The sequence below is a fragment of the Musca vetustissima genome, unplaced genomic scaffold, assembly GCF_032173495.1.
Source record: "Musca vetustissima isolate MV318-11 ecotype Yass unplaced genomic scaffold, APGP_CSIRO_Mvet_v1 utg41969, whole genome shotgun sequence".
Classification (NCBI taxonomy): domain Eukaryota; kingdom Metazoa; phylum Arthropoda; class Insecta; order Diptera; family Muscidae; genus Musca; species Musca vetustissima.
Window position 1 is genome coordinate 106182 of NW_026879107.1, and position 144179 is coordinate 250360.

Consider the following 144179-nt stretch of genomic DNA (forward strand, 5'->3'; position numbering starts at 1 on the left):
TATATTTTCGTCCGATTTTATGTAATTGAACACCAAAGCCCCTACAAATCTTTCGACTTGTACTAAATTTGGCATAGCGTACTGAATTGGGTATGGAATGATGTTGTGTTAAGTTTCGTGAAAATAGCTCCCATATATATTTTTCTCCGATTTTATGTAAATTGGGCACCAAACTCCTAATGTTTGTCCGATTGAAACGGAATTTTGCACATCGTATCAAATTTAGAATAGAATGACGTTACTGTGTTTTGTTTAAATTGGTGCAGATGCAGACATAGCTTCCATATATATTTCGAACGAGTGTCTGATTTTCCCATAGCACGCAAACTACTCTAAATCTACCCGAATGAAATGAAATGATGCATAGGTTGCAGAAAGGCATGTGTATGAATTGATGTTAGTCGGGTTCACTTATAGATAAAGAACACATATTTAAGTTCGTTCAATTTCATGTCAGTGTATGGTTTAGATAATAATAGGCTGGTTTAAATCGGACATTACTTTCGCCTAATAGTAAATTTATATACATTGAAAATGTAGACCATTTTTAGGGGAGATACAAGATGGATCTAGGTAAAAATAATAGATAATAAATATAAGTTGAGCAAAGTTTGATTCAAATCGAATAATTTTTGTATTAACGGTTCAAGAAAGTAACAACAATAAAGTCGTTTAAGGCTTTTAATCGCCCAAAAAATCCGCTCCCTAAAATCTTGTTGTACAGTGTACTCAGCGAAAAGTATTTCCGTAACTTTTTAGAACATTTCTAAAATTATTACTTTTCTAAAATTCCTCATGATTCACTTGACAAATGAATTACAAATTGTATTGTAAAATCACCTGTGTATTTATTTCCTTTCATTCCACATTCAATTGGGTATTCAGGACCACAGACAACAAACACCCACATAGCCTGCCTCATTGTCAGCCAAGTTGCCAAGCCTCCTAAATGTCAACAAATATATACACAGAGAGCATGCCTATTTGCAGTGATTGATTTTTAAATTGTCGGAACTTCCTAAAAAAATACACGCACATCTCAAAATTCAATGACAAATTGTTTAGTGCTAATTGACACAATTTTTCACATGTAAATGTAGGAATTGAAATTGAATTGAAAAATAGTAACAAACAAACAGCAATAACAACAACAAAAAACGCAACTACAAAACCATTGTCTAGTGGTTGGCTGGTTGATTGTTCGGTTGGTCTATTGTATTTCTGTTTACAGTTTTATTACACTTATCGCGTTTAAGACGCGCTTCAGTTGTTGGCACACGCACGCAATTCATTCAACACTTGATCACTCGTTCGTTCGTTTTAGTTCGATTGCTTACACAGAAGCAGAAGCTGAAGAAGAAAAAAAAACGATGTAACCCCACCGCCACATACAACTTAGTTAGCCAGCAAGTGAATTATTGTCTAATGTGGAACTGTGACGACTGACCAAATCATTTCGTTGCATTTACAGCCAGTCTCAGTATAGATTTGTTGTTGTTTTTGTGATTGTTTCAATACGGAAGCATAGAAGTTAAAACATTTGTCTAACATACGAAATGAGGCAGAGTCAGGCCAAAAAATTACGGGCCACCGCCAGACCGACTATCATTGTCTGGAAGGCTGGCTGACTGACTGACTTGGTTGCTTGTTTGTTGCCACCTCCCCACTATAACCAGCGAACCATCATAAATGCGCTCACATAAAAAATACCACTGCTCTGTGGCAAATGAAAATTGTTGTTAGGAAAACCACGAAACGAAAGAAGAAAACAACAAAAACATTATATTTCTTTAAACATAAACAGAAGAAGAAAAATGCAAAACAATTATACTGATTGTTTATTCACATTCATTGGCCCGCCAGAGTCTGGACAAAAAAAAAACGAAGTGTAAATACTTTAAAGAGATTAACAATAATAAAAAAACAAAAGAAATATTTCATTAGGGCAACACGATTACATAATGCAGTAATATTTGTTTTTTAGAAATTACTAGATTTTATTTATGGCCTGCTGGACCGAGTTTTATTTATAAATATATTTAAACAAGAAAATATTATATATAATATATTTAGACAAATTAAACCAAATTACAATGCTTAGGAGGGCGTAATTTTGATACTCTCAAATACCATAGCGAATAAATGAGATTAAAGAGTTATGGTGGTTGTCGAATATACTTTATGGTCCAACGTATATGGACGTAAAGGGACAGAAAAACTTGAGAAAGAAGCGGAATACGTTTACAAACATAATACTCATTCGATTTGACTAAAGACATGTCATCACAAAAATAACCTGCAATGACCCCAAACAACGACATAAAGTCTTTTCTTCATAAGTTACAGGGCCATCATCAAAAATTAATCTCGCCAAAATTAAAAAAAAAAAATTCCGCCTTTTCGAAAGAATTGAACGAACATGAATATGTTATATTTATGCATTTCTGGAACCTATGCTGAATTCCATTTCATTTGGGCAATTTTAGAGTCGTTTGCTTACAATGGAACTAATGTATGTAAAAAGATTTAGAGCGGTAGGTCGTACTCTTCAAAATGTAATCTCAATCAGACACCCGACTGAAGTATATATGAATGCTGTGTTTGCATCTGCAAATCAAATCTGAACCTATTTTCACAAAACTATGATAAGTTTATCATCATTAGAGACTTGATTTAGTACGATGTGCTAAATTTCGTGCAAAACAAAATATATATAGGAACTTTGGTGCATCATTCACATAAAATCGGACGAAAATATAAATGGGAGCTATATCAAAATCTGAATCGATTTTCATGAAACTTAGCACACATCATTATAGACGTGATTCCGTACGCTGTGCCAAATTTCGTGCAAAAGAAAAATATATAGGGAATTTGGTGCACCATTTACATATATGGGAGCTATATCTAAATCTGTGGAAATTTCATCCAACCCGGATCATAAATGCGACCTGTACTTTGTTTACAATCGACTCAGAAGGTGCATATTCAAAAGGAACCATGTGCCTACCTCTTTTTCTTTTGCCTGTTACAAACTCGCCAAGGGGTTTCATCCATAAAATAATTCAATATTTTAACTACATTTTTGAATTTAGAACAAAAACAACGTCTTATGGACATCGCTAATGACATTTAAACCATAGTCCAAAATATCAATGGAAAAGTCTGATGAGCCAACACGACAAAGTCATACGGACAATAAGGAATACTACCTATATGTTAAAGCTGATGCAATTACGGATGCAAGGAGGAGAATGTATAGTTAAGATAACAAAGTACAACAGTGACAACAGTGCTGCCAAATTTAGAGAAAATCGTCGGTATTTCAGATTCTTCGTAACATTATAATTTTAAATAATACAGAAGTAATTCGAATGGATACTAATAGCTTAGTACCTGTTCTATCTGACAGTATCAAAGATTGCAGTTTTCTGGATTCTTCATAATTTATAAAGTTTTACTAGAGTTGCCACTGTAACAGAAAAATTATAACCCATTTTTTACAACCTTATTATCATATTGTACACCACTTTCATTTTAATATCTGCAATACGAAAAAAGTAATGGCGAAAAGAAATGATATTTTAAAATCGCGTCGTCAACGCCATCTATAATTCAAATCAAATACATCAGTTTTTAAGCCCAGCTTACAAACGGATAATCGCATCTCTACAAAACTGATGTCATATGAAAGCGTAAATACTTTACTTTACTATGACCAGAGCAAATAATTTGTGTAACAAAAACATTAACGAGGAAACTTCAATACTACATTTCCTATGTCTGCAGTAGGTCAACAATTATAGCGAAAATATATTAGGTTTAAATAATGGATGATCGGTTTTTGGATACACACATTTAATAGATAGCCTGTGTTGCTATGTTAACTGAAAATCACAAGTATCTTAGATTCTTCAAAACTGTTTACTGTGTAATGATACAGAAATAATGGAAATTGTTTGACAGAGTTGCCATGTTTCCGGAAATTACAGTTTTCTGGGTGTGATTTAGACATAGCTCCTATATAAGGAGTATTTTAAAGTTTTTTGCCGAACATTGAAATGGAAGTACAGTATAAACTCGAAAATCCGGACTGCATTTCACAACCCATTGCGTATCATATAATCCGGATTGATTGACTCAAAAATAGGAATTGTGAAGATACATTATTTTCCAAATTGTTTTTTATGGTACCTATTACATTCAAAGTTCATATTTTTGCAATAAATAATTTTATTTTTAAATAAAAACATAAAATTAAGTTAACTATCACTTAATTAATATACATTTCATTAATATACATACATATGAAAATATTTTGATATAGGCTCATACACAGGTTCCGCAACATATTCAATATTTTGAAGGCTGGCCTACATTTTCTCATCGAAATGTCTCTATATTGCTGATGAATTAAAAATGTATTCCTCAGACAATTTACAACGATACAACCTATGGTTGCTTTTCAATTCCAATTTTTATACACTGCAGAAGCTGCACATTGTTCAGTCGAAATCGCTTATACGGCTAAATTGCCCGACATAAACGAAACTAAAGTTAAACTACAATGCGGAAGTTATAAACTAAAGTTTCGGTTGTATATATATCCCCATTATTCCTCATATGCATGAGGACATAACTGGAAAATACATATTTACATACATCGATTTCACTCATTTCTTCCAATGTAATATTTTGAAATTCTATCGATAATACGCCCACAATTTAAATTAGTTGATAAAATGTATATATTCCAAATTTAAAAACAATATTCAACATAAACAATTTAAATAGAAACATGCTAAGTATCTACACTTTGACGAAATTCGTGATTTCGTTCGTAACACCACGGTATATGAGATGAGAAATTACATATTCTCGATTAATCTTCTGTTTCGATTGAATTATAAACTGTTATTAAAATATAATTTTAAAATTGACTACAAAGTTGCATAAAACACTAATTAAAATATAAATGATAGACTTAACTTTAATATCACTAATACTAAGACCACATACCCCCATATGTTTTGATATGATCTAACAAATACATCGAGTTAATTATTTTATTGTTCCTGGATTTGGAATCTAGTTAACTTTCGAAATGTCAAATTGTAATCTATTCTTATTAATAGATTTAAAAATTCAAATTCATGGATATTTTAGAATGTTATCTTATATTATATAATTGCATAATGTGGTCTACTATGAATATATGCCAGTTTTGAAATTTAAAACTTTCCATTACTAAAAATTAATCAATTCCTATTTAATTTTTGATTATTTATTATTGAATTCGATAATAAATGTTTTAAAACCATATTATAATGTATTGAATACAAATATCCCGTTTTAGGCAAGTTGCTCAATTTCAATATACCGGTACATAAAAAAATATTATATTTAATTTTAAAAATAAACATTGTTTACTTATTTATGAAAAGAAGAGAAAGATGCTCTTTTATTTGTGATTTTTTGGAACACCTACCTACCTATCTATACTCAGCGTACGTCTACTTCTTCTTCTAGTTAGTGTACAAAGTCCATGACATACATATATAGTTTTTGCAAAATTGTATTTTATATATTCCAATTTTTTGTTTATACACTTTTTGAGTGGCTATTGATGTCATGTAGTCGCGGCGGATCGGTTTGGTTATTTTATGTTTTTGTTTTTGTTATTTACCTTCAGAAATTTCTAATTGTGTTGTTGCTACCACAGATGAGAGGAGATGAAATTCTTCTAACAAGAGATGATAGCGTGCTTGTAGTCGGATAAAATTTGGTATTGCTTGAAATTCTGTTCAAAGTTCAATAATTAATATTTCATTAATTTTGTATGATGTCTGGACAAACCCTATGAATCGAAATAAATATTCCATCTTCCAGATGATGATCTCAATTGACTAGTATAGAGAAGTCAAAGGGGTTTTCAATAATTTTTGTTGTCGAGAATAATTAAGAGTTATTGTTAAATTCAATTCAAACTGAATTTTACTAAATTTGTTGGGCTAATGTAACGCTATCGAGGTATTGGGCGATTAGAATATGTAAAATGTCAAGAAAAGGCAAAAGACCACCGTAGGTTCAATCGATCAAGTTTATTGGTCAAGAGATCTTTATGATAGCTGTCGACCACCATCCATTTTTCATCAGGATGAGCTCGATTCATGATTGCTACTCGCAGATCTTCCGATACGTCTGGTAGAGCAACAGAGTCGCTAGTATTTCGTGCATCCAACGACTACGCAGGTTGTTGCTCGTCCGAGATCATCATTCTCTTTACATCCTTTTCCGTTATCAAATCTCCGTCCGATAAACCGATTGCAGTACTGTTTAGTATTTGCCGGTTCTGATGATTCATCAGTCTCTTTGGAAGGTAGTGACCCAATACCTATAAGATGGATATTTGGAGGCGTCATTCTCGCCTCGTTAGTCCAGGCATCATGGTTCATGTCCGCGACTGTTTATTTGGCTGATATGCACCCAAAGAATAATATTGGGCTTGCCTCTATCCGAAGATGGCACTTCCTGATGAACTAATTCTTACAAACCAATTTTTGTCTACCAATAATGAAGGCCAAACACATCACTCCTCCTCCGCTTTGGAAAAACAAACCGAAATCACAAATTGTAGTTTTCGGGTTGCAAATTAATTTAATTACTAAATAAATTATTTCTCAGTGTCAAAGGTTTTGCAATTACACATTAATAAACATACAAATATAGTTTCTTTTAGTGAAAAAAAAAACTTAATAAAGTGTGCCAAAAATTAAATGTATGGCAAGTTCAAAAATATTAAAAAAAAGTTGTTCGTGACATTGTTTACATTTTCGACAAATTGTTTAAATTTTAATGTTACAAAGCGTTAGTTGGTCTTTTTTTATTTTTAATACAACTATTTATTACATTACTAAAGGGAATTAATGTATGTACGTACTTGAATATATGATGGGTTGTCAATGTTAATGGATGCACACAATTTTATTTTTCAAATTTTATGATTTTGTTTTTTTTGCATTTCAAACTTCGTCCGTTAGTAAAATTATACAGACACTTATAAATAATAATATCAAGTTATAAATAAACAAATTTTGAAAAATTCAGAATGACATGTTATATGTAAAATAGCTCCATAGAGTCTACGGGGATTGGTTTGCATAAATTAAAATACATATTGAGAAATTTAAAAATGCAGAATATTCAGTTGGAAATGCAAATATTCCAGACACAATCATTGTAATGTGAAAAGATGAGAAAAACCATCAACTTACAACGATATTTTGTGATGACAAACAAAAATCGAACCAATTAAATACAAAAGAAATATCCAACTAACAATAGAAAGAGACATCTATTTTATTGCCTGACAACATGTGAGAAATTTTAAATTTTAAATTTCACTTTAAAACTTTATTAGTAGTTCAGTGAACTGCAATAAATTCTGTATTAAAAACATGTGTTTCTTTTTTTTTAAGAAATATATGGTCGGGGTGGCACTTAAAAAATATTCTCTGAAGGAAATATATAAATAACATCTTAAAAAAACGTTCAATAAAAAATACTGATTTTGGTTTATCAATCAATATTATGCAATGAATATATCTAATTCACTTTGAAATTAATGAAAAAGAAAATCATAAAATTGTTCGAAAATGGGGTTTCACTTCTGGTAAAAACCGAGCAGCAACAAGACTCATAAGAGATGTTGAAGTTTCACAATTCAAGGAGTGTATTGCAATCCCTCGCATGTAAGAGTGAATCGAGTGAGATAGTCGCGCTTATTTCCCATTGAAACTGTCTCTATTCGCAAAATTAGGTATCACTTCTGAAAAACATTATTTCTGTTACCCAAACTGTTTGCAATAAAAAGCATTCTATTTTTTATTAAATCTTTGTGTTTTTGTTGGGCTTTTTTGGTCAGATAATTGTTATGAAAATAAAAAGACTTTTATTTCTTTTTTTTCGACGTTTCATTGGCTTTTTTGCAACATTTTCAAGAGCTGATTTATTGATCTATTGACAAAATAAAAATGAAGATATAATTTCTTTCATTACATTTTAAATATTGCACTTATTTTTAACTTACTTTAATTATTTGTAATTTTTCTATTATTTACTTAGATTAAAAACGGGACTAATCTCTGCTGATCTGTACAACGAACATCCAAGTGGAGATTCGCAGATCTGGTCTGGTTTTCTTGTTCGTTGCTTTTTCATGGTAGGTGGTGTTTTGCGAGTGTAGGCAACTAACCCGACGTCTCAACCCATTTTTTATAGTTCTTATGGGATAAATCGCGACATATACTAGCTCACTGGCATATACTAGCTCACTCGAGGAGGTCAGTGTCCACACTAAAGATGAAAGAGGGACCAAGGTAAGCATGGGCTTTGACATGTTAAATCCAATCAAAGCTGTTCCTTGGTATCTATCATCCCCTTCGTCTCATTCTAGTAGTATCAAAATATTTGTTTATTATTTTTAAATCACTGTCTCAAATCTTTCCTATATTTAGTAGAGTCAAGTTTTAAACCGGGGAAATAACCACATTAAAAATATGAATTTATAGATTCATTTCCAGGAATGAAAGCTCTAAGTACATAAACTATTATAAATTGTATGAAATGTAATAAACCAAGTATTTAAATTAACCCTAGAACAGGTTACAAGCTTTTGTTTACGATTACTAAGAAAATGGAAAATTTTCCTTTTAAAAAAAATCTTCTACATCAATGTTAGAACACGTTTTTAGAGACTGATATTGCTGTGTACTAATTATGAAATCATATATAGTAATTGCATTAATATTCATGAATATAAAAACTGAGAGTGAATCAATATTACAGAGAATTATCAACTGTAAATTACATATTGACAATATTTGTTTAAAACAAACATTTTCATCATAAGGTAAATTGTAAACAGATTCTGAAAAATTTTCATCTAACTATAAAATTCTAAACTGTAAAATATTTAATGGGAAGCAAACAGAATATCTAAATATAGCTTACAAAATCATAACCAAAATGTATTGATTGTTAAATATTCTCTTTAAACGTAAACATATTTATTATTTAATAGTATATCTACGTGGCATAATTTTAATTATACAAATCCATACCAATACGAATTTGTTCAAACAATAAATCTTTGCATATACTATTTACAAAGCGCTATCTTTTAGCCACTGATAGCGCATTAGTTTGTTCGAGAACTATTCAAATATACCATTTTATTTTATCTTTTTCTCCTATTTTCGACATTTGATAGTTTATTTCAAACAAAAAGAAACACCTTTACGATAATACTCTCCTCACACACATGCACAAACACACACCAGATATTGATGAAATAACCCACAATATAACGCAATTTTACACATAATATCATCGACCATAGTTTTAGATAATTTTGATTAATCGCTTTCCACACTATGTTTTGAGCAATTATTATGTCAAACAAAAATAAAACTCTGAAACTGAAATGAAACGTTTGACCTGCTTAAACGCTGATACTAAATCGCTCAGACACAAAATCGTGTTGCAATTCCGTGTATGGGTTATCACAAAGAAATATAATACAGCAGCAGAAGCTATATAATGCACAAAAAATACGAATATATCAATGCAAATATTTTAAACAGTTTGTTTGGTTAATATGGTGGATGGAAGGAAATGGAGAAAGAAAGAAAATCCGATAGTAACATTTGGAAGTAGCGCAAATATAATGGTACACCTGTATGGTAGGTAGCTATATGTGTCGAATATGTCCCCAATATTGTCTCTATCCGTCTTGAATAGTCTTTGGCAATTTTAAATGTAGGAAGTGATCTCCAAAAGCATTAGAAAGATTATTACTAGATTCCTTACATCTTGATTGTATTTAGATGCAGTTTAAGAATGCAGGGAATCATTACTGCGCAAATCTAGAGCATTGGTCAGATGTTGTTGCATCAATTCGAGTAGAAAACAAATGTAAGTGTCTATGTTTAATTCTTAGCATGGCTAAAATCATCCGTTAACATTATTATCTTGCGATGTATGGGGATATGCCCAGAGCGGGATATTCGAAATGTTCATGACTATTGATGAAAGTCTACAAAGTTTTTGTCAAGATTCCAGGCGTTGTGGAAGAGAAATTTGGGAATATTGTTCCTGTATCGCATGATAAATAGCAGTGACATTCTACCAGTATTTTTGTTTACGTTATTTTAAAATAGATGGTACAGCTCATGGTTCATTTGACGGCAATAATCACCGTCGACGAAGATCGGCCCATTGATCTTCCGGAGAAAAATTTCTCTCAAACACTCCAAAAGCTACCTCATCTGCTTGCGCAAGTACTCATGCTTCAGATCCATACAACAGCACTGGTAATATCAGCGTATTGTAGAGTGTGAGTTTGGTCTGGTGAGAGGTGGATTTGTTTTTGAATTGCTTACTCAGACATAGTAGCATCTGTTGGCCAACACTATTCTTCTCCGGCTTTCAAAGCTGAAGTTATTAGTTTTCGGTCACTACATCGAAGTGGAAGGTTTTAGGTTTCACAGTTGGTCCGTGTCAACTGGACGTCTTACCATTTACTGGCAGTCCCAATTTGGCACACTTTCGCAATGTTCGACCCATTATTTGGATGTCGTCAGCGTAGGCGTGTAATATATGCTGTTTGGTGTACAGAGTGTCATTTCTGTTCACGTTTGCATCTCGTATGACCCTTTCCAGCAGGATCTCAAAGAGGTCGCACTACAAACTGTCACCTTGTCAGAATCATTGTTCGTATTGAAGGGCTTAGAGAGGTCCTGTCCGACATTACTTAACTGCTGACCTAGTGCCAGTTAAAGTAATAATAATTGGAAGTTATAATAAATGGAACGACAAATAATAATTGGAATTATTTTTCAAGATTCGTTCTTTCTTATGGATTTCATTTCATCCAATGTAATATAAAAAGCCAACAGTGCTTTTGGGCACTGAATCGAAAGAATGAATAATCTTAATAAATATAGGAGAAATTTTTTTTTTATATTCTGCGAATTTCAGTGGGATAGTAATTTTATCCGATTCTTTTGCTATGTATATCGTAAAATTCAACAAAACAGCAGGGGATATTCCACCCGAGTATGTATTTTCATAATTCGACTATATAGCGTATAACTCAAATTTGTTTACAATGGTACGGTTTAATTTTTGGGGATCTATGATTCTTATTGTACTTTATATATATATTTTTTTATTGATTCCGACAACCCTATTGTTTTCTATTTAAGCAATTACTTTTAATCTAATTATTTTTTATCATTTATAATGGTCTGAACATTTGGTAATTGGCTATTAATTAAAGCACAAACTCTCATTTTGACAATGCCCACTGTAATGAGGGAAAAAGAACAAGAACTGCATTCTAAACAAGCGGGGTTTTACACTTATCGGGATTGGTGTTGAGAGTTTCTCTCTCTCTCTCTCTCATTAGTATATTGTGAATTGAGTTGGAAAACATTACCAAAGGTAGGAGAAAAAAAGTGCGAAAAGGTACCTAAAATTCTTCTTCAAATGATAATAAATCATAATTATCGAGAAATATTGGCCAATATTTATACCAGTTATTTGCATAAATAACGGTTCTGATATAACACGGTTTGAAAATTGAAAGTTTTTTAAAAAAAAAAACTGAGTATTTTTAATTTTTTTACACGATTTTATTCCATTTAGCACGATTTGAAATTTTATGTACTTAAATTTTTTCTCAAATTTAATTTTTGCGATGTATGTTCATATCACAAAAAAGTATTTATGAAAGAAAAAAGTCTGAAACCATCGATAGTATCGATATTTTGCGAACACTACCTTAAAGATTTATGTGAATTCCCCTTTAGCGCGTACAAACTATTTTTACTGGTCAAATCAAATGTGAATAGCACTAATTTAGGGGAATTCCCTTTTTTACACGGCTTCTTCTGGAACAGAGTTAGGTGTATGTTATAATTTAAGCGTAAATGTATTCACGAATAATAAAAAATCAAATTTTTGTTTTGGTACGTTTATGTCAATTCGTACCTTTTGTGAACAAAAAGTACGCTTGTTACAAAAATAAAAATTGGACACCTCTTATTACTCTCTCAAGAGAGAGAAAATCTCAACACCAATCCCAATCCCGATAAGTGTAAAAACCCGCCAAACTGGTAATCGTACCTAAAAAAGTACAACATTTCTCATCCCTTTCTCTTACATCTAATTGGAGAAGCAAAAAAATAAACATAAACAAAAACTGTTCTCGCTCTCTCACTCGTTTGGGTGCTTGCACAATTTTCACTCTCTTTTCTTTTCTCTCTTTTTTAATGACAAACAATGTTACTATTGTTATTGTTGTTTTTGTTACTTTATGTTTAATGGACGGGGCACATGGGTACATTCAGATGACACACATGCATACATTTTACCTATGGGGGATGTGTGTGCGTGTGTACGTTTATTAACAGTAGAAATGTAAACGAAATGAAATTAATAAAATAAGAATTCTTTTTTTCAAGTAGTAATTGAGAGAGAGAAAAAAAGCGTCATACAACAAGAATAACAACAACACAGCCGCCGCCAACAACAAGTAACAGAAATTGCTGAATAAGAACAACAACGAAAACTGGGCGTACAACAAACATTCTTCCGCTTCTTTTGCGGTAAAATCGCAAAATAATGGGTGCGGCGGGAAAGACATTTCAATTCGACAACAATGCCGACAGACGCCAACGCCGCCTTAACTAGGCAGTCAGTCAGTCACTTGCCATTCAGTGATGTTTTGTTGATGCCTCTTGTGAGAGGGGGAAACAACACACAAGCAGAACAAAATACAAAAACAACAAGAACCATAATAAGAAGCTCTAAATTAAGGAATTTATTTATTAAATGCTGAACATCAAATAAAAATGAAAGAAAAAAACAACCTCATCATACATTCTTTGTATGTACGTAGTATTCTCATCATCACGAAGGAAGAAACAGAGGAGCAACAATTGATTTCTGAGCAATTTTATATACATACATATATAAATGAATATACATATATACAGTAGGCAGACATATGCTTATTCTTCCTCACCTCTAGTTAAACATAAACGATGAGTAATTTTTTTCGTTTTTTCAAAAAAGAAAAATAGGCGAATAAAAAACATCACACTTACCTTCTTTCTTTTCTAGTATAGTAGTAGGTTTTTTAGAAAATTAACAATTGCTATTAAATATTTAAGCGTTTTTCTGTTGCTCGTCACACGTCAATACGTTACTAATATTTCCCAAATGCAAATTTTCGTGTATTTTCACCAATAATGTGTATGTTTTGTTTAAATTTAGTTTTTCCTCTTCTTTTTTATATAGCACAAAAGTAAATAGTTTGTATGGGTGTGTGTATGTAATTGTTGTATGCCGCAAACCGCTCCACTTTTTTGTAGAAGTTATGAATAACTATGTGAGAAAAGCCGTATTTCAGTTTACCGATTTGTTTCGAATTTCTGACAGTTTTAAATATGGGTGAATTTGTTTTATTTCGTTATTTAAATGTGGTCATATGGTCACTAAATAAATTAAAATCACAATTGAAAACCAACTATCAAATCAAAGTGAGAGAATTAACCGAAAACAATGTTCACGCTTCATGGACGGCGGCACACACGCTCTCACACACCTAACATCTAACTGTCATTGGATTAGGGTTATGTAGGTCGAATGTTGACTCATCGACATGTTGTTGGGATATTAAATGGAAATCGAATAATCGATTGGTTCAATCATGACAGTTGCAAATTTAGATTGCCCAAGAGAACAAAATGTCCTAGTTGTTACTTTACTATGGCAATATCGTGATTTAAGGGCTAAGCAGAATGCTCGCGTTGAGCCGTCCGTCGCGTTATTTGTCATCGAAAATACAACAACCACAAGGAAACGATATGCGTTTGTGTTATCGTTTCCTTGTGGTTGTTGTATTTTCGATAACATATAACGCGACGGATGGCTCAACGCGAGCATTCTGCTTAGCCCTTTAGGGTGGAGGTACATACACAGATTTGAATACCTTTTTCCAAAACCTGCAAGAATCTACAAATTTTACAAGTTAGACAAATTTTTCCTCGAAACTCGTTTCTGAAACCCAAAACTAGTAAAACTTTCAGCCAAATTTAAGAGACCACAAAACAAAATGGCGTTCACTTGGTAAACCTTTTTTCGATAAACACTGTTACCTAATTTTGACCTATTTAATAGTTTTCCGTTCCCGAACTTTTTTAATTTTTTTGTACCTTGAGGGCCATGGTATAATAATAAAAGGTAACAGCAAGTATTGTTGTACAAAAAACGATACAACAACCACATGGAAATTTGTTGTTGTAAGTTCTACTAGTGTCAACTCATTTGACAGAAAAATGTAAACAAACAAACAAATTATCATCAAATTATTTTTATTTTGAAAATTAAATATTTTTGAATCTTCAAAATAAAAATTAAAAAACATGAATGAAAATCTAAAAATTTATATTTCTATCGCTTCCACATTTTTCCTTTAATTGAGCCATTGCCATATATATGTGTAACACATATGAAAATGCTGGGAATAGCGAGTTATTCCTTCAAGAAAAATTTGCTTCCTCAAACTTTCCCAGCAGGCAGATTGAGTAAATTGATTACGGGAGCACATTAATAAAGAACAATTTCAAATTGCGTTCCCAATTTTCCTGTTGGGTGATTTTTAAAAACATAATTTGTCAAATTCATATTGACACTAGTATTACGTTGGAATCAAATCAGCTGGGATTTGCTATTACCTTTTATAATTGTACCATGCCTGAGGGCATAGCATAATTACATAACCCTTTTTAATTTGGAACTCATCTATCAATTTCAAATTGTTTGAAAAATAAATTCCATAACATTTTACGCATGTCGAGTGGCATATTTTTTTAAAAAATTAAAATTTTTTTCTGTTAATAAATATGAAAAATTTTGATTAATATTGCTCTTAAGATATAACTATAGATGTAAAAAAAATATTTTTATAGATTATAGAGGCGGGAAACATCAAGTTAATAAACATTTTGTAATTATTTCCAATGAACACGTGTTGTGCGTACATTTCGAAGGAGGATATTTCCATTTAAATTTTAAAAGCTAAATGTTGTCAAAAGTAATTTTATGAAAAAATTGAAATCATATGTCAGCATGAGACTACCTTGTGTAATTATGCCATTTGTGAGAGTGATTTTGACATTATTCCATTTACTAGCATTACTCTTAAAAAAAGTACTGGAACAGAACAATAGTGTCACATCTTCATCCATAAATCATACATTTCTTCTTACTAATGTTGTAAAATCATCATTAAACAAATGAATATTATAATATATTTTTTATATTGGATTGGGGAAAAAGAAATCCATTATTTTTATATGAACTTCGGAATGTCCGATTTGGGCAAAATATGCACCGTTTTGTTGTATGATTTGTTGCCATTTTAAATGTAACTTCATAATGCCTCATTCATAGAAGTCCTGCTAATTATTTGCAAGAAAAAACTCTAGTAGTCCATTTTCACAATTTTCCCTAGATACCAATTTTTATTAAAGAAATTTTGCTATTCCAGAAAAAGATGATAATCGTTTGGTGCCAAGTTCGGACTGTATAGCGGATGCATCAAAACTTCCTAACCAAGCTCACGAAGTTTCTGGCGAGTCACTGTAGATGTGTGTGGCCTAGCGTTGTCCTGGTGGAACTCGATCAGGACAATTCTGGCCGTTTGTGGTCAATTGTAAATGGTTTAAAACAGTATGGTCGATTTTTAGCTTCTGTTCGATGTTACTACTGCTAACATGCCGGTGAACTTCGATCTCTGATTTTTTCGACATTTTCGACGACCGGCCTACCTTTGCGAGGTGCATCTTTAGCATCAAAAATTCCTGAACGGAATCTACTAAACCAAAATTGCACACAATTGGCTGTTAACGTATCAGAGCCATAAACACCATTCACAATTTTAGCCGCATGGCATGCATTTTCGGCTTTGACAAAGAAATACTGTAAAATGTACCGAATTTTCTCTTTGTTAACTTCCATTTTTAACACCCTGTAACTCACTACCGAATACACCAAACAAAAAGCAGTAAAATATTTTTTACTGCGAAATGTAACCCTTCCAGCATAAATCTGGAATTGTTTGATCGATACTTTACGAGAAATCGTAAACAAATAATCTCCCCCATCTCCTGAACAAATAATGGATTACTTTTTCCCCAATCTAATATTTGTCTTTTTCCGTACTGCAAGAGTTTACTAGATTTTACTATTTTCCTCGATATCATAAAGGAGAATTTGTTGTCGTAGCAAAAAATAGTAGATTCTTGTAGTACGAGAACAAATAAAATGATATCGAAAAAATAGAAAAAAGCTGGTAGATTCTTGCAGTACGGTAACAGACAAAAACCTACGATTTTTGTCTTTGCAAATTGACATCACTTCTCACCGCATAGATGGAAAATCAACAGCTCTACAAACGGCGATTAATCGATTAGTCGTTATTTGTTTTGACATCCCTAAAACAACGACATGAGAAGGCATCTCAGTCAGAATATAAAACAGGTATTTTCTTTTAAATATTTTTTCACTAATTTTGTAACATAAAACATTTATAAATATACAATTTATCGCATTCTAGCTAACGACCAGCTATGGCAATGGCTTTTATTCGCCGCGACATGTCGTTGATTGTGCCTTGGACGATGCTGTTAAGTTGAAAGATTTGAATGCCTTTATAAAACTGACACCGGAATTGGCACTCCACCAGGCAAAGGAATCGGCTTTACGCTATCATGAGAAACAACAGAAAAGTCCACTGGATGGGGTGACAATTGCTGTAAAAGATAATTTCTGTACCAAGGGTATAACCACAACATGTGCATCAAAGTGAGTAAAATTTATTTAAATTTGACTAGGATTCATCGACGAGGATATATTTTGTTGCAGAATGCTCCAAGACTTTGTTCCTCCTTACGATGCCACGGTGTATGAACGTCTGGCGAAGGCTGGTGCCGTCTTAATTGGCAAAACAAATATGGACCAATTTGCAATGGGTTCAGGTACAGTGGATTCTATATTTGGACCCGCTAAAAATGTGTGGAGCAAAAGTCTAGATGAAAAGGACTGGCGTATTGCTGGAGGTAGTTCCGGTGGCTCCGCTTTGGCTGTTGCCAGTGGCATTTGTTACGGGTAAGTGCTAACACTTTTATTCACACGAAATCAGCTGTTCATTGTCATTGCCACCTTCATTGGTTCACAACACCAACAATTTTGGTACACAACCTCACATTGCCAATAATGTATATTTTCCAAGTAAACATTTATTGTCCATTGCGCAATTTTCAAAAACATCAACAAAATTTCACTTTTTCCGACAGTTTATTTCCGTTATATCAACAGTTTTCCCCTTCAGTGGGTTCTTCGAATTTTCTATTTATTCATTACATAACGTTTTTAGCAATTACACTTAAGAGTAGTTTTAATTCTTTAAAAAGAAAAAGCACAGATAATGATGATTTAGATGATGATTTCGGTATCACCCAACTCTTCATCGGAGGGCAGTACAATTGTGGAGGGGTCAACGTAATTGGGGCTGACCAAATCTAGGCCGGCCTTTTCACGGCGTCTCAGCTCCAAAAATGCTTCACGTTGGGCCCAATCGCGCATTTGCGTATCGGGCAAATAGGCCCAGAAGAATGTACCCCACACCAAACACAGAGTTACGGCGAAGAAGAATGAAGCCTTTGTCGAGTTGCGATCATTGGTCTCATCTTTGTGGTCGAAGCCGTAGCTTACCCAATTCTTGGGATTGGGGTTTGCAAAATCTTCTTTGGTTACAGGGGTAGCGATGGCAGCTGTTTCATCTTTTTTGGGTGATGTTTTGATACCTCGCACGGCCAGTGTACGGTGCAAAGCAGCACGATTCACGAAACGCAAAAGAGCTGACATGTTTTTGTTTGGCTTTTCGCTACAAATAAAGAAAATATTAGGAAATTTTGTGGAAAAAAATTAATAAAAAAGAAACACACACGCAACTGTTAACAGCGCTGCTACAAAAATCTGTCCACTGACAAATGTCAAAGTTGTGCTATGAAATGATAGCCGAGTGAATTGCCAACTATTTGTGGGAAAATCAATGTTAGTTATTTAATACGTAACGTAAATAAGCTATAAATTTAGTAAAATATTAAAGGACAATTAAAAAACTGTCCCGATGTTCATGGCGATATAGCGGCTAAATAACCTTCGGAGTATTCTCGACAACATTTCGAAGAAAATTTAAAAAAAAATGTCCTGCATGATAAAAATTATTTGAGAGAATGGAGAATTAAACACAAACAAACACCATTCTATAACTACATTTATTTACCCTTTAACATATGTATATTAAAATTGCTAATACTCTTGAGAAAATAGCATATATCGAACTACGTTCTGTTTTTGAAAACGTACAATATCGGTACATATTTCGACAAAGCGCCCACTCCACCACATTCTATATTTTGAATCTTCTAGCCGAAATTTTCAGTTTAAGTGGGAGCCAATTTAAAATGTGGGATATAGTCCCACATCTTTAATTTTCACCTCATGATAAGGCCGGTACTCTTCGAGTACCAAATCAATAACAACCTATTTATACAACCTTTCCTGAACACACAAAAGTATTACCATTTTGGTCTTGTTTTAATTCTATTAAACAAAATAATAAACGGTAATATTTTATATTTCCAGTGGCATTGGTTCCGACACCGGAGGTTCAACACGCAATCCTGCTGCATATTGCGGTGTCGTGGGTTTGAAACCGACATACGGTTTAGTATCACGATATGGCCTAATACCATTAGTGAACTCTATGGATGTTCCGGGGATTTTCACACGCTCTATAAGTGATTGTGTAGATATTTTAAACGTTATAGCAGGACCAGATCCATTCGACTCTACAACAATTCCACGGCCATATCGTCCAATCACCTTACCCGAAATAGAACAAATTGATCTGAGTAAAATTCGTATCGGAATACCAAAAGAATATCATTGTCCCGGATTATCACCTGAAGTATTGGAAACATGGAGTAAAATTGCCGATATACTGGAGGATGAGTGTGCCGGTGTAAAGCAAGTATCACTGCCCCACACATCAAGTAGCATTTATGTTTACTCAATATTAAATCAATGTGAAGTTGCTAGCAATATGGCACGATACGATGGCATTGAATATGGCCATCGGGCCGATGATGATCGCAGCACTGAAGAATTGTATGCCAAGACCAGAGCTGAAGGTTTTAACAGCGTCGTTAAGAATCGTATATTATCGGGAAATTACTTCCTTTTACGAGAAAACTACAACAAATACTTTGAAAAAGCTCTCAGAGTAAGACGTTTCATAGCTAATGATTTCAAAAAGGTCTTCGAAAATGAGAATGCTGACGAACGGGTTGATATCCTATTAACGCCCACGACATTAACAGATGCCCCACTGTATAAAGATTTCACTTCGCTTTCCAATCGAGACCAATGTGCTGTACAAGACTATTGTACACAACCGGCTAATATGGCGGGAATACCAGCAATATCACTACCAATACGGCTATCCAAAGAAGGACTACCCATTGGCCTGCAACTAATGTCAAATGTATTGAATGAAAAATTACTCTTAACCGTGGCCAGATGGATTGAAGCCCAGGTGGATTTCGATTGTTTTGATAATGAACAATTATATAAAATAAGAAAATAAATACATTTATTGTTTTTGTTGTTAAAAGCTATTTAAATTGATTTCAATATTCCAACATTTTATATTCACTTAGTCCAAGTATTAGAGAAAATAAGCTAATTTATTTGCTAGTCAAATGCTGTCTTACCAGACCAGACATTAGTCTAAAGGTTACATTGCATGATAACACCCAAATGGGTACTGAAATGGCATTGGGTACACCGGTGGGAAAGCTCAAAAGACCTTGCAGTGGCTGTAGGCTTATGTCTTCACTGAATGTCAATACCGGGTTATAACGATGCTTGAAGGATATGATAGCCAGTGATATATAAAGAATAGCCTTAAAGCCATAACCCATTATAATTTCTGTGGAATAGGTCTTCAATTGACCTTTACGTTGTTCCATTTTGATTTTACGCTGAGCTTCATTTACTTTGTCCTCTGCCCGCATTCTACGTATTTCGGCCACATAGCGATCTTGACCTGTTGTATTCAAAACTTTGTCCAATTCGGCTTTTGCCTTTTTTAATTCTTCTTGCAGCAGTTCTGTGTTTCCAGATTTATGGTTTGTAAACAGAGCAGAGATTCTGAGCTGCTTGTTGGGAATAAATTAAATGAATTGTGGTTTGATATACGGATATACGAAGTACTTACTAGTTTCACTATATCCGATGCAACCGTCAGGAGGAAGCATATTATAATTATTGCAAAAAATAACATTTTTATTTAAGTATTTTGTTATATTGTCCAAGTGTGTCTTTTCGGAATGAATTAGTCCAAATGCATGCTTCTATGAAATGAATCATCGGAACTTTTCGTTGTGCAATCCACTGTAAATTGATTACTCGAAATGCAATACGCTGTAAAATGATTACCGTTGTGTGATAACAAGTACAATTCCGTTAAATTCCTTATTCTGTCGTGATCCGGGATATTACAAGGTTGGAAATCTGGACTAGGAACCTCAGCATGCCTACTATTAATTGAGACAAATAGGAAATTTGAATCTACAACTACTGTTAAAACATGGACCTATGTTGACATTTTGCTGTAAAGACTTTTTCACTCTCCAATAGCCTCAGACAAGAGGGGGCACCTTTGTAGGAACCCATATCAAAGTCGGAGTATACTTGTAATTGGTGGTTACATCCATGGTACATTTATACGAGGTAGGGTATCTTTTATCAACAAATAAAAAATACACCTTTACGTTGTAGGCTTTAATGCGTTGCGTACTAAAACACCCACCTTCTCACCTTTATAGGGTTTGTTGAACGTCCATATTACCCAAATACGCAAGGACCTTATATACTTGTGTATCGATTGAAAACGGCGAAAATGGATGAAAACATTTACTTAAATAACCAAAAAATGTTTACATGTATAGAAAAACAAATTTTTCAATGACTGGAATTCCATTTTCAAAAAAACAACAAATTCAAAATACGCATTGTCAATGTTGAAAATGTTCAACTTTTTATGTTTACACGCAATGCGTATTTGGGTAACATTCATTGAAATACATGTATTCATGGTACAATAATACAAGGTAGGGCAGCTTAAGTTGAATAACAAAAAAGCAACTATGCACGTGTGGCTTCTTCTGCCAAGAAAAAATAAATATACGCAACAAGTGTTTGTGTTTATTTGACATTTTTTCAACACAAAACTAAAAACGCAAAAATGAATGAAAGGTTATGATTTCTTCCCAAAATCCAGTAGGGAACACCATAAAATGTTTGTTTCATCCATAACAAAGTAATTACTTCCAGACGAACGTGTTAAAAACTTTATTTTCATTTCAATTAAACTTAAATATATTTAAATTTATTTTGAATATATTTGACATTGTATTCATAACAATACACACACATACACAAAATATGTATTTTTATTTGATTGAACAAGCCACCTTGAAGAAATAGTAATCAGTTTGTAGCTGTGCCCTACCTTGTAATAATTATACCATGCTAGAACACATGGTGTTTGGTTAGTTACAGGCGCTCATCGACTGTCCATAAGATCATTGGCACCCGGTCATTTCAACCGAGATCCCCCTAAACCCGCTGGCTGTATGCAGTCGCGGACAGCCCAATAAACATATAGACTCGCCCGATAGCGTTCGGCTTTGCTGCCGTTCGTGGGTATAAACATAAAGCACTGAAATATTTTCATCAAGATTATATCCTTATATAGATCTCTCAAAAGTTTCTGCTAGTAAATTTGATCTCTAGATGGTATGTACAAGCATATGTGTGTGTTTGCGTTATGAAGTAATTATCAAAACAAAACTAAATGAACAGATCTATTATTTCAGAAATTTAATCTCGTCCCCAAAGAGGAACGCATTTTATTATTGTACCCACCATATGTTTCATAGTGAACACACGCTGGGTTGGCAACGCCGACACTCCAACCACCTGCTCTAAATGACAGTTCAGCCTTTATTTACATTTGTAATTTGTTGTTCTCTCTCGGCCCTTTGAAAAACATGATTTTTTGAGACCACATTCACAGAGACATCACCTATCTAACCCAAGGAGAAAAAAATTTGGGATTAAAAAAAATCGGGTTCTGTGACAAAACAATGATTGCAAATGAATTAGAATGCGATAAGTTGAATAAATTTAATATTTTGCATCGCTCGTCTTTGAGGGGACTGAAGAAATGTGGATCGTGCGGTTCTATTAGTGGTCAACGAGCGGTTATATGTCGTAATACCGAGTGTGATTTGCGCAAACGTATGCTGGCTTCCATAAAACCATTTGATCCCATTCAATTGGTGACACACAACGATATTCGCCTGTTTTCGGTGAGGACTAAAGAGAAAATCATTAACGTGCGGAATTTCGTCGCCATCAGTCAATCGCCGACGACGGGAATCTTTTCGCGAAAGGCAACATGTTATGTGGATAGCTGTAAAAATGAGATATCAACGGATTTCCATTGCAAACATATCAAGGCCATCTATTCAGCTGATAGTGATTTCCAATTGGCTGAGGTATATCAGATGGACAAGAACGTGCTGTGGAATTTAAATATTAACGAGGAACAAAAAGTGAGCTTGTGGGATGCGTATTGTCGCGGTGAAAATGAGGAGAACATTCCACCGATACAACGTTTAAATGGGCAAACGTTTGCCGTTACAGCTTTAAATTCAAGCAACTTTCTGGCGGGTCGTTTACATGTGACGGTGTGTTCCAATGCCGTGACCAATAAGAAAGGTTTCTATTTGTGTGCCTGTAAAAAACTGAAAATTGTGGTAGAACCTGACAATTCTGTTACCATGAAAAAGGAAATCTGTGATCATTTGCTGTTATTGTTGGCCGCCATTCTCAATAGGCCCGACAAATCTACGTATAGTGCCTTTCTTGATTCGCTACAACATCTGTGGATGCCAACCACATTAAACCCACCGGTTGATTCCAGTTCTTCACACCTTACGGATTTTGATATGCCGATGATTGATTGTGATGATAAGAATGAGGTCACACCAATTGGGGTTACTAACAATAACAGTAACAATAACAACAACAACGCGGAAGATTTTTTCAATTTCAATGAAGATCTATTTGCTGAAAACGTAAGTTACGATATGCAATTACCATCACTGCAATGTTGTAGGGTCATTAAAATGCATCATTTGCTATTCTCCTGATATTAATCACACACATTTTGTAATTGGAGAAAAATTCCCAACGGAAATTCAGTAATTATATTTCGAAATGTGAGGAAGAATAAAAAATGTATGGGGCTTTATATTCATGACGTCGATGTTGCCGTTGGCAGCAGCAGACAGCACGAAGCACATTGACAGATAACAAACGACGGACTGTGTGTCGACTTTATACTTTTGTCGGTTTGGGTTAGTTAAAACTTTTGATTTATTTCAGTTTGGTTTTGAATTTATTTTTGTATGTAATGTGTGTTAATTATCTCTCTAATTGTTTACCTTGCTAGGGCAAACAAACACACAGACAGATATACATACACGAAAATGTTTCAATGCCTCTGGCTTTCTCCCCGGTGGAGTTTGATATTTTTCACGTTACACATTCAAAATAGAGTGATCGGATAACGTATCTTCCAAATGACCAGATTGTCACATTTGGATGACTTTTGTTGATATTCAAAAAAACACTTTAATTTTGAGAGTTTTGTATTACAAAACAGATACGAGTATACTATACAAATAAAATATATATCATCAATTTATTTGTTTATGACGAAAAATATAACACAAACACACACGCATATAACACAGTCAAAACCCTTGTGGGGCAGTGGCTGCGTTGAAGAAGAAAAAATAAATTTATAATTTAAACCCCACTACAATGTGGAGTTTATATGTATAAAATTTTGCACATACTTCGAGGATGTGATAAAGGAATATACCTAGCGATCCACTTTCTGAATACTTCTATATAGCGATAAAGTCATTTTATTTATTTTTTGAAGTTTCGGGCACATATTCCAAAGGACAACGGTAATTTGCCAGTTGGTGATGTTATAAGTATAAAATAATTCTTTATAGAAAATGTTGAAATATAGGTCCATGTTTCACAATTATGAAACATGGACTATTATAATAGTCCCATATACAGATTTGGAATCATTTTAAATATTTGGACGGTTCAATTCACTTTTTTTGAAACTAAGTGTCAGTAATTTGATGATGGTTTCCATGAGCAGGATATTATTGTCTACGACAGATTCACGATTTTGCTGATCAATTGTGATCATCTCTTCGAGAGATAACATTGATCTTGTCCAGATCAATACCATCTAACATGAACTAAAATGAACCATTAATCATCTCTCGATAAGGGATCCAATTTCCACCTCGTTGTTGGGGTGGAAATTGGGTCCCTCATTCAAGATGATTTTTTATACCCTCAGCCTTATGGCTAATGACTTTGATAAGGTGAAAATTGGTTTTAGACCCCACGTTTCTTTGGACTATATATCATCAATTTATTTGTTTATGACGAAAAATATAACACAAACACACACGCATATAACACAGTCAAAACCCTTGTGGGGCAGTGGCTGCGTTGAAGAAGAAAAAATAAATTTATAATTTAAACCCCACTACAATGTGGAGTTTATATGTATAAAATTTTGCACATACTTCGAGGATGTGATAAAGGAATATACCTAGCGATCCACTTTCTGAATACTTCTATATAGCGATAAAGTCATTTTATTTATTTTTTGAAGTTTCGGGCACATATTCCAAAGGACAACGGTAATTTGCCAGTTGGTGATGTTATAAGTATAAAATAATTCTTTATAGAAAATGTTGAAATATAGGTCCATGTTTCACAATTATGAAACATGGACTATTATAATAGTCCCATATACAGATTTGGAATCATTTTAAATATTTGGACGGTTCAATTAACTTTTTTGAAACTAAGTGTCAGTAATTTGATGATGGTTTTCATGAGCAGGATATTATTGTCTACGACAGATTCACGATTTTGCTGATCAATTGTGATCATCTCTTCGAGAGATAACATTGATCTTGTCCAGATCAATACCATCTAACATGATCTAAAATGAACCATTAATCATCTCTCGATAAGGGATCCAATTTCCACCTCGTTGTTGGGGTGGAAATTGGGTCCCTCATTCAAGATGATTTTTTATACCCTCAGCCTTATGGCTAATGACTTTGATAAGGTGAAAATTGGTTTTAGACCCCACGTTTCTTTGGACTAAATCCGTTTCAGACAATTTGTAGTCGAATTACAAATGTCCGTCCGACTGTCTGGCCGGATGGTGCCCACGATAACTCTCGAAGGGAGCAACCGATTTCGTCCAAACTTTGCACAACGTAATATTTCTTCCAAACTTAGTTTAAGTTCGAAGATGGGAAATACCGATCCACTCCTTCTTGCACCTCCCCACAAAATTGTCAAAATTGTGCTAAAAATTTATTTTGTATAACATCCGACTATCCGATTTGAACCAACCTTTGCACAACCTATTATATTTACGAAGTCTAAACTAAGCCCGAAAATGGGACCCATTGGTCCACCTCCCCCAGAAATGTTCAGCATTTTGATATATTTATAAATCCAATATTAGGCGAATGGAATGTGTGGTTTGAACCAAAATTTGCACAACATATTATATTTACCAAGTCTAGCTTATCTTTGAAGATGGCACATATTGGTCCACTCCTTCTTGTACCTCCCCCACAAATGGTCAAAATTGTGCTAAAAATTAATTTTATAATAAGATGTAAACGGACTGTCCGATTTTAACGAAACTTTATACAACCTATCAAATGGTCAAAATTGTGCTAAAAATTAATTTTATAATAAGATGTAAACGGACTGTCCGATTTTAACGAAACTTTATACAAACTATTATCTTTACCAAGCCGAGATCAAGTAGGAAGATGGGACCCATTAGTCCACTCCTTCTAGTACCTCCCCAAAAAGGATCAAAATTTTCAATATTTATAAATTCAATAGCGGGCTAATGGATAGTCTGATTTGAACCAAACTTTGCACATCCTATTACCTTTACCAAGCCTAGATCAAATTTGAAGATGGGACCCATTGGTCCATTCTTTTGGTACTTCCCCCTCAAATGATCGAAATTTTCAATATATATAAACCCAATATCAGGCGAATGGAGTGTCCGATTTGAACCAAATTTTGCACAACCTATTCTATTAACTAAACCTAGTTTGAAGATGGGACACTTGGAAGATGGGACCCTTTGGTCGACTCCTTCTGGTACCTCCCCCTCAAATGATCGAAATTTTCAATATGTATAAATCCAATATCAGGCGAATGGTATGTCTGATATGATAGAATGGAATGTCCAAGCTTTTCACAACCTGTTATCTAGATCAAGTCAAAATATGGGACCCATTGGTCCACTTCTTCTGGTATCTCCCACACGAATGGTCAACATCCTCCGCAAACCATAGGGTGAGGGTATATATCTGTCGACAACACCGACTGACACTTTTTTTTATTTGTTTTCATACATTTTAAGGACTCTATCAGCAAATACCCGAGGTCGTACTCATGTCTTTATAGAATTTCAATAACTTCAGTGATTACTTGAAGCTCTCTCATTTTTAGTAATGGCGTACTTTTCACTGGTCAAATGGCAAAGAATAACAACTTCAATGCTACAGTTATGGAAACAGCAGGAAAACCCTTTACAATTTTGTTATTAGAAAAACACCGCCCTTTCGTTTGTGGAGTTTTTTTTATTTTGCTGTTTTATGCGTTCAATTATGAAATAAATAAATAATAACAAAACTATATAACAGTTGCACATTTTACCTAAGGCGCATCACAAGTAACATCATGTTTTATGACACATCATAAAGGCATTTTTATATTGTAATCTTGGACAGGCAATGTTAACGAATTCGTAATAACGTTCAGAGCTCAAACTAGATAACAATAATCCATTGCTAAATTTAAATTGAAAACGTTTTGTTTCTAGGATTTCTTGTTGATCTAAATATTAGATGTTTTATATTCTTTGTACCACAAAAAGTTTTATACAAATATAATGAATTCATCTAATTTTATTTACTTTATTTTTCAGACAATTCCTGATTTTTCAGACATTATATCCGACATTGAATCCGAAACGAAAAAATCCTCACCCCATATGCAACAATACCTGCCAATAGTATCCACATCAGATCCTCACTTTAATTCAAACAACAGTGTTGAAGATTTCGATTTGAATTTTCCACACATAAAAGAAAACCGAATTGCTGCCGATACAATGTCAAGTGCCTCGACTATAACACCAACAAATAATAATAATAATTTCAATAACAACAATTTAAGCGTTGTTGAACAATTTCAATTAAGCAATGACATTCAACTATCATGTGATAATATAGCTTTAGCCAAGGATATTGAAAGTCTGAACAATTTGGAGGCGCAAGTCCAAGATACATGTTTAGATACAATAACAACAACACAGTTGAATGGTGTTGAACAAATCAAACAAGAACAAATTGCCCCGTCCGTCAATAGTGACCTGCAAACAACAATAGCAACAACAACTACAAAAAATTTCATTACAAATACCTCAAATTCGGTGATTATCAAACCAAAGTGTAATCCTGTCTTTCTCAATAAATCCGTTATTGTTAAACAGAGTCCAGTGAAAATCATAAAAATTACAAAACCCGGTGTTATACAAAAACTGCCAACTATCGATAAGAAATTTGTACAAATTTCCAAAATAGATTCTAGCAAAATAATTTTACTTAACTCAAAAAGTTCTCATAAACCCATAAATATACAGCCGATAAATAATGTTACTGTCACCTCCACGGTACCCTCACCGCCGTTAATGGATGTAAACCAGCCCTCACCGGCACCCGCATTATCCTATGAATCATGGTTGGATAATATAATAGAAATATTAAATGACAGTATTATATTACAAGACTCCAATAATATTAAGCATACATTCCATGTTCATGAGGTGAGTAATAGGGTTTTACGAAAGTGAGTGCGGGAGAGTGATAATATTTTTCTTTGCTTTTAGGATATGTTCTCACATTTTAGTAAAACTTTTGGTTTCAATAACAAACCCCGACTGCCTAATTTTACACAAGTATTAACCAGTGGCAAACATAAAGGTCTCATTAAATATGGATGGTATTTCAATCAAGCAGCGGCTGTTAAAAGGATATTTTCAACAAAAAATGTAAGTATGTTATGTTGTGTTGTAATATACAAACAGATCAAAACAACCATCAAAAATAATATTCGGTGAACAAAAAACCTTAAATATGTGGCTGTAATAAAACATGGACACAAATGCAATGAACCTTTGTTCTAAAACGTGTTGTGCCTCGACATTCTCGGCGTTAAAAATTGAATTTTGTTCTTTATTTAATTTGAACCTACATTACTTCATGAATGTCGATTTAAAATGCCAAGTGGCGGCAAGGGTGCCTCTCAAACTTTAAACACTTTTTTCTCGAAATATGGCGGGCACGATAACTCAAAAACTTGGATAACTGTGATCGGTCAGGATCTTCCATATTTTATAATTTGGTTTGAAGGACATTTTGTTAATTTTTGTGTGATGTTAAAATCCTAGTTCATACCATAGCCAGGCATGTTCTCTTTCGAGATGCGTTGGATTTTTTGTGACGCTCTCGAAAAGAAGGGCTTTTCTTTAATTGCCTGCCCTGCCCTGTACCCTTAAGTTTTTTATTCCAAATTTAAATGCTCTGAAAAGGTTCACCAACTCTGAATAAATTGACCAACTCCGATTCTAAGACTCTGACTACTTATTCCAGATAATATAAATCGTCATAGAGCTTAAAACATAATTGAACACCTCTACTTTATATTCAAGTAGTTATTTTTTCTATTCAATGTACTTATTTTATTATTTCTCTTTTATTTACAGTCCAAATTGGAATTACAACGTCCAACGGAGCCACTTAAAGATGGAAATTTTGTGCCATTCTTTTCAAAAATCTCTAGCCAAATAACTGTTACCAAATGTCGTCCAAAAGAACCGGAACAAAGAGTTTTTCTCAAATTTTCCAATGCCCCCGAAACAGCTTCGGATACATATGAGGTGAGTTTTTTTTTTAAATCAAATAAAATTATCCAAAACAACATTGTAACAATCATATTTATTTCTGTTTTCCCAAAAAAAAAAGAACGACAAATCCGGTTTAAAACTGGAATGGCTTCCCTCGGCCTTTCCCCGAAGTCATTTTGGCCTTATGACCATAGAGTTTTGTGTTTACACATATACCAAAAATGGTTCTCTATATGGTAACTTTTGAAATATGTGCAATAAAGTTTCTATGTTTTATTAGAATTATCTATGCGTTTTCATTTTAAATTTTGCAAATGGAATGCAATAAAAAATAAAACACGTGCCCCAAAAACGTATTCATACATTTAACTTTTTATTTATTTAAATATTTCATTGAGTGTGATTTCAATGGTTATAATCACCATTTCATATGTCTCTCTGCCATTTCTTTTTGTATTCATTAACTGTGACGCATTGTCCGTGATAACATCAATCATTTTATTTAACTGTGCTTTTTTTATACCATAGTTATATGGGTGGTAGGTATGAGGCGAACACACAAAAAGAAACAAAAAAACGATAAACAAAATTGACGAAAAGTGAAACAATCAATTTTAAGTCTCAATAAGTACACCTAATGAGTAGGATATTAATATCATCAACGGGGTGGTATTTCGGTGATAACAATGGTATTTAGGTCTGTTGCGTATTGTCCTACGTAAATCATTTGACAATTCCGGCATGAAGAGTAGTAAACTGTTTGGGGATTACCGTCTGAATGAAGTAAATCCAATGGATTTAATTTGGAACTTTGTTTTATCTGAGAACAACAAAAAAAGCTTCTTTACAATGTAGATCAATGTTTTGAAATACCCCATTATAAGGGCAACGATCGATATTTGGCATTTTAAATGTGCCAAATATCATTCCAACCAACCGAATTACATCTTGGTAAACAGTTGGGTATGTTTATTATTTCTAAATACCCAAAGCCAAATAACTAGATAAACGAAAATTACCAAATTGCGTGATATGCCGAATTCGTCATAACGTACACTATGTCATATCAGCTATGACACTACTAAATTAATTATATTTTAATTGCGGTAATTAACATAATGACGTAGGCGGGTGTTTAATTTCCTCACAACACAAAATTAAGAATAAATGTAGAAAAAAAGTATCAAAGTAATGGGTAATTAAAATGTGCACAACTTCCTAAGAATGCAGAATGTTTACATGATCGATGATGAATAAATTGATCGAGTCAGATGCGTGATAGAAAGTCCGATAGATCATTGAGTTACGGTATACAGTAATAAAAAACGACATCACCCTTGCGATGGTTGCTATTATACCTTCGACCATAAGATTGCACTTGTCTGTTCCGTTTGCAATAATTTAATGGCCCTCATTAAATGTTCCAGTATTTTGTTTTGTCTAAGGAAAAAAAAAACTTCTTTACAATGCAAATCAAAGTTTTGAAATACCTCATTACAAGGACAAAGATCGATATTTGGCATTTTAAATGTGCACCGTTCGGCCCAGCAGAATTTCCGAGCAGTGTGCTAACAAATTTATTAAGGTCTCATCAACATCTCGTGATATTAGCTCTGTCTGTTTACTCGATATTTGGTAACAATTGTTACCAAATGTTACTAAATGTTGTCTGTTTACCCAAAAGCCCAGTAAAAGAGAGTCAAGTTTCACAGTTCAACAACAACAAATTTACTGGAGTTTACTGATAAAATTTATGCAGTAAGATTTTGCAAACTCAGACATTTTTGGATCAGCTGTTTTATGACCAAACACAAAAATTATTCAAAACATATTTTTTTAATTTGCAAAGTTCAATTTGAAATTAAGTTGTAAAAAAATTACAGAAAATTGAAGAAAATTCGCATGTAATGCAAAGTTTCATTAAATTAGAAACTAATTCTTCATATTTTTAGGCAAGTTTCAGAAAGAGGGCAATGTATTGATGTTCAGTTTATTTTTAATATTAAATGTAATACAAATAATTGTGTTCGTCCTTTGTTTATTTTGGGACAAATAAAAATGTTTTCTTGAATCAGCTGTTTATTTGTTGCATCAGCTTTTATTGCAGTGCATTTACTCAGCTGGGCAACCAGGCGAACTATTTGGCTAGGGAAATGCATGCCCAATTATCGGAACCTCAGCATTCTGTGTCCCGGCAAATCCACCACTGACAGGATTTTCACTCCTCCCCATATCCTGGAAAAAACCACGAAAAACACATCGATACATTCCAACTATTCGTCAACTACAAAGTCGAATTCGACAGCCCAAATCCGCTCTGTGTTCGGCATTACTGCGAAATTAATACGGCTATGCAGGATAACTTTATCTGGCAAAAGATCAGCAGTAAAAGTCCGAAAGGACCTGTCGAAGCCCTTCAATGCCGAACGAGGATTCAAACAAGGTGATAGTTTGTCGTGTGACTTTTTTAACATCCTGCTGGAATAGGTTATACGAGATGCAAATGTGAACAGAAATGACACTTTGTACACCAAATAACACATGTTACTCGCATACGCCGATGTCATCGACAGAATGGGTCGAACATTGCGAGCGGTAACAGCCACCTTTGTACAAATTGAGAAGGCGTCTGGCAGTAAATGGCGAGAAGACCAAGCTAGACGTCCAGTAGACTCAGACAAACTGTGGAACTTGATAACTACAAATTCGAGTTAGTCAAAGATTTTTATGCCTCTGTACCGCCATAAATAAAACTAATGATATCAGTTTTGAAATTCGGATAGTGGTGGCGAACCGATGCTATTATGGTCTAAGTAAACAGTTTGGAAACAAGGCCATCTCTTGCCACACCAAACTCACACTCTACAAGACCCTGATACTAACCGAGCTGTTGTATGGATGAGGCAGATCTTGGAGAGTTTGAAAGAAAAATTCTCCGAAAGATCTATGGACCGATCGGCGTTGGCGGTGAATATTGCCGTCAACTGAACCATGAGTGGTACCATCTACTCGAAAATCATTGTTAGACGTATCAAGCTGCAGCGACTGTGAAAATGGATGAGGATTCCCCAGCACAAATGGATATAAAAGCGAGCCAACTGATGGAGGCCACGATTTCGATGTAAAGATCAATTGGAAGAGAACATTTCGGAACATGGTTTTTCAAATTAGAAGAGTTGGAAATCTTTTTTAAGTTCGGCTTATGGAACACTTTTCAGCTAAGTAAATAAGTAGCACTTACGTTGTTGGGTCGTGGCATATTACTTACGTATAGTATAATTTCTACTAGCTTCGAGATTTCAATTTCATTGTTCATATGGTATATTGGACGGAGGTATATACTATTTGTCGTATAGTATTGCGGATCAATTTATAAGCACAAAACCTAAGGATTATTTTATTACAATTTACCTTATGTGTAGCCACAAAAAAAAAAAAAACACTCGTCGTTTATTTTATTCGTTAAATCGCTTCTTTCGTATATTTATTTCATTCTTTTTTGTTTGTTGTTGTTTGTTTTGTTTCTTTATTATTTTTTTGCTTTATTATAATGTATAATACTTGTTTTGCTTGTTGTTGGGTTTCTTTTCCTTATATCTTGTCCTTAATTGTAGAGTTGAAAAATAAGAAAAGGAAAATAGAATATAAATTAAATAATTTTACATTCAATTCATGTCATCGTTTTCTTTGAAACATTTCATTCCTTTTTTGTGTTATAATCAGAGATATTCGGTTTTTTCGATTGGCTTATTCTGTTTTTAAAAATTAAAATTGTATTTTTCGTTTTTTTTCTTTCTTTTTTTAAATTAGTACATAAAATTTACAAAAATTGTCTTATGTATTTATTCGGTTTTTTGTTCTTGTTGTCTATTTATAAATATGTATGTAATTATATTCTATATTTATAAAGTGTATTTACATATGTTTTTGTTTTGTTTTTCGTTTATTCAATCACTTGTGCCTTGGTGCTTATTTTGTAAATTTTTTAGTTTTTTTTTTCATTTTGTTTTCTTTATGAATGAATTGTCGATATTTTTTTTGCAAATTTTTTCTATGGGGGAATTGTGAGCAGTGTTTATTTAATTTTTTACAATATTATGTTTTGTTGTTTTGTTAAAGGAATTGTATTCTCATCTTTTAAAACATTTTTTTAAATTAGGACGGACATTACACCAATAAATTAGGAAGGTTACAATTTGGGGGGCCTAGTAATGTATAATATTTAAAATCAATGTATATTTAGGTTTTTCTTTTTTTAACACTGGGCCATATGACAGACTTCGGGATTTTTTATTGGTATCTTTTATTATTTTAAATTAAAAAAAAAATAACTTGTAATAAAATAAATATGTTTGTATGTATATTATTTTTTATATTTCTTTATCAATTAATTCGAAACAATAAGACCCTAAAGTCAGGAAAGCGTTGCTAAAAAAGTTAAAAAATTAGTATAAAGTATATGCATGGTAATTCGTAGCCCGAGATAGTTCGTAATAGCTTGTTTTTATTTTAATCCAGCTAATCCGACCTTCGAAGTTCTTTACAATTTTAAAGAGCTGCCTTTAGAAAATTTTCGCAGAGTTAAATAGCTAATATCGCAGATTTAAATGGCTAACATCGAAGTAATTTACAGTGCTCCAGCAACTTTACAAGGTTTCCTTCATTTCAGAAAATATCCAAACCTGACGTCACAACTAATTTTGAATACTCTTTTATACAGTAACCCTCTGAATATTTGGTAACCCTATCTTGTACGATCTTATTGCAAATCAGCTGTTTGTGTCAGCTGTTTCGGAATAAAAGCAACACAAACCTAATCATCTATCTAAAATTGTTTTTTAAAGACGTTTTATCTTAATTTTGTGATGTTAAACAAATTATACGCAATAATAACATATTAATCTATCTTCATGTGCCTTTTTTTTAAAAAAAAAAAGATTTTCTTTCATATAGAATACACTTCTGTTGAAGTGAATGCCAGAACATGCTCGTATATCATACATTCCACAACGCCACTAATACAGATTCGTCCAAAGGAAAATACACTACACCAATCTGTACTTTTATATGATGTCTACTTCGGAACCATTAAAAATTTGTTTTTATAAATATTTGGAAAATGGTTGGCACGTTTATACGACCCATATTCCAAAACTTTGTCATACTACATCGATTTCAATTGGAACACTGATTATATCGTTAATGTAAGCCCTTTTTCAAAACTTGGATTGACATATGTTTTCTTCAAGTCCAAGATAAAATTTCCATCAACATCTGCTGTGGTTAATTACCTGATATTCGACCTACACGAACGCCTATTTACCTTACCTTTGGCAAACAATTTATTTTCCCATGGGAAAGTCACCCTTCAATTCCAATTGGAAAATCGAGAAAGGCTTTCATTTCTTTTTTGTTAATCCTTGAATCAATTTAATTTTAAATATAATTTCAAAACCTTTTTCAATAGATCACCTAACCTTCTTTAAAAATAATTCGAAAAAAAAATCGAGTAGGAATAATATTTCTATTAAAATATCTCCACAATTGGGAATTTAATTTAAATTAAAGGACGCAACGCCACTATATTTTAGATAAATGACATATCAACACCACAACAATGAGGTTATGAAACCAAATTCTATTTTATATCAATGGTATACAACTCCATATTGGGCCAAGTATGAATGCTGTACTCTCTAAGAGGCTAAAACCCTCAGGAATTCCAATATCATTACTAAGAAGTGTAAACCTGATAATTGTATGACATATTCTACTGAATACCAGTTTTTAATATTTTCATATACTCCTAATCGCTTTGGAAATACAATAAATACTCCGTGTTTGATTTTATTTTCTTATTTTTCGTTTATATGCAATTTGTTTTTTTTTATTTCTGATGACATATACAAATACATTTCTTATCGGAAAGAAATACAAACACATATATGTATATATAAAACTCGACTTACGCTACACTTATTAACGTCGCCGCCATTATCAATTGTCGCCGTCGTCTGTCCAAAGCCCAGATATATGGGAGAGATCAAGAAATGATGATATAATATTTTTTTGTTTAAGGTTTTGATTTTTTTTTCGTTTTCTTTTACAATAACAAATGACTAAGGATACAACATTTTGTTGTTTTATAATTAAAAACTTAATTACAGAACAAAAAATAAAAATTACACAGGCATGTATAGTATAATGTAATGTTATATATCTATATATATATAAATGTGTATGTTGTGGTTAGGTATATTAAGCCAACTCAATTTTAAATGTATGTATATAAACTAAATAAATAATTTAATAGAGAAAAAAATATATTTATATATATTTTCTTTAAAAACTATATATGCAAATTTGTTATAAAAAAACGTAGATATTATACTTAAAAAATAAGTCGTTGATTTGTTTGTGTGTATGTATTACAAATTTAGAAACATATATCCTAGAAAAAATAGGGAAAGTCGGTCGTTTTTTTTAAATATAAAGGTTAACTAAGAGTAATAATAATAAGGATGGTCGTTCGTTTAATGGGAGTTGTTTTTTGTTTTTGGCGGGGAGGGGAGAGGAGAGGAGGAAGAAATAGGTATTTTATAATTCCACCTTGTATATAGGTAATATATCTATATTTATATATATAATTTATCTGTATAAATGTATAATTACGCGAATGAACTATTTATGATGTTTGCTTGTTTGTTTTATGTATGATGGGTTTTTTGATGTATTTGTGATTTTCTTGTTATCTTTAATAATAATGTTTTTTTGTTTGGTGCTAATCTACAATTTTTGTTTCACATTTTTTCTCTTCGGTTTAGTTTTTTTTTAATATTATTTTCTTTTTTTCTTGTTGTCCTTTTGTGAATGTATTTTCGTGTTTTGTGAGTGTTTCTCCTTTTTAAATATGTCCGCTGTGTGTGTGCATAAGATCTATTTGTTTGTTGTTTGCTTTACATTACAACTTAGTACTTATTTGTTTAATTCTATTAACTAATATCTATTTTTACGGTTATACACACTTAGGGGTCTTGGTTTAGGCGAATTTTCCAAAATGTGGTGATTTTTAAAATCGAAAAAATATACTGAAACTCTTGCGTTGTAAAAAGCGTTCAATAAAAAAAGATGATTTCATATTTTCCAAGTTAGGATGTGTCTAAAATCGCATAAAAAAGACCCAAGTGTTAATTCGGAGTTCCAAGTTAAAACGGACAAGGAAGACATGCCACATTTATAGTTCGGATACCTTTTTAATTTCATAAAAATAAAACCACATCAAATATTCTATGCCAAATTTAACAATATTGTATATGACACACAATCAACGATGTAGTTTTTATCTTACAAAATTCATTATTACACATTCAAAACTTAACTCAGTTAAATAAGAAATTTCTTTTGAAACATACAGAGAGTTGTCCCTAAAATTTGAAGTAATTTAATGGTTAAAAACATCTGTCCTTAGTCCGTTTTAATATGGAATGCCACACATGTATGTATGCGGCGTATCACCTATATGTGTATATTTATATATTCCTCATTTCAATTTGTTGTTGTGTTGGGTTCTTTTTTGTTATTGTGTTTTTATGGTTAAGATTTTTTAGTCTATTGCATATTTTAACCTACGATATCTAAGCTTTGAGCATCAGTAACTGTGGATGTGGAGGTGAGGAGATTATTTAGACAAGCACCATTATTAGTTGTGGGATTATTATAGAATGCCGTTGGCATTGCCGTCGCCGGTGAGGGAGTTGTTGGAGCAGATGATGTTGTGGGAGTTGGTGGTATTGGCGAGGGATTCGTGGATGTATTTATGGATGAATTGTTGGTTGTGGGATTTAGTAATGGTGTAGTAATTTCATTGGCATTGATGACAGTCGATGAAGATGTCGATGGTGTTACACCCAGGGAGGCGGGGTAATCGGCATCAATTGTTGGCGGATTATAACCCATGGGATAATCAACAATTGCATCAATTGGATGATGATCAACAATGTGTATTGCAGCGTGGTGGTGTGGCGGCGGTGAACCCATTCCATTTTTGTTCGTTGACGATGATGAAAAGCCGGTATTGAATGCCGCCGGTGGTGGTGGTGGGGTGTATGAGGTTATATTATCACAATCGACATCCGTGATGTCATTTTGATTGGCGTAGTGTTGAATATATTGTTGTTGATTTAGTAGGGCCAGCATTTGTTGTTGTTGTTGAAGGGCCGCAGGCGTTGTTGAATTTTCGCCAACAACCGGAGCATTACCGGCGAATTGGGGTGGAGGTGGTGGTGTTGTTGTTGTAGCAGATAAATTGTTAACAGTGGCAGAAGAGATGGTTGGATCATCCCCATCACCATGGTTAGTAGTAGACAACAATGATGAAGTAGTAGTAGTGGGAGTAGTAGTAGAATCGGTGGTATTGGTAGTAGTTATAGTATTAGAAGAATTATTAAAATTAGAATTAGTTTCACTATTAGAGGTTATATTCATACATAAATTACTATTATTATGGGGAGGTGGTATTGAAGGATTGTTATGATGATGATGGTTGTTATAATTGTTATGGCTATGATTTTGGTGATTGTGATGGTGGTGGTGATTGTGGGCATTTTCCAATAATGATGATGATCTTGATAGATTTGAATTTGGATTTGTTGTAGTTGTTGTATCAGATAAGTTATGATTGTTTTGGGATACAGAATTTTGTGTGGGAGATGATAGAGAAGTTGATGATAATTGATTTGGAATATGTAATGCAGCAGCAGTAGCAGTAGAATTGCAACCGCCAACACCACCACCAACAACGGGTGATGTGGCTGTGTTTGCTAGTGCATTTGTTGTTATATTTGTTGTTGTAGTTGCTGTTGATGTGTTACAATGATTGTTGTAATTTTGACATGAATTCGTCGTTGTGGTTGTAGGATTCGGATTTTGTGGATTTGTGGAATTGTTTTGATTTAGAATAATTGATTTTTGATTTGATTGAGAACTGCTATTACGTTTTGTTTCACTATTGTGTTTTTGTTGTAAATCATTATTACCATTACTGCAAATTTTACTATATAGATCCGGCGTTGCTGTTGTCACATCCTCGATTTCAATTTTAATGGCAGTTCGTTTCAGCAACTGCAAATTACGTGGCAGCAAAGCGAGTATATTATATATTAAGCGTATATCTTCACTAGATGTCCAAACACCGGGACGTTTGTTGTGATACAATTTGGCATATTGATAGATGTTAGCCATTTGACAGTATTCCATCTCAATCGCCAGCGAAGAAATGGCACAAAATGTACAGGCTTGAGCTCCGCCATATCTACGGGAAAAAGAAAACAATAAAAATGATTTTTTTTCAAATAATAAATATAATATAATAATTGTATTTTAATTAGTTGCCTATCTTACCTATCCACAACAACAATTGGTCCATTACGATAATCATTGCCCCGATCATGAACATCGACAATGAAATCATAAATGCTGCTGGGATTCGACATTTCCGGCCAGCTGGGGCAGTGTAACATCTTCACACTTAGTTCATAGTCATCCTGTATTGATTGTATAACAAAATCACGACTAACATAATCGGATTTGTTTGTTTTACTCAAAAACTTGACACGATAATAATCACTTTCGATGGGCGATGTGTCATCTGGCCAAAATTGGGCAAAGTTCTATAAGAAACAAAAATTCGGTTCGGTAAACATAAATATATAACATAAAATTACTAATGACTTACAATTTCATCCAACGACGAGAGTAAAACAATTGTCTGGGCATTGTGATCCCACACCATTTGCCAAAAATCTTTGACCGTATGCGCCATGGGATGTTGAGTGACAATAAAGTCACGCAGTCTTCTGAACCCATGCAGCCATGAGGCATTTATATAATCACTGCCCTCCTCACCCGGCTTGGGTGTCAGATGTACCCTACTGCCCTCGATGGGGAATATAGCACCACGATTCTTTATCGAATTAACTTGTTTCATTGCCGATGCAATGTGTACATCTTTGGTCTGGAATTGGATAATGTTGCGATACTGTTGCTCCAAATATGGTGTACAATTCTTAAGTTCCTCGATTTGTTGGGCCGTCAGATTTGTTTCGCCCGATGCAATGGCCTCAACCAAGGCGTCGTGTATAAAAATATATTGTTCCTCGGTTTGTACCAGGAAATTTCTCTGTATACGAATGTGACGCAGGAAACCGAAGCTATTGACCACACCTTTGTGTGCGATTTGTTTAAGCATGGCATCGAGTACAATATATGTACCGGTACGACCCACACCAGCACTACAGTGAACAACAATGGGACCAGCATCGGGTGGATTTGCGGCAGATGATTTCTTGACGAAATTCAAAACTGGCAAGGGATGATCGGGTGTCCCGTGATCGGGCCAATTGGTATAGTGGTATTGATAGACAATTTTTTCGGTATTGCACTGTTTCTTTTTCTTGAGCTGCAAAGGGAAAACAAAAGAAAATTATTATGTGCAACAATGAGAGAAAATTATGTTCCCCTTACCTTTAAATGTTTAATTTGGAAAGTTCTTACGGTATACATGGCCATTACTTCCTCATCGACTAGCTTCACTTGTATGACACCATAGGTTTCCACACCCTCCTTGGGCCAATACATATCACATTTACGCCGGCCACGTTCCACTAAATTCGTAATCATTACAATAATGGCAACACGCTGTTCCCAAATCATGCGCCAAAAGCAATCAAAGGTATCGGGCAATGGACCTTGCGTACCAATAAAGGCCCTAGCCTTTTGATAGCCATCAATGTAGTTGGCATTTATGTAGTCTAAATTCTTTTTCTGACCAGGAATGGGATGTAAATGAACTCGACTGTGATCATCTGAAAACGGAAAAATTGTGAAAATTAGCCTTTTTGGGGTTTTAACGATTTTCATTGCATACTTACAGGCTGTAATATTTAAATAACGGTTTTTCTTCTTATTCTCGGGATGTTGCGAATGTTCACAGGGTAAATCATCGGAAATGCATTCGTTTTGTATGGCTTCATATTCACGACTGAAACCGATATCACCATCGGCATGCAGCGAGGCCACATGTTTGGCAAACTCATTGACGGGTACGGCAGCCCGGATTTCTCCACCAATCTCAACTGGTACTTCCCAGTCGACTTGTGGTACATTTGGATGATGTGGTGGATCATCCAAATAATAATAGGCAGCATGAAAGCACTTCCTGCTGAAAGGCAACAAAAACAAATAGTTATGATGATGATTAATATGGGTGTTTATAAGAAGTTACAAGGGCTTAATATATTTACACAAACAGCATAAGGGCTTAATATATTTAAACAAACATAAAGCCTACTTTTGTAATTTCATTGAGGAATGATTGTATTTTGTTTACTACTTTCATAAATACTTTAGTTCAGCCCAGTTTAAAGCCCTTAGAGTGATCTTGGAAGCATACTTTTGAGGGCATGTATTCTATATATGATTTTTGTTTAATATATATTTCTTTAAATATCCAAAAAAAAAAAAAATTGTATTAGAAGTTTGTCACGACATGATTAATTGGAGCATATTAAAATTCTAGGCCACCATCAGTCATTTCAAAAATGCGTATAATTTAATTACCATTGGCATCGTTGTAGAAAATTTCGACAACTGTTAACTACCTATAAATTTACACCTTTCGATGTGAATACAATACCATTAGTGCATCTTGTTTTCATTAGCGTGTCATGGTGAAAAAAATACCAACTTAAGTGCTACTCTTTCTCTAACCTCATCTTCCTCTTCTATTTTCACGCTGTTCTGATAGCGTTAATAACTAATTTATTAGCGTAGATTACGTACGTGATGTAAACTATACTTCTTTCTCATGGAATATGAAATTAAGTAACAACACTTGGTAACACACCTCTACAGCAAAAGCAAGCAAGCCAAGACCGATGAGAGAGCTGCTTTTGTATTTTCAACTAAAGGGAAACTCTTTAGGAAAATAGTCAAGTGGAGAAAAATGGGAAAAGAAAATATCTAGAGATGCGCAAAGCTGATGAAGGCGACCTGAGAATAAGTATTGAGGTTTTTCCATGCTTTTGTCAATTGAAGAAAGAAAATACGTAAAAATAAAATGCTTCGTTGCTTGCGGAATTTCTTAGAAAATCTGAAGGGTATTGCAAAATTTCAAAGAAGATTATATCTGTCTGTTTTGGCGTCAAGCAGACTAGCTATAGCTAGCTAGCGAATTGTTGCTATCATCAAAATGTGCACACCGTTTGATGAAGGCGATGACGAATACTACAGTACGTTTATGTGGTTTTGGTGCGGCGGAAGGTTTTTGTGGAATCCACAACTACACCTATGTAGACACCTTTCCTCGCGAACGCCTCCATGTCACAGCTTAGATATTGTATACAGATAATGTAGTGTGTACTTGTTGTTCAACCTTATGAATAGTTAACTATAAAAATTTAGCCAAGCATTAACAATTTCTTGTTCCTTGAAGATGAATAGAAAAATAAAATTAGGAAAATTTAACGACACTATGGTTTAGATTTGTGTAGTTGTTTATATTTATTCGTTGAACTAATTTTAGTTTTCTATGGGAAGTAAGAAAAAATAAACGAGGGAGGATTAAAGATATTTTGAGAGGCAGAGCTGGGATTTGAAAGTGTCTCATAAACTAGATAGGAGGATATTCTATAGAAAGATCTACATATCTACTACATAGTAGGAACCGAGCTAGAGTTCATCTATGAAACGAAGAACTAAAGAAGAAAAATACCACAATCTCGAGAGAAGAAAAAGTCCTCAAGTCATATAGCTCTTCTGTAAAAAATAATAATTCCGTCATTCTTATACAAGCTACTATAGGGGCAGTTTTAATGCCAAAATTGCATGAATTTGACTACTTCCGAACCTAATGAAATGACTCGTGGAAATGATTCTCCTAAACCTTTGCAAATATTGATTAAGCAGAATCTTATCTTTAGAAAGGGATGCAAAAATTGCAGTGACGGTAGAGTATGTCCTTATAAAATGCAAGGATTCGAAAAGTATAGGTATTATGTAATATACAGTCCTAATATTTAAATATTCTCGGACCAAATTGTACATCAATGTGATGAATAATTACAATAAGATGATAAATCAGAATTATAATCTTTAAGAATTATTCCCTTATATCAATTGTTGTCACCACTTTTGCGGACTTTAATATAACTTCGTTTGGATTTATATAGTTTTACTGTAGTTATAAAAAATATGTTCTACATATTGATTGCTATGACCAACCCCTCCTTTCATTTGTAGCTGAAAAAATTTGTTTTTTGTATTTTTTGTTAATGTTCATATCCATAAACAATAATAAAACGCACGTACTAGCATCACACCTGCATAAAAACGAGGTCCTAATTTTTATTGAAAACAATTTGTTTGTCGTCGTTGTTGTTGATAATTTGCCTATTCATAAAAATCATATCCATATTCAAAACGTTGAATAAATAATACAAAAAAATCTCATTTGCATTCAAGACAAACTGATATCACATTTATAGATGCGTAAATAATTGTAGAGAAGGGTGGGCAACGATAAGACATTCATACATCTTGAGAAAATTTTAGATGCATGCATTTAATGCATTACAAAGTAAATATTTATAGCATTAATGAGTTCTCTACTTTTTGAAATAAAATAGAAAGTTGTTTCTTAAGAAAAAACAAACTTCATCGTAGTTTTGTTTAGAATCTCTGATTTTCCTTTTAAATAAAGGTGTTAATTCTTTGATGTATTTATAAATATAATTAATATATTAACATAACAAGTACTTATTTACTTCATATTTTAATGTATACGTTAATTATATTTAAAAGGTCATTTAACAATCCTTTATATTTTTCAAGCTGATGTGCTTACGTCAGAAAGTAACATTGAACGAAATTAACCACTGAAATGTTTTATTGGTAAAAGTTATAAACATCTTGCAATGATTAAGTTGAAATAAATGTAGTATACATTTAGGAGCTCAAATCAAAGCACATGTTTCTATTGCCAATTTTGGGGAGTATTTTTATAATAGTATTCCTTTCCTTTGAAGTAGTGCGTTTGGCATTCCAAATTAAAGGCAGGTGACAAGATTATAGACAAAATTAAATGGCATTGTATTAAGCTATATTTTCTACAGATTTATGAAGCACTGTATCTTACGATTTTATTGTTTATACTATAGGGCATTGGAGAAATAGATGATGGAACAGGTGAATCACATTGCAATTGGAAAGAAATCATGTTTTTAAAATTTAGACCTCGGATATTACTTATTATTGTGAAATTAACTGGCTGTAATTTGAGTTTTAATGGGTTTGCATTTAATAAATCCTTCTTCGGTGTTTAAAGGCTCAGCAGCCATATTTTAATACGAAGAATTCTTCGTACCAAAATATAATATGATGACGATTTAGTCATATCCGTCCTCTGAAATAACGAAAGAGATCGAATATTTAAAACATATGGTATTCAATTGCAACTACTACTAGGATGTAGGATATTAAAAATGGGAGATATCGGTCCACGTTTTCGATAACTTGTCCATGTTTTGACATGTCTTACAAAAGCAGATTAAACGTATCAACTGTAGATGGATTGTGAACATAAAAAAATATACATAAAAAATGAATTGAATCACAAAGGATCACGAAATCCAGGTCGATCGAAAATTACCTGACGACGAACAATATCTCAAGATAATACAAAATAATCCTACATCCTAATCCTAATCATATCTCGACTAGCTGATTCAATCTAGACATGCGACGAATATATCAAGATGATAAATGCTTCCACAAGGTCCTGAGCGTCCATATGAACTGAAGGTTGTAGTTTGAAGCTTTTCAATTCGCTTCGTGAAAGGAACTAGTCATTCATTTAGTTCCATATGTGATATTGGGTAATCTCATTCATGAAGTAGTTCGAAGGGTTTCAATTTGCTTCGTGAAAAGAACTAGTCATTCACTTAGTTCCATAGTTCCATTTATTCAATAATGCACTAGAAGATATATTAAATTCGAAAAGATCTATCTAGATTAGCAATTGCATCAAAAGGAACTAGAACGTCCGTCTGTCCGTTATAAATTGTAAACACGATATAGGCCACAGTTATGGACCAATCGTCATGAAATTTTGAATGTGTAGTGGGTTCTGGGCAAAGAAGGCCCCTTTTATTTTTGATATTTTGTCGGGTTTTTGTGATCGCTCTAGAGGTCGTTATTATATGCAGAACGTCACAGAAAGTTAGATTTTCATGGTAGTTCGGCCCGTCCGAATATACTGCTTCTCTCACTGTTTTTAAATTATATAACTGTAATTTGAGTAAAAAATGCAATAGCCTAATTTCTTAATATAAGTCAATGTTTCTACACAACCAATATATAAAGGTCCGAAAAATGAACAATATAGGTCAGTCCATGTTTTGAGATTATACCATTTTAAAACCGGTAGATTATGAATTTGCAAACTCGAAGATCATACATGGCGTACTGAACTTGATCTTGTTATGCTTTTAAATAAGTCCTTAGTTGTTTGAAGACGATTATAACTATACAGTCGACTCCGCTTTACTGAAACGGAAAAAATCTAAGCGGTGTTCGGCTAACTGAAAATAATTTCAGTTATCCGAACTTATCATAAAATTTTTCAGTTTTAGGAATTTTATAATGCTTATTTTCATCGAATTCGTAGGTTTCGATATTTCAGTTATCCGATATTTTCAGTTATGTGAAGTTTCACTTATACGGAGTAAATTGTGGGCGATTAACCTATCAAATCAATTTCAATTATCCGATATTTTTCAGTTAAGCGACTTACAGTGCATGTCCCCTGTTCAGCCATGAAATACTTTATTAAATTTTTATTACCACAAAAATTTTGTTATTTAACCTTTTGAAATGTTGGCTAATTGGGCACAACAATTGTATACGAATTATGTCTTTCAATTCGTACTTATTACCAGTTCTATTGGAATGACCTATTGCAAAGTCTCAAAAATTCCCTTACACATTCTGGGAGTAGAGCACTGAAGTATGTTAACCTATTGTGGATTTGAAAAGAATTATTATCTTTATTTCGACATGAATTTCTTATCACAATTCAAGCTAAGGCGCAAATGTCGAAAAAAAAGAATAAAAAAACCGGCACACTTTTTCCAACCAGCCAGCCTACCCTACCTAACGACCAATTGCTGGGTGGCTCACTTATGGTACACAGTATATTTTATTAAAACTACACTGTTTTTGTTTGTTCTAGCAAATCAATGGTTGGGGCCGTAGTAGTAGTACTACGGGTGTGCAGAAGGCAAGAATGCGGGTTAGCGCATTTTTGGTTATGCACAGAGACGACTAACTAAAACTGATTTTAATAAAGACGACGAAACTTACGTAAACCAATTACCGCGTTTAGTTTTAGCCGGTCTTTCATACGTTGTCGCTGTTATTGTTTTCTCCGTCATTTTTATTAATTTTTAGTTTGTTTTATTTTGATTCTCTATTGATTGTTATATGGGCGGTGTGGAGCTGTGTGTTGGTATTTGTTTGTCTGATTGTGAAGTGTGTATTTGTGTTTGTTGGCACAATTCTCGTCGTTTTTTGTGACTGACTCTTTCATGAGTTTTTTTGTATTTCTTTAGTTGTTGTTGTCGCTGTTTTAACATTTCATAGTAGAACTGTTGTTTGCTGCACTTTTTGTTGTTGTTCTCTCGTATTCTCTCAGTGACAAATATTCAAAAGTGTCAACACTGTGTGTGTAGAATATTTGCTGTCATTCGGTGATGTTTTGTTTCCACATTGCGTCATATCTATGCATGCTGACAGACAGACACTGTTGATGTCGAAGAGCATGAATGCACAGAACAGACAAACTGTGTGTTTTTTTATGTTTTTGCATTGATTCTATTGAGAAGAAATCATAAATCACATGATTGGTATCACTTCACTCCATTAAACAAGACAATAAATGCATTTACTCTCTCTACCTCATACTTTTTCTCTTTGATTTACAGAGAACAAATTAAAATTACTACGGTTTTTAAGGTTGTCCATCCATCGATTTTTTTTAAATAGTAGAGGGCGTGAGTACGTTTGTCGATTTTTTTTTTGGTAAATGCGTACGTGTAGTAAGTAGCGCAACCTAGTCCAAATTCGAGATAGAACAATCTGAACCGGCCCGACGGACAGATTACACGAACCCGTATCTGCCTCAACGACGAAACAATTGCGTTTAACTAGTTGACAAATGCGTTGTCATTTGTCGTCTTATCGCTGCAGCCGTGTGTTTCTATCTTGTGTTTGCTCGATTTTCTTTTCTAATTTGCCTTGTTTTTTTTTTCTTGTGTGTGATTTTGACAAATTTCGATGTTTTGTATCTCAGCGTTTCGTTTATATTCTAATAATTCACTTTTATTCGGAACGAAAAGGTGCGGATTTTTTTTTACTGTTGGTTGGTTACATTCACTTCTTCTAAATGTTGGATATACTGATGGATGGACAAAAGAAATTGAACCTCGAACTCCCGCGTTTTTTTATTTCATTTATGGTACATTTTTATTTTTTTGGTTTAACTTAGCTCTCACGATCAGCGCTACGATCGGTTGGCAACTGTTTTCATTAGTTTTAATTCGTCTGTAAAATATCAACCATCAGCAGCCAGCCAGCCAACCAACCAGCCAGTCAGTCAGCTTTGTTTTCTTTAGTCCGTTTGTGTTTTTTCCTTTATTCTATTCTGTTGCTGCTGCCGCTCACCGCTCTCTGCCATGCCTTATTTTCTCTATATTGTTCGTTCGGTACGTGTTGTATCTTGTTGTGTCTGCTGTAGAATTCTCGTTTATTTTTTTGTTAAGGGTGTGCGAGAGCACGGGTGAGAGATAAGGAACTGGTATTTGGCTGTGTTGCCAGATGCAATGTTATGTGATGGAGGAGATCAGAGATTTTTTGAATAAAGTTAATTAAAAAGCGATCATTTTGATTAATTAAGGCAAAGTTTGTTATCATTCCGGTGATATAATTTAAGAAAAATTGTGCAATTCCCCGATTTCCAGTTCAAAAAATGCTTTAGCTGTTTTGCCTTATGGCTACAAATGTCCGTCCGATTTACAAACGCGCGCAATTACTCTCGAAAGAAGTAACTGATGTTATCCAAACTTCACATATGATAGTATTTCTTCCAAACGTAGTTGAAGTTCGAATATAATGAATATTGTTCCACTCCTTCTGGTACCTTCCCCACAAAATAGTCAAAATTGTGAAAATAAATAATTTTATAATATCCGATTTGAACCAAACTTTGTGCAACCTAATATTTAAATAAATGCCCTATTAGCTCCTGGTGCAAAGCAAAGGAGACTTTGATCGATAGCAATCGGTAGTCATGTTTTCAATTATGTATTCGTAAAAAAATGTTTCCGAACTGCGACGAATATATCAAGATGATAAATGATTCCACAAGGTCCTGAGCGTCCATATAGTTCGAAGCTTTCCAATTCGCTTCGTGAAAGGAACTAGTCATTCATTTAGTTCCATATGTGGTATTGGGTAATCTCATTCATGAAGTAGTTCAATAATGCACTAGAAGTTATATTAAATTCTGTCAATGAACGGAAAGATCTATCTAGATGAGCGATTGCATGAAAAGGAACTATGAGAACAAAGAAGAAAAACAAAAAGGGACTAGAGCAAAATGAATTAAATGAACGAATCTGATCGATCGTACCGACACAACTCTAGTATTAGGCGATTTTTAAGTGGTTACTCTCTTTGAAATTGTCTGAAACACATTTGTTTCAAATAAACTTGACGTCTCTTTACACATAATGCTTAGGGTATTCAAAATCGCTGATATGGCATTACTAAAATAACTTATTCTCGTTCTCTCGCTCACTCAAATGATCTACACTGTTTGGCGTAACTATGACAACACCCAGCACATCATCTGTTCAATTGTTTTGTTGCTTAGTGCAATGAGAAGAAAAAAGTTGGTCAGAATCAGAATGGAGACTTATAGCAACAAAAGGTTACACTTTCTCAATACAAAATAATAATTATAATGAAAAAACTCAATTATTTATATTTAACCATTAAAGAAGGAAAACTTCTGCCTATTATATTTTTAACATTTATTTATCGGATACCATCATCTTATGTGCGGTTTATCGAAGTATATTTTTTATACTTCACTTATTTATTATTCATTTCATTCCATTCAAGTTGTTTACAATGTGAGATTATTATTGTTTTTTTTTTTATTTTTTTAACTGATCAAAAAAATTGCAGGACCAAAGTATTCAATTTCGAGTTCTTATTCAACAAAAACTTAAAAGAGTTTAACTTAAGAATACCAACACTAGTCTGCCTGCCTGCCTCCTCCTCCTCATTATGTCATTACGGATGAAGGCACTGCCGATGATGAGATGGAGGCGATGACTACGATTGTGGACTGAAATCATGACTTAATTGCATTAAAATAAAAATTAACTCATCTTGGGACTATCTCTCGGACTGACTGACTGTATGCCTGTCTGTCTGTTAGGCCAACAATAATCCAACGCAACTTGAAAATATGCCAAAAAAAGTAGGAGAAGAAGAAGGATTAAGTACAAAGCAAACAGGGCAACGAGTTTTCACTCGGTGCTTGCTGTAAAAGAAGCTGAAGAAGAAGTATACTGGAAAGTTCCATTTCTCTTTCGGGCGCCACTTCTCTCCACTTAAGCAAAACAAAAGCATAAATGGTAATTTACATCTTTTACAAATTAAAAGGATACAAAATGCAGTCAGCCGAGGGAGGGAGGGTGGCAAGGCAGAAGATGCAGAAGAGGACGAACAAAATTGTGTCGTTTTTATGGTACTCGACACAGATTGTCGGCCAACTTACAGAGGGCGTGCGTCTGTGCGTGGTGGTGTCTGTTTTGCCAAACAACCCGGGCATCACTATTAACATTGGGCCAAGCCATAACCAGGAAGGGCTTCATTTTCGGATGACCGTTAAAGGTTTCCTTTGTTCAGAGGGCCGACTTCCCAGGGGAGTGGCGCCCAACCACGCGCCTTAGCGTCAACAACTAAACAGAAAACTAGGAAAATTACCAGGAAAAAAAGGCAACTAATAACAGCATCAGTTTAAACACAGAACAGCATGGTAAACATAATAATAAAAACTTAATTAAATTCTCAACAGTAACAAAAATATAGAGTTTAGACAACTAAATGAAAAATTCCGGGTATTTGTCAATATATGTATGTATATATTTTTTACAAATCTGACCTTCATTGAAAATAAGGGAATGACAAAAAAAAATGTTTCAAATATATGTTGATATATTAATAACTTTAGCGGTATAAATTGACATAGTTTATATCTAATATAGAATATTAGATATAATATAGAATATTAGATATGTAAAAGGGAGGGATATTTAACTACTAAAGAATATTATACCGATTAAATTACAAAAAAAAAGTTTTTGATTATTATAGATTAGGATTAAAAATTTTGAATAATTGGATTATGACTACTCCAGTAGGAATGGAATGGAAAATTATTATATATAAAAATGAGTTGTGTTTTTATCTAAATAATTTGTATCACAAATATAAAAAAATTAAACATACATACGTACATTGAAAAATTTAATTGAATTTGAACTAATTTTTGAAATTAGGTTTACCCTCATTGAGCTTTAAAACGTGGTTGGCAACATTGCACATCGAATTAAAATGGAAACTACGCACGTTGCAGTTAATCGAATAGTCAGCATCGCTAAATGGACTACCTAAATATTGTTCCATGTTCAAACTCTTTGGCATGATTCACTGGTTTTTATTGTGAGCCGTCTGAAGGCGAACTGCGTTACGGAGCTATTTTCTGATTTATATATTTTTGGTAAATGAACGAAAAACTTAAATTCTAGATTTCGAGAAAAAAAATTGATTTTGTGAGATCACAAAGATGAACACTAACCAGGTCATTTTTTCAAGGATATTAGGTTTTTACGGGAATTTTGAATCCACGGAATTTACAACTAACCTTTATTTTGAAAGCTGAATATTGTCAAAGGATATTTTATGGAAAAAATTAAAGTCGATATGAATAGTAGTAATTGAAGTTGAGCAATTTCGTTCCTGAATTTCAGTTTCCGTCCAATCGTGAAATATAAACTAAGTCATTGATTTAGTTCCATAGTTCTGAAATTTCCCATCTTAAATGGGAGACAGAGAGTCAAATAATGTTGCGTGAACTTCTAGAACTAAAGGAGGGAGGAGATCTAGGCTCTCAAAAGGATTAATGAATGATTCATTTAAACTATTTCTTTACCGAACGGTACAACACTAATAATATCTTACTCATCGTTCGTATAAATCCGAATCTAATAAATACTCTTCCTATGTGAGTTCTGTTTTCAACTTAAATGCAAAAGGACCTCGATGAAAGAAATTGTTGGACCTATTCCAGATTGTGCGTTGTGTGCAATAGTTCATTTGCACAACACTAGTAATATCTTCCTCGTCGCTTGTAAAAATCCTAACGATTTTTTTCACTTCGAAAAAATATTTATTTCGAATAAATCAAATTGAATTTGAGATATCAAATAAACGCTGAAGCAGCACATATATATGCACGTTAAATTTTCTAAAATTTTGTGAATTTGGTTATTGAGTTTATTTTGTCCTTCTTTTTATTATTCAATATCCATCGATGCAGCAATCAATCACCATGTCGTTGAAATGGAAATTGTTGGAGTAGAAACAAATTGTGGGCGAAAAAAACTGCACTTCACAAGTCAACAAATTTTTGTTTGGAAGATTTCTACATGAAATATTTTGTAATTAAAATGAATCTATGTGACGACGTTTAATCGATACGATAATTTTGTTAGTTTTGTAGTTCAATTTAGGTTATAGAGTTTAATATGGATATAGAAAAAAAGAAAGTTAAAAATGGAATTATGAGTGTAAGGGACTTTGGTTGAATCGTTCCGAAATGAACTAGTTTAAAGGATCTATTCTGCAAAAGGAATGGTAGGTACTAGGTCCAGTTTTTTTGTCCATGTAGTTCCTGTTCGATCTAGTTCACCTAGTACCTTTTGAGCCAATCCTTTATCTACATCAGTGTTGAACAGAACTACATTAAGAGTGTGTGAGAGCGTTTCTGAGAGATCGTCATTAAAAATGAAATTAGGTTTACCCTCATTGAGCTTTAAAACGTGGTTGGCAACATTGCACATCGAATTAAAATGGAAACTACGCACGTTGCAGTTAATCGAATAGTCAGCATCGCTAAATGGACTACCTAAATATTGTTCCATGTTCAAACTCTTTGGCATGATTCACTGGTAGAATTGTGTTTTTATTGTGAGCCGTTTGAAGGCGAACTGCGTTACGGAGCTATTTTCTGATTTATATATTTTTGGTTAAATAAACGAAAAACTTAATTTCTAGATTTGGAGAAAAAAATTGATTTTGTGAGATCACAAAGATGAACACTAACCAGGTCATTTTTTCAAGGATATTAGGTTTTTACGGGAATTTTGAATCCACGGAATTTACAACTAACCTTTATTTTGAAAGCTGAATATTGTCAAAGGATATTTTATGGAAAAAATTAAAGTCGATATGAATAGTAGTAATTGAAGTTGAGCAATTTCGTTCCTGAATTTCAGTTTCCGTCCAATCGTGAAATATAAACTAAGTCATTGATTTAGTTCCATAGTTCTGAAATTTCCCATCTTAAATGGGAGACAGAGAGTCAAATAATGTTGCGTGAACTTCTAGAACTAAAGGAGGGAGGAGATCTAGGCTCTCAAAAGGATTAATGAATGATTCATTTAAACTATTTCTTTACCGAACGGTACAACACTAATAATATCTTACTCATCGTTCGTATAAATCCGAATCTAATAAATACTCTTCCTATGTGAGTTCTGTTTTCAACTTAAATGCAAAAGGACCTCGATGAAAGAAATTGTTGGACCTATTCCAGATTGTGCGTTGTGTGCAATAGTTCATTTGCACAACACTAGTAATATCTTCCTCGTCGCTTGTAAAAATCCTAACGATTTTTTTCACTTCGAAAAAATATTTATTTATTTCGAATAAATCAAATTGAATTTGAGATATCAAATAAACGCTGAAGCAGCACATATATATGCACGTTAAATTTTCTAAAATTTTGTGAATTTGGTTATTGAGTTTATTTTGTCCTTCTTTTTATTATTCAATATCCATCGATGCAGCAATCAATCACCATGTCGTTGAAATGGAAATTGTTGGAGTAGAAAAAAATTGTGGGCGAAAAAAACTGCACTTCACAAGTCAACAAATTTTTGTTTGCAAGATTTCTACATGAAATATTTTGTAATTAAAATGAATCGATGTGACGACGTTTAATCGATTCGGTAATTTTGTTAGTTTTGTAGTTCAATTTAGGTAATAGAGTTTAATATGGATATAGAAAAAAGAAAGTTAAAAATGGATTTATGAGTGTAAGGGACTTTGGTTGAATCGTTCCGAAATGAACTAGTTTAAAGGATCTATTCTGCAAAAGGAATGGTACTAGGTCCGGTTTTTTTGTCCTTGTAATTCCTGTTCGCTCTAGTACCTTTTGATCCAATTCTTTATCTACATCAGTGTTGAACAGAAATAAATTGAGAGCGTTACTGAGAGATCATCATTAAAAGTGATGATCTAAAAAAAGAGAAAAATAGAATACGTATTTTACCAGACGTTTGTTATTCAAAGGATTTCAATAAAAATGTATAGAAACCTTTGTCGAATGCTATCTAAAATTTTGAGACGTATATTGATTATTATTGTCGTTAGGCGTCTTCTACGATTTGTTTTTTTATTTGTATTATTATTCAGAAAAAGTAGTCTAACAACTTTTAAAATTTATTGTCATTGAAATAAATTGACCCTGATAAGATTAACAAAAACAATATGCAATATTATTATGACTGATAATAAACAAATCACCTGTAGACACTGAATCACTTATCGCCAGACAGAAGATGATAATCTCGGCAGTGGGATGATAAAAATCGTCATTGTGTGGGGCAACTAATGTAAATGTTATATTTATACATATTGGGATTAGCTGACTGAGAAATATATCATGTTCTAAAGGGGCAAGTTCCCAGATCTCCTCGATATATAATTATTTACGTACTTTTGTGTTGATTATTCCCGAATGGGATTGTCACAATAAAAAGGAAGTCCATTTAGCGCAGCTGATGTCTCGATTAACTGTCAAAGTGCGTAATTTCTACTTTAATTCAATGTGCAATGTTGCCAACCATGTGAAATATTTTAAGGAAAAATTTGACAGATGGTCAAGACAAAAACAACGGTTTTTGTTGTGATACATTACCTTAGTATTGCATCATGAGAATGTCATTAAATGTCAATCAGCTGATGATTGTTGACATATACATACACAAAACCAGTGTTGCATCTCCTTAGTACTGTGATTTACATCACGATTTAAAATAAATCTCGATCTAAGATGATGTATTTTGGTATGATAAACGTATCGTGATTTAAGAAATAATTTGGGAGATAAAGCAAATAGCCACGTTTTAAGTTACAGTGTAAATATGCTTAAAAGACTTTCTTCGATGATCAGTTTGTCCCAAATATATCTTAATTTATATCCCTTAACTTTTAAATGACAGCATTCCTAAAATAAAATTTTCTTTTTAAACAATTCCTTCTCCTTTTTTTGTTGTTTAATTACTATGAAAAGTCATAAATTACAATTCATCGCGTCGTGTGTTTTTTTTTCTTTGGTAAGCCTGAAAATAAGTAGCTTTTAGACTTAATGTCTTTCCAACAAAAAACCCTTCTTCTAATCTCTGATGGAAATGACGTTTTTGGTTGGCCAAAGGCAAAATAATAAAAAAACAAGGAAAGGAAATGACGCTTTATTTTTTGACGAAGTGTTTTAAATTTATGATAAGAAAATGAAGAAGATTAAATGAAAATTAAAGACAGCGAAGGAGAAAGAGAAAAACATAAGAAAACAATTGGTGATAAATGGGAAGTATTTTGAAAGAAAATTGAGCTAAAAAAGGATATCCTCCAAAAAAGGGGATAATATATTTTGTTGGGTGTTTAATTTATATAAATAATTAAATGAAATTATAATGTTTAATAAGTTTTTAGGGGAATCAATAAGATATTGTAATGTTTATGTTTTGAATAAATAACTTTATTTAATTTCTTATTAGTATGGAAATGTAGGATATTGAATCATGTAATAATTGACTCAAATAGTGTCCCATTGAATTCATCGGCAGTCAAAATTAGAAGAAATGGAGAATACGTCACTAACATCTGCTATCTAGGAAGCACTGTAACAACGAATGGGTGCAGAAACGAACGTAACCACGAGGAATGGAATCCTCAAGGATTACAACAATGAGGCCGTATTGCAAGATCAGGTGATGGTGTCACAATGGCTGATTGCATTAATGAACTGTGGAACTAGTTCCTTTTGAAAAAGGTTTTAATAAGGCATCGTATTGTTTTATTTATAATTATTCTTTTTCAAAATTATATTTTATCCACACTATTAATATAAAAATTCTAAATAAAGTTTTTTTTTTGCAAATAAGACATTATATTAAATATTCTAAAGTTTTATTGATAATATAAAATTCATATATATTTTTTAATATAACTTCATACAGACACTGGCTGTTGATATTTCCATTCTAAATCATTTACCATTAAGGTTACAAAAAAAATCCAAAAAAATAAAACACAAAGTCTGCCAAAAAATATTTCTAAATAAACCAACAATAACTGATGAAGTACAAAACTCTGAAATCAGAAAATTTTGTTTTTGCCAACAAAGTTTTTATGTGGACTAGAAAAAAATCAGACTGACTGACTTTCTTTTTTTGGGCAAAAGAAAAACAACAAAATAAAACACCCTGAAAGCAGGCCACAAAACTTTTACATGCCATTGACAGGGATATACCATACACATATTTATGCTAGCATATATTATTGCATATATTAGATAATGTAAGTGGATATAAGGGTGGAGATAATTAAAAGACAAATCTGAAGTAAATTAAATATTTTACATTTTCCATATCTAGGCCTCAGTTCTCCTACTTCAAATTTCTACAATAAAATTTATATATAAAAAACAAAAAGTATTTCGATTAGTAGTTCTGTCTGGTGATGTTCTAAAAATTAAAACCTTTGTTGTTGTCCCGACCATTTCTAAAATTTGTTCTAGTAATATTTTACATGGCTGGCAACATTACACATCGGATTTGAGTATGAACTTCGCACTTTGACAGTTAATCGAATCGTCAGCTGCGCTAAATGGACTAACTATTTATTGTGTCGTGTCTGGTTCTGAATATAAAATACAACTTAAGGTGCAGCGTTGTTCTCATGTACTAATACTTTTAGATTTTGAGAGAGCTTCGTTTTCTAGTCCTTGTTGAACAGCTGTTTACATCATCAGCTGTTTGTAAATTTTTATTAGAACTACATTGTTGATTTTAATATCATCATTTGGTAGAACAAAATCCTACTTATTCTCACAAAAAATTGATTACGTCAAATTTATTTTACTCCCAATAATCCTCAACACCTTAATGTCGAACATTTAGTTTTCAACTCTTTCAAAAATTGCTTGAGACATAACAGCAACAACAAAACCATATATAACCAATATAACGTCATGAGAGCAAAAAAAAAAAAAAAAATAATTCTTCAAAAAACTTGGAATTGAATTTGCAAAAAATGAAAATCGTTAAGAAGTGTGGAATGCATTTTGCCAAACAGAGCAAAAAAAATCATACATTCCTTTTTGGTGAACAGGACGACCTCAATTCTCATTGCATATTTTTCTGAGGTTGACTTCCAAGGAAATGCGAAAACATCAGTGTTTTGGAACAAAAAAGTTTAGAGCTCTCTCTCTCTCTGAACAAATCATAAACAAAAAAAGTTCAAAAAACTTTATAGATAACTAATAAACCATAAACAAGGGATTCCAACAGAATACAAAACTAGCAAAAGAGAAGTGTCCTGTGAGGCAGAGAGGTGTTTGGGAATACGGTTATGAAGTTAAAAAAGAAGAAGAAAAAAATTGAAATATCATGATTGAATATTAGATAGATGGACAAATTCGGGTTGTTGGGCCCAGTGAAGAATAAAATTAGTCCACGTCGCCCAAAGGTGGATATTGAGTAATTAGGGGACCAAAAGTCCAAAATTCTAAATAGAATGAACTAATAAGGAGAAGAAAAACCGGAGAAACACACAAGTCATATTGCAATGGAAAAAAAACTGCCCCATAAGTGCTCAAAGAAATAGGAAATTTTCACCAACAAAGACTAGTAAATATAGAAAAGCTAATTTCAAGACCAACCTTTGAACAAATTGCGAAGGAATCTGGCAGTAAATGGCAAGAATCTGATCGTATCAACGCGCAAGACGTCCAGAAGACTCCGACTAACTGTGGAACTTAAGAACTACAGCTTCGAGGTAGTCAACGATTTTATATACCTTGGTACCGCCATAAATAAAAAATAAATAATGACATCAGTTTTGAAATGCGGAGAAAAAAGTGTTGGCCAACAGATGTAGTCTCTCGCCAGACCAAACTCAAACTCTACAGTGTCTTGTACTACTACCCGTGCTGTTATATGGATCTGAAGCGTGGGTACTTGCGCAAGCAGATGAGGCAGCTCTTGGAGTGTTTGGGAGTTAAAAAAACATATAAAAACGAGACTGCTGATGGTTCACGCAGAAGGGGAAGGTCACGAATTCGTGGAGGATGCCATAACAAAACACGGTCTTTCAAATTGGAAAACCTGCGAACAAGATCGACGCGCATGGAAATCTTTTTTTAGTTTGGCTTATGGAACAAATATTCTGTCCCGAGCCAGCTAAGTAAGTAAGATCTTGAAGAGCATTACTAATAAAATTATTAAAATATTGAGTGAAAATTTGACACAGAACTAGTCTAAACAGCTAGGATTTGATATCTCGATTTACAAATCGAGTCGATTTAAAAGGTCATAGTCTAAATTGAATATCGGCCTTTATGACCAATATTCCTAAAAGTTCAAAATTCTTCAACCAATTTCCCACACCATCTCTGTGTTGGGTACACAAACAAAAATGAAATGGTCCCCAAATTTTCCGACAACAACAATATGAACAATTAATCTTTCCAGTATTTTTTTTTTGTTTGGTTATTTTTGTTCTCTTTTAATTTCCATTTACTTATCAATAATCTCCTAATGAAAGGCACCAGAAAAGACAAATTACTACCATTATTACAGGACATGACAAGTTGCTTGAAAAGAAAAGTTTTTGTTTTTTTTTTTGGGAATTTTTGTGGGGTTGAGAAAGTCATTGTTTTGCATTTAAATAAGGCTAAGACACTTTTTTCGTTTGCTTGTCATAAAGAATTAACCTGAACTGAAAAAAATGGGACAGCAAAATTAAAAGCATCTTTGTACTGCAAAAAAACGAGACCCCTTTGCGACGACGAATAGACCCTTGTCACGAAGATAAGAAATGAAAAAAACACCAAGTTTAACAAACCTTTCAAAATAAATTTACCACCAGCAGTAGCATGTACTAGAACATGTTGGGGCGTAAAAAATGTTGCCTTCATAAATTTATTAAAAATAAAACTGTGGCAATTTGTCTAATTTTTTGATGCCAAAAAAACTCTTTTTAAATAAATTTGAAAATAAAAATGAAATTTTGTAAAAATAATGAAAGCAATCATAAATTTTAACCACAACCTTTTATTTTTTACAGGGGTATGCCAGCGACAAACTGGGAGGTATATACTGTCACAAACAGGAAAACCTCAAAAACAAACACACAGATTCACACACATATACACGGAAAAGGCTCAGGAAGTTGTTGTTTGTGTGTGTGTTTTATTTTTATAAATAAATGGCCTCTGAAAATCAGTTAACAAAAAACGGGAAAATAAACAACAAAAAACTGCTTCCGTTAAGCATTACCACCAGTTCCTTCGTCTATATAGCCATTTAATGAATCCTTATAATTAGTAATAACCTAGCTATTAGTATACTTGTTGTTGTTGTTTCTTTGGTTATTTGTAATAAAACGGAAACCCCCAACGTTATATAGTAGTATGAATCGCCACTTACCTCCATAGGAAGAACGCCATTACAATCAGCACAATACCAAAACAGCTGAATATGATGCCAACCAAAACGGCTAAATTGTAATCGTTGTGCGATTGACGCAACAAAGGCTGTATCTTTTCACAGTTGGGCTGTAGGCCAATCTGAAAGAATGAAAAAAAAAATGGTGGAGAATAAAAATATGTTGTTAGTATGGGGTTAATTGTATTTTTCTGAAAAATAGGTGTATTTTTGCTATAAGCGACAGCTGTAATTTTATTATGTTTTATTATTTATTGCGCAAAATATTTCAAAATTGTTATTTTTGTGACAATTTTTCCGAAAATGAATGCTAATGTATATAATTTTTCAAGTGCAGTTGAAATTGTTTCTAAGGACATATTAGTTATCTAAATGTTCGGCAAAAAGTTCTGCGCATTTTTTGATTACACTTGGCTGTCGTTATAAGCGATTTCGACTATAACTGGAAATTACACTGTGACACAAAATCGAGGTCATGTTCCTTATGGGGAATAACACCCATGGCGATTATATTAAGAACCCAGAAAGTAAAAGTTTTAGAATAATGACGGCTTGAATTTTACGCTGACACATTCCAGCTATTCGTCGACTATAAAGTCGCATTCGACAACCCTATTCGTTCTGAGGTGTTTAAAGCCATGTCTGCGTTCGGTATTCCTGCAAAAATAATATTGCTAGGCAGAATATTTTTAACTGGCAAAAGGTCAGCAGTTAAGTCGGAAAGGACCTCTCGGAGCCTTTTAATACCCAACGAAGGTTCTGACAAGGTGACAGTTTGTCGAGTGATCTCTTTTACAGGTCATGCTGGAAGCAAAGGTGAACAGAAATGCCACTCTGTTCACCTTTGCCTACGCCGATGACATCGACATAATGGGTCGTATATTGCGAGCGTTAACAGCCACCTTTGAACAAATTGAGAAGGAGCCCGCCAAAGTGGGCCTGGCAGTAAATGGCGAGCAGACCAAGCTGTGGAACTGTGGAATTTTATGGTCTAAATAAGCATCGCTCGTCAGTCCAAACTCACATTCTACAAGACGCACATACAACCTGTGTTGTTATATGGTTCTGAAGCATAGTCCGACGAGATGCCGGGAATACGTTGTGAGAAGGGATGAGGATGTCTTAGCTCAAAAGCATATAATAGCGAGCCAACTGATGGTTCACGTAAAAGGAGAAGGTCACGAATCCGATGGAAAAATCAAGTGGATGACATCGTCTCGGTACATGATCTTTGAAACTGGAAGACCGGCGCGCCTTGAATTTTTTTAAATTCGGCTTATGGAACAAATGTTCTGTCACAAGCCAGCTAAGTAAAGAAAGTAATTAAGTAATTCTATATGCATTAAGAAAAATTATATGTCTTTATATGCAAATTTCAAAAGTTTGTGGTGGAGGTACTATAAGGAATGCACCGATTAATCGCATCTTACAATATTATACAGGCATGGTTAACATATTAAGTTGTGCAAAGTTTGGTTGAATTGGGATATTCCGTTCGCATGATATTACATTTTTTTATCAAAATGTTCACCATTATATGTGGGAGGTATCACATCTTCGAAATTGATCTAAGTTTGGATTAAATATTACTATGCACAAAGTCTGGATAAAATCGGTTACTCCCTTCGAGAGTTATCGTGCGGTCGGAGGTACATTTGTAAATGACTCCAAATTGTATGAAACGTATTTGGCCCAACGAAACATGGGGGTCTTATTAATATTTAACTAATGTTGACATATTATTTACTCCGCAAGAAAGTTAACACAAACAATTTAATTGCAATATCTGCAATTTTGGAAGATCGGTTTTTTGGATCTATCACTTCAATAGATGGCGCTGACATAAAGTGCTTGACAGGGTAAGGATGAATAAATAATTTATACGGATATTGTTAGCTTCTAGCCACCCATCTACCAATTCAAAAGATGGCGCTGACGCCAATCCTAGATCAAGCCAGAAAGTAGGATCCGTCGGCTCCCTCCTTCTGCGACCTCCCTGGGAAAATTTGAATTAATTTGAAGTGAATTTCATTTCACATCTTCGAAATTGATTTAAGTTTGGATTAAATATTACTATGCACAAATCCTGGATTAAATCGGTTACTCCCTTCGTGAGTTATCGTGCGGTCGGAGGTACATTTGTAAATATATACCTTCTATAAAGCGAATTATAAAATCTGTGTGTAATTCAGAAGACCTCCGCCAAACATAGGCTTAGGGTGTATATCTATCGGCAACACCGACGACATTTTTTTAAATTGTTTTTGTATATAAATCGAGATTCTATAGACTTTTTTCCAAACCTCTTTCAATAGTTTCTGTGCCGATTTTTTCCAAGTAGTTTCCTAAATTATTAATTTAATTTATTGTTTCTTTTTTATTTCATGCCTTAGCATTTCTAATATATAACATTCCTTGGCTCGACGGTAAGAAAATGACATTCTTCTTTTACTCTCCACAACAAACGACGGAAAAGCCTTGCCAAACATTGAAGTGTCTACTTTAAATGACCATAAACATTAAGGTTAAGCCACAAATGTCCCATTCTGTGACAGAGTGCAAATTAGTTTTCCTAGAGAAAAATAAAAATAATGGATACTGGAACAACAACGAAAACAACAACAAAAACACCAATAAGAAGAAGACAATGTCCTTGTGGTGGCGCAACAAATGCCAAGTAACATGTGTAAGAATGGACAACAATTATAATAATAGTAAGAGCAATATAAAGTGGTATTCCGATAATAAATGAATGTCAAACTACAACTACACAGATGTTTGAAAATAAGGCAAAGGGTTTTCTAAATACATATAATTATTCGGGACTCTTATCCACATAGCATTTTTATCCTATAAATATATATTGAATCCTAATATATTAGGGCCCTACTCCTGGTGTCTCCCGGTAAATATGCTAAATAATTGTTGATGCAAATTTGGAACAACTTCTACAGAAGGACTCTAACTCCTGAAGAAAACTAACTAACATAAGATAAATTTTCGGGATAAATGTACACCATAAATATCACAGGCCGAGTGTATATATCTGCCGGTAAATTTAGATATTTGGCGAGTTTTATGATTTGCGAGTTTTTAAATTGACATATCCTTAAGCATTGTCCTCAAGGGCAGACATTTTTCTCACACAAATTGCAATTTCCTTTGATTTATTTTTATTTTACTAATTTAAAAACACTTTTTTTTACAAACACCCTCCGTAATAAATGTAAAATAAATTCTTGAGTAAATTACGAAGTTGATTTATTTCCGGTTTACATATCCTTATCATTGGGGAAGACACTAAAAATGATGAATAACAATAAAATAAAAATAAAAAAACGAAGATGTCCATCAAAAACAGCAAAAAAAAGTAAATATACAACTAAAGTTATAGCATTGCAAAATGATAAAGAACGAAAACAAGACAAACTGGAAAGGAAATGACTTAAGGGCTTTTTACTGACATTTGCCATGACAATGCAGGAAATGTCAGTAATGCTAGAATGGCATTTGCCAAGTTCGGTCCTCTCTCTCTCTCTCTTGCTTTCTCTGTCTTGCAATTACAATAAAACAAAAGTCTTAAATGTTAGTTTTTATTTTATTTCTAGTAAATTTACTAATATGCGGATATTTATGTCTTTGATGGTGTTCTGGTGGGAAGACTTTGCTCTCCATTTTGTTGTTGTTTGAAAAGTAATACATGACTGATTTTGTAGCCAATTTACTGTGCATTTTGTAATTCTTATTTTTTTGTTGCAGACGACATATCATTATTATTTTTATAGTTATGGCAGTGGAATGTTTTTTTTTTTGGCTTGCTTCCAAGACGCTTGTTCTTTTTTGCATATTCATGGCAACTTGCATTCAACTCAACTGAACTCAATTCATTCATTTATTATGATTATTATTTTTAAAACCAATGCCATTGTTTCTACTAAAAGGTTTATATAAGGAATTACAGAGTATTTGTGGTTACTTATTGTGGTTATACATATAAATCGAACAATTAGTTCAATGAACTATATTGAAGAATTTCCTTTGGTTAGTTGCAAGAAATAAATTTCGATTCCACAAAATTATTAAAGGAACCGTTTTCTAGATGTATCTTTTAAAAAGTTTTACATATCGAATGTTGTCTAAAAATTAGTCTATAAAGCATAACCTGTATTTTTTTTAATAATTTTTATAGCCGTCGAGTTTTAGCAAATTTCAAAGTCAATTCTTTTTTTTTAATTTGGGGGAAGGTACTAGAAGAAATAGGCCGCTGGGTCTTACCTTCGAACTAGGTTTGATAAAAATATTACAATGTGTTTGGATTTAATCGGACACTCAACTCGATTGAGATTGTATTTACAAATTTGTTTATACTTTTCTGGATATTTACCAGAAGGTAAATATGATATATTAAAAATATTACGTTTGGAAGAAATAATAATTTTGGTAATGAAAATGGGATATATCGGTGCACGTTTAGATATAGCCTCTTTATACCTATATCGTCCCATTTAAGGTACTTTTTTACTTACATACAGGAAATTTCCAATACATGTCGACGTTTTGGTATAGCCGTATTTTCCAATCGAAGTGTCTTTAATCAACCATCCCTACAGACCTTTTTCAATATTGTTCCATATTTTGTACCCACTACATTTTCGGTATTTTTTATATTTCTAGCCTCATTATGGTCAACGACATTATTGGGCCATACCAATACGGCTTCAGACCTGGTACATCCATCATTGATCAAATTTTCACTCTACGACAAATCCTGGAAATGACTCACGGAAAACACATCGATACATTCCACCTATTCGTCAACTACAAAGCCGCATTCGACAGCCCTATCCGTTCAGAAGCGTTCACATTTTGCTACCATTTCATTTTCGGTATTTTTTATAGTCAATGACATTCTTGGGCCATACCAATACGGCTTCAGACCTGGCAAATCTGTCATTGATCACATTTTCACTCTGCGCCAAATCCTGGAAAAGACCCATGAAAAACACATCGACACATTCCACCTATTCGTCGACTTTAAAGCCGTCTGCGTTTGGCATTCCTGCAAAATTAATACGGCTATGCAGAATAACTTTAACTGACCTAAGGTCAGCAGTTAAAGTCTGAAAACGACCTATTGGAACCCATTAATACCGAACGATGATTCAGACAAGGTGACTGTTTGTCGTGTGATCTTTTTAACATCCTGCTGGAAAAGGTCATACGAAAGGCAATGGTGAACAGAAAGTGCACTCTGTATACCAACAACAACACATGTTACTCGCCTACAGGAGTAAATGGCGAGAAGACCAAACTTATGGTATCAACGTGTAAGATGTCCCGTAGACTCGGACCAACTGTGGAAATTGAGAACTACAGCTTCGAGTTATTCAAAGAGTTCATATATCTTGCAATCTTTTTTAAGTTCGGCTTATGGAACCAATGTTCTGTCATTTGCCGACTAAGCAAGTAAGTAAACCTCATTATCCAAGAGAGAGGATGGAAATTTGGTATTCCGAGTTTTTTTTTTTGAAAAATATATTTGCTAAAATATTTACGGGGTTTTTTTTGGAAAGGAGTGGGCCAATATTTCCCATCTACGAACGTGAACTAAGTTTGGAAGAAATATTGGATGAGCAAAGTTTGATAAAATCGGTTATTCCCTTCGAGAGTTATCGTGCACACCAGCCGACCAGACAAACAGAAAGGCAGACGGACGGACATTTGTAAATCGACTCCAAATTGTCTGAAACGGATTTGGCCCAAAGAAACGGTTCTACATTCATTTTCCAAACGTTATGGCTGTAAAGAGACATTTCAGGTTTTGGAAAATAAAATATAACATCGTACACAATTTTTAATATTAGACAATACTTTTATATAATCCTCTAGTAATTCTACAGAATATGTCGGTACTATTTCGTTAGGCTGAAGGTCTTAGCCGAATTTCCCCACCAGATACCCAGATTGAAAAATTCGGAATATAAGAAAGAGAAGGCTCTTGACTGATTGTAGGTATTTTGAATAAGTACCTCACGGTGGAGGGTATAGGGCCCAGCCGAACTTTTTTTATATAATTTTCAGGGACTAAAATTTATATTATTTCCAAAGTCTGTATCCAAAGCGTCCTGAAACGAAATGGTCACATTTGAGGCTCGGAATATCTCAGCGTCGATTCCACACGCAGAATGAATTAGTGAGACTATTAGGGACATAGGTTACCAATTGTGCAAAATTTCATTTAGAGTATGGTCCTGTAAGCGTGCCCTTGGTGGACATATAGTTGATATTTGTTTCAATATACCTTTTTAGTTATTATGAAATAAACAGCCGATCAATTATATAAAAAAATCGTATTATTCTTTGCATAACAAAATTATTGGAAAATTCTCTCATAGCTCACGACATAAAAAAAAACAGTGAACGGAGCAGTATAGTCGGATAGGTCCGACCATATGATACCCTATACAACTATCACGATAATGTAACTTTCTGCGGTTCTATGTTCTGAGCCTGGGCAATATTTTGCGATATTTGCACCCTCTTGACGATTATAGTTCAACATCTCCACTTTCTAACCCTGGCATATTTTCCAAAACTTGCTTTCCCGAGGCGAATAATTACGCCATAAACGTAAGTTTCTGATTGATTTGACCCTCGAAATATTGGCCTTCATTATCATGCCAACCATTCAAATTAGTTGGTCAAATCACCTTTCCAATGGAAAATTTGTGATGTTCGACTAATAATCGTGGCGTGTGAGCGGCTATAAAACCAGACAAAAATAAAGTTTTCGGTTAATTTCATACCCAAAACATCATCTGATCAAAATCGAAAATTATAAACGTTGTCCTTGACCATAATCAGAAGCTCAAGCTAAATTTTCTAGATGACGATCGGTATACTTAAATGTGGGTCTAGGACTAATATTTCACGCCGTCTCAAACTGTAAGGCCGCACAAAGCTATAATATCCTGACAACATAGTTGTGTAGGGTATACAAAACAATAAACAAATATTCATAATTTCCATAAACTTGTTTTAATAATATTAAATGCCACTTCACTTACCTTACGTCCTTCGGAAAATTTACCCAAAATTATTTTCTTGGGAATAATGACACTGTAGGTGGCAGCAGCAACCTTCACCTCATACAGCTGGTACATGGTAAGATTTTCGATAATCATCTGGAAAAATACAATACACAACAACAACAACAAGAAATGTTAATAGAGAAAAAACAAGAAACTAGTATTTAGAATAAATAAAACAGGAAAATAAAAACATATCATGAATATTACATAAATTTCCGGTTATTTTTTATATTTATATTTGTAAAATAAAAATATATATATATCGTATATTTAAATATTTGCAACAGCACACATAAAATGTTTTCAATAATAAAAAAATAAACAAATACACCAAGGATTTTATTTTACATATCTATGTCTTACTTTTGTGAATCTCTCTGTGAGTGCGGGTGTGTGTGTGCATAAATGTGTTGTTGTTTTTATTTCAAATATACCAACCAAATATTGTATCAAATTTTATTTGAATATGTGCTAACGATCGAAAACAAACTTTGATTATGATTTTGAATTGTTGTTGTTGCTGCTGCTGTTGCCTTTTTTGCGAGAGTCAGTCGTCATCAGTTATATTTTTCCATTCCGGAAAGGATAAACTTTATCTCGCAGGCTTTTAAATGTTTTCACAGTCGAACGGAATCGAACGGGAAAAATGTTTATGTGTGCACATTGACGTTTGTGAACGTCAACAATATATCAAATATGTATGGGGATATGTTTATATGCATTTATATGTATTTTCATTCATATATATTTTCATGGCAACATTGATTCATCCATATGGATGCCGAATATATCTGCTGTATCTTTCAGATACAGGCATGCATGCATATTCATGTGCCAAAAAATTCACTGATTAATTTGAGAGTATTGTGATTCGCGTTACATATTTTGTTTTTATTGTTGTTATTTTATTTTAAATAAATTTAGATGAGATTTGTGAACGTCAACAATATATCAAATATGTATGGGGATATGTTTATATGCATTTATATGTATTTTCATTCATATATATTTTCATGGCAACAAATTTTAGTAGAGATTTGGAATTTTACAACAACAAATATGGTTATTGAAAGCTTTTATTGTGAGACCAGCTTACCGCCGGATATCAATATTGATTTGAAATTACACGTTTTACAGTAGAGTGTAGTAGAGCGCATACAAATTGAGGAATTAATATTTAATGGTATTCGAATGTAAATATTATATGAAGAAGTGAATTTAATAACTATAAAGGGAACATCAAAATATATGTAAAAACAAAACTAGTATGATTAAAAAAATATATTTTAAAGAAAATATATTTGAAATAAAACATAAAAACTCTAAACTAAAATAGTTGTGAATATAATTTGATTGTAAAAGCAGTGAACGGAGCAGTATAGTCGAACTGTTCTATATTCTAAGCATGGTCAATATTTCGCGATATTTGCATGCTCTTGACCGATTAAAAGTTAACAGCTCGACTTTATAACCCCGGAATATTTTCCAAATCTTATTTTCACGAGTTGAATATTAACACCATAAAATAAAAATGTGATCACTTTAGGTTTTGGTTGATTTGACCCTCGAAATATTGACCGATCATCATCTAAACAGCCGTTCTAAGAATTTGATCTGATCCCCTTTACCGTCTAAAATATGTGATGCTCAGCTAATAATAATAAATGCCTCTAGAGCGACTAGAAAATCTGATAAAAAATCAAGTTTTGGATTCATTGCACCCCATATCATAACACATTGAGACCTTTTGAATATTTACGTATAAATCCCACAGCCATATTATTGGCTTATATCCCCTTGGATATACTATCAAGTTCTCGGGTCTACGCCATAGAATAGAAAATTTGTAATTTTTTACACAAAATTCTGGGTCCATTTGACCCGCTAAATATGGACCGACCTTCATCAAAACAGTTATGCTTATTCTTTAGTCAAAACTCCGTTTCCCATGTAAAATTTCGAAATGTTCAGGTCATAATTGTGACCTCTAGAGCGAAAAACTGACTAAAATAAAGTTTTTGGCTCGTTTGATCCCCCCAAATATTAACGGATATTTTCCAAAAACAATAGGAACCTTATTTGGCACTGATATTTCCCTTGGAAAGTTTGACTAATTTTAAACAAATGTACTCAGTACAGTTTGGTGTACGTGTTGTGTTTTTTATAGCGCTTTGAACAATAAATTTGCTAAGAAAATAAAAATCCTCTTTATAAAATTTTATTTTAAAACATTTGGGCGCCATCTGACATTTCCGTTGGAGAGTTTGAATATTGTTAGTATGGGTTTGGCGTACGAGCTTGTATTGTGTTGTTTTTAGTTTTAAAAAATAAATTCGCTAAAATTGGGGTCAAACACATGTCGTCAGCGCCATCTATCGGATGGGTAGATTCATATGCCTTAAAATATGCATACCTAAAATAATTTTCGTCATAACGTTTTTCGTATTGCAGATATTAAAATTAATTCGGTGCCATATGAAAGCTACAATTGTATATTTTATTATGAATTAAATAAATTTATAAAATTCCATGTAATTACATATGAAATTAGGCTTTGAAGAATAGTTTCTCACTTGTTCTGTTACAGTGGCTCCGAATATACTATAAATTGTCCTTTCAGTTTCCCTGAGGCACACATTTTAGATGTAGGTCCCTTTTCATGAATTATTTACATCTTTGCCCCATTTTCCAAATAAAGTAGTTGAATTATGGATTTTTCAGAGGATAAAATAAATCCTTCTAGAAAACTTTTGTTATAGGTCCTTTAGAAAAATATGCAATGTGGTCATAAGTCCGGCGAATACATTTTGTTCGTTTTACGTTTACAGAAACAGGCTTTAAATTTTCGTAATGTTGAAGGTTTTTCTGGCGGAAAGAATTTTTTTCTTAACGAATAAAATTTATATACATATATTTTTGGTCGGATTGATTGTCTCAAATATATTTCTACATATATTTTAACAAGACTTCAAATACCTTCTCTTACATATAGTTACACCTCATAACATGTGTATGTACATGACAATTTTCTCCTTGGGTGTGTGTGAGATATACTATTACACTCTGGCATTCGGTTGTCACGCACACTCCCAACAAAGTTTCGATGCCAAAGCGCAGTGCATTTTTTGTTTGGTTTTCGTATTCTCCTTTTTTCAACATTTCAGCAAAATTATTTTCTATATTAGATTTTTGTAACGGAAAACTTTTGTGTACCAAAAAAAAAAAAAAACTGGAGGAGGATGGGGAGGAGTGAACCCCTACAAAAAATTGGCAAAAATATGAAAATGTTTTTGAAACTATATATTCCAATATAGAAATATAAACAAAGTTTTTGGCATTTTTTCACAACTACTTGCACACTTTATAACCATGCCACCCACACATGAGTGTCTTAGTGGTGGTGTGTGTGTAATTTTTGTTTTATATTGAAAAGAGATTTCTAATACAAATAACTGAAAAAGTTAACACCTTGTTTTTGTTTTTTTTTTTGGCTGGCATGGGAAAAATTTTGTGTTTCAATATTATATCATGATGATGAATTTTATGCTGGTGTAAAATAGTAATAATTTTTGTAGACCATCATATAAAGACCTGGGGGTTATTTTTTGAAAAGAGCGAGTTTGTTTTGAATACGTATGATGATTTTTTACAGGGTCCTAGTTGAATTTTTGAACCCATATGGTTATAATTAGATATTTTTTCCATCTTTTGAGATAATAGCATTTCTTATGAGAGAAAATTTTCAATATTCAGTGTCAGTGGTATGACATGAAAAAATCCGATTTTAATAGTTCGTCATTGCAGATTATGACTGTATATCCGCACTGTTACAATACTATTACTACTATTTTTTACAAATAAAAACGAAATCCTAATAAAACTTTTAGCGTTGGGAATTTTGTCGTTTGAATTTAGTTGGTCATTTACAGCTTTCAATTTTCATTTGATACTTTGCTAAATACCGTTAACAACATGGCAAACAACATTCCAACGGACAAAGTTAGCCGTGAATTTGCTCTGCCATGTGTGTGTGTGAGTGTTACAATTTCATTATTCGGCATTTTTTAATTGAACACAGTTGTTAACATTTTGCAGAATTGAGTATTGGAACTTTTTTGATATAGCATCAATTTAATATAGATTAATTGATGAATATTTTATTAAAAACATTTCAATATATATATGAAAAATAAAGGAAGATTTTTTGAAAATGGATAAAGGAATGGGAAGGGTAATAAATTGGAAAATGTAAAAATACAAGTTTTCAATATAATTTTAAGTAACGTTCAATATAAAATACGTTTGCAGTCACATTGCAAAATTTAATCTTTTAAAGAGATAAAAAAGTGTCTATACTTACAGCTGTTTCCAATTCCTTGGCCGAGGCATTTATCCTGATATCTCGATGTGTATCCTGCCCCATAATTTTCGTTTTAATTATATAAAAATCAATGTTGTTGTAAAATTCCAAGGGCCGCTTCCAGCGTATGGTTAATGAGTTCTGTGTGTGACATGTCAAATTGACAATAATTGGAGCACTTGGCACTCCAACGTCGGTGCGTTGCACAATAATATCGGAGGATTCGCCTTCATTTTTGGTAGTGAAAGCATTTACCTTAATGCGATATTCGGTGAAGGGTTCTGCAATGGAAAAAAACGGAAGAATGAGAAATTAATATATCGATTGATTAATGAAATAATCCTTTAAAAAACTAAAGGATGTGAGTGAGAGAATACGTTTGTGTTATATTGAAATATGAAGGATTTTTAACGGATATTTTTTGCAAAGATCATCAAAGACACAAGCATCGTTTTTTTTTTTAAATAGTTGCTACCCTACACAACCATGTTGTCAGGGTATTATGGCTTTGTGCAGCCCCCAGAGTTTGTCGCGGTGAAATATTGGTCCTAGACCCACCTTTAAGTATACTGATCGTCATATCTCGTCTAGCTGAGTCGATCTATACATGTGTGTCCGTCCTACCGCCCGTCTGTCCATTATAATTTGAATGTGGGATGGGTTCTGGCCAGTGAAGACCCTTATTGTTTTTGCTAATGGTCTGTGGATATTTAGGGGATGAAATGAACCAAACACTTTATTTTTGTTTGATTTTCTAGTCGCTCTAGAGGCCATAATTATGACACGAACACCACGAAATTTTACATGACTATTTTAATTAAGATCAAGAGTAATTTTGCAAGGACTTTGACTGACTATGCGTGGATTTCAAGAAGTTTATTTTTATGCGACTTATATTTTTAAGGGTATTATATCAAGGACAATCACTGCCATAAGCGTGGATTTTTAAGAATTAATTTTTAAAGGATCCTGACTGACATACGCATAGATTTTTAAGGAGTATTTTGCAAGGATTGTGATTGGTATAATCGTGTATTTCGAGGGAGTGGTTTTCTAAGGACAATCATACTCATAAGAGCGGATTTTTAAGGAGGATTTTTGCCAGGATCACTTGATTGTGGATGTTAAAAAGAGTATTTTAAGGAGGTTTTTTTCGAATCATGCATTTTTAGGATGTTATATGAAGGACTATCTCTGCCATAATCGAGAATTTTTAGGGATACTGACTGACATAATCATGGATTTTTTGCAAGTATTTCCTGGTTGAAATTAGGATGAATTTTTAGGGAGTATTTTCTAAGGATTCTAATTGACAAAAACGTGGATTTTAAAGGAGTAATTATCCAAGAATAATCATACTCATAAGGGAGGATTTTTGCAAGGACTATCATTGTCATAAATGTATATTTTTAAGGAGTATTTTGGCAAGGATTATTGAACTCTTAGCTTGGATTTTCAAGGGGAATTTTTCCATAGACTATCCATGCCTAAAGGTCGGATATTTATGGAGTATTTTTGCAAGGACTCACACATTCATAAGCATGTTTTATCAATGAGCATTTTTGGAAGGACTGTCGCTGCCATCAGCGTGGATTTGTATGGAGAAGTTTTGCAAAGACTATCACAGCCATGAAAGTGGTTTTTTAAAAATATATATTTTTTTCAGTGGCTACCTCAGCCAAATAAATGAATTTTTAAGGATAATTTTTCAAAGGACTAAACTGTCATAATAATTTTTAATAAGTCATTTTCTAAGGAATATTACTGTCATCGTAATTTTTTAAGGAACAATTTTCAAAGGACATAAGCGCGGATTTTTAAAAATATATTTTTGCAAGGATTTTCACTTCAATATGGTTGGATTTTCAAGGAGTATATTTGCGTAGATTTAAAACAGTATTTTCCAATGACGAGGACTCTCTTTAGGTGAGGATTTTTAAGGAGTATATTCATAAAGACTATACTGCAAGGGCTCTCATCATTATTAGAATTGATGTGTAAGAAGTATCACTGCTTCAAGTGTGCATTGTTATCAAAAATATTTGCAGGGCCATCATGTCACAAGCGTTGATTTTTAAGGAGTATGTTTGCAAGGACTAACACTGCCATAATCTATAAGGAATATGTTTGCGAGGACTCTCATTATCATAAGCTTTGGTGTTTAATGAGTACCACTGCCACAAGCATGAATTTAAAAAAAAAAATGTTTGCAGGACTATTATGCCACAAGAGTTGATTTTAGGAGTACTTTTGCAAGGACTAGTACTGCCATAAGCGTGGATATTTAAGGAATATGTTTGCAAGGACTATGACGGCAATAACGTATTTTAATGAGTACATTTTACTGGCTAGGACTCTCGATAAACGTGAAAAGTGTGGGAGTATTTTTTTGCAAGGCCTATCATGGCCATATACTTGAAAATGTTAAATTTCCCATCTATATTGTAAACTGTAGTAACTTATACATATCCCCTGAAAATGTCACCCAGAAAATGGGGTTTAATATTTTTTTTTTTACAAAACACCTCTCTGTTCCCCTCTCTCTCCCACTTTCTTTGCAATCAATGCTCATTAAATATTCTTCAGTTGGCTTTTGTTATTCTAAAGTCTCGTTGACTACATAATCAGCTTTTCGAGTTTTGTTGTTGCTGCTGTTGTTGGTGTTATTTCATTGTTTTGTACATTTTACAGTTTTTTTGTAGTTGTTGTTTTTTCTGTGTAAGCATTACACTACTATTTCTCATTATGTAAAATGTTTGCATATTACTATGCTCTGCCAAATATGGCCAACACCAGCATAACTTCAACCCAATTCGGCAATGGAAGCTATTGGCCATTTTTACAACGTCATGGTGAGGGTATGGATGGTGTTGTTGGTCATGTTTGCTTTTGTAATTTCCACTTTGTTGACTCAATTTTCCATATGTATTTTTATGTTAATCAGCTAAGAGTATTAATTAACATTAAATTTTCATATTTAATAATTATTTCGTTGGTAGCGAAGCTACGAGGTGGTAGTGTGCACATTGCACATTACCACCACCGCCACCACTCTACTTAGTAGCTTAACATGACAGAGCCACTGACCATAACCAACCGGGAGAGCAACAAAATTCTGGCCAATGTCCTTGTTAGCGTTGTTGTAGTGTGGTGTTATTTTAATGCTTACAGGGTTGCATCTTCTCCCCCATCCCTACATCTCTTCGTTGGCTTAATTATTGCACAGCAAAAATGTCTTGTCATGAGCGACATTTTGGCCACGAACACAAAATACAGTGGCCATGCCATGTCACCCGGAGTGGGGGGTGTGATATGGTCGGTGGGGATTGCAGGCTGAAAGGATTCCTTTTTTTTGCAACCGTGAATACCGGAATTTGTGTATGGAAATTATATGACACAATAGCAACGGCAGACAGACAGGATATCCAGTCAATGACAGTTGGGATGCTGTTGTTGCTACTGGTGGTCATTGGTTGGTTGGCTGGCTGGCATCAGTGTCATTGTCATCAGTGGATAGAAATACTTCTCCACCAGCAACACCAGAAATCGAATAATGCCATTGTTGTCTATTATTAAGTAGCAATATATATATGTATGTGGGTATATGCATATGTGTGGTAGTGAGAGTAAAAAGCTTTTACATAGCATTGCATTTGTTTTTGTTGTTCTTTATATATATATATATATATATTGTTTCTGACAACAACTGGCCACAATGACCAGTGACAGTAAAAATACTTTGGTCCGAATTAATAACATTTAATGTGATTGTAATGAAATGTGAAAGGATAATACACCAAGGAGACCACGTAGTGTACATTTTTATTGGCGGGTGGTATAGACAGCCACAATGGAGAAAAAATTAAGGTGGCCATATCGCAACATGTTGTAGAATTTTTGTTTTGATTTGAAACGATTTCGAGTGACACTACAAATCCATAATATGTGTGGATGTCTAAAAAATTAGCAAGGACTTTCATTGGTATAAGCATGCGAATTTAATGGGTATTTTTACAAGGACTATCACTGATCCAAACGGGATTTCTAGTAGAAGTTTTTCAAGGATAATTACTGCTATAAACGTGAATTTTTGCAAGGATCCCGACTGACATAACCATGGATTTTAACGAGTATTTTGCAAGGATTCTGATTGACATAATTTTGTTGCGACTAATATAAGAGTGGATTTTTAAGTAATTATATAATTCATAACCATAGATTTTTCAAGGACAATTTAGATATTAGATATTATTGTTTAATATATATAGATATTTTTGCAAGGATCCTGACTGGCTTTTTAATGAATATTTTGCAAGGATCCTGACTGACATAATGCTGGATTTTGTAGTAACATTTTTTAAGGACACCAATACTCATACGTGCGGATTTTTGCAAAGATTTCTGCTTTGATTTTAAGGAGTTTTTAAGGACTAACATAAGCATGGACTTTTGAGGATATTATATCAACGACCATCACTGTCATAATCAAGGATTTTTAGGGAGTAGTATTTCAAGGATCCAGACTGGCATAATCATAGAATTTTAAAGGAGTATTTTGCAAGGATGCTAATTGCACAAACGGGGATTTTAAAGCAGTGCTTTTCTAAGGACAATCATGCACATAATAGTGGAAAGGGTCTTGGGTGTAGTTTAATGAATTTTTTTGGGACGGATATTAACGCGGAGTTTTAAGGATATTATATCAATGGCTATCAATGATTTTTGGGGAGGATCTTGACTTACAGAAGCATGGATTTTTAAGGAGTATTTTGTAAGGATTCTGGTTGGCATTATGGTGGATTTTTAAGGAGTATTTTGCAAGGATTCTGATTGGAGGATTATACCATTGTCATAAATGTGAATTTTTTTTAGGATTATTTTTGTAAGGTTTATCCCAGGCTTCATCTTGGATTTTTAAGGAGGGGTTTTGTAGGTTTAGTGCCTTTGCTTAGGGGGTTCATATATTTGCTTAGGGGTTTTTTTTTAACTTTTAACAGTGGTTTTGGAAGGTGTGAAAATCTTTAGAAACACAAGAAAAATTGACAGAAGACCCTGTATCTTCGAAATATGTTCTTACTAAGAAATAGTCTCAAATATATATAAAGTTTTATGAGTACAAAAGACGTCCCGTATAAAAAATCTTCAAAGATTCTCGGTTAAATTATCTGAGTATTGAAGTCCTCTAGATCTTGTTTTTTAGTTCAAGAGGTGTGAATGTTTTCTTTGTTTTTATAATAAAATAAGTTGATGGAAAGGGGTGGGATTGGGTGAGGGTTTTTTTAGGTTGAGCTCTGTACCTGTGTGTGAAGCGTCCTTGCAAAAGTGCGTTGCTTATGAAGTCTTCTAGAACGAAGTTCAGAGAGGCTTCTAGACAGAGGTGGCCCATCACTGTCATAAGCTTTAAATTTTAAGAAGTATTTTTCTAAGGAATATGACAGTCACAACCGTGTATTTTTGAGAAGTATTTTTCTAAGGATTTACTTTTTCTAAGGACAATCTCTGTCATAATCGTGGATTTTTAAGGAGTATTTTTTCTGAAGGATGATTATGTCCTTTAGTGAGTATTTCATTAAGCACATTGGTGTATTTTAAGCAAAACATTTCCAAAGTTTATCCTGTCAGAAACATGGATTGTATGAAGTGATTTTAAAAGGATAATCACCCGAATAAGCATGGGGTTATAAGGAGTAATTTTCTAAGACTTCGCTTTGTTATAAGCCTACCTTTTGTGTAGTATTTTCAAGGACTATATAAATTTTTTACGAAAAAACTGCATATAATTTTTATATTCAATAAATTTTTATTTCAATTTGGCCACCCTCATATTTACCACACTTGCAAAAAAAGCCCCTAACAGAAATCCCCACAAAATGTCTTGTCATAAAATAATTAAACAAATGAGATTATTATTATGACAATAGAGTGAACTTTTAAGTCTTGCTATGGGAATGGCCTTTTTATTGTCGTGTGGCTGCTCCATAAGGGTTTTGTTTTAAAAAATATAAATCTGCTGTATTTTTTCTGTATATAATAACACAATAGGGAATCTTACTATTTTATTGAAAGTCCATTATCATATTTATGAAAATAAAAAAATGGAAATTCAATAATTATACTGCCCTTTTTGGATAATAAAAGCAAAAGTTCACGCACAACAAAATATGTATCTTGTGGGGAAATAAGGAAATGCATGATGGGGTCATACGTATTACCACGATGAAAAATAAAAATATTTAAAATACATGTGAGTGGGAAGATTATGAATTTAAACTGTTTTTTAATTTTATAAGAGGCCACTTATACATATCCGCAATCTTCGGAAAAATATGGATTTTGTACCGAGGCGACAAGTTGGAGTATTTCTTATACAGCCTCAAATTTAAAATTATATATCCCTATATTCTATACTCACTTAGCTTTGGCAATTCAAAACGTATAGCCGAATCGGCAGCACTGCGCTTAACAATTTCCACACCCGTTTGATTTTCGTGTATGTGATAGACATGATAGCCGGCAATTGCGCCATTTTGATTTTTAGGCGGATGCCAAGACATGGTTATGCTGGTCGCCGTTACATCGAGGACGGTGAGATTTTGTGGTTTACTTGGCACTGTAAATAGAAGAAAAAAAAAGAGAAACAACATTAGTAAAAATACAAAAAAATACAACTAAAATTTATGGGTTTAACACAACATCACGTTTACATAACTTTTGATGGCAGCAGCAACAAAAAGTTACAAAAAACCCCCTCTTAGTTGGAATTCTAACAAAAATCTGCAACAACCGCATTTCAAAGGATTCCTTTTTGAATGAAATCCTTGCAAAGCGGAAAGCCAAGAAAATATTGAACAACACAAAAAAGCCAGACAAGTCAAAAGGATATGACCATTCACTGGCACGAAAAGTCAAAGTGGCATTATGGTTAAGGCTGCAGCAAAAATTTTGTGCTAGCTTTGCAGCATATGTCGCTCATAATGTCAATATGTTATAACAAATATTCTAGAAAAAAGAAGGAATAACCAACAGGATACCTAAGAATGTATAAAGGATATGCAAAAAATAAAATATAATATTATTAGTATTTCACAAGAAACAAAAAAACTGCACAAGACTAAGAAGGATTTGTTCTAGGAAAAAAACTCCAATATCTTTTGGTTTCAAAGTCAAAAGAAGCTCCATAACTGACATTAAATCCTGGAAAACGCCCTTAGTTTAGTTTTTCTAAGCTGAGTATTAGTTTTCAATATAACAATATTGTTCTATTGTTATTGTTGTTTTATTTTTTGTAGTATTCGGCTTTCCTCGCGTCTTAACACTTGTCAGTGTGGGGTATTGTGGTCGTTTATTTCATCTATTTTTCGTTGACTGCTGTTGTCATTGTCTATCTATTTCAATTTCGGGTTTTTGTTGCTGTTATATTTAAGGATTTGTAAAACAAAAGGAATCCTTTATTGAGGGATTTTTTTGGGGCTAAACGTTGATGACCTAACCTTCAAAGCCATTTGCAATTCAATGCGTAAAAAACAGCAGGTCTTGTTTTTTTTTAGTTCAAGAGGTTTGAATGTTTTCTTTGTTTTTATAAAGTAAAGAGTTGGTGGAACGGGGGTAAGGTTGGGTGAGGGCTTTTTGTAGGTTGAGCTGTGTGCCTGTGTGAGAAATGAGTTTGCGAAGTGCGTTGCTTAAGAGGTGCATATATTTATGACGTTGTTTTTCTTTAAGTTTTTACAGTGGTTTTGGAAGGTGTGGAAAATCCTTACAATCAGATAAAAAAATTGATAGAATACCCTATATCTTCAAAAGATTTTCTTACTATGAAATAATCAAAATTTGAGATGGAGTTTAGTTCAAGAGGACGTCCAGAGGGTTTCTAATCGTAGAAATCATCGAAATGGTCCTCTACATATAAATCCTGGGGATGTCCTCTGAGCATATAAGACCTCTTGAAAGGTTTTTGAACGACTTCAAGAGCACTTTGAGAGAGTTTTCTATTTGCAGAAGACAGGCTGAAGATTTTCAAAATATATAAAGACTGCCATACGTTAAACTTTTTTGAAGACCACTTTTTTTCATTTCTTTAACCTTTTCTCAGACTATTTATTTGGCAATGGCATTAGGATAGGAAAAAAATAAGCCATGTCTTACATACATTGAACTGGGGAGAAGTATTTTCTTTACCAATTACCTTTGGAATGTCCTATTAACTTTTAATTAAAATTATAAATTATATATATGACGTATATGGTTAAATTTTTCTAGTCATTTTCTTCTTTACAAAAGCTATAAAAGCCATACCGATTTTCTTACAATCTCTTTCTTAGAAGATCTCATTTCTAACTATAACATACGAGATATACCGCCTATAGAACTGCTAAAAGATATCTCACATATACCCTGACCCTTCTACATACCTCAATAGTTTGCTTCACAAATAGTTGACCCTACCTCCTCCCCTTCTTACATGTATGCTCTATTTTTACTGTATTTTGTTATTGCTGGTTTTTTGTTATCCCGTCTATATGTTTGTATTTCAAAAAAAATCTACAATCCTTTATATCACACGCAATAATATACAGCCAGCCTTAATCCAGCCGCTGTGACAGATGTTAATTTTTTTTTGCAGGCTGAGCCACAAGAGATTTACAGCTGTAAAATTGCCAACTATCACATTGTCAAGTCAGTGATATATCCGGGGCAGGGATTCCTACAAAACTACAGTGTCAGCCACTTTTTGTTGTTGTTTTTGAAAAGCCCCCTCTACATTTGAAAAAAAGAAACAGAGTATTCAATACATTGACACGGCAACACATAAAAAGGATTAAAAGCTCAAAAGAGCAAAACGAAAAATGACAAAGGTTTTAGCCTGAGGCCTAAAAAACAATAGGATGGCAGAAAAAAAACAAAACCAGAACGAAAGAAGAACAACAAAACAACCTGACATATTTTTCCAACAACAAAAACAAACAATGTCAGAAAAAAACGAAATAAAACAAATCCATTGTAAACGGTTTCAGATTCATTCATCATCAGGATCATCATCGTCGTCCTCTTCATCGATTGGGTTACTTTCGTTGTCCTTTTTTTGGGCTCTGCCATCCGATTGATGATAAAACAAAAAGTACTTTCAAATTCCAATAAAACCAAATCTGTTTAGAAGATTTTGTTTGTTCTGGTATTGTAGGCTTTTTATCACGAAAGAAACATCTTAAAATTGTCCTTGTTTTGGGGGGACTAAAGAAAACATAAAGGAAGTAAGAGGTCAAGTCATGTCAAATCAAATAAAATTGAATTGCTATCCCGTTTTTTTTTTTTTTTTAATCAAGAACAACAACAAATAAAACAATTGTTTTTTAATCCCAAAAATAGGAGAAGGGGTGAACACATTTTTTCCTGACCATAAAATACGTATTAACCTCTCTCCTATGGTCGGAAATGGGTATAATGAGGAAAGGACAAAAATGGATGATTTCAGATATTTCGAAATCCGCAAAAAAGAGAATGGCCATGGGCGAATCTACTATTATTGGAAGACAAGTTCAATGGGGGTATAACCGGTTTAAAGAAGGCCTAGAAGATGTTAATAACGAGGCAGGTCCGGAAATTTTATATGAATGGTACTTTTCATTTCATTAAATACTCGGCACCATTATATAGTTGCAATGGCATTAAGATAGAAAAAATTAGACAAAAGAACTGCACTTTGGAGAAATTTTTTCTGCAATGGCAAATTACAGCTTTTTCTGGAAAAGCATACAAGTCAAACCTACAATGATGAGTTTCTGTACAGATGAATGCCAGCTTACAATAACTCGAAATTCCAAATTGTAATCGCGGTTAAAAGCCTCGAAATACCGGTATATCCCCCATATCAAAACATGAACCTCTATGATCACTTTCTACACAGATGTATGTCTGCCTCCAAAACCTCCAAATTCCAAAGTATAGCCTCTTCGATTTGAAAATTCAACTGAAACCCTTAAAATTCTCCAAAATTGAGTGGGACCTTTATATGGTTCACTTTTTTTTATCAGATCTCCTAAGTTTGGATATGTCATTAATTACAATTCTTTAAGGATACTTAAATACTGGTCCTAGTTTGCCTACTGCGTTTGATGTCATTTAAATTATTGGCCTAAAACGAAGACAAAATAGAACGAAAAAACAAAAACATTTGCATAGCCAAAGGAATCGAATTGAATCACAAAACCCGATTATCAAGAGATGAGAAGAAAGAGGTCAGTCAATTGAATCACTTAGCAATGACAACAACACCGATAAATATCAATAGTCAGATTTATCAACAGGCAGAAACAAATAGAATGAAATACAACAGCATAATCGAAAAGAAGACAAAAAACAGAAAGAAATGACACAAAACGTCAAAAGGTCGATCCTTTGGTCGTCAATGAAAAGGAAAAATTGGTATTTCCTTCTGAAATAAAAACACACGCACATACATAGAGAAACTTCAGCCTAGCCTATATTTATAAATCAGTCAGTCATGAAAGAGACAACGAACAAAAAAAAGATTTTCCTTTGGCCGCATTTTGTTCGTTCCAGGACGTTCGGACTTCTGGCCCTCTCCTAAATGCCGTTCAGTTGCTGCTGCTACTGATGTTCTGCAATAAACATTTTCAAAAGAAAATTAAATGTCTATTGTCGAGGGGAATATAAACGTTTTAACAACTTTGACGGCCTTTTAGATAAGATGTGATGAGCCTCTCTCTGTTGTATATTTGTGCCTGTCCGACAGCCGGCCTGCCTAGCTTGTCCCGGAAAATGTAATCCTCTGCCATGCTTTGCTTTTGAAAGTTTTACTTGTCGTCTTCGCTTTTTTTTCTGTTGAAGAAATTAAGTGAAATAAACGTTTATTTGCACTGTTTGAAATGTTGAGATTCATTTCTAGTCCTTCATCTCACTCTCTGTTCCTCTCTCTCCCCCACCTCCCCGAAGTCCTCTGTGAAAGGCAATCGTTTAGAATTGCTGCGTAGAAAATGAATTTCCAGAATTAAATTAAGTGTGCAAATGAAAATAAAAATAAATCCCCAAGATGTGAAAAACGTACAAAAAGAAGAAGAAGAAGATAAAGACCAGAACAACGGAAAAAAGATTAGTTTTCATTTAAATGCCGGATTTTTTTTGTTTGATTCACTTGTCGTTTCGCAGATTTGTTAATTGCGGACTCAGGCCTTAAATATTTACAATTACATGGAATTTAACAATCAAAAGTTATTGAAAACTTTGTTGTTTTGTTTAAATGTGTTTTTGTTTGTGTGAAATTATTTAGGATATCGGATTTAATCGTTGATAAGTTTTTATTTTTGTTAATATTTAAAATTAAAAAAAAAAAAAATGTGGAGGATGGTATTTGTTTAAATGGTTATTGCAAATTGAAAAATCTTAACATTATTTTAAACAATACTGAACTAAGTTCCGCGGAAATATTTTTATAAAGGATTCAGCTCAGTTGTGAATAATTGAAAATTGTTTGAAGATTGACATTTTCTATTGTAATGTTGCAAATAATTATTTAAACTAAAGGAAGTTATTCTAAAACTCTCCAATCGATTACAATAACAACAGCATTTTTGTTATCTATAAGAAAGATTTTGAACTTAGTTTTCTTTTAATGTAAATTTTTATTTTTTATTGTTTCTACAAAATGTGGATCCTCACAAAATAGTTGTGAAGGGTATAAAAATAAAAGTTAGTTAAAACAGCGCTATGCTTACAAGGGACTGGGTTTCATTCAAATTCTTTCTCTTTTTATATTTTTTTTCCATTTCACATATTCATAGAACAAGAATTGGGACCCAGGCCGAACTTTAAATAAAAAGAAACCGTTTTGTTGTATGATTTGCCATTTTAAAGGTAACATCATAATGCCCCTCTCATAGAAGTCCTGCTCTCTATTTGCAAAAAAAAACTTTCACGACTTTCACAATACTCCCTAGAAACCAATATTTTATCATTAAAGAAATTTTGCAATACAAGAAAAAGATGATAATAGCTTGGTGCCAAGTTCGGCCAATTCTGGCCGTTTCTGCCGGTCAACATCCATTATTTCTCCGATTTTATCGACATTTTCGACGACCGGCCTACCTTTGCGAGGTGGATCTTTAACATTCTTGAAAGGAATCTACGAAACCAGCTGTCCTGGTGGAGCATGACACCTCTACTGTTGGCCAATTCAGAAATACTGTAAAATTTTGAGTTACGCCCTGTAACTCACAACTGAATGCACCAAGCAAATAATACCAAAATAATTTTTTTTACTGCGAAATGAAATTGTTTAATCGATTCTTTACGAGGAATCTATAAGTACATATCTATCATCGGTAGGGATCCATATGTTATTATCATCTGGGAAAATATGTACAAAACAGCGGACAATAACCAGAGAGAAAAAAATCGATGTAAGTCCAAGTTTTGACCCAAAATGGTTTCTTAAGGTTTTTTACCCATTTCTCACCGATTTGACATTCTGGATTCTTTGTTAATAATAATTATAATTTTCATATCAATGTGGCGTCAGCCCATAGTCATGTAAATACACCATAGACCAGATTTTCACTCAGCGCCAAATCCTGGAGAACACCTGCGAAAAACACATCGACACATTGTCCTATTCGTTGACTATAAAGCAGCATTCGACAGCCCAATCCGCTCAGAGGTTATGCAGGATAATTTTAACTGGCACAAGTCGAAAATGACCTCTCGGAGCCCTTCAATACCGAACGAGGAGCCCTTCTATACAGACATGACACTCTGTTCATCAAACAACACACGTTACTCGCCTACACCAATGACATCGAACATTGCGAGCGGTAACAGCACCTTTGAACGAATTGAGAAGGTATCTGACAATGTGGGACTAGTAGTAAATGGCGAGAAGACCAAGCTGATGGTATCAACGCGCAAGACGTGGACGTCAGAGATTGTATCTACCTCGGTAATGCCATAAATTAAACCACATCTCGACAGACCAAACTCACACTCTACAAGACGCTGATACTACCGGTGCTGGAGCATTGATAAAGATCGGTCATTATTTTGCGAGTCAAATGGACCCAGACTTTTGTTTTGAAAATTACAAAATTTGTATTCTGGGGCGTATATATTTACTCCTGAAGGACATAGAGCCGAGAAGATGATACTATAACCAATAGAAGCGGTTGACCTTTAAATTGATACCAATTAAATTTGTTATATGTAGAGGTGTATTTGTGTTATAATATTGTTTAATATTACCCCACTAGAGGGCGAAAATGTCGCACTGATCGCTTTGAAATTTTACATGAAGTTCCGGTTATGGTCAAGGATCGCGCCTATAATTTTCGGTGATGTTGATATTTTTGTCAGATTTTCTAGTCACTCTAAAACGCCATTATTACATGCAAAACTTCACATATTTTAGACGGTGAAGAGGATCTGACAAAATACTTAGGAGGGCTGTTTAGATGATGATCGGTTAATATTCCGAGGGTAAAATCAACCAAAACCTAAAGTGACCAAATTTTTATTTTATGGCGTAAAAACTCACCGCGGCAAAGCAACATTCGGAAAATATGCCGGGGTTAGAAAGTGGAGCTGTTGATATAAAATCAGTCAAGATGTTGCACATTGCACATATCACGAAATATCGCCCAGGCTCAGAATATAGAACCGCAGAAAGTGCGATTTTCGTGGTAGTTGTATACGGTATCATATGATGGGGCCCGTGCTAGGGCGCTCTGGGTTTAAAATTGTAATTAATAAACAAAATTTTGAACACGTTTTGTAGAGCTATGGTGTACTAATAAAAAATCAGATTTTGAAAGTGAAATAAAATGAATCCAAAATGACGAATCAAATACACATTTAAATATTTCATTTATTAGCTGCATTTATTATCGAAATATCATGAAATCGTTGAATTATGTATTATGGGTATACAACTATAGCTTGTCTAAATTAATAGTGAAATACAGCCAATATGGTTGAAAAATTCCCAAAGTACCAAATAATGGTGAGCCTGTTTATATGGGGCCTACCCCGAAACTCAAGTCAATGTAGACAGTACTTGGTATGTATACATCACACCCAATGAAAATTCAAATTCAAACAAAAAATTCAAATATCGAAATTTGGGGGCTAGGAGTGAACCAAAATTTATCATTTTTGGTAGTAAGAGTATAATAAACCAAAATACAAATCTAAAGCCAATTTGGTAGAAGGTGAGACTAATATCTTCCAATTTTATCACCAGCATGCTATGTTAGTAGAATTCAATTTTTACATGCAATTTTCAACGACTTTTTGCATATTATCGGTATTTAAATTGGGTATAACATTAGGATATAGTACCGCACATTTATTTTTTATTCTAAATTCACTAAACTGTAAATTTCTTAAATTAAAAAAAAATGAATATGTTCATATGCTGTGATCTTTCCTTGGCATCTATGACACTTTAAGATGCTGCCAAGCGTAAGATGGATTTTTTGTGGTAAGCGACAGCCCCAACTTTGGTTGTTTCCATCCCCCACACACACAATCACCAAAAAGAGCCTTCGAAACAAAGCAACTAAAAGGACATTACAACTCTTATAATTGTTGTGATTTGAAAGAAGAAGAAAGGTTTTTTTCGAAAATAAAAAACTCAACCTGAAAAAAACGACATTGTTGGCATAAAGCGCAAAGCTGGCGCGCTTATGATGAACAAATTCTTTTGTTTTTGGTTATTTTGGTGTGAAGCGAGAACGAGAAAAGAAAATAACAACAAGAACAAAAAATAAAACATAAGTAAAAATGCAATATAATGGACTAGTCCTTGGTTGAAGTTATTCAGCTTCTTCAAGTTGTACAGTCAAAATATAAAAAAATGTACCTAGTAATGGATATGACATGACATGCAGTAATAATATTATGGCGCCATTCCTGGCCACCATTTGCAGGAATACATACTCCGTAAGTTGCTTTTTTGAACAATACAGAATGCACTTTTTTGTTTTGTTATGTAGGAATATTGCTAAGGATTCTGTTGTAGTTGGTGATATGGAATTTACTGTGGTAGTCATTTTTATTATTTGTAAAAATTTTAGATATAAATATTTCAAGATAATGTAAGAACAGAATTTTCAAGTTAGTTTTTTTTCTCTTTCGAGTCTAGCTTAATGATCGAAAAAGAAAAAACGGATAAAAAAAATCATTAAAATCAACTTCGCCCTACAGGCAAAACTCAAATGAATAGAAAACAATTAGATTTTATTATTGATATGTATAGCCAGGATCTGTAAGGTAACTTTTCCTGTTAGCTTTACTCTGCTGGTTCACTTTTTCATAATATAAAACGAATGTTGACTCTTGTGTACCGAAAAAAAGATCCATCATCTATGGTCCCTGTCCTACAAAATGTCTCAATTTGTAACTCCTCGATAGGAGCTTAGTCAACTATATTTCAACTTAACAATAAATTTTCCCAATTCCCACATATTTCGTATACCTTCGAATTGTAAATTTTCCTATAAATAATGTTTGCCAATTATCCCCCACTGTGCATGCTCGAAAAAAATGGAAAACCGTTTTGTCTTTACCTCGTAATTTTTAATTAATTTTATTTTTTACACACGCGTCGTGGTGTTTTTTATGTTTTCTGCATTCATTTGTCTTGGATCCTTTATCAGTGACAGCTTTACAGGATATAAATATGCACTTTTTTTAAATGATGGGAGACTTGTTCTTTTTTGGCATGGTAACTCTGGCCAAACAAAGGTTGTCATTAAAAGACAAGCTCCACAAAAAGAAAAAAAAAACTCTCACACACACACCAAAAACTTGATGTGTTGACAGGCAAAGTCTTTTCATTCTGATCTGAAGCAGTAGTAAAAATTCACAAATATTCCATTTTATTTATTTATTTTTTTTATCAAAAACCCATATGGAAAATGCACTAAAAATGCTGATATTCAAATGATATGGGGGCATAAAAGTGAGTGTGTGGGTGTGTTTGTGTGTGTGCGTTGGGCAATGCGTGCTTGTGAAAAAGTTCCTTTACTCAATTTCATTTTGTTCTATTCGTTATCATTTGGATTGGTGTGTGCGTGCATGCGTGCATATCCGTTTCCTTAAATCGTTTATCTAAGATCAGTGTTACGTGCTTGTTACGCGTTAATGTCGGTGTGTGAAGAAACCAGGTGTTATTAAGTGTGTGTGAGTGTTTGTGTGAAATAGTGGGTGTGTATGGGGATAAGCTGAGTGTGTTGTATGACTAAAGTTTTTTTTTTATTTTGTGTGTGTGAGTGTGCTTTTTTCTAGCTTTGTGTTCGTGTTAACAAGTGATGAAATGCCATTTTGAAGTCAGCAGGTATTGAGCAAGAAAAAAAAGCAGCAACAACAACATCGACAAATAAGGAAAGAAAAAGTGAGCAATTTCTTGTGTCTTTGTTAAAAATATCACGCTTGATAAAATCGTTAAAGATATGAGTTAAGACAAAAAAGTAAGGTAAAAAAACAGAGCCTGATATAAAAAAGAATTAAAACATGTAAATTGTGAACGGAAACGTGTTTATTCCTTACTTGCGGAACAGGATTTAAATTAGTAAGAAAATTTCAAAAGATATATAAGGAAATTTAGAAATTCAGATATTTATGAGAGTCCAAAATACATATACGGACATGTAGTATACAATGAGAACTCAGAATATTAAACTACAGTCAATTCGCGTTACCGTTTTAGACAATTTGTAGTAGATTTATATGGATTCGAGCCGATTTCTCTCCTAGTGCTAATAATAACTCTCGAAGGGGGGTAACCGATTTCATACAAACTTGTGCATACCAAAATATTACTTTCAAACTTAAATCAATTTCTAAGAGGGAGAATATCGGTCCTCTTCTTCTAGTTATATGTTGAAAATTTGTATATCCAATATCAAGTGAATGGAGTGTTCGATTTGATTTAAGCCGAGCACATCAATATTTTTAATCAACGCAGATCATGTCCCAAGTTGGAACTCATCGGGCCCCATTTTCTTGTATCTCCCAACCCCAAAAGAAGTTCAAATATTAAAAACTTGGGGTCTAAATCAGGGTTCAACGACAAAAAACGATAAAAACACTATGCGATAAGATTTTGGGGAGTGGAAAATTCCTATCAGTGACGAAAAACCTTGGCGAGTATTTAAAAACACCAGAAGGAAAAATTCGTAGGTCAAAGACTTTTGTTGCTGGCGTCCCTATTACATATGACGAGATTTCTCAATACCTTTATTCGTAGCCATTGTATATATTTCTGGAGATTAATTTTTTTTAGTAAAATCGAATGAGGATTTAGTTTGTAGAATAGTACATCCTTCTACCTCGATATCTTGTATGTCCTTTTCGCCACCTCCTTGACAATGACGCCGTTCGGAGTACGTTTGTGCTTAAAAAATTCCAATGTTTGCCGAACCACAATATGATCCCTCAGATGGGGGTATTACAAGGTGTCTGCATAAGCTTGGTGTTACCTCGATACCCACTAAAGTTAAATCCTAATGATCATATAAGGTACCACTCCTCCGGCAGTAAACAAATATGTGTTTAGATTGTTTTAAACATATAAATTAAAATTCTGAAAACGTCATGGACAGGTATGCAGTGCAATAAAATAAATTGTAAACTATCGTTGATGTAGATCAAGTCAGAGAAGTCCTTATTATAACTATATTCGCACCTAAAAATATTTCTCCATACTGCAAGCCGTTGCCCTTCGGTTCAAATTTCAGTGGAAGGGGAAAAATTCTTTCGAATTTGTTTCCGACTCTTAGACATTTTAATAACTTACTTCTGCTTCAAAACATGAGATTAACAGGAAGTAGGAATGACTTAATGACAGTGCCACCCTGAAGAAAATGGCAAAACTACAAACCACATTACCTGGGATAGGCTACAGAAGACTGATCATTTACTTAGCTGGTATAAAAACAATGATTAACGGAGCCGAACTGATCAAGTAAGATGACCATAAAAGCCCTATACCTCAAGAAAAAAGAAAACAATTGAAATAAAACAAACAATTTGTATAAGAATTGTGGAAATATAAGACACTCACCCTAACATTTCCGCTCTTCTAAAATATTCTTTAAATACCAATTTTTTATCAGTTATGAAGTGAGTAGTGTGACAGACCTCAAACCCAAGCGCCACATTCCAGTAAAGTACGAACATTTTTTTTTCGAATACCTTTAAAAAGAGGCTAACACATCTCCAGTAGAAATGCATCCGTCGCTCCCTAGCATTTCAATAAGTAACTTCTACTTCAAAATACTAATGGCAGCGCCACCTTGAGGAAAATGGCAGAACTAAAGGAACAATCACCCCAATTACTACACTACCTACAATAATGCGTTGTTTCTAGGCAACGATAGATGGCAGCCACATTACCTAGGACAGGCTACAGCAATGATTTCATGATTAAGAGAACCAACACAAGGACTAATCTATTAAGATGGCGATGAAAGAAAAGAGAAAAAAATAACAAACAAAACAAACCAATTTTATAAGGATTGTGGATATCATATGACACCAAGTTTAACATTTTCTTAAGAAAGTCTTGATTTCAGATTTAAAAACAATAATACTTTCTTTCGTTCTTAATACTTTTGAGTAAAATACATAATAACAAAATATCCTGCTGTCCTTTTCAGGGATATACCTTAAACCGGTATCAAAGAAACAAACCAAAAAAAAAAGAAGAAATACATCTTAACTTTGCAATAAGTCAAGTACTCAATATCCTGTTGTTATATTTTCTTCTTGATGGATAATACAGAACAACGCCATGTATGAGAGGATGGATATCACAATACATACAAATGAGAAGCGGCAACAACTTCTCCGTGTAATTGTGGTAAGAACAACACCTTCTGCACTCACACACCCGCACACGTCCCACAATGAGAGTCATGGCTAAAAACTTTAATTTAAGTTGAAAACATGTCACCACCAGCCAGCCAACCAGCTATGGAAACCTTTTAAGTCTTAAGAGTCAGAGATGATGATGCAGATGAGTCTGGTGGTAAGTATACTTGCCAAAGTAACTGTATCTTTGTCTTTATTGTTGTTATTATACTTTGGGCGTTTGTTGGGCGCGTGAGTGTGTGTATGTGCCGCTTCTCCTTCTTCTTAGGTTCGTGCTCATTATTGTCATGCAGATAGTTGGTACTTTAAGCTGCCACTCATGCAAAGCTCATGGTTAAGACTGGCACTTTGCGAGCGTAGAGTTGCAACGAATGGTGACGATGATGGATGCACCATTCACTCACTCACTGGCTGACTGGATGGTTTGATGGATGGCTGGGTCGTTCATTCATCATCACTTCATGGCCCATCACCGTATTAATAAAATTGTTTCAATGTCACGTTTCCGGAAGTGCACTTTATCATCATTGTCACATGTAGATACAACACATGCAAGGCTTTGGCTGCCTAGACTCCTACAACGACTAAGAGTTAGTGTGTGTGTGTGTGTAGGTGTTAGCAGCGTAAAAGGTGGCCCGCTGTTTAGCCCTAGATCTCGAGACGCTATTAATACCAGCACTACAAGGTGTCGTTGGCATTAGAGTTGCAAAAATAACAAAAAGAATGCCAACAACAACTCAAGTCTCGACAGTATTCAAATGCATTTACTTTACTTGAAGTATTACGTGTATCTACACACTTTACTACTACAACAACAATCATTTATGCATGAAATATAAAATACAACAACAACACTAACTCACATCCTTCCATGTGGCCTTATGGTGTTTCTCTTCTTCCTTTTTTTTGATATTTGAATTTTGAACTATAAAAATTAATTTACATGTCGCCGAACATCTACAAAGGAGGAGTTTGAAGAAAACATTGACTCCTCCACTTTTTCCACATTACTTCCCATAGCCCTTAGTTATGTAGGGGCGGGGAGTATACTGGTTTGGCATTAAGTCGACAAAATAAACTTTTGTTTTAATTGTCTGCCTGCGTATAAGACCATTCATTATATTTTCCGAACTTCGTATGTCGTCTATTACTTTTGTTACTAGAATTTCTCATTTTCACCTCCCCCCTCCATTTCGTTGTTGTTCGTTTTTCTTTAGTTGACGATGTGTGACGCACAGTAAGTTGTAAAGTTTTTTTGTTGTTATTGTAGTTGTCAACCAGTGTAAAACTCATTAAGTAAATTGCAGTAATACAAATGCTTCTTTATTTTTAATTTTAATTATATTTAAATGGGGATTTGTTTAAAGTTAGCTAAATTGTAAAGGGACATATTCGTGGAACATGTCTACAGATATAGGGGAGACTGGGGCACCTTCGGCACTTTTTTTTTAGAGCTCAATATCTCAGTACTTATTCAACATATATAACAACTTTATGGCTGATTATTGTCCTCAGACACTTAATTATAAAAAATAGTACCAAAAAGATGTAAAAAAATAGTATTAGTTAAAAAATTTTACAGTTTTGTAAAAAAAGTCAAATTCGCCGAATGTGCCCCAACCCGGGGTAGCTTCGGCATTTGATGGGGCACATTCGGCAACATATTCATAGCCGGGTAATTGTCATCGCTATCAGTCTGGTTGAAATTCTGATCCTCTAAAGGCTCTATTTGGTTTTAATACGCCACACAATGTTTGAATTGTAGGGCTTTATTTTCTAACGGCGGACGTTTACCTCTCAAGCTCGCACATACCATCAGAAATAAGGGTTTTCTATCGCATTTTCGTCAATACAAGTACGTTTGATCTTATATATGCAATTTCGAACCATATTAAATGATTAGTTTTAAAGACAAACTCAAAAACATTTTAAGGAAATAATATTGCACAATCTGTATATGGCCGAATGTGCCCCACTTTAAAATGCCGAATGTACCCCGAATGTACTTTTTATAGTTTTTTTCATTTTTTTCGATCAGTTTTGTAAAAACATTATATTTTTAAATATTTCCATAATAATACACATCGTAGTTAACCACTTTTTAATAATATTGCCTTAAAAATTTAAAAAGTTTTATACGCGAAATACTTACGAAATGGAATTGAAATATTACAGAAACATCTATAAAAATATAAAAACCCATGTATCTAAATAAGTTTATTAGCTAGAAATTTCAAACTTTGTGTCAGTTATTTATTTATTTCGACATTCGATACCTATGTATCGAAACTAGTGATGTACGGTGAGAGCTTCATATCGAAAACGCGATTGCCGAAGGTGCCCCAGTCTCCCCTACTTAGCATTTGTAGGAGTAAGAAAATAGGATGGTGCATAGAGTAAAGTTGTCGTGATAATATACCTCGAAATATGCGAAAAACTATCACATGAACATTATCAGGAGTTAGTTCCATTTTCATGACAAATTAATTTTTCAGATCACTGTAAAGAACACAAAACCTGGTCGTACGTCAAAATGTCCTGAGTACGTTTATGATTAAAACTGTCCAACATTGCCATGAAAATGTCAGATGACACCAGTCCACACTTATGTGAAGCATAAATACCCGATGGAACCTGTCTATTGAAATTAGTTATTAAACCATAATATGTTTCATGCTAAATGGACGGATTAGGCTGAACAGTGTCATCAATCGCGGTACTAAAAAGATTGTCACAGGAGACGACTCATATGAGTCTGAAAAACTGCAATCGATCGAAATCAGCTTGGGGAAATTTGATGATGGTGGCGACTCATAGATTTATGCATTTAAGTCCAAAAACAATGAAAGGTTCTTCAAATCTAAAAAAAAAAATTGTGGAGTAAAATCACTGCTAAGCAAAAACTGTCTTGTGACGACTAGATTTAGGCATTTCATTCCTGAAGCGTTTCGATCTTTTTCAGTTCGCTCCGGACTAGTTCCTCTTGGTTCAACGGTCAGTTAATTCGACCTAATAATGACAAGATTGAGATGAACAATTGGATCAGAAGATACTATGTAAACGAATGAACTGGACATAGTACCGAACTTTCCTTTTGTGAAATAGTTCCTTGGAACTAGCTCGTTTCGGAACGACCCAACTCTAGTGGCGACGGTTCCGCTTAACTGTACCAAAAAAGTACGATGATCAATTCTTAGTTGTACAACATAATTTGATTACGTGAAGATTTCAGATAAATTCGAAAAAACGAACAAGGGAAGCCGAAACATTGTGCACCATAACAATGCGAGCTCATCGGCTCAAACCAACGCCTTTTTGACCGGATAACTGAGTATGATGACTGATTGAACTGATGAGCTATTCGCCGTACATCACCGATTTGGTAGCCAATGACTTCTATTTTTTCCCGCACATAAAGAAAAAAATGCGTGGTCAACAGATAATTTTTGGGTATTTTGAGATTTATGACTCTCAGACACTCTTTAAGAACATAGAATCAATTTCTTGAAATTTGTTGTTAAAAAATTAACTTCGGACAATAATGTATTTCCAAAATACCTCCCATACACCTGAAGCCACACACATTCACTACCGTAAACCTAGACATCATCATTTAATCAGTTTCTAATTAAAAACTGATTATTGAGAATCATAGATATGGATGGACATTTTTGGTCATTTTGTTTTATATTCTGTTCGTCTGCAGTAACGGTAATTACAATGGAATATCCTTGTGCCTGACATAACTCACACACACACACCTCTCATTCACATTCTTACAATTTTTCTTTGGGAAAACATATTTGAGCAAAGGATTTTTATGGTGTAATGGAAGTAACCGCAAAAAACAAGCATTGCATAAATTAAAATCATATCTTATGACGACGAAGATGAGGGGTAGCTAGCAGTGGTAAAGAATTGAGAACGAGAAGCCCTACAAATGCCCTACTGCATAACATAATTGTGGTTTTTGGCTAGGAAAAAAAAACAGCAAAAAATAGAAAAGACAGAAATGAGCAACAAGGACTCAAGCTAATGTGAAATGCGAAGATGAATATTTTTGTTGGGCGCCATTGAAGAGATATCTTCAAAACTTCATTAATATTCCAATTAAATTGAAAGGTTGGCCACATATCCATGTGACTATAGTTGTCATCATCCCTCTGGCTTAAAGTGGCAACCCCAAAAATACTATCCATTACATACGTACATCCAATCAAGCATGCATCCATACGTAAGCCCGCCATACCATCCATCCTTCTGTCTATCTATCATCTATCTCTAGCTGTACAAAATGACATCAAGGTGTTTTGGGTTTGTTTTTGGCTTCAAAAGATTCCATTAATGTTTCCATGGAAATCATTGATCCAAATGATGTTTGCAAGAAGGATACAATTTTTATCGGGACTAACAAAAACAACAGAAAACGGAATGGAACGAAACGGAAGAATAAGTAAAACATTGATTAGTTTATATTATCCCCCGTCCCCATACCCGGAACTATTAACCCTAGTGCTTGTCTTTTAACCTTAATGGAACCCCATGATCCTCGAACAGGTAACGTTTTTGTTGTAAAAATCCTTTGGCATAACATTAAAAACGAATGATTCGTTTTTTCCTTCCCTTCATTTTCTCTCATTGTGATTGTGAGAGTGTGTGTGTATTTCAGTTTGGATTTTAATGGAGTTTTACATATTTTAAAAATATTCAACTACACGGTTGAAAGGACAAATGTTCAACAGACAGTCAGATAAACAAACACACATAAAGAGAGAACGGGGAAGATATACATGCAAAACCAACAGACGGATGCCAATATAAACAACAAAGTTCATTAAATATACTTTCACATAAAAGCCTTGGTAATGAATAAAAAGGAATGCTGTGATGATGTTGATGCTGCTGCTGTTGTTCCTGCTAGATGGAATGATGGGTTGCCATTTAACTGATGAACTGGCTGGTTCGACGGTTGCAGCCATTGTCTGTAGCTAATAGATATTTGGCTAGATAACCTGGATGTCGTGACTCACACAAAGTGATACCTTGTTGGAAATTAAATGATATTGAAAAAATATTTGTCTATGTGTGTGTTTTTATTTTACTTTTTTGTTATTTTTATTATCCTTGGAGGACACTTTTTTCTATTGTTTTCTTTGTGTTTGTTATTTAATTGGTTTCCTTTTTTTCGATTTATTTTTTTGCTTTTCTTTTTGGTTTTTTCTAAGAATAATTGGTTCAAAATGTGTACACTATATGGGATGGGGACAGATTTGGATGATTTTTTTTCAGGAATTTTAAACATAAATTTCTTGCAAGAAAACAAGTAAAAGCGTCCTGCCCTCAAAACATTCAAAATACTTAAATATGATCGGAACTTTTATGTAAAGGCTATTTCGGGCAAAAATTTTTGTAGGAAGGCCTTACAACAAATGAGGACCCAAAATATCAAATTATAGACAATGTGGTGGAAAAATGTGACGGTGTACTTATATGGGAACATAAATGTTAAATCCTAAGCCATGCATGTCTAAGTACACACGAATTAGCAGTGAAACCGCAAAGACTTTTTATATCAGTTATGGTTCCTTAGATCGTTAACTGTTACTTGGATAACTCTGATAATTCTAGAGCTAATATATGCATTATTAGGCTTTTATTAGGCTAAAAACAAGAGATCTTTGATCGTTTATATGGTAGAACTCGTATGGTCTCGTACCGACGATAGATTTTTCAAATGTCTGCCCTATCAATCAGGGTGAATCTTGGCTCGATTCCGGAGAGGGTTCCTGAGAAACGGCTATCATATCTAAGGAAGGCAGCAGACGCTCAGTTCACCCATTTCCAGATCGGAGAGGTAGCGACGAAAAATATCAATACAGGAATCATATTTGCATGTTGATCTGTCCGTCCGTATGTCCATGTATTCTTTTAAATAAAATACAATACATTTATGATTCGATTTGGATGGAATTTAGCTCAAGTCACTTATTTGCCCAAGGACGAACCCATTGAAATGTGAGATTTAGATATATATAAATATACATGTATATTCGTCCGAACTATGAACTATGTCCAGTTTGATGTCTTTGAATTTTGGTCGATTCCATACAAATGGTACATCAAAAAATTCAAAACCAACCCGATTGAAATGGAGTTTTCATAGATTTCAGATTTTTGTGTACGTTTTTTATTTGTTCAAATATCAATGTATATCACAAATTTAATTTCGCCCGATCCACTTCAATGTTATTCCAAAGATGATATGCCTGTTCTATCTACAGGATATTGGTATCATATAGTCGGCTTGTCCTACTTTTAGCGTCAATTCCGCTTAAGCTACTTAGGGTGGTCAAATCGGAGTGGTAAACCAAAATAAGGTGTCTGATGTCTTCGTTAAAATTCTAAAAATAAAAACAAAAGAAGGTGATCGAACAATCGCCATTTTAATTGTCACGTGGAAATATATGTCTGTTACATAATGATGTTTGGTCAAAGATTTTCGTCTCCAGAATATTCTGTTGTAGCAGTAAAATCTTATGCTTTGGAGGTGTCTGAATCGGGCTGCTTCGACAATTTGGCTTGGGCTCATAAAATAGGGCTCAAATTATTTCGGAGAATATTGAGAAAGCTAGCTGCCCTCGTTGTATGTATCTTCTTATCTCATTAAATAAAAAAACCTATAAATTATCCTACAAATAGTACACCTTCTAAGTCACATTCAACCACCAGGAACATGTAACTCTTTTTTTCAATTGTTCTAACGATGTGTTTCTTCCGTTTTAATTTATTCCATCACTTTGTTACAAAGACTGGTGGATGTCCTTTTCCCGCACGCACACACACTCATCCCCCTTCACATATTCAACACTAACATATTTTCCTTATTTAGGAGTCTATGGAAAGACGATAAATACGATGATGTTGTTGTAGTTTATAACTACAATAACGATTTATTATACTTTGATAGTACAATAGTAAATCGCCGTCGATGATGTCGGCGTAATCTTTGCGAATTTTCTGCTTCTACTTCTTCGTCCAAGCCGAGCAATGAGCATAATTCTTGCTGTGATCTCGTTTCCTGTTGCTGCTGAAGCTATAAATTTGCGTTTCCGTTTACATTTGTGTAGGAGAGGGTGCCTACTGCAACTGTGTTGTAAGCGCACACACACATACACCTTATACAACCATGTCGTCTAAAGAGCAAAGTAACGAATGAACAGACGAACGGATTCTTCCGTTTTCTATTTTACAGATAATATATTTTGCTAAACAACTATAGTTTTTATTCCTTCTTTAACATAAATATACATATGTGAATTAATAAAGCAAAAACATATGTATTTCTTTGAGAGAGTACACAGAGAGAAATGGATGAGCAAGAGTTGGTGTATATTTCTTAGGTTTTTCTGATGTCCCTAAAGATAAATAGGAAGGGAAATTTTCAACATATGAAAATTAAAGTGATATTACTAAGTTTGTGTACTGAAGAGTTTCCTATTTTGGTATTATTTTAAAACTACATATGCCTGACGAATGATTAGTTACGAATTCGGTATTATTACTGAAGCATTATTTGTCGGTCGGGGCCGACCATATGATACACTTCCATACATGTACCGTTAGCACACAATGAACCCTATTCATATATTATATAAACATAATACTCCTTGCTTTTTGTCTACTGACCTAAAAGTATGCACCACACACTTACAATTTTAGAGATATAAAATGTTCAATTATTCTCCTATATTTCTCTCAGTGTGTGTGAATATGAATACATAAAAATCTATATTGTTATCACTATATCAACAACAGCAACAATAATAGCGAAAATCCCATGCCTACAACATTTAACCATATCTACCATCAAGGATCTAAGGAACTTCAGTGAGAGTGTGAATGGCTGTGTAATACAAGACCGAATCGCCAGGACGACTACATTGGCTGTGGTGTTTGTATTTTATGACCTATCTTTCTATACCTGGATATGCTATTGAAAGCCAAGTCAAGTGGAATATTTATGGCGTTGTTTTTGTTGTTGTTGAATCCATGGACGCAGGACTCACTGGGAAGCCAATAATAATGAATTGAATAAAACAAAAAATCGACTTTTTGTCGGGCTTGTTTTTCCTCTTTTGATAAATAAAATTTCTTTTGTTTTTTTCATTCAAATAAACCCACATATACTCACATATGAATATTTTCTATGTATCCTGGTAAGGTAAGTTGCCATTTGACTTTTGCCACTTAATGTGTGATATGTAATTGTTTCATTGCTGTTGTTCTCCTTATTGTTTTTCTCAAATCAATTGGAAATTGATGTACAATGTGTATCGAAACATATATGGAATAAGTGAAGCAAAACACGAAAAGGAATGGAATCCGTTTCGTTTGCCTAGCAATGGCCAATATTCTATGGACATTTTTAATTTAAAATATGCAGGAAAAAATATATATATTCCATTTTTATCCCCCTAGGTGCCACGATGACTGGTTGGCTAGGTTGCTTGGCTGGCTGGAGTAATTCAATTTATTTTAATTGTGTTGATAACCCCCCAATCCCCTCGCCGACCACTTTTCCTTTGGCCGCCATCACTTAGGTTTTAATTTATTTTTAACTACAAACTAATTTCCCTTTAAGATAAGATAAATGAGAGTTTAGGGTGTGGTGATGATGGCGGTCGAATGACTGGGTAAGGTGGGTTGCCTGACCAATAAATCACCAACAATCACAAACACAACTCAACACCAGGCATTCATGGCCGAGACCAACAGACAACTAACCACAAGTATAAAACCACTAAACTCTTTCTCTTAACTCTTTCGGAAAACAGTTGATGGGCCTACTGCTGAAAATGATGAGGACGATGATGGTGGTGACGACGTAGAATGCAAACTTCAAGACATTTCCACAAATCCTTACATAACCATAGTCGGAGAGAGGCTGTACAGCAAAATTGCAGCTACTGCAATAATATGCGGGCGTTTCTTTCATCCACTGAAGTGTAGCAAAACTAAGAAATCGCCAAAAACCACAGGACTAAATTCTTTGGTTGGCCGCAACTGTAAATGACACACGTTCTCAATTGAGCATGATGGCATGGCATGGCTGGCATGGGTCAGAGCAAACTTGAGTGTTGTTGCAAAAACTCTTGTGAGAAATCTCAACGCCATATTGCAATGCCAAAGAAAAACTGATATCCTTGTTTAGATTCCACACCTCTTTGAATAAATATATTTTGTGCAAGTGTCAAAGACATCATCACTGTCCATAACATCTCCTGGCAAACATGTCTTCGCCTACTGACGACCAAACAACCAACCTACCTTCATACAAAAAAGAAGATCCGATAAAAAAACAAGAGACAACAAAACCCAAATTTATAGGGTGAAAATAATATCCTTTCATTGTTTCCACATGGTCACATCCTTTACATTTATTGTAAACATACTCACTCAAGGAATATCCTTTCTGTTCTTTCTTATGGAAAAGTTTACTTTGGCTAAAAGTTTCTTTTTTATCGGGACAAAAAAAGAAAAGAAACCGGAAATATTTTTGTTGTTGCATTTCATGCTGAGCCCAGATAAATAACTTGGCTCAAGTGCAGATGAGTGACAGCGTTAGTCTTTTCCTTACTGCTGTCCCTACAGGGAGCAAGTACAAACGTACGAAAGAAAGGGTTTTGCTTGTCTAAGCACTAGACAGACAGACAAACTGTCTGATACTGACAGTTAGAAAACAACTTTAACACGTTTTGCATGTGTAGCCAGTCAAGGCAAGGCTGTTGCAGATGATTTAACTTCAAAAAACTTCTGTATCGAGGAAGAAAAAATGGCAACCAAAGAAAGGAGTATGAAATATTCCTTTCTTTTTAATTTATTCATTTGCGCCATACGTTGCCATCCATGATTTATGATTAGTTCCGAAGACATTTTAATTAAATTGATATGAATGTCCTGTGAAAAAAATAGACAAATCTGAGCAAAAATTGTATATGGTGTGAAGAGATTTTTCCATGGAGTGTATAAATTAACACATTGTCACAGGGACTACAGGAGAGATGAAATAAAAAGTTGAAGGAAATATGAGGATCAATTGAAAAAAAGAAGCAGAATGCTACACACATTCTGCAAAGTATGACCAGGATTTCTCAATGCATTTTGTTGATAAATATATGAACACCGATGTTTTGTTAGACCAACAATACATAGAGGGCCGACAATTTTAAATGTCTCATATTGTTATTTCTACTCCTAATGTAAACAGTTTGTATGTTAAACAAATCTTAAACGCCTAAAAGTATGCATCATACATAAAACACACAGGTATCAGATGCAGTATCGTAAATCACTTTAGGAATTATTGGGCATTTTTATTTATATTTCCGAGCTTTAATATATTATAAAAAATGCAAAAAAATCGCAAATATTTTTTCTTATTTAAAAAAATATAAAGAAAAGAAAAATATAATGAAATAATGAAATATCAAAGAATGTCAAAATCTTCGACAAGCTAAAAAGGAAAATAAAAGATATACATTAAAAAGCCGCATTCAGTATTCAATTTCAATCACCTAAAATTAGTTCTGTGATATATTTAATTTTTAATTGTTATTATTTATTTATTGGCGAAAATCCCATGCCTACAACATTTAACTATATCAACAGTCGGGGATCTAAAGAACGTGTGTACGAATGTCGGTATAATACAAGATTAACTTCCAGGATGACTACATTGGCTGTGGTGTTCGTATTTCATGACCAATCTTTCTATATCTGGATATTTATGGCGTGGTGTTTGTATTTCATGGCCTATCTTTCTATACCTGGATATTTATGGCGTTGGTCCCGTTGTTGAATCCTTGGACACTGGGAAGCCAATAATAATGAATTGAAAAAAAATCATTTACTTTTTCCATTCAAATACACTCACACGCATACTAAAACAAGAAATTTGCTCTTTCTTTTGACAAAAATAAATGTATTCCCTCAAAGTAAAATAATCAATACCACTATTCGTGGTTCTGCTCTGTTTTGTTTGGTATTGCCCTGGCCTCAATTGGTAGTTTCTACTTTTTTGTCTGTTTGCCCAATGCTTCTCTGCCATCTCTCCACTCACTCGTTTGTGATTGTGTTTTGCATTCCATTGTTTTTTAATTTCAGACACTGCTACTGACCTCTTCATTAGCGTTGTACAATTCTCATATGTATTTTCCAAATTATTTCGATATAAATGCCAAATACAATATATCAAACAAGTGTTGATATGAGCAACGAGACCGACCAAATGTTTATACCCTACACAACTATGTTGTCAGGGTATTATAGCTTTGTGCAGCCCCAAAATTAATATTTAGGGGATGAAATGGACCAAGTACTTAATTTTTGTCGGTTTTTCTGGTCACTCCACAGGTCGCAATTATGGCTCAAACATCGCAAATTTTTACATGGAGAAGGGGATCGGGTCAAAGAATATGTATGCCTGTTTTCATAAAGATGGGTCAATATTTAGCAGGTCAAATGGACCCTGAACTTTGTGTGAAAAATGACAAAATTTTTATTCTATAGCGTATATATATCCCTGAAGGACATAGACACGAGAAGTTGATACTATATCCATGAGTGGTGGTTGACTTTTAAATTGATACCACTTATATTGTCGTATGTACTCGCATGTTGGAGTTGCACGTAAATAGTTACAGGTGCTTACGTATTCAGATATTATTTAGCAACCCATTACCACATTAGAAGGCGAAAATATAGCGCGGATCGCTGATCCGCTCACTGGTTTTATTATATTAATGTTGTGAGGTCCGTTCTTTTAATTTAACACTAGAACGCCGAAGGTGGTCATTTTGACCGCTTTCCAATTTCAAGTACAAAAGCAACTGTGCATTTAATGACACTTTTTCGGCGTTCTAGTGTTAAGTAAATAATAAACCAAAATTACATTCCAAATCTATAGAGGCCAACAAAAAACGTAAATTTTTAATGAAATATTTCCATTTTATGTATTTCCTTATTCGCATAAGTATACTTATATGTATATAAAATATATACAATACTCTTTTTAAAAATGATAATAATTAAAAAATATTTATGCCCCTAATGAAATATTTAAATACTTTTAAAATGTGTATCTATAAACCATTTTTTTTGCTAAATGTTATATTTTTCTCGCCTAAAAGTATGCATCACACATTTTACCAAATTGTTTAAAATAAAATGATCATTATTCAAAATACGTTTACCCTTAATGAAATATTCCAAAAAACTCTAATGTTTGTCTAAAACCATTGTTTGCAAAATGTTATATTTTTTCTCGCCCAAAAGTATGCATCACACATTATAGGAAAAATCATTGTAATTTTAATCAAACACTTATAGGGGGAAATCAAAGCCAATGTTATATAATAAAAATATTTACATTGATTTAAATATTTATAAGTGTTTGAAATATTTTTCCAAATTGTCTATTTTATCAAAATTTTAAATATTTCAAAAATTATAAAATTACGTTAAAAATTGTTACGCTTATTCGAGGGGAAATTAAAAGTTTCACCAGTTTAATTATATATAGTTAAAATATTTTCATTTATAAGCTTTCGATATAATTTTTATTGTATATTGCCTAAAACTATGCATCACATATTACAAAAATTTAACAAACTGTGATTTTATACATGAATACATTAAATAGGAAATTACCACAGTTTTAAATATTTTGTTTTACATTTTAGAAAAATTAAAATTGTTGCCTGAAAGTATGCATTAGACAATGTTATGTATAGGAATTATAGCAATTTTTCGAATATCATACCCTCGTTTATATTGAGTTGGTCATTTTTAATATTTGATTTGAAAGTGATTATTATTATTTATATAAAACACAATACTTTGCCGAAAAGTATGCACCAATACTTTCCAAAAGAAAATATTTTCAAACACATGACAAATTTACTGTAATAACTATATTTTCCACCATAATTTGCTAGTATTTCAAATTATTATCAAAATTCACAGCTGTAATATCCACATCTGTAATATCTAATCAACTTCGAGTTCTTTCCCCTTAGATATATATTTATTTTATCAAAAAATAATTAAATGCTAATACACATGTTTGTCAGGGCAGGAATATTAATGTCTCTGTTATCAAAAACACATCCACATACATAAAATATTTTTGTGTGTGTGAATAATTTTATTTGCATATTTTTATGATTACCATTTTTTGTCAACTCCAATCGTCGTCGGACGACGTCAGTAGGTTTTCTCGCCTAAATTGAAATGACAATTTATTAGTTCACCTGTTGAGAGGGGAAAAGCACATGTTTTTCGTTGTTTGTTTATCTCCTTATCAGGACATTATTATTATTATTATTATTATTTTCGGTATTTTTTATTAGAAATTTTCATGTTTAACAAGGGTACGGGCTTACCACCTGTACGTAGTAGTTGATGTCGATAAGAAAAACAAACATTGTGTGGTAAATTGAAAGCTTATCGGAAACGTTTTGTTGATACAATTCGAGGGTGGTGTTTTGGAAAAACAGAAAGCAGTGATTTTTTGGGGAAAATTTGGAGGGGGTGGGTTTGTTCATGAAAATGAATATTCAATATAGTGGATTGATATAAAGCATACACATGATTTAAATAAAAAACTACGCAGATTTTTGAGGAATATTGTTCTGGAATCATAAGTATGGATTTTTGAAGAATATTTTTCGTAGAATCCTCAACACAAGAATTTAATTTTTTTAAGAATATTTTTCCTGGAATCATTAAATACATAAGTGTAAGGGAGAACGTCTAAGAATATTTTTCATAGAGTTCTGGAAACCACTAGATTGTATTTTAATTTAGGCCTATTTTTCCAAGAGATTAAAAAATCATAAGCGTGAGTTTTTTAAGAATATTTGTCATAAAATCCAAAAAAATATTAACTTGGGATTTTTTAAGAAAAAAATCATATCATCCTCAGAAATATAGGTGTGAATATTTTAGGAATATATTTACTACAATTCTCAGAACCATTAGCAAGGATTTTTTAACATTAATTTTCCTAGAATCTTTATGAATATTTTTCCTAACGTTGATATTAAAAAAATATTTTTCATAACATTTCGTAAGTTTTCGCATTTAGTTTTTAGGAATATCTTTTCATAAAATCCAGAAAACCATAATCGTGGTGGTTTTTAAGAATATTTTTATAAAATCAAGAAAGCCATAAGCGTAGGGTTTTTAAGAATATTTTCTATAAAATCAAGAAAGCCATAAGCGTGGGGGTTTATTCATAAAATCTAGAAGTATTATTAAGAATATTTTTCATAAAATCTTTAAAACTATAAGCCTGGGGTTTTTACGTAAAACCCAGAAAACCATCAGCATGGGCTTTTTAAGAAAAGTTTTCATAAAATCCAGAACGGTGTTGTTTTTTTTTTAAATTTTGTTTACATAAAAACCATTAACGTTGTATTTTAAGAATAGTTTTCTTAAAATCCAAAAAATCATAAGCGTGGGATTTTTAAGAATTTGTTTACTACAATTATTAAAACAATAAGCAAGGACTTTTTTTAGGAATACTTTTCCTAGAATCCCTAGAACCACGCTTAGGTAATTAATAAAAATGATTACACTAGCTTACCATATTTATCATCGACAGCAGCATATGGTGGTGTGGCATCATTAATTGAAATCGACGATCCACCACCATCCGAACTGGAATCACCCAAAATACCAGCTGCAGCGACATTACTAAATGTTATAGTGGTCGGTGGTATGGCCGGACCATCCTGCTGTTCCATGGAAGTGGGAGTTGTGCGTTCCGGTTTTAAATCAGTCTCAATATAATCACCATTATCATAATTCGCATTCAACGAATCATCATCATCAGTGTCATCATCATCCTTATTCAAATCCTTTGCATCATTTACTGGCGGCTGAGGGGTACTGGTCACAGTCATCACATTATTGGAAGTATTTGGAGTCGAAGCTCCATTTTTGTTTTCAGTTGCCTGAATTGAGATCTCGGGTTTGCGTGTTGTAAATGGCACCGGTGAAGATAATTCCACCTCAAAGCTGGGCAGCGTTGTGCTTGTGGAAGCGGTGGTCATGGGTCCACCTAAATTCTCCTGGATAATGCCCACAAAGAGGAAGAGTTTAAGGAAGAGACGTAGAGTATTTTGACATTTGTTGCGTGCCATTGTGCGTTTTGTTGCTGTTGTTGTGTTTCGAGACAGTTGTTGTATGTTATCCTTTTGAAGGATATATTAATTTTTTCAATTCGTTGTGCGTTGTTGTTCTTGTAGAGGACAAATGACTTGTTGGTGCAGAGACAAAACCACTTCGGTGCTAAGGTGTGTTTTTTTTCGTGGTGTTGTTGACTTGTTGTGCGTAGATTGTTGTTAATTTTTTAGTTTTATTGCCCACTGTGCCTGATGTGATAATCAAGCATTAGGGGCCCTTGGCTTACAATACTCTATAATAATGGAGACATTGTTCTTGTTTGGTTTTCGAGTCTGTAGCAATGAAAATCTTAAGAGATTTTCTTTTTTATTAATTCTCTAAATGTCTAACTCACACACAGTCTGTTTATGTTACTTTATAATATGTAACTAAATTTAAAAACAAAAAATATTATTTTTATTTATTAAAAAAAAACACACAATGAACAAAATGAAATTAATCTTTCTGGAGGAAATTCCGCATGTCAAAATTGGTTGCCAAGTTATTGTTGGCCATTTTCGCCGTTGTTCGGCAGCTGGAAGCACATTTCCAAAACTGCCACTTAGTCTTAATGTTATGGCTGCTGTTGTTTTTGCTGCTGCCGCTGCTGCCTTTGTGGTTGTTGCCTTTTGTGTTTCCATTGATTTTTATGTTTACGTTTATTTTTCACATTTCTTTTTGTTGCGAATTTTGCTGTTGTTGTTTTTGGTTTTGTTTTGATAACACCATTCATAATCGTGTCAAATACGCGTTTTGTTTCTCTGTGTGTACCTCCCCGTCAATGTACCCGCTGCTGCCGCAAACCATTTCACTCGATGTGTTATTGACCCAATCTAATTTTGTTAAAAAAAAAATGTTTTTTTTTGCTCTTTTTTCATTGGCTTTGTATTTTTGCCGAAATGAGATTTTAAATTTATTTTTTGAAAAAATGTACATCGTATAATTCACAGTTTTGTCTTTATCACAAAATAAATAAATGAATTAAATGTGCCATGAAAGCAGCAGCAGAAGTGAAAACGTGAAAATGATTTCAAATCGAAGATATTTTTAAAAAACGAGGCGGACATTTTGATCATGAAATTGATCGATTTTCAAGGAAGTTTGAGCAGGTCAACGGCGATTATACATGTATAAACCTTTTAGATCTGAAATCGTGGATATGTTGTCTGGTGTATTTATAGATACATTTGGAATATTACCAGATTTTGAGGGCCTGTTTCAGCCTCCTCTGATGTTAAATATTCGCAATGTGGTAAAAAGTACTAATAAACCAGAATATAGAATTATTAAGAGTGAATTTTAAGCAGATTGCGGAGAATGATTAAAATACGCTCTTTGTCACGAATGCTCACGCGCGAGAATTCGAATGTGTTTAATTTATCGCGAATGACAAAGTTACAATGAATGAACAAGCATTTGCAATCTCTCGCGAATGTTAGCATTGTACGAGAAATTCACGAACGATAAGATTTCGCTGCAAGCGGCGTCGATTCGTTCGTTCGTGAGCATTTGTTGCTGGAGAACATTCTTTTGAAAAACACGAAAAACAAATGTTCTCGAATGCTCGCCACCACCAAACGAAACGAACGATCGTTGTTGTGTACTCGTTTGTTATGTGTGTGCGAACATTCTTTGGCGAATGATCGTTTGGTAAAGAATTTATCGCCATAAATTCATTTGTAAAATGAGCACAAAATGAAAAGAATGTATTTTAGTTCATTCGCGAGCGAATTTTTGCGCACCCTGATTTTAAGGATATTTTTCAGAGGCCACCATTTTCGGGAAAAAATTAATATATTATCCAAGTTAATGTCTCTCAATGTAGAGGGCGTTATTGAAAATATAGAAAACTAGATGACATGCAAAGCGCCATCTACATGTCAAATGGACCAACTATGCACATAACTTTTTAGGGTGGATTTTTTAAGACATATGTTTCATATAATTCTCAGAAAGAAAGGCGTGGATTTTTTGGAATATGTTTACTAGAATACTCAGAACCATACGCGAGGATTTTTTAGGAATAATTTTCCTGCAATCCATAGAACCACGCTTATGTGGATTGTGTTGCAAATATTTTTCCTTGAATTGTGCGGGGGTATTTTAGAACTATATTCACTAGAATACTTAGAACAATATGGGAGGATTTTTTAGCAATAATTTTCCTAGAATCTCTATAAAAAATTACAATAAGTGTAATAGGCAATGTAAAGGCAATAACAATAGAAAATTAAATTACATTCGGAGCGCCATCTACACGTCATGTGGGACAAATATGTATCCTACTTTTATATTCTATCAAAGACGTTGAAAAAGATGTTTTTGTATCGTTCAGGCAAGCAGTGGCGTAAATATCTGCATCAAAATTAAATGTGACATTATGTTTCTGGCATCCAAATTTTACCAGCATTGAAGAATAAATTAATCTACCAGTCATTCCCATTTCTACTTTTTAATATTTCTCTATATTCATTTGAAATTTTCAAATTTTCATTAGTATCTTCCCTCCTTTGCATAGCAACACAACGCCCAATTGTATCCGATTCCATTTCTATATTAGTGTGGGAATAAAACTACTTAATAAACGAGTACTCATTCATTACATTTTAATTAAATACATTTGCATTAAAGGCAATAACAATATGGGAGGATTTTTTAGCAATAATTTTCCTAGAATCTCTATAAAAAATTAAATAAGTGTAATGCAATGTAAAGGCAATAACAATAGACATTATGTTATCTGCATCATAAAATAAATGTGACATTATGTTTCTGACATCCAAATTTTACCAGCTTTGAAGAATAAATTAATCTACCAGTCATTCCCATTTCTACTTTTTAATATTTCTCTATATTCATTTGAAATTTTCAAATTTTGCATTAGTTTTTCTATCTTCCCTCCTTTGCATAGCAACACAACGCCCAATTGTATCCGATTCCATTTCTATATTAGTGTGGGAATAAAACTACTTAATAAACGAGTACTCATTCATTACATTTTAATTAAATACATTTGCATTAAAGGCAATAACAATATTCGCATATATGTACGTTTTTAAAAAACATACATATATACAATAATTAACTTAAATGTATTTATTTTCATTGAAAATGCGAGAGAAATATATCTATTTTTTTTTTGTTGGTTCATGCCATTAAAATGGGTCATTTTTTGTTGTGCGGCATAATACAATTACTGCATATTGAGAAGTGTGTATATATGTATTTATTAGGGATGCTCACAAAAATATATTCTAAAAACCTATACCAGATTGAATTATGGGATTCAAAGAATGATATATTATTTTTGTATAAGAAAAATATATGGTCTAAGGTTATGTATCTCATATTTCTATAATTCTCCGAAATAAAGGCGTGTATTTTTTTGGAATATGTCGTAAAGGATGTTTGGCCTATTAAAAATATTTTTTCTATAATTCTCCTAAATAAAGGCGTGTATTTTTTGGAATATGTCGTAAAGGATGTTTGTTTGGCCTATTAAAATATGTTTGGTTCAAAAATCTCTCAAAATGTCGGAATAAGCTGTAAGCTATATCCTAAGTCAAATGGAATTAAAATAATTTGAATCTGAGATTTTCGAGATCAATTCCATTTCGGTATAATTCTATCAATTAATTACGGATCCATCTGAGACTTATTTAGTGCGCAAATTATCTAAGTTGTATGTTTATTGGATACCTTTTCTAATAAAATTGTCATCTAATTGAAATTGAAAAAAGGGATAGCTGATGGAACGTGTGAATTGCACTGATTGCAATGATAATGTCGTATTTAATTTAACGACAGGTAGTTCGACTTGATTTGATTTGTAGTCTGTTGGGGGAAATTACTAATATTGACTGGCAATACTACATTGTTTGTATAACAGGTAGATAGACAGATGGATGGCTGGATGAGTGTACAAAGGTAATGCAAAAAATGTTAATTAATTTACGAGGGTTGTAACAGAAGTTGTAATATAAAATATCACATCATAAATATCAGAATAAAATGTATGGACAAATTTCGAAAATAACTGATATCAATTTTGATAATACTAATGGGCATATAACTTATTTTCCAATGGAATATTTCTCTTCCGCAGTTGCATATAGGGAAGACAATTGAAAATAAAAAAACATAACCTCGACTTTTTTAATTTTTGAAAGTTTGCACAGATATTTAATTCTTAATATACAGTTTATAAATCATTGGGCCTGGCTATTTATGAAACCAATTCGTTAATACTTAAATATAAAAAAATCGGTTTCCCTGCCCATTTGATGGTCCCTCGTCAGGGACCATATATATTTTTTTGGTAGGCAATTCTAAATTATTATTTTTTCTAGTTATGACCACTTGCGTAATTGCATTTTTAATGACAATGTCATTAAACATTTTTGTTGCTTTATTATTATGATTGTGTTAGAGGAGGCGAGTATTGTAAAGAAAACTGTCATAAATTTTAGTAGTAGGTCGTAAAAAAAATTCTTGGAAAGTAGGTCCTCTAAAAAAGTGAAATGATGGATATTGACTGTGCACACTAAAAGCCGATAGTTGATTTAAAATACAGTTTTAAATTTTAAGTCTACTAGGAAGCTATAAAATAAAATTTCAAATAATGTTATTGAGAGAACTTGGTAAAAGAGCGTAATTTAAAATTAGAAAGGATCAGAATAGGAATACGTAGTCGAGTGCAAAAGTTGACTTTTAGACTTTTCGATTTGTGCCTCTCACCAAAAAGTCGATTTTTAGTCTTTTCGATTTTTGCCTTCGACTAAAAAGTCGACTTTACGATCTTTCGATTTTGTCAAACTTGTTGAAAATCGATTTTGGACTTTCTAATGGACTAATGCAAAATGGACAAAAAATGGTTTTTTTATATGAATTGTTGTCAACAGATAAAATAAAGTTCTGCATTGTCTAATTTTTTGGCAATTTTGGCTTTGGGATAATAAACCAAGTGTTTATAAAGAAATTTTAATGTCGATCTTGCGATTTCCTCAAATATAAAAAGGTGTTTGTGTGATATTTTATAGACCTTTAATACAAATTATGTATTTTTATGGCATTCGTGTGACTTCTATAGATACAGGTTGTCTATATACCTTCTATATATACAGATACATAAAATATTTTGTAGATCCATAAATATAATGACAGATCAGGTCATGGGGAGACTATTGTCTGTGGTTCTTCCATAGAGCCAACGGAACTTAAACAATTTATTAAATATTTTCCAAAGATCTTCTAAGGATATACCTTGTAAAGAGAATATAAATTCTGTAAGAAGTATACATTCTATAAATCCTATATTTATAGAATGATTTATATTAATCCTATATAGATATGTGACCCTGAAAAAAGACCCCTGAAGAACAGCCCTATTGTTTTTGGAAATGGTCCGTTAATATTTAGGGGATGAAATGGATCAAAAACATTATTTGGCCCAGGAAATATCGCTAAATATTGCTGAGAATATAGAACCGCAGAAATATCGCGGAGTATTTCTCAAATGTAGAACTAAAAGTTATATTTTCGCGGTGGTTGTGTAGGGTATGATCGGCCCCGTCTGAGCTCATAATATTGAAGATAGAGCTTTAAAATTCTACACATACACCATTACTAATCATAGGATGGATGGTATTGAAAATATCATTTCATTTTAAACATTTGCAATGTAGGTTCACTATTTAGGGTAGGGCCCATATAACGGTACCCATCATTATTATGGGGTGTTTTTTGACCTATTTTTGAACAGAATCGGCTGTAATTTAGTATTTTGAATTCACCTTGGACATCAGATATGCCTACGAAAAATTATCAATATAGGCCATGTTTCGGGGTATAACGCCGAAAAACCCCCACCAAAAAAATCTCTGAATATGTGTGGGTATATTCGGATTTTTCGCGGTTTTTGTACTTTTTTACCCGAATTGACTGTAAGTTGGTATTATGTGTGTTCATTATCTGAGACGTTTTCCTACCAAGAATTGTTAATATGCATCAACTTTTCAAAATTTCGGTATTCAAAGGATTATGAACCAGTTTTTTATGCGAGTTGGCTGGACATTTCATATCGCTAGGAATTCGAAGATATTAAATATTTTGAGGGTCTGTTATGGCTAAACATAGACCTATATTTAGCCCTTTTACTATATGATACGATTATCCTCGTCACAGCTCTATTGGAATTAGGGCTATTTGTACTGGACTTGTTCCTATTGTTCTCAGAACCCTGATTTTCGGTCATTTCTGTCTCAAAAAAGCAACTAAAAAGATAGCAATGTAACATTTCCATTATCTCAAGGATATTCATATCCACAATTCAAAATTTTTTTGAGAATAATAAGAACATTAAAATACATATCAAAGGTCAAAGGAAACCCCCAAAAAATTAGTCACAACAAATATGAAAGCATTTTTTTAGGACTAAAATGTCTCGTAAGGATATGGTGGATAACACAACAAAAAAGGAGATATAATAAAACATAACACGGATAACATAAGAGAATATGGAGAACAAAACAACGTCAACAACAAAAACATGTGTACAAAAAACACATTTTGGTGGGGACAAGCCCCACACACACACACACACACACACACAATACAAAAGGAGAATAGCACAAAATTCAAGTGGGGCTGGGGATTAGGATAGAGGAACCGGTTGTGTGGAGAAAAGGGCGGGGAACTGTTCTGTAATTTTTCACTTGGAAACTGTGTGAATTGCACTTTCAACTTGTATTGCTGTTATGCTGCTTGATTGGCTCGCTGGCTGACTGGCTGGCTAATGCATGGGGGCCAATTGTCATACATATGAATCATCAACATCATCATCGAGTCGGACCAGGGTAATTAAATTACAATTCAACAAAAGAAGAATATAAAAAAATGAAAACGAACTGAACAAAGATCAAATTTCACATCAATGTTGTATACAGTTTTTTGTTGTTTTTGGTATGAGTTTGAATTGAAATTTATTGATTTGATGAATTGAGTTAATTTATGAAGCCTTTACTTTTGTTTATTTGTGGTATATAAAAATTTTTTTTTGAAATTTGATTTTAGTCCATAAATAATGTTTGCATCTTTCCTAGTTATTTTCTTTTTTTGGTTCAAACCAGATGTAAACACTTGAGGCACAGCAACAACAACAGCAACATTTAAACAGTGAATTATGCTGCCGCTGTTATTAGGGGTTTGTTTCGACAGCAGGCAGGAAAGAGATGGCTATAGGGAAACACTGAAAAGCCAATGACACATTAAACAACCACTTTTTGCGCGTTAGAGCGACCAGGCAATAATTCCATTTAAATATTTAAAATCAAAAAGGGCCAGGACCGACAGGCCGGCCTGCCCGGCTATTCCAGGATATTACACAAATGCTTAACAGAAATTATGTTTTTTGTTGGTTTTCGTATGGTATTTCCAGCGATGATGACATTTTTGAGGTCGTTATAATTTTGCTATTATTGATTTGTTGCAAGTTTTATGTGATACAGCAGCTATATATGTTGACAACAACAACACTGGCAGCAGCAGCAGTACTATGCCGTAACGATGATAAACGAAAGACCGAAGGAAAACAAGGAGCTACACAAAAACGAATTCACGAACATATACTTAAAAATGCGGCACTGCCTCAATTTTTCATCGTTCGGGCACATTTCATTTCTTATTTTTATTAATTTTTTCTTTAAATTATTTTTTTTTGTTTGTAGGATTTTCCTCCAGAATGATTAACAATTTAGCACTAGTATTAATTTTCCACTTTTCACACACACACTTTTCTTTTCACTTCGAGCATACATTTTCTGTTTTTAGGTATCCCTTCCCATCATCATCACCATCTTCAACATTTCTTTATTTTTTCGTTTCCTTTAATTGAAGAAAAATGCACAGCATAAAATTTTTCACAAACGATTTTTCACTTTACAATCGATGGATTTTTCTTGCAATTGATGAATTTTCACTGGTCCCGTTTAGAACGTTATTGCCAGCGGCTGGCCGTTTCACTCGATTTGATTTTTATTTGAATAATTTTCAGAAATTCTCGTTTATTTCTGTCATAAATTGCCACTACTTCTGACTTAATTCGAATCGATTCGATACTTTTTTTGTCTTTCCATCCATTTGCTTTGTGTCAGATATTTTTGTATTTTTTCACTCTTCTCTGGATTTTTCACAAATACGCGCTCTCTTTCTCGCTCTCTGGTGTGTTCTCACTCTCATTTACGTTTGCCGTATGTTATGGCATTCAACGGTGTGTCGTTGCAGCGAATTTATTTTTGATGTCAGTTCTCATTTGCTTGTGGTGCTGCTGCTTCTTCTTCCTCTTCTTTTACTTCTTGGATGAGTTTGTTTTGTTGTTGTTTGACAGGGCTGCTGCGGTATGGTTCACTGTTATGCAGTGTTGTATTTTTACATATAGACATTAGTAGCCGTCACTACATTCGTTCTGTTGTATATCTATCTACCTACTGTCACTTTTTCTGGTTACCTTCACTCTCTCGCTCTGCACACTTCACCCTCTCTCTCACATAACACAAAATTCAACCTTAAATAAAACCTGTCACGGCGAATTGCTTTCGTATCTGTGTGCGCTGTGTTACGATGTTGCACATTAGTATTTGTGTAAAAATGTATATTTTTGTTTTGTTACTTTGTTTCTCTTCTTATCGGGGTTTGTTTTTCTCTCCTTTGCTTTGTTCTTCACATTGTCTTCCAGCGACTACCCAAATGTAGGTAAATGACAACAAAGAATTTCAGACGAAAATGTAACGAACGATAACACGTGAAGATGTGTTCAGTAAACATAAACAAACTATCTGTCTGTATCTGATGGATACAATTTGAAAAAAATTTAAGATTTTTTTAGATACAAAACTGCTTTCGTTGGAGAACATATAAAGAAATATAAGGGGAAATGTTTAAATTTAATCATTTTAAAAGATGTTGTTGTATTTATTTTGATTTTCTTTAAAAAATGATAATTTTTATTTTAGCCACAGTAAATCTGGCAATCTTTAATATGGGCGGAAAATGCATGTCAATATTATTGTCAACTTGTCATATTTAAACAAAAATATATGAAATACTGTACCAAATTTTTGTATAATAAAATATAACTATAAGGGATCATAACTATAAGCGCGGATTTGTTAAATAATTTATGTAATGGACTATTATAGCAATAATCCGTTTTTTTCTATAATTTATTTAAAGGGCTATCATAGCAATAAACGTGGATTTTTAAAATTATTTATTTAAAAGACTATCATTTCTATAAGCGTGGATTTTTCAATTAAATTATTTAAAGGACTATCATTTCTATAAGCGTGGATTTTTTACATAAATTATTTAAAGGATTATCATATCTATAAGTATGGACTTTTTAATTAAATTATTTAAAGGACTATCATATCTTTAAGCGTGGTTTTTTTAAGTAATTTATTTAAAGGACTATCATAGCTAAAGGCGTGGATTTTTAAAATTATTTATTTAAAAGACTATAATTTCTATAAGCATGGATTTTTTAAATAAATTATTTAAAGGACTATCATTTCTATATGCGTGGATTTTTCTATAAGCGTGGAACTATCATATCTATAAGCGTGGATTTTTTAAATAATTTTCTTAAAGGACTATCATAGCTAATGCCGTGGATTTTTTTAATTGCTGTATTTAAAGGACTTTCATAGCTATGAGCGTGGATTAAAAAAAAAAATATTTAAAGGACTATAGTAGCCAGAAGCGTGTATTTATACCCTTCACCACACTGTGGTACAGGGTATAATGCCTTTGTGCATATGTTTGTAACAGGCAAAAATAAAAGAGATAGACACATGGTTCTTTTTGAGAATATGCATAGAATCACTTTCTAAGTCGATTTATGCATGTCCGTCCGTCCGTCTGTCTGTTGATGTTAAATTATAAACAAAGTACAGGTCGCATTTTTAATCCGATTTGGCTGAAAATTGGTACAGCTCATTTATTTGTCCCAAGGACGAACCCTATTAAAATTGGGAAAAATCGGTTCAGATGTAGATATAGCTCCCATATATAGCTTCGTCCGATTTCATGTAAATGGTGCACCAAAGTCCCTATATATAGTTTAGTCCGATTTAAGGTAAATGGTGCACCAAAGTCCCTATATATCCTTCGATTTACACGAAATTTGGCACAACGTACTGAATTGAGCATAGAATGTTGTCTGCCTTGTTCGAGAAAATCGGTTCAGATTTAGATATTGCTCCAATATATAGTTTCGTCCGATTGAAGGTAAATGGTGCACCAAAGTCCCTATATATCTTTCGATTTGTACGAAATTTGGCATAACGTACTGAATTAAGCCTAGAATGATGTCTTCCAAGTTTCATCAAAATCGGCCCAGATTTAGATATAGCATCCATATATAGTTTCGTCCGATTTCATGTAAATGGTGCACCAAAGTCCCTATATATCTTCCCATTTGCACGAAATTTGGCATGACGTATTGAATTGAGCCTATAGCGACGTCTGCCAAGTTTCATGAAAATTGGTCCAGATCTAGATTTTTTTCGTTCGATTTAATTTAAATAATGTGCCAAAGTTCTTATGTTGAATAACGTACTGAGTTTAGTACAGAATTTTGTGTGCCATGTTTCGTAAAAATCGGTTGAGATTTAGATATAGCTGATATGAAGTAATTGACGCACCAAGAAACTAATATATGGCTGATAGGAACTAAACGTACCGAAATTAGTATAACTTAACCTGTGACAAGTTTCGTTGAAATCGTTTCATATTTGGGTATAGCTTCGATATATATTTTCGTCCGATTTTAAATAAATTGCACATCAAACTCCTCATGTTTGTCAGATTGACATCACATTTTGCACAACGAGCATAGAAAAAGGCAGTTACGTTTTCTAGAAGTCGATTTTCATACTTTTGTTCCAAACGAATGACATGTTTATTGATAGATCTAGTCCGATTCACATTTAGATAAATATCACATATTTTATTTCATCCAATTTCATGTTAATAACGCTGTTTAATATACCCATAGTGGTGAAGGGGATCATATAGTCGGCCCCGTCCGACTTTACTACTTTCCTTACAGGTTTTTAAATAATTTATTTAAAGAACTATCACAGTGTGGATTTTTTTAAATAATTTTTTTAAAGGACTATCATAGATATAAGTGTGGAATTAAAAAAAAATAAGGGCAATCCATTGCATTTATTTAAAGAACTATCATAGCTATAAGCGAGGATTTTTTAAAGAATTTATTTAAAGGACTATGATAGCTATAAGCGAATGCATTTAAAGGACTATCATAGCTAGATGACAAATTGAACTGATTACATCTTCTCGTGGGATAATTCACCAATCTTCCCTTCTAAAAGTGATTTATATTCGAATAGTATTTCTGGGTCAAACATTAAATTTCTTTGCTGACAATAACATGGCGAACTCTTCTGGAATTCTAAACCAAATGTGAATGAACGAAGCCAAATACATCCATACCCTGAAATACCACATTTGTCCCATATGTAGGTATGTATTTCTCAGACAATGCGACATTGGTTTCTGCAGGACTTCTCTTGTATTTCTTTAGAATCGTTTTCATTTTATTGAATGAAATCCCTTTGCTGCCATTGAAGTCATTTTTGTAAAAAAAACTCGAAATAAAACACCGAAAACATAAAATCGAGTATTTTGCTAAAGCCAAACACGCTTGTTGTTATTACTGCGAAAGCATATATGTTGGTTACATACAATATGTATGTAGTGTAGGTCGCAGCTAGCTTTTATTTGGCAGGGAGGCGTTTGGGGGCACATTAAGCGTAACATATTGTGATGGAAAACTAATTTAAGTCGTAAAGAACAAACTTCTGTCTTTGCCTTCGTTATTTAGAAATTGGAAGTTTTGTTTTTCGTCCTTGATGTTCGGGTTTCTCGTTTTTTATTTATTTTTATGGTGTAATGTCCCTGGGGTATGAAAAGGGGGCTTAATCATGTTATGTTTCATGAGAATTAGTGTTATAAAATTTATTTCTTTTTTGTTTTGTTTTATATGGTTGTAACTCAAATTAATTTTGAGTAGAAAGTTTAAATGTCAAGCATCATTTTAAATTGGTTTAGGAGTGGAAATTTTATACCTCTCACGGAGTGTGGAGATTTAGAGCTGAGATAGTCCATTAAATAAATTCTTTAAAAATCCACGATTCTTGTCATGATAGTCCTTTAAATAAATTCTTTAAAAAGTCCGAGCTTATTGGTATGATAGTCCTCTAAATGAATTATTTAAATTATAGTCCTTTAAATAAATTATTTAAAAAATCCTCGCTTATAGCTATGATGAAGTATTTAAAAAATCCACGCTTATTGGTATGATAGTCCCTTAAATAAATTCTTTAAAAAATCCACCTTTATAGCTATGATAGTCCTTTAAATAAATTCTTTGAAAAATCCACGCTTATTGACATGATAGTCCTTTAAATAAATTCTTTACAAAAATCCCCGCTTATTGTCATGATAGTCCTTTAAATAAATTCTTTGTAAAATCCACGCTTATTGCCATGATAGTCCTTCAAATAAATTCTTTAAAAAATCCCGGCTTAGAGATGACAGCTAAGAAAGTCTTGTAAAAAATTAAGATTGTCAATAAAATGATCCACAAGCTTGGACTCAAACTAATGGATGGACTTGTCGAAATACGACCCTTCACTTTTTAACAATTTTTTGGTTTATCTAGAGAACAAATATTAGTCACTTTATTGTATCAGGTTTATCACCAGCTAGCAAAACAGTATTCTTATACCATATTTTACAACTTTAAGCTGTTATCATTACATATATCTGTCAGTCTCTTATCCTACGTTCATATTTCACCTATGTATACCTCTGTGACACACATACAACAAATATTTACATTATCATTTCCGTTGCCCTCGTATACAGAGGCGCGGAGTGAATCAACATTTTCGCTTTTACTTCTTACCTGATTTTCAATAAACTGCCTGGCTGTTATCGGTGTCATCACATCGCATATTTCAAAGTTATAATCGCAATAATCATAATGACAGTGGAATGGCGAAACGAGAAACATTTGCCAAAACAACGAAACTCTTCCCCTTCTCCCCCACCAGCAGCTTTGTAAGTGTGTCGGCAATACTGTCAAGAAAACTCGTAAAACGTTTAGATGTTATAAAATTTGACAATCTAGAGGTAGCTAGCTAGCAACCGCACAACAAGACACCTTCCTCCACAACAAGCCGCTAAAAATTGTGCAATTGGGGGTAGGGCGAAGACAACAAAATCCAGCAAGGACGAACATAGCCCCCAGCCCTCAACCCACAACAATAACGATCAAAACATTCAATGTTAATAACAACAGCAATAATGGGAAGCCACTGAAAATGGGAAAATATAAATAGAAAAAATGGGTCGGAGGTTGGGTGGTTAGACTACCCTACCTTATAACTGTTTAAATTCTTTGGTGTTCTTGTATGGGTAAGGTGAAGGCAGGCAGGCAGGCGGTAAGGTGTGGCGGAAATATGTTGTGGAGTGTTAATTATCCTTGTTTTGCACCTGATGGTATTTTTCATGACCGTAGACAATAACGAACGCAAAAACGGAAAGAAGACTTCATTATATTTGGCAATAATGGCAACATTTACGATTAAGACATGCACTTAAACGGTGTTGTCTTCCTCGTGTATGTTTTCTTGAATGCGGCTATTAATATTGTAATTGATTTTTTTGTGTTAATATTTTACCTATATATGTGATAAGATAGATTTCTGTGAAAAAGATGCAGGAAGATGGAGATACTCTCACTAATACTATCGTGGAAATTTGAAGACCCTTTTTTTCAAGGACCAATTTTTTTTAAGAATATTTTTCTAAGGATAAAAAAAGAGAAGATTTTTTAAAGAATATTTTTTCAAGGACAAAACTGAGCGTGGATTATTCAAATAATATTTTTTAATGACAATACATTTTGAAGGAAGAATATTTTTTCAAGGATCTTCATAACCGTGAATTTTTTAAAGACTTTCTTTCAGAACCATCATGAGCATGGATTTTTTTTTTCAGGAACCATCGTAGGCGTGGGGTTTTTTAAGGGAACTTTTTTCAAGGTGGATTTTTTAAAGATTATTTTTTGAAGGACCTTCATAAGTGTGGATTTTTTAAAGAATTTTTTCAAGGATCATCATAAGCGTGGATTTTTTAAACAATGTTTTGTCAAGGGTCATCATGAGCGTAGTTTTTTAATGGCTAGGTTTTCAAGGGTCACCATAAGCGTAGTTTTTATAATGGCAAGGTTTTCAAGGACCATCATAAGCGTAAATTTTTAAGGGCAAATTTTTCAAGGACGTCATAAGCGTAATTTTTTAAGTGCTAAGTTTTCAAGGAGGATAACAAAGGCAAGCTTTCAAGCACCATCATAAGCGTGTTTTTTTAAGGGCTAAGTTTTCAAGGACCATCATAAGCGTAGTTTTTTTAAATGCTACGTTTTAAGCGTAGTTTTTTTAAATGCTACGTTTTAAGCGTAGTTTTTTTAAAATGCTACGTTTTAAGCGTAGTTTTTTAAATGCTATGTTTTCAAGGACCATCATAAGCGTAGTTTTTTAAAGGCTATGTATCCAAGGACCATCATAAGCGTAGTTTTTTAAAAGCTATGTATCAAAGGACCATCATAAGCGTAGTTTTTTTAAAGGCTATGTTTTCAAGGACCATCATAAGCGTAGTTTTTTTAAATGCTATGTTTTCAAGGACCATCATGCATAGATTTTTCTACATCCTTCCATTTCCTCTTTCATTTTCTATTTTGTTATTGTCGTACAATTCTTGTTAAACGTCATTCCTCTTTCTTTGTTATTCCCTCGCCTGTATATGTGTTGTTGTTATTCCTCTTTCTTTGTTATTCCCTCGCCTGTATATGTGTTGTTGTTATTCCTCTTTCTTTGTTATCGCCTGTATAAGTTGTTATTTGTTTTTACTCAAGTTTGTTGTTGTTATTGTTCACTCAGTAAGTTTGTTGTTGTTATTGTTACTCAATGAGTTTGTTGCATTGGTAGATTGTTCGTGATCTAGGTGTTACCAGATCGTCTAGAAACTTCTGTAGCGACAGGCAGGGCTCATATAAATAGAGGGAATGGAAAGGCAGTGAGTCAGTTGTGAATCAGATCGCGAATTGAAACCGTCGTGTAAAGTAAAGTGCAAAGTAAAGTTGTGTGAATAAAATCATTGTAATAATCGTAATCAGAAAGAACCCGCGTTTTATTTGGTACGAATTGTATCGGGAAATAAAACAACGTCTACACGGGATTTAGTAAAATCCAAGAACGTAACAATTGGTGTCGGAAGTGAGATTACGATAATACTACGATGAAGTTTAAGGATCTACGAGTGGAAGACTTGAAGAAGGAGCTGAATAAATTGGAATTGTCCTCTACTGGCAACAAGGCTGAGCTACAAAAACGTCTGTTGGATGAGTTCGAGCGCCGTGGTATGAACATCGATACATATGAGTTTGACAGTAAGGATGAAGTGGATTTATCGGAAATGGGCGAATCCAACGGTGGGGAAGTCTCGTCAGTAGCTGCCAGGGGTGACGATTTCAGAGAAATGCTGGCTAAAATGTTCGAAGAGAATTCCAGAAACACGAGACGAATGTTCGAAGAGAATTCCAGAAAGTCAGAAGAAAACTCGAGACGAATGTTCGAAGAGAATTCCAGAAAGTTAGATGAACTCAAGGCGGAGAATTGTAGAATGTTTGACGAAAATTCGAGAATAATGAACGAGAAACTCGAGAAAATTACAGAAGTTATTGGAAGGAGAGTGGAAACCGTGGAGGTCCAAATTAAAGAGTTGGATAAGAAAGTGCAGTCGGTCGACGAGAAGATTCTGTCTGTGGATGAGAAATTTCTGGCCCACGACCACAGGTTTACGAATCTGGAGAAGAAAATTTCGGAACTGGAAATTAAAGGTGGTCCGGTGCGAGTTCCTGATAACGCACTAAAAATCAAACCTCCTGTATTCGACGGCTCTACGTCATTCAATGTTTTCAAGTTACAGTTCGAGACAGTGGCTTCTAGAAATTCGTGGAACGACAGCGACAAAGCGGTTGCACTACTTCTGGCATTGAAGGGCAGTGCTGCTGATGTTATACAGAGTATTCCTGTCGCTTCTAGGAACAACTATGAAGATGTTATTGCTGCACTGGAACGTAAGTACGGTGGCGAACATAAACAAAACATCTACCTTATGGAACTAAGGGGAAAATTACAAAGGGCAAACGAGACGCTACAAGACTTTGCAGCTGAGGTGGAACGTTTGGTGCTAATGGCGTATCCAGGAGAGAATCACCCATTGCTGGACCGTATGAAAATCGAAACCTTTGTGAATGGCATACGTGACCCTGAGATTAAATGTGCAATATTTGCGTCACCAAAAGCGTCGTTTGCCGAAACTGTGTCGTTTGCCCTTGCCCAAGAGACGGCAAGAATGATTGTTAAGCCCCAGACCCACAAGATTAGCCAACTGGAGACCGAATGTTGCGAACACAAATCTCTCGTTAACTTGATCAAGGACGCCATGAGGCGGGTAATAGAAGAAACAAAGTTTGTAGGGATGACTAAGCACAGGGTTAGATGCTACAACTGCGATAAAGCAGGTCATATTGCGCGCGAATGCAGAGCTAAGCGCAAACGATCCAGGTCATCGTCACCAGCTCCAACGAAAGATGGTAGAAGAATGGCTCAACAGTCCACCAATGAGTCACCGTTAAACAGAATCGAGCACAGAGAAGGCGGAAAACACGGTAATGCTGATGCCCTGTCTCGTCGGCCATGCAAGGTAGAATACAGCCACTGCTCAAAGGCTGAGTGCAAAGAGAATATCGTGGATGTCCGACGATTGCAGTTTGAGTCGGGAGAAGATTGGTCGACGGAACAACGAAGAGATCCCATTCTGGGCAAAATAATTTCGGCCATAGAAACGGGCAAGCGACCTAGTCGCAAAGAAATTACATCCGAAAGCCCTCTTTTAAAATCCTATTGGGCCCAGTGGGACAGCCTACTTATAAAAGATGGTTGCCTATATCGCAAATGGGAAAGTGAGGACGGTAAATCTCACCGGAACTTGATCGTCGTCCCAGACTCCAAAATAAGAGATGTCTTGTCGGAGTTTCACGATGGGCCAAGTGGAGGACATCTTGGCATAGCAAAGACCGCTGAAAAGGTGAAGCAGAGATTCTACTGGGTCGGCTGTCAAAAATCCATTGCCGACTGGATCGCCAATTGTGAAAGGTGCATAAAAGCTAAAGGTCCAACACGGAAGAGTCGAGGCTACATGCAGCAGTATAATTCAGGAGCCCCTTTTGAGAGAATCGCAATGGATGTGGCTGGACCGTTCCCAACAAGCGACTCTGGGAACCGGTATGTCTTAGTGGTCATGGATTACTTCAGTAAATGGCCAGAGGTTTATGCTATCCCAAATCAAGAAGCCAGGACAATTGTGGATGTGTTCAGCAAAAATTGGATTTGTCGCTATGGTGTTCCATCTGAGGTTCATTCCGATCAAGGTAGGAATTTTGAATCAGCGATCTTCAAGGAAATGTGTGACTCCTACGGAATCAAGAAAACCAGAACGACGCCCCTACATCCACAATCAGATGGCATGGTGGAGAGATTCAATCGCACCCTGGAAGAACATCTACGGAAAGTGGTGGACAGTGGCCAACGAGACTGGGATGAACATATTCCAAAGTTTTTACTGGCTTATAGATCGGCCATTCATGATTCCACATCCCGGACCCCAGCCAAAGTTCTGTTCGGAAACGAATTAAAGCTACCTGGCGACTTGATATTCGGTGCTACCCCAAACGACGATGCGAACCAAGATGAAGACAGTCAAAACTCTTTTAGTAAAGTCCACGATGCTGTTCGCCTTCGAATAAAATTGGTTAGCAACCGCATGAAGGCAAGGTACGATCGAGCGGCAAATACCGATGGGTTCCAAGAAGGGCAACTGGTACTATTGTTCAACCCACAACGAAAGAAAGGACTTTGCCCCAAATTGCAGACGCACTGGGAAGGACCCTACAAGATTGTCACGAAAATAAATGACGTCGTTTATCGCATCCAGAGGAGTGACAGTCCCAGATCGAAGATGAAAGTTGTACATTTGGAGCGGCTGGCCCCCTACGGAACGGGAACTGTGCCTATTCGGGACGAACAGGCTTAAGCGGGGGGCAATGTTACGAATATAACTATAGATTTAAGTTAATTTAGATGAATTCCGTTAATTTAAGAATTTGAATTGTAACGTAAATTTCTACTACGCAGTTTATTTGAATAACTTCACAACAACAACCACTGCATAGATTTTTCTACATCCTTCCATTTCCTCTTTCATTTTCTATTTTGTTATTGTCGTACAATTCTTGTTAAACGTCATTCCTCTTTCTTTGTTATTCCCTCGCCTGTATATGTGTTGTTGTTATTCCTCTTTCTTTGTTATTCCCTCGCCTGTATATGTGTTGTTGTTATTCCTCTTTCTTTGTTATTCCCTCGCCTGTATATGTGTTGTTGTTATTGTAAGTTTGTTTACTCAAGTTTGTTGTTGTTATTGTTCACTCAGTAAGTTTGTTGTTGTTATTGTTACTCAATGTGTTTGTTGCATTGGTAGATTGTTCGTGATCTAGGTGTTACCAGATCGTCTAGAAACTTCTGTAGCGACAGGCAGGGCTCATATAAATAGAGGGAATGGAAAGGCAGTGAGTCAGTTGTGAATCAGATCGCGAATTGAAACCGTCGTGTAAAGTAAAGTGCAAAGTAAAGTCGTGTGAATAAAATCATTGTAATAATCGTAATCAGAAAGAACCCGCGTTTTATTTGGTACGAATTGTATCGGGAAATAAAACAACGTCTTCACGGGATTTAGTAAAATCTAAGAACGTAACAGTATGTTTTCAAGGACCATCACAAGCGTAGTTTTTTTTAAAGAGGATATACAATAATTTTTATCTCTAAATTTTCCTAAGATTTCTTTTTCTGAATTATAAATTCTTTTTAAAGACAATGTCGACCTTAATCATATCCTTTTTCCAAACTTGTTCCTTCAAAAGTAGTTAATATTTAGATCCTAATTCTATTTTATGGATTTGATGTTCTATAAATACTCATGAATTTACGATGAACTTCTAGTTTACAGACTCTGTCTCTTGACGTCCTCTTTGGCAAATTATTTGCCACTTGTAAATGCACCTGTAAGTGTGTGCGTGTGTATGTTTGTGTACAAATCATTTTTTTTAGTGGTTGCATGAAAATTCATATCCTTAATCCTAGGTGTCATTTATTGTTTTTTATTTTGCGTGGCTACAAGTAAATGATATCAAAACGCAATGGGGTTTTTGGTGATGGCAGTGTGGACTGAGGGCAATGAAATGGAATTGAAAGCCACTCAAATTGGCTGACTCGTTGGTTAGTTAGCAACGTGTCAGCTAACTAACTGACTGGTCGAGTTCCAGACAGTTTGACTTAGATTTAGTTCCTCTTTTCACTTTATGTGCAAATTTCCCAAAGTAAATCATGACCACAATATTTTGTTGTTTGTGGGTGGTTGTTGTGCTTCGAGTGGGCATTTCTGGGTTCCTCGCTACTCTTTTCGTGTTTCGCCTTTGTCGAGAGCGTTAATGTAATTTATGGGATCGTAAAAAAGAAGAAATACCACTAAATGATTGGGGAATATTTTAGCAATGTTTAACTAGAGAATGCTAGAAGAGTACAAACAACAAATTTATGTTCGTGTTTTTTTTGTTGTTGTTGTAAAAAGAACCCCACTGAGGAAAACGCCGAGAAGCGTAAAAATGTTTTTTAATGCCTGCAGACAAACATAAAATGCATGGAAATCACTCATTTTCTTTGGAAGGTTGTTGGCGGACGCTGCTGTTGCCGTTTTCATGGCCTAGCTTCAGGCGTCTGTTAGGAGTTGATTTGAAATCGAGTCGATGGTCTGGAAAGGTTTGCTTCATCTTTGTTGTTGATGTCTATATTTATGCTGTTCAGAAGAGACTTCAGGGTATCACATGATGTTGTTGTGGCTGCTGCGTAAGAAACATTTTTACCATTCTTGTGCAACGGAATACTTTTTTGCCGAGCGTTTTTTATGATCACATTTTGGCAAACGGCTTTCACTCATCCCCTGGTCGCAATTCCACCATAATAATAATAAAAAGTGGAAGCTAAGCTCGTTGTTGCCACTGGTGTTGTTTTTACGGCCAATGATTTGCTCCGATAAATGTGGGTTATGCTTCCATTAATTCATTTTTGTTGCTGCTGTTGCCGACATCTATAAAAAATGCTTTTAAATATTTAAAGAAAATTATGTGGGAGTTTAACCACTTTGTTCCTTGATATAATTCTATTTTGTTGTTTTTTCTTTCTGTTTGCCTTGGGTAATTTTTAGTGTTATTTATGCGGATTCAATGAATTAGGAGAAGAAAAAAAGAAAATCAATAATTCTGAAATATTACCAATGGCGTATTTGTTTTTGTCGTTTTTATTTATTTTATTTTGTATTGATTAGGTTCAGTGGCTTTTGTTTTGTTTATAAATAACTTCGTCCTTCAGATTGATGTAAGAAAGATGTTCAGTTTGATTTGTTGAAAGTGTCTATAGAAAATACCAAAGGTTATATAACACAAATTTTGAAAAAAGACGTCTTTACACTCCAAGGACATACAAAATGTAAAATTTTGTGGAAAATAATTAATTAAAATTAATCCCTATGAGTGATTGATGCTTAATAAAAAAAAGTTTAAAACCCAAGAATATTTTCTTTTAAACAGTTATTCAATTAAAGGTATTATATACTGTTAAAGACCCTGAAAATTGTAAAAAGTCCACTCTTTTTTACCATGACAATCTTCAAAAATAGGCTTTAAAAAATCCAAACTTATGGGAGCAATGTCCTTTAATATTCTTATAAAAACATTGTTATGAAGGACCTAAAAAAATATTCTTAAAAAACACGCTTATGATTTTTCTTTAAAAACCCAACATAATGATGATCCTTTAAAAGTATTCCTAAAAAATCTTTCAAAAATAGTTTTTTGAAAAATCGAGTCTTACGATGGCCCTTGAAAAACTATTCTTTAAAAAATCCACGCTTATGATGGTCCTTGAAAAACTATTCTTTAAAAAATCCACGCTTATGATGGTCCTTGAAAAACTATTCTTTAAAAAATCCACGAAAAATCCACGCTTATGATGGTCCTTGAAAAAATATTCCTTAAAAATTCTCGCCAATGATGGTCCTTGAAAATATATTCTTTACAAAAGCCATCCTTATGATGGTTCTTAAAAAAATATTCTGTAATAAATGCACATTCTTGGTGGTCCTTGAAGAAATATTCTTTCAAAAATCCACGAAGAATCCACGCTTATGATGGTCCTTCAAAAAATATTCTTTAAAAAAACCAGTGTTATGAAGGTCCTTGAAAATATATTCTTTATTTTTGTCATTGAAAAAATATTATTTAAAAAATACCCGCTTATTTTTGTCATTGAAAAAATATTCAATAAAAATCCACGCATATTTTCATCCTTGAAAAACTATTCATTAAAAAATCCACGTTCATTGTCAGGTCAGATCCTTGAAAAAAATTATTTTACCACAACTTCATTAGTCAGTACTCAGTTTGATTCCCTCAAGATAGTTAATAAAAATATTGAATCCCAAAAAGGTCATCTGGCGTCATTGAATTTCCCCTATACTCCGCCAGAGAACGCTCCCCTACAATATCGGACAACTCCCTCCCATAAATCAGTTAAATAACACCACAGTTTCCACACCCATTAGTAATTTCCAGTGTTATTATTCATTAAGACTTGATTTGCCACAAAAAAATAAAGAAAAACCAACAACAACATCATCGTATTTTTCATTACTTTTGGTCATTTCATTAAAAGCGTCATAACGCAATGTAATAAACAAATGTCTGTTGGTTTTAACCGCAAATTTGGCACCGAACATAAAAATAACCAGAATTTGTTTTTTTCTGTGTTTCTGGTGTTGTTTACTTTTGGCTGGGGTTGATGATGATGATGTGTTGTTGTTGTTGCTGCTGCTGCTGCATTAGACTGCTCTTGGCAAATGCAACAGCAATTGCTGGTGACGTTCGTAAGTCCCAGAAAACACCAAACCCAAAAACCCATTCAACAAAACACCAACAACCATTAACGAATTGAAGCAAAATCATACAATTCTCGGAAAATAGACGAGGGTGGTGAGGAAATTTCAAGAAGTTAGGAAAATAATTATGTTTACAAAATATTATAAATGAATAACAAATACTTGGAATACACTATTTAAGTCCCTTTGGTGTTGTTATGGAGAAATTTAAAATATATATCTAAAAACTTTAAAATGTCGTTAAAATCGAACGGATTGGAAGGACCATCAAATAATGGCCTTTTACTTCTCGAATTAAAATTATCTTTTTAAATTCCAAAACTCAAGTGGTTATCCGTTTATTCTCTCAGATTTAATATTCCACGGCTTCCGTAAAAATGGCAACACCCTATGTGGATGTATATGTGTATGTACAACTGTGTTGGAATTAGATTGCTTACATCGTCTTGCTGTTAATGCAAGTAATCATGATGACGATGATGCTGATGATGGCAATCGGATTTTTAGTCACATTACATTTACCATTGATTCAGTTCAAATCAAAATAGCATGCCGTAGCATGGCATCAATGCCAACCAAGCAACCCACAATGTCAGCAGTATCTAATGAAGTTTTTGTTTTTTTTTCGGTTAGCGGGTTGTTCTTTTTTTTGGTTAGTGTGTGTATTCAATATCATCCAACCAATTACAAATAGTGTCTACAATGAATTGACTTTGTACGTTTTAATGTTCGTTGCTAATTTAGTTTAAGTTTTCACTGTTTTTCGTATTCGAAAATCGTTGCGATAATGGCAGAAAGCAAAAGGCAGTTTAAAATTCGGAAACATTTTTAACTTGCTGTACGATATTTGGCATTTAAAGAGAGAGTTAAATAAAGATCGTTACTTAAAAAACAAAGTTAAATGGTTAGGGTAAAAAACTCTTCTTGAGAAATAAATTACGCGAAGTCTTATAGGAATTATTGAATATTTTGTATATAAAAATTCCAAGAAAAGGGAAAACGAGTAACAATGTCGTTATCTTGTTACCCGTCCAAATATTCGAATGGCCAAATTACAGCCACTTCTATTGCCAACTTTGTGTAAAATCACAAAAAGAGTTTTTAACATCATTAACAGTGTTGAATATCCTTCAATATCCTTATCATATAATGTCTCTCAAAACATGAACTTCTATAGTGGATTTACCAATACACTAGGCTCCAGACTTTACATATACCAAATGTACAATAGGGTACGGTATTGTCCGATTGTAGTCAAGCGTAAAGGCTCCCAGGGAAAATGTTCGTTAACTTGGAGGGCTACTACGTTTCAATCAATTTTTTTCCCAGCGTACTCAGTACAGTTTATTGTTTTGCATAAAGCGATGCTCTTGTCGTCTTCTCGAAGTTTAAATGTGTTTTTACGAATGACGAGATCGCGATAGTTTAAAAACTAAAAATCCAATCGCTTTCAAATTTTCCCTTAAAAATTCAATCGCGGCAGTCGTTCGTTCGAGGACGAAGGTCACGAAGGTTTTCCAAGAATGTAGTGCCACAGAACACTGATGCCGAACGCGAACTGAAAATGCAAGTTCGCCATGTGACTGATAGAGGCATCAATGGACATTTCTTCCAACATTGTATAATTTCAAAAATACGGAATGTAGGGGTACCGTTATATGGCGACGCCTTGAAATGTGAGTCAATACTATTTTTTTGTACGGAGATGCAATGGTGAATAAAGAATACCAATTCCAAACAATCCGGTTGAAAAACGTATCCAAAATCACCTAAATACCGAATATTGGGGGTTACTTTTTGGTATTTGCACGTACAAACATATGCAGTATAGCCAAGTGCATATACTGCATATGTTTGTAACTGGCAAAAGGAAACGAGATACACACATGGCTCCTTTTGAGAATATGCATAAAATCACTTTCTGAGTCCGTCCATCCGTCCGTCTGTCTGTCCATGTTAAATTGTAAACAAAGTGTAGGTCGCATTTATGATACGAATTGGATGAAATTTGGCACAAGTCACTTATTTGGCCCAAGAAAGAACCTTATTGAAATTAGAGAAAATCGGTTCAGATTTAGATATAGCTCCCATTTATATTTTTGTCCGATTTTATTTAAATAATGCACTAAACTTCTAATATTTGTCCGATTGAGACGAAATTTTGCACGGAGTACTTAATTAGGTCTAGAAAGATATATGCGATGTTTGTTTTTGAAATTGGTTCATAATTTGATATAGCTCTCTTATGCAGTATCGTCCGATTTTAGGTGAATGATGCACTAAATTCCCAATATTTGTCCGATTGAGACAAAATTTTTTTAGGCCCAGTGATGTATGCAAAGTTTTGTTGAAAACGATTCAGAATTAAATGTAGCTCCCATATATAGTTTCGTCCAAACTCCCAATATTTTTCCGATTGAGATACAATTTTGCACAGCGAATGTTATGATGTGTGTTAAGGTTTCAGATTTAAGAAAATATCTTATATATATTTTCGTCTGATTTTATGTAAATGGTGCACCGAAGAACCTATGTTTGGATGATTTATACGAACTTTGGCAGAGGGTATTAAATTGAGTTTAGATTGATGTGTATTAATGTTTAAAAACCCAAATAGTGTAAGCTACGGTTGCTCAATTATGTCCATGTTTACATGTAGTTCCCATACATGTTGTTGTTGTAGCAGCCCTATTGCTTTTACACAATGGGCATGGTTTACATGTCGAGGAAACGAGTTCCCATACATAATTTTGTTCGGTGTCGTACCCTCATTATTCGGTATTTTTGGATTTCGGACACGTTATTCAAACGAAGAAGTTATAATCTGATATTTTAATGTCTTACTGTTAAAACGTCCTGTCAAATTTTATAATTATAGTAGGATTTTTTGGCATATAAAGATATAGACTCTTTATTTATACTTGGATGGTTTTGTGGGGCAAGTGTCAGTATTTCCGCACTAGGGGAGTAAACAACTTCTTAACAATACATTTGCAATATATGTACATCATCCCACATTATCCTCAATCAAAAGTCATTATGTTCATTAAACAGCTCTTTTAAAAACTTCAAGATTAAAAATTGGAGTATTTTTAAAATATCTGAAGTTATCGGTTCCCAAAAATACCATTATAACCCGGATATAAAATTCAAAACTTTTTTTAAGAGACCGATGTTTATTTCCAAAAAAATTGAGATCGAAAGTTTAATATTTACAATTTTTCCAAACATTGTCATGTTTGTAAACAAACACGCCTGTGAATAATCTTACCTATGCAAAATCCTATTACTATTTCAGACTTCATTTTATTAAACACTATCTCTTTATCGATTCACTTTAAGTACTAATATCCCAATTAACCACAACAAAATTTACAAACAGCCAAAACACCCAAGAGTTCTGAGAGTTCGACTAATTTTTCCAACGAAAAGTCGGATATACGTATTTGTGGGGAAAATAACTTCACCAACTATTAATTACCAAAACATACAGTCACCCACACATACACACAGGCACATATACCCACACTATAAACTAGATGTCTCTTTCCGTTTGCTAAAAACAAAAACGAAAAAAAACTTCATCAGAAATTCCTTAAATTTTGTGGTATCTACTTTTATCCTGGGTGAGTTTGTGAGTTTTAGATTTCAATATTTCCGGTTTGGTGTGTGGTGGGATGCGATGTGAGATTGTGTGTGTGGCGCGTGTGTGTAGTGCGTTTTGGGAACTTTTGGCAAAAGTTTATTACCATGTCTTTATCAAGTTTAATTAAACTGGATCGTCACCAAGTTAAATCATCTTGTATTACGTTTTGGCTTGGTTAGAGAAACTTCATTCGGTTTGCACTGCATTTCATGGTTTTTTGCAAAATATAGTTAAAGCCAAGTGCAGGCGAATCTGTCGCAAGTGGTGGTGGGGGAGAAGGTCTGGGTGGGAGATGGCATACAGCAGTTGATTCTGATTTGCTGGTGATGGAAGCAAGTGCAATGCAAAGAGTCTGAAATTGTGCTACAATTTTTATCTATGCATTGGTTATCAACGCCTTTCTGAAATAAACACATACATGCACACACACACCCACACCCAGAGTCATACAAACAAATGCCAACAAACATTGTTGGCTAAATGTTAGATGGATGGGAGGATCAGGAGGTGGAACAGATATTACTGTGGATGACTATGATGCTGCTGCTGATGATGATGAGGATGCTGTGACTTTGTGAAAACTATTCGCATTCGCAAATATATCTCAAACTGACAGCTGGTTTTAAGCTACGCATTAAGGACGTTTCGAAAAAGCAAACGAAAAAAACTAAAACAGCAGATATCCTTGAATGCAAGCCTTAGTGTCACTAAGCCATTTTAACGAAGTTTAAAATTCTGCTGCACTCAGCGCAGGCAGTGGAAGAAGATAGCAGCAAAAATGATTTTCGCCTTCAAGCAATTATTGGCATTGTAGCTGACCGTGTTGTTGTGTTCTGTTGCTCTTTCAAAATTTCGACTTTTAAATGCCAGCTTAAGTGTGGCCATTGGACGGCAGCTTTGGTGTTTGTCGCTTCCTTTCCGCTTGGCCATAAATGCCTTCGACTATGGGAAAGTACAACAGCTGACCGAGAGTGTTCTCATCGCCTTGATTCCATTGATGGTTTTGGGCAAAACGTTTTCCATTAGGTTACCGTCTGAAGCTAATCAAATTCACATGCCTTCGAAAGAAGAAGCGGTGGGTGGTGGAAGCGGAGGCGGTTTAGCACGTCCATTATGGATTTGAGCAAAGCTACGAGTAGAAATTATGGATGAAGGTGTTGGGATGGCTGGTTGTTGGTCTAAATGCATTTCTAACTTGATGCCATCTAAAGCACCATCTTCATGTAGAATTTTACCTAAGAGTGAGAATTTCTTGTGGTTCAGCTGCAAAAGGAAATTATGACTAAAAATTCGGAAATTACTTAAGTCCAGCAGAAGAAGTTAGTTTTAAAAGTTAAGGGAAATTAAATTTGTTTTTTTTTTCTTTTAGTGTGAATTACAAATTGGGTGTTTATTGTATTAATTGCGAAGAGCTGGTTTTTTCTTCAATGTATTTAGTCATTTACAATGGATAGCCTTGAAATTAAATTCTTTAACCAAAGAATACTTTGAATTCTTGTAAAGACCAAGATTAGGTTATTGATCATTTGAAGAGTAGCATATAAAGAGTTTTAAAACTATCCACGCTTTATGAAGACCACAAAAACATTATATAACCAGTAAGGCAAGTAGTAAAGCCGGACTTGGCCGACTATAAGATACCCTTCACCACTTCTGGGTATATTCTACAAATATATCCTAAATGACGTCGCCTTTTCGAAGGAACATTAACATAAAATTGAACGAACTTAAATATGTGATCTTTATCTATATCTAAACCGACTAACATCGATCCCTACACATGTCATTCTGCAACCTATGCACTGTTTAAAATGTAATCACAATCAGACACCCATTGATTATTTGGTGTACAATTAACATGAAATAGTCAAAATTATATATAGAAGCTATGCTATATCTGTATCTGAACCGATTTGATGGAAACTTGCAAGCGATTAATTTATATTAACTTCAGTACATTGTATCAATCGTTCTAGCTATGGATCTTTAGTGCACAATTTACTTAAAATTGGACGAAACTATATATGGGAGCTATATCTAAATCTGAACCGATTTTCACGAAACCTAGCACACATCATTCCAGACACAAGTCAGTACGCTGTGCCAACATTCGTGCAAATCTCATGATTTTCAGGGACTTTGGTGCTCAACTTACCTAAAATCGGACGAAAATATATGGGAGCTATATCTAAATCGGAACCGATTTTCTCCAATTTCAATAGGGTTCGCCATTGGGCCAAATAAGTGACTATAAATGCGACCTGTAGTTTGTTTACAATTTAACATCAACAGACGGACGGACATGCATAAATCGACTCAGACGGTGATTCTATGTATATTCTCAAAAGGAACCATGGGTCTATCTCGATTCCTTTTGCCTGTTACAAACATATGCACAAGGACATTATACCCTGTACCACAGTGTGGTGAAGGGTATAAAACTATCCACGGCTTATGAAGAACACAAAAAAAAACTATTTAAAAAATTCACGCTTTACCACAAAAAAGGACACCAAAAAAATTATTAAAAATCCACGCCTTATTAAGACCATAAAAAAGATTTATAGGCGTGTCGGTCACGTACAAATCTCATCCAATTTAAAATACCATTTTCCGAGATGTTGTCTTTACTAGATATTTCCATCGGATGATTGGCCTTCCCCTTCCGTGTGATCATCACTTGGCTCGCTTTTTGCCTTTTGAGCTGCGGCATCTTCATCCATTCTCACAAGATGAACTTGATTCGTAGGACTATCTCGAGGTCCGAGAATAGACGGTATAGCTTATGGTTCATTCGACGGCGTTATTCACCGTCGACACAGATCTTCCGGAGATTTTTTCTCTAAAACACTCCAAGAGCTGCTGTGCAAGCAGATGCGCAAGTGTCCATGCTTCAGATCAATACAACGGCACGGGTACTGTCAGCGTCTTGTAGAGAGTGAGTTTGGTCTGGCGAAAGGAGGCCTTGCTTTTAAGTTGCTTACTCAGACCATAGTAGCATCTGTTGGCCAACACTATTCTCCTTCGGATTGCAAAGCTGATGTTATTAGATTTGTTAGTTTATGGCTATACCGAGATATAAAATCGATCACTACATCGAAACTGTAGCTTTTATGTTCCACAACTGGTCCAAGTCTACTGGACGTCTTGCGCATTGACCATCAGATTGGTCTTCGTCATTTACTGCCAGCCCCACTTTGGAAACCTCCTTCTAAATTCGTTCAAAGGTGAAAATTTTAAAATTGTTTTCCTTCTTTCCAAAAAATTTTAAAAAAATCAAAATTGTGAATTTTTTTTCTTATAAAAATACCATAACATCCTCCAATGATGATCGATGACTTACGATTTGATGTGCAAATAAGATATTAAAAAATGGTAGGAATGTATGTAGACATTTGAAAATTCAACTGACCACATCATCATGATGTATAGTCCATACATTCATTCATTATGTCACTTCACACTTTGCCTCATTTCTCTTCTAATGCAAAAACAATATGGACACAGTGTACGCATAAGGATTTGTTTTCTATTCACCATTGTTGTTGTTGTGGAGACTGCAGCTGATATCAAATCGAACATATGACAGTGATCTCGTCTCTAACGGCAAAGTTTATTGAACGTTGCCAAATGAGAATAGATTGTCATAAATGTGTGTGTGTGACCATCAAATGTTGATAAATTATATTTAGAATTTGTCATGATGCGAACGAAAGATTGACCAAAAGGAAATGTAGGTTATGTGAGATATATTATGGATACATATGGGACATTGCTTGGTTTGTTTTTTAACAAATCAAACTACTGAAAATATTCGTATAAAAGAAAAATTCAAATTTTAATTAAATTAGAATAAGGATCATTGGGAATTATTAAAAATCTTTAGAAGGTAATCCTGGGAAACAATAATAATTAACATCATAGTAATTATTAATGAAAAAGTCAAAGTCCTGTAGAATGACCCATATTAACGTCCATTGTCTTCCATATAGTGTTATTAACTGCATTTGTGTTGATTTTTCCGATTCTGTTTGATTTCAGCTTCAAGGAAAAACTAGGAAATGACACACGCACACATACGTATGCAAATAAAAACACACATCTAAAACTGGAATTTTTCAAATGTTTGATATCTCTTTAAAGATGGAATATACAATGAGGAAGTTTGTACATTAAGCCCAAGACTATGTGTCAGTCCTGGCTAACTGCAATTGCAAATTGTCATTTGTTTGTTTGAGTGAATGTGTGTGTGTACAGTGTAAGTCAGTAAGTTGGCATGAGGACGAACCTAAACAAACTTTACTATAATTGATATTGTCAATAGTTTCCATCTTTATTAAAATCTGTCATAGACTAAAACAACAAAAACAATGACAAGCAGAAAAAACACACACACATACACAGAGGGAGATTGTAGCACCAGCAGGCTGTATAAAAAGAAATCAACACAAATGAATTATGCAAAATTTATGTCATTTACTTCCATGGCCTCTGGTTATATTCGGTATTCTGGTCTTGAATGTATCTACACAGATATATGCGTGTGTGTCGGTACATTGTTTTTCAGTGTTTGGTATAGCCTTGTGATAATGAAAATATTTCTTTTGAAATTTATTGGAAAATTTCAAATTCATGTGTGTGTATTTCGTTAACAAATTAAGTCCAGTAGAAATAATTGAAGGGAAAAGTGGTACATTTGAAAATTTGTTGAAAAATTCTTGAAATTCTGTTTTAAAATGTATGTGAGTAAGTGTGTTTTGCATAAATTGTCACTGAATGGCAAACACACACATATTGTGAGATTGAATTGATAATTAATTATCTAGAAAAATGTTATTTATATGCATTTGCACACTACATTACTATATTGTATGATATAGAAACTACAATATTATTTATTATATAGTTTGAAATAGTAAATATTAAAAATTCATTGAAATTATTTTTAAACAAATATATTATTAACCAGTAAGAAAAGTAGTAAAGTCGTACGGGGCCGACTATATGATACCCTTCACCACTATGGGTATATTAAACAGCGTTATTAACATGAAATTGGATGAAATAAAATATGTGATATTTATTTAAGCGTGAATCGGACTAGATCTATCCATAAACATGTCATTCGTTTGGGACAAAATTATGAAAATCGACTTCTAGAAAACGTAACTGCGTTATTCTATGCTCAATTTTGTACGTTGTGCAAAATTTGATGTCAATCTGACAAACGAAAATTTATATGGAAGCTATACCCAAATATGAAACGATTTCAACGAAACTTGTCACAGGTTAAGTTATACTAATTTCGGTACGTTTAGTTCCTATCAGCCATATATTGGTTTCTTGGTGCGTCAATTACTTCATATCAGCTATATCTAAATCTCAACCGATTTTTACGAAACATGGCACACAAAATTCTGGACTAAACTCAGTACGTTATTCAACATAAGAACTTTGGCACATTATTTAAATTAAATCGGAAGAAAAAATATATATCTAGATCTGAACCAATTTTCACGAAACTTGGCAGACATCGCTATAGGCTCAATTCAATACGTTATGCCAAATTTCGTGCAAATGGGAAGATATATAGGGACTTTGGTGCATTATTTACATGAAATCGGACGAAACTATATATGGAAGCTATATCTAAATCTGAGCCTAGAATGACTAGGCTCAATTCAGTACGTTATGTCAAATTTCGTACAAATCGAAAGACATATAGGGGCTTTGGTGCACCATTTACCTTAAATCGGACGAAACTATATATAGGAGCTATATCTAAATCTGAACCGATTTTCTCGAAACTTGGCACACATCATTCTGAACCTAATTCAGTACTCTGTGCCAAATTTCATGCAAATCGAAAGATATAGAGAGACTTTGGTCCCCCATTTACCTTAAATCGGACGAAAGTATATATGGGAGTTATATCTAAATCTGAACCGATTTTCTTGAAACTTGGCACACATCATTCTGGACATAATTCAGTACGCTATGCCAAAATTCGGGCAAATCGAACGATTTTAAGGGTCTTTGGTGCACCATTTACCAAAAATCGGATAAAAAGATATATGGGAGCTATATCTAAATCTGAACCGATTTTTCCCAATTTTAATAGGGCTCATCCTTGGGACAAATAAATGAGTTGTACCAAATTTCAGCCAAATCGGATTAAAAATGCGACCTGTACTTTGTTTACAATTTAACATCAACAGACAGACGGACGGGCGGACATGCCTAAATCGACTTAGAAAGTGATTCCATGCATATTCTCAAAAGAAACCATGTGTCTATCTCTTTTATTTTTGCCTGTTACAAACATATGCACAAAGGCATAATACCCTGTACCACAGTGTGGTGAAGGGTATAAAAATCGCTGCAACAAAAATATGCGTTGAAAAAAACTGTGAACTGGTGTGAAGACAAATTTCGAAAATTTACAAATTTCAATTTAATTTGCAGATACAATTTAGCATCAGCTTCGACATAAATACAAGTTATGAGCTTTGAAAAGCCATATAGTCCAATATGACTGATGAGCAGCTTAATCAACGGCGGAACGCGTCTCATATTGGTGGGTTCTCAATGCTCTATCTAAAATATTGCGATCTTTATCGTGAATTCAACAGACGGACAGAAAAACACACTTATGAGCATGACGTAGAATTTTATTCTGATCAAGAATATTTTATTGGATATCCGAAGAATCTTTTGTTAAGGTGTGATGGAATGACAATTGGAATAACAATTTTATTATATGCTCCAAAATTTTGCAAAATACAATCCAAGTCTAAAGAAAGGCGTTCGTGGAAGACGCACTTCGAAGTAAATGGTCGTCCGTCTTTTCATAAGTCTTACAGCCCTGACTTGGCACACAATGACTTATGTCAAGTTCCGTAAATCAAAATACTACCACTAAACTCAAACTTTCTACAAATCTATATTCCGAGCCTGAACAATATTTCGCGATATTTGCACCTTCTTGACAGATCAACAGCTCCTCTTTCTTAACCTGAACATTTAAATCATAAGATTCAATTTTTTTTATTTTACATACAAATGTCTGGACCCAATTGGCCCCCGCAACAGTAGATCAGACCGCCTTCCTCGTGTTAAATTTGTAATGTTCATTTATAAATATGTCCTCTGACAAAAATACATGTTTTAATCCATTTCATCCCCTGGATATCATCTGATCTTTACCTTGATTCCAACCAGAACTTCATGTAAAATTCTAAAGGGATCAATCCTATATTTCTGCCCTCTAGGGTGGTAATGGGTTACTAAATAACATCATCGAATGATTCCAAATACGCTAGTGCTCAAAATAGCTACAATAACAACAAAGTTCATGGACTCAATAGTTGTTGGGCATGAGTTTCGTTAATCCACACATGCCCAACAATTCCTGTTACACACACATTTTTACGAGATTTTTGTTTGTTGTTGTTTTAAAAAGAGCTAGCGGATATTTGTTTTTTGCGTTTTTCAAATGAATGCTCTTCAGCAACGAATGTTCCCAAAAGATCGAATCGACGACGCTTGCAGCGAAGTTTTATCTTTCGTGAATTTTTTGAACGATGCGAACATTCGCAAGAGATTGCAAGCATTTGCATTGTTCAATCATTGCAATTTTATCATTCGCAATCGAATTCTCGTCTTGAGCATTCGTAAGGATGAGCGTATTTTAATCGTTCGCCTCACTTTGTGTGAAAATACATAATTATAACTTCCATACTCGTGTAGATACATTACTATACAGGATGAGATAAACAAACTGCAACAAAGTCAAACGCCATAATTTGTAATTTTTTTTTTAATTTTATTGAATGAAAACAAAAAATGTCGGAAATTGCATCAAAATTTATAATAAGTTTAGATTTGTTTGAATTGGTCACCTTTGGCACGAATTATGCCCTTCAAACGGCCAATGAAACCGTCTCACGCTGCCCGAATGTTATTCTGCGGTAATTCCCGGCGTAGCGCTTGCTTGAGGTGATTGACACTTTTGTATTTTTTAGTGCAAACCTTGCCTTTCAAAATACTCCAGACACAATAGTTCAACGGATTGGTATCCGGAGATTTTGGTGTCCCTTGTGCGATGGAAATGAAGCGAGGAATCTCATTTTGCAACAAAAATGCTGAGTGCGATGGTGCTGAGTCTTATTGGAATGTCCAAGGTCTGCGGCCAAAATGTTTGCGTGCCCAAGGCTTTAATACAACCTCCAGAATATTTTTGCGATAATATTCGGCATTTATTCTGATGCCACGGTCGATTAATAAGAGCGGAGAGCGACCATCGGCTGTTATGGCGGCCCACAGCATCACCATGGCCGGCGCATGATTTCTGGCGGCCAACCGAAGGTGCACATTTTCAGCTGACCTCTATGACAAGTAAACACAATCATTTTTACACTTTTTGGAATTTCAGTGGCATTACTTCGAGCTCATTTTTCAATATTTGCCGAATGTAATATTGCGATATGTTCAGCTCACGAGCCATGTTTCGGCCAATACGACGCGGGTTTCGATCAAATACTTTTCGAACCATTTCTGCTGATGTTGCTATTTTCTTCCGTCCATTTCCTTAACATCGGGCTACACTACCTGTATCACGGTAACGAGAGATGGCACGAGACACAAAAGATTTATTCACATTTAAATGCTGGAGTGCTCTAACGATAGCCACTTGTGGTTTTCCAGCCAAATATAAAGAAATCGCACTATGACCCTTGAATTCCATCAAGAATAACTTTTTTCTGGAAAATCCTCACCAAAATACTTTTGCACGCTTGTAAACAATATAATGAGCTGTCACTGGGATAATTTTAATAGCTGTCGGACGAGTGGCTTAGAAATGACAGCAGATTTTTCGTCTCACCCTGTAATTAGTATCAATTAAAATGTCAACCATTCGTCTTGAATATATTGCCAACTTCTCCAGAGGATGTCCTTCGGGAGTAAATATATACGCCTTAAAAAAGTAGCATGTTTTAAAAGCAAATTCCATAAAAATCACACTTGAGTCTCGAATATTTTAAATACCCAACACTACAATAATGTCAATTTTTCGCAATTAGTTTGCCTTAAGACATTGTCTAATTTTCCTTTTTCAAACTACAATGTTCGAAAGAAAACGGAATCCAGACATTACCTGATTCATTTTTCAAGATTTTTAATTTACAAACAGAATTGAATGAATGATTTGAAGGTGTAAAATATCAGAGTAAAACACAGCAGTCTTAATTTTCAATTCGCATTGTTTGTTTCACTACATGTTTTACAACATGTTCTGCCACATTCCTTTTCTAATGGATCGAAGTTTGCTTGGAGGTGGGGTCTATGTATTTAAAATCTCTACTCCAGCAAAGGTTGAATGGCATGAAATATTTAACAGCATTCATGAAGGAATGACTGAACGTTCGATACTGATTTCCAAGGTAGAATAAGAAAAGCAATGAATTGATTTGAAATAATCAAGTAGCACAAGTTTTAGCTCACACATTGTGTATACAATGTTTTATTTTAGTTCTTCTTCTACTACTTCGAACTGCCGCATCGTGGGTAGCAATAAAAGTGGCAAATTGTAAAAGAAAATAAATTAATTTCCTTTCATTCTTGTACGCCATTGCATCTTGAAGGATTCCAGTGCAAAAATAAAGAAATCATCCTGCGCAGAGAGGGGGAGGGTAAAACCCCAAAGCCATTTACCAAACTTCCATTCACAAGTAATTTTAAAGATAATGTTGTTAATGAGGTTCTTAATTCGTTGCCGATCCCAACACTTTGTCAATAAACAAATTGTATCCCGTTTTTTTATTTTTCGGTTAGCAATTTCTCAACCAACTGGAATAAAAGGCTTAACATTCAGGTTGCTAATCGAGTTGGATGACGACGACTGAGTGAGTGACGATGAACAAAACCGAAAATAGACAAATCCCATTAATAATGATGACGATGAGGTGGCAAATCCAATTTCCCAATAAAAAAATTAGCAATCCTTTCTTTATTTTTTTTTTCGACAACATAAGAGGATTGCCTAATGAAGCTTTTAATAGCCGTACGTAGCTGGAAAAGGGATGTGAAATACATTGTGTTGAGGCCGCAATGAAATTAGTAATTATACATTTAAATTCATCAAATATATGTAAAGGATAATATAAATTCTTCACACTTTCAACGGTTTCCGAAGGGTGAACATTGTTTAATCAAGTATCATTTTTTTAAGACTTTTACACTCGCAAGCACCAATATCTCTAACCTACCCCTTGTGTGACCTCAAGATTTTGTATCACAACGAAATAATGACCCAAAGAAAGAACTATACTTAAATCTCACATTTTAATATTGTGCCGAACTTTACAAAATATTTCATGTTCTGGACATAGATCATGGATAGTTTTCGGCGATGATCGGTTCAAATCAGCCAATGTCTTTTTATACCTTTGGGGATAATAAGGGTAGGGGAGACTGGGGCACCTTCGGCACTTTTTTTAGAGCTCTATATCTCAGTACTTATTCAACATATATAACAACTTTATGGCTGATTATTGTCCTCTGACACTTAATTATAAATAATAGTACCAAAAAGATATAAAAGAATAGTATTAGTTAATATTAGTTGGGCGGACAGACGGACGGACATGCATAAATCGACTCAGAAAGTGATTCTATGCATATTCTCAAAAAGAACCATGGATCTATCTCGATTATTTTTGCATGTTACAAACATATGCACAAAAACATAATACCCTGTACCACAGTGTGATGAAGGGTATAAAAATCTATGAAGCGCTTCTTGTGATACACAAAATGGTGAAGGTTATAATTAATGGCGCCCAACTTTTAGTATTAGTTAGCCGGGTAATTGTCATCGCTATCAGTCTGGTTGAAATTCTGATCTTCTAAAGGCTCTATTTGGTTTTAATACACCACACAATGTTTGAATTATAGGACTTTATTTTCTAGCGGCGGACGTTTACATCTCAAGGTCGCACGCACCATCAGAAATAGAGGTTTTCTATCGCATTTTCGTCAATACAAGCACGTTTTATCTTATATATGCAATTTTGAACCATATTAAAGGATTATTTTTAAAAATAAACTCAAACACATTTTAAGGAAATAATATTGTACTTTTTATATTTTTTAATTTTTTTCGATCAGTTTTGTAAAAACATTATATTTTTAAATATTTCTATAATAATACACATCGTAGTTAACTACTTTTTAATAATATTGTCTTAAAAATTTAAAAAGTTTTATACATGAAATACTTACGAAATGGAATTGAAATATTACAGAGACATCTATAAAATTACAAAAACCCATGTATCTAAATAAGCTTATTAGCTAGAAATTTCAAACTTTGTGTCAGTTATTTATTTCGATATTCGATATCTATGTATCGAAACCAGTGATGTACGGTGAAAGCTTTATATCGAAAACGCGATTGCCGAAGGTGCCCCGATGCCGAAGGTGCCCCAGTCTCCCCTAGAGATATCGGATTTTGAACCCAGCAATACATGAAAGCTCAGGAGAAAGGGCTTAAAGTAGAGTCCTGACATTTTGGATGTGGGTCAAAAAGTGTCAGTTTTTTCGAAATTCGTACTAGAGTGGAATAAAAAATACTAAATGTGGTAACATTAATATTTATTGAATTGGAATGAGGGTCACTGATAGAGTGTAGAATAGATGTACCAAAGGATTTTTTTTTGGAAATATAAGGATGCGAAAAGTACTAAAATGTAATAAATTTCGTAGCATGTGAACGGATAGAGCTAAACATTTGGACTGCGAATCAAAGTTGAGATATAGGGTCGATGTAAGGGGTTTGTTTTGGAAATGTATACTTGTGTATATGAAAAGTACAATATGGTACTATATTTGGTACAGATCTAATTTGGAGGCAAGGAAATTTTTAATTAATTTTTTATTTCGGAGAGTAGGATTCGTATATATACGTGGTTTTGGGATTTTTTTACTTATGTGTACCAAAAAGTACTATATCGTACTGTAATTGGTACAATTTGGATTTAGGTGCACCGATGGAGCTAGAGCACTGAAATTCGGAATTGGGAACACTGTTGGGTGTAGGAAGCTGTGGAAATATAGTACTAAATATGGATTGGGGTGAACCGATAGGGCTGTAATTATGAAATTTGGAACTAATGTGTACTAAATGGTACCAAATGTAGATTTGGTTGAACCGATAAAGCTGGAACACTAAGATTTGGAAATAAGGTTACTGTTGGAGCGTAGGATTGATGTATGGATGTAGTTTTAAAAATGCATACTTATGGGTAATAAATTTGGTGCAATTTTACTTTTGGGTGAATCTTGGAATCTTGAAATTTGAAGTCATGATCACTTTTGGGGTGTAGGATTTGGCTATGTAGGATGTTTTGAAAATTCATACAAATTTATATGTTTTAAATGGTACAATTATATTTGGGTGAAGTGATCGGGCAAGAATCCTGAAATTGGAAAATATGATTTATATTGGATTTATATTATTGTCTACTAATTGGTATTTAATTTTAACAGTAAGATTTAGGTGAATCTTGAAATTTGGAACTAGTTTTGAAAATAAATACAACAAGAGTACGAAAGTCAATAAATAGTACCGAAATTAGTATAGAGCTAGTTTTTTGCGCTCAGAATTGGTGTGTAGTTTGTTGGGGCAGGAAGATCACCGTGGAAAATTATGCAGGATCGAGATTTAGATTTAATGACAATTTAAACTGCTGCGTTCGCCGATTTAAGAATATTTGTAACAATCATTTCAGTGTAATTTTTTTAAGAATGTGAAACCTAAAAAGGCGTGCCAATATTTCCATTTCCAAGACAATTAAAAATATATGGATTAAGATTTCTCGAAATATTTGCTTTTTAGATATATGGCGTATTTGGCAATATTTCTGATATAATAAGTTAACACTACAGATGACACTCTAAAGGGGTCTTTTCGGCCGCTATTTTCAGAAATTATAGAAAACTCATTTAAGAAGACGTTATAACAGGTCCGACATCCAACAAATAGACCAAAAAGCGAAATTCAGCATAAACGTCAAAAATCTCTAAATATATGACAACTTATTTTAGGATTAGAATATTATGACCGTTTTAAATGAGTTTTCCAACATATCTGGAGATGGGGCCGAAAAGATTTTTTGGAATTTCCCTATAATTTGTCTAAAATGTTAATTTGATGCACAGTGTAACCGGAAAGCGTCACTACTATTTTGTTGAAATAGCCAATAATTTTTATTTCAGTCACGGTATCTATAAAATTGTATTTTTATTTTTATCCAGACATTCCGACATTATTTTCTTTCTTGGTATAATATTGATTCTTCAAGAAATGACCTTGTTTTTATGTAGAGAAACGTGAAAATATTTTGCCAACAGCACCTTCATCAGCATCATTCTCCATCATCATCTCCAAGATGAAAGCAAAAATATTATGCCATACTAAAAAACGAAATCTCTTTACAAAATATTGCTACAAATCACTCAAATGTTATCATTGTTGTTGTTGCAATGCAGTTGTTACCTGCCTTCACAGGCGGGAGTACGAGTACATAAAAATAAAAACAGCTAGCATCAAAAAAGAAGTTCAAAGGATGGCAACAATGAAAGACTATTCGTTTTGAGCTACATAAAACTATGTCTGGCACTTGTACTCGAAAAAAGTCATGGTCACAAGAGCACACACACACAAACAATGGCTGTGTACTCAATGGGTTATAGGTAAAAAGGGGTTAAGAATACAGCAAACAATAGCAACAAGGTGGGAATGTTATATAGGTATTCTCAGCGCTTTGCTTGATAGTCGTCTTGAACATTTTACCATCGAATCTTTGAGTAGTTTTGCTGTTGTTGTTCGGTTTTCTTTTTCTTTGTTTTATTCCAATGCATAAAACATTATTGTCATCACTGTAAAGGGGCCAAATAACAACAACAGCAGCAACAAAATGCTCTTTACGTTTGACAGTGCTTTATTGTTTACGACAATGCCATCCACACTCTGAATGGAGATCGAGTGGAGTGTTGCTGTGCTGCAAATATTAAATATTTTCACGGGTGTGGAAATGTGGTGCATGTATCCGATTTCTTTAGAGAGAATAAGGTGCATATATGAGAACTAAAAAAATATGGATTAAAGTCTTTAACTGTGAAACCAATCGAAATATTGAGTAATATAGTTACATTTTGACTTAACATTTGCAACTATTTTAGGGTCTGACTCCTA

At 33.8% G+C, this 144179-nt stretch overlaps 5 protein-coding genes across 6 annotated transcripts; 2 read left to right on the forward strand and 3 right to left on the reverse strand.

The window, feature by feature from the left end:
• The first annotated feature begins 16578 nt into the window (after nucleotides 1-16578).
• LOC133323930 (glutamyl-tRNA(Gln) amidotransferase subunit A, mitochondrial) lies at nucleotides 16579-19787 on the forward strand. The gene is made up of 4 exons (XM_061532834.1): nucleotides 16579-16611; nucleotides 16688-16935; nucleotides 16996-17238; nucleotides 18781-19787. Exons 1-4 carry the CDS (start codon nucleotides 16579-16581, stop codon nucleotides 19781-19783), a joined length of 1527 nt encoding a protein of 508 aa, XP_061388818.1. The 3' UTR covers nucleotides 19784-19787.
• On the reverse strand, nucleotides 17416-18146 carry LOC133323929 (NADH dehydrogenase [ubiquinone] 1 beta subcomplex subunit 11, mitochondrial). 2 transcript variants are annotated; one of them, XM_061532831.1, is made up of 2 exons: nucleotides 18080-18146; nucleotides 17416-18016 (listed from the first exon to the last, which is right to left on the reverse strand). In XM_061532831.1, the coding sequence occupies exon 2, from the start codon at nucleotides 17995-17997 to the stop codon at nucleotides 17566-17568; it is 432 nt and encodes a 143-aa protein (XP_061388815.1). In that variant the 5' UTR covers nucleotides 17998-18016; nucleotides 18080-18146; the 3' UTR covers nucleotides 17416-17565. The 2 variants fall into 2 exon arrangements, with proteins under 2 accessions (XP_061388815.1, XP_061388816.1); XM_061532832.1 differs by having other exon boundaries at nucleotides 18085-18122.
• A 96-nt stretch (nucleotides 19788-19883) lies between the features above and the next one.
• Nucleotides 19884-20482, reverse strand: LOC133323931 (uncharacterized). The gene is made up of 2 exons (XM_061532835.1): nucleotides 20417-20482; nucleotides 19884-20354 (listed from the first exon to the last, which is right to left on the reverse strand). The coding sequence occupies exons 1-2, from the start codon at nucleotides 20480-20482 to the stop codon at nucleotides 19884-19886; spliced, it is 537 nt and encodes a 178-aa protein (XP_061388819.1).
• Nucleotides 20483-22332: 1850 nt separating this feature from the next.
• On the forward strand, nucleotides 22333-29605 carry LOC133323927 (uncharacterized). Its single transcript, XM_061532829.1, has 7 exons — nucleotides 22333-23264; nucleotides 27347-27541; nucleotides 27596-27772; nucleotides 27824-28246; nucleotides 28310-28471; nucleotides 29186-29359; nucleotides 29445-29605. Exons 1-7 carry the CDS (start codon nucleotides 22350-22352, stop codon nucleotides 29571-29573), a joined length of 2175 nt encoding a protein of 724 aa, XP_061388813.1. The 5' UTR covers nucleotides 22333-22349; the 3' UTR covers nucleotides 29574-29605.
• Nucleotides 29606-36946: 7341 nt separating this feature from the next.
• On the reverse strand, nucleotides 36947-104060 carry LOC133323928 (tyrosine-protein phosphatase 99A). Its single transcript, XM_061532830.1, has 10 exons — nucleotides 103502-104060; nucleotides 76388-76585; nucleotides 69976-70256; nucleotides 65592-65708; nucleotides 58507-58646; nucleotides 40255-40544; nucleotides 39848-40188; nucleotides 39060-39782; nucleotides 38726-38994; nucleotides 36947-38636 (listed from the first exon to the last, which is right to left on the reverse strand). The coding sequence occupies exons 1-10, from the start codon at nucleotides 104058-104060 to the stop codon at nucleotides 36947-36949; spliced, it is 4608 nt and encodes a 1535-aa protein (XP_061388814.1).
• Between the last annotated feature and the right edge of the window lie 40119 nt (nucleotides 104061-144179).

Excerpts from the sequence above, each read along its gene's own strand:
- LOC133323930 (XM_061532834.1), top strand. The coding sequence starts at position 16,579 with ATGAGAAGGCATCTCAGTCAGAATATAAAACAG. Across the intron at positions 16,936-16,995 it reads ACCACAACATGTGCATCAAA|AATGCTCCAAGACTTTGTTC; the intron begins GTGAGTAAAATT and ends ATTTTGTTGCAG. Across the intron at positions 17,239-18,780 it reads GCCAGTGGCATTTGTTACGG|TGGCATTGGTTCCGACACCG; the intron begins GTAAGTGCTAAC and ends TTATATTTCCAG.
- LOC133323929 (XM_061532831.1), bottom strand. The coding sequence starts at position 17,997 with ATGTCAGCTCTTTTGCGTTTCGTGAATCGTGCTGCTTTGCACCGTACA.
- LOC133323931 (XM_061532835.1), bottom strand. The coding sequence starts at position 20,482 with ATGTTATTTTTTGCAATAATTATAATATGCTTCCTCCTGACGGTTGCA. Across the intron at positions 20,355-20,416 it reads CATCGGATATAGTGAAACTA|CTCAGAATCTCTGCTCTGTT; the intron begins GTAAGTACTTCG and ends CCCAACAAGCAG.
- LOC133323927 (XM_061532829.1), top strand. The coding sequence starts at position 22,350 with ATGATTGCAAATGAATTAGAATGCGATAAGTTGAATAAATTTAATATT. Across the intron at positions 27,773-27,823 it reads AAATCAAACAAGAACAAATT|AAAAATTTCATTACAAATAC; the intron begins GCCCCGTCCGTC and ends ACAACAACTACA. Across the intron at positions 29,360-29,444 it reads CAGCTTCGGATACATATGAG|AACGACAAATCCGGTTTAAA; the intron begins GTGAGTTTTTTT and ends CAAAAAAAAAAG.
- LOC133323928 (XM_061532830.1), bottom strand. The coding sequence starts at position 104,060 with ATGGCACGCAACAAATGTCAAAATACTCTACGTCTCTTCCTTAAACTC. Across the intron at positions 58,647-65,591 it reads AATTTTCCGAAGGACGTAAG|ATTGGCCTACAGCCCAACTG; the intron begins GTAAGTGAAGTG and ends TCATTCTTTCAG. Across the intron at positions 38,637-38,725 it reads CCAATTGTTGTTGTGGATAG|ATATGGCGGAGCTCAAGCCT; the intron begins GTAAGATAGGCA and ends TTTTTCCCGTAG.